The sequence below is a fragment of the Schistocerca cancellata genome, chromosome 1 (assembly GCF_023864275.1).
Source record: "Schistocerca cancellata isolate TAMUIC-IGC-003103 chromosome 1, iqSchCanc2.1, whole genome shotgun sequence".
Taxonomy (NCBI): domain Eukaryota; kingdom Metazoa; phylum Arthropoda; class Insecta; order Orthoptera; family Acrididae; genus Schistocerca; species Schistocerca cancellata.
This window is the reverse complement of record NC_064626.1, coordinates 591778549-591922727: the sequence shown is the minus strand read 5'-3', so window position 1 is coordinate 591922727 and position 144179 is coordinate 591778549. Positions and strand designations below refer to the sequence as shown.

The following is a 144179-nucleotide window of genomic DNA, read 5'->3' as shown; positions in this document are numbered from 1 at the left end:
ACAGTTTACAATTACAATACCGATTGCTGCTTGGTCCCCGCATGTCCTGACTTTGCCCCGCACCCGTTGAGGCTGTTGCCCTTTCTGCACTTGCCCGAGGCCATCTAACCTAAAAAACCGCCCAGCCCACGCCACACAACCCCTGCTACCCGTGTAGCCGCTTGTTGCGTGTAGTGGACTCCTGACCTATCCAGCGGAACCCGAAACCCCACCACCCTATGGCGCAAGTCGAGGAATCTGCAGCCCACATTGTCGCAGAACCGTCTCAGCCTCTGATTCAGACCCTCCACTCGGCTCTGTACCAAAGGTCCGCAGTCAGTCCTGTCGACGATGCTGCAGATGGTGAGCTCTGCTTTCATCCCGCTAGCGAGACTGGCAGTCTTCACCAAATCAGATAGCCGCCGGAAGCCAGAGAGGATTTCCTCCGATCCATAGTGACACACATCATTGGTGCCGACATGAGCGACCACCTGCAGATGGGTGCACCCTGTACCCTTCATGGCATCCGGGAGGACCCTTTCCACATCTGGAATGACTCCCCCCGGTATGCACACGGAGTGCACTTTGGTTTTCTTCCCCTCCCTTGCTGCCATATCCCTAAGGGGCCCCATTACGCGCCTCACGTTGGAGCTCCCAACTACCAGTAAGCCCACCCTCTGCGACTGCCCGGATCTTGCAGACTGAGGGGCAACCTCTGGAACAGGACAAGCAGCCATGTCAGGCTGAAGATCAGTATCAGCCTGAGACAGAGCCTGAAACCGGTTCGTCAGACAAACTGGAGAGGCCTTCCGTTCAGCCCTCCGGAATGTCTTTCGCCCCCTGCCACACCTTGAGACGACCTCCCACTCTACCACAGGTGAGGGATCAGCCTCAATGCGGGCAGTATCCCGGGCAACCACAGTCGTAGTCCGATCGGGGGATGCGTGGGACGAGCTGGCCGTCCCCGACAAACCCCCATCCGGACCCCCACAGTGATGCCCATTGGCAACAGCCTCAAGCTGTGTGACCGAAGCCAACACTGCCTGAAGCTGGGAGCGAAGGGATGCCAACTCAGCCTGCATCCGAACACAGCAGTTGCAGTCCCTATCCATGCTAAAAACTTGTGCAAAGAACGTCTGAACTAATCTACAGAGAGCTCAAACAAAACGACAAAATTGAAGCGGTTATTAAAATACAAGATTGCCTAGTAAATGCAGTAATGCTGCCACTTGTGCACTGCTGACACACTGCTCGGCGGCGGAAGGAGACTACGCGATTTAACACTATTCGAGTACTAAAACGTGATGCTACAACTCTCAAATACTATAATACGCCCGAAATTTATGTGGTAGAGCTAGGAGTATACGACTTGCTGCTGCAGCTGCTTATCCAACGGCGGCAGGGAGCACACTGACTGACCAACCGACACTGGCCGTTCAAAACGAAAACAGATGACAGACGACTACGCGAATTTGCACTATTCAGGTACTAAAACGCGATGCTACAACTCTCAGATACTATAATACGCCCGAAATTTATGAATTAAACAATGCAAGTACCAAAAACACGCAAAGAAATTAAGAATTAAACTATGTAACAAATGAGTGAGCTAGGAGTATACGACTTGCTGCTGCAGCTGCTTATCCAACGGCGGCAGGGAGCACCCAGTCACTGAGTGGAGAAAATCTCCGACCCAGCAGGGAATCGAACACGGGCCATTAGGTATGACATTCCGTCGCACTGACCACTCAGCTACCATCCTGCAGCCTAGGTAATCGAAGCCAATACATGCTACCACAACAGATGGAAAATAAAAATGCATCACAGCTCTAATTACACTTTGAAATTGTTGTGAAAAACCAGCACTTGTAATGAATGGGTCATAATGCAGCACATGTACTGGGAATAATTGTCGTCCTAAAAGACTGCGAAGGGAGTGATAGTTGAACGTGCATTCTCCTCAATGCACAAACTGCCATAAACTGAGGCCCTCTCACTTCCCCTCATGCCTCCCCCTCCTCCCTGCCTCCCTTCATCCATCCATCTATAGGGATGACACGTGCTTCTTCAAACGGCCAGTTGCTGCTCCACCGACCGCCTCGCGGCGCAGGCAGGACACTGTCCACCCTTCGCTGTTTTTCTGCCAACCCCTCTTCAGGCGGTAGGCCTCACCAGTCCCTCCGTGGTAACTCGCGATACATGGCATGCATTGAGGCGTTTGGCCCAGACAACAGAAAAGGGAAATTTAGTAGCACAACCCCACCCATCCAGAGAACACTCAGATGGCTATTTCAAAAGTCGGCTGTTAGCGAAACCGGAAGCCTCTCCCACGTAAAGTGAGCGCAGCCTCACACCGCAGTGCCTTCAGTACAAAGCGCGAAGCATCCCTCAGAACCATGATAAATGACGGCTGGCTGTTTGTCTCGCAGTGAACTCGCTCGCAGCAGCTCGCCGTTCTGCGCTAGACTACTTAACATCAACATGACTCATATACCAAAGAAACTATTAAAAAAGGAATACACAATCGTCCTTATAATAAATGTCCTCTTTCTATGAAAATAGGGAAAGTCCATTTTCCTTTAGTTTTATGAGCAAAATCAGTATATTTTTTATGTTCTACTTCAGGATACAATTCGCATCTCATTATTTTGTGACGCCCAATGAGGTGAACTGCCGCTAATCACAAATGATTATCACAGACATGTCCACCATGTGTAAAATCAGGAAAAAAAAGTCAACTATTTTGGAGCAAAAATTGCCGATCCCCGCAGAATTTCCTCATTATTTCAAAACCGTCATCGGATTAAAGAAAAAGCGAGAATTGGAAATCTGAAGAGAAAACATCTATATTAAGCAATTTCTTTCAGCTTGTTGAACAAATTATACAACCTGAGAGCGTCTCTTACGTTCAGTGTCTGTCAATAAACTGTCATGCACATGTGGAAGACATAGCTGTTTTGTACACTACGACAGGTCCCCTTTTACCAATTCGATGCCATATCACATTTACGAAACAGATCGTGAGAGTCTGTCTCACCCTGTGTAGGCGGGAGGCTGAAATTTCGTTAAAAGATACCACCGCAGATAAAAACTAAGAAACACCTGTCAAGAATCATTCCGAGATGCTTCACATCTCCTCCACCCACCAGCCGGAACGTCATTAATATCAATTTGATAGGCTAATTAATTAAAGTAATCATGAGAGTCACTTTGCATGGCGACTATTTTTTTTTTCAGCAGTCAGATTATACTCGCCACGTAGGACAACTGGGAATCCATGGAGGGAATACGATGTTCTTTTTGAGGAACACTACTGAAAAATGATATCTGAAGCTGACCACAGAGGGATTCAACGGCAGACAACATACATTACCGAGCGAGGTGACGCAGCGATTAGCACACTGGACTCGCATTCGGGAGGACGACAGTTCAATCCCACGTCTGGCCATCCTGATTTAGGTTTTCTGTGATTTCCCTAAATCGCTCCAGGCAAATGCGGTTCCTTTGAAAGGGCATGGCCGACTTCCTTCCCCGTCCTTCCCTTATCAGATGAGACCAATGACCTTGCTGTTTGGTCTCTTCCCCCAAACAATCCAATCCAACATACATTTCACGTAAGTACCGCGCTATTAAAAACACGATCATAATATCTATGTTACCATCACCCTGTATAAAAAGCGATCTTGAGTCTACAGGCACACATGGGCCGCTGATAGTGTTATATTTTCAGGCAGAAATGCAGTTCGCAATTTGGAATCAAGTCTATTCATTCAATCACATATTTGTGTTGGGTCCTACAGAGACGTTTTGCTGCGCGGGGTAGCTGTGCGGTCTTGGGAGTCTTGTCACGGTTCACACGGATTCGGCCGTTGGAGGTTTGAGTCCTCCCTCGGGCATGGGTGTGTATGTCGTCCTTAGCGTAAATTAGTTTAAGTTTGATTAAACAGTGTGTTAGTTTAGGGACAGATGACCTCAGCTGTTTGGTCCCATAAGACCTTACCACAAATTTCCAATTTTTCCAAGAGACGTCTTTTAATGATTACAGTCACTGGTGAATCACATTCGGGCCACTCTCGTATCTCGAAACGAGTCACCTTTTTTTGAACCTATCTGCTAAGAATCCCATAAACCAAGAACTCCAACGCTGTTTTTTTAGACAGTTCCTCTGCACCTTGTAACTGCTCCTAAGTCTCTGCTCCGCCCTCCTTGTAGTTTAGTCCATGTGATCATTCCATTTTAAATCTGACCTGTACGAAAGACAGAGAGCGCTATATCTAGGACCTTCTGCATCCTGTGGGGAAACATGATGAGCTGAGTTAATGCGACAGGAGCGCGTTTTGACCACAGGGTGGAAATGGGAACATATTGTCATAGCTCCAACAACCATGCACATTGTGTAACGCCAGCTCCAAACGAAGCTTTCCCCTGCAACATTAGATAGTAGAAGAGATAGTACAAGCAGCTATAGTGGTGTTTCTTGTTGGGAACATTAGGAAGATTACACATCGTACATGGCATGGAGGAAGGATGAAGATTTTGCTACTGCATTGCGACACATCTCCAAACTACATACAGGTACTGCAGTCCGAAGGAGATCTATGTCTCTCAGTGTGCATTCATGTCTGTCACCCAAACATATGTGGCGATCCTATTAAATATACAGGTATTGTCTCATTGGAGCAGGTCGTTCATGATTCAAGTCGGTTCCACAGACTGGTGCAAAACTGACTCACCTGTGTTCTAGGATAACCATATCCAACAGACTAGCAATCACACTAGAGGGTTCCTGTATTGTTCCTTCATAAGCAGCTTAATAAATTGTTTTTTCAGTTGTAACGCACCCAATCACTGTACACCGCCATACGCTTTGTTTTTTCTATCATTACTTAGAGATCTGGTGCCAGTTGCTGCTAAACCGACATTAACACATTTCAATCCTCTGGCTCTCACAGAAAACTGAACATTGCACAGCATAAACTATACAGCTACCACAACACAGGCTGGTAGAAATAAAACACAGAGGCGATGTTTCTCAATGGCGAAAATGTGGAAGACATCGCTACATATGGAAACTGGAAGAGTTTACGGTATTTTAGAGCGCTTGCAACAGCTATTTGAAGGTGATGACCTGGGCAGTTAATCTCATCTTCCCATCGACAGGCTAGCGGATGTCTCGGTGCTCTGTTTCGAAAAGCATCGTTCCGTCATTCTGGCAGTCATATACATGATTACTGTTCAGTTGTTGACAATCGGCAGAAGGTGCTGTTCACAACACATGTGAGGTAGCCCAAATAAAAAGAGGTAATTTTATATTATTGGTGAAACAAAATAAAAATAAGGACATGTGTAGGGCATCGCAGCATATGGAAATAGGATGAGTCTGTAGCCATGAGGAAAGCTTCTAAACAACTGTATTAAGGTGATGACCTCTACATTTAATCCCATGTTCCACAGCAACAAGTAACAGATAACCAGATGGAAAAGATGCCATTAATACAGGTCGATGTGCTGTAATACACACCACAGTTGATAGCAAGATCAATTTTCTCCAGAAGTCGGAAAGAGCAATATCTACCACGTTCTGTAACCTGTGTAGAAACAGAGGGAACTGAGTTAAGCTATAGGAGCGTGTTTTGATCACTCCGTGGAAGTGGGAACATGTTGTCATACCGCCACCTGCGTACAGTGTGTAAGGTCAGCGCCAAACGAAGCCTGCTCCTGCAACATGAATTAGTATAAAAGACATTGTGAACAGTTATGGTGGTGTTTCTTATCGGGAAAATTAGGAAAACTCAACATCATGCAGGTACTGCAGTCCCACGTAGATCCGCCCCCCTCAGGGTCCGTTTAGGTCTATCAGCCAAACATTTTATCATCGTTATTCCTTACCATCCAACAGAGAAAAATTATGCACTATAAAAGCTCCGCTTATTTCATCCAACAGATTTTTACCACATCTCTCTCTTCTGTTACATCGAAAACAAATACGGTCTATGTGCTGGCATCGAGCACATGTGGCTATCCTATTAAATATACAGGTGTTGATCCATTGGAGCAGGCAGACAGTGATCGACGTCGCTTGCACAGACCGTGTAAAGTTTCATCACCTGTACTGTACGAGGGCCATCTTCCACGCATTATCAGCCATAGGAGAGGGTCCCTATTTAGTTGTTTGATACACCGCTTTTTCTGCTATAACACGCTTCGTACAGCGCCATGCATTTTGTTTTTTTCCACCACGACTTTGACGTCTGTGTCAGGTTCTAAACTGACATTAACACGTTTTGGTCCATTGGCTCCACCAGAAAACTAGACATCGCATGCTGTAAATCATGTTGGTGCTGCGGTTCCCACAACAAACCCAAACATTGGATTATTGAAATAAAACACAGTCATAACATAAGGAAACTGGAAAAATTTTGAGGCATTGTGGAGCGTTTCCAAACTCCTGTCCGAATGTAATTGACGACCTCTACATTTACACTTATCTTTCACAGTGACGGGATAGTAGATGACGCTGTGTTCCGTTTGACTGATTCCTCATTTTGCTTCCATGCATGTGATCATTGTTTCAGAGTTAGCCATCCCCGGAAGGTGTTGCCTCCTCCACCAAGGCTCTTTCTCCATCTCAAAAAAGCGATGCCAGCCAGACATTATGTGGTAATCAACAGTGTACCAGTGGACGATTGGGATGGGAAGGACGCCGTCATCTTAGTTGATAGTGCTATCAATTTTAGCAGTTTTATGGTAATTTCAACACCGACCAATGACACGACAGAATGCTTAGCAATTTCTGTGTCATTGCTAAACAGCCCCTCCACTACTTTGCGAATACTATCGCGAATGTAAATAGATGACTACGCAGTACGCCCATTCATTGTATATTCTCGAACATCTATATCATCAAAGTATACCAGACAGCAACCTGCATATCACTAGTACTTTGATCATAGTACACAATATACGATCTTTCTCTATGTGGATGGGAGTCACAGGGCATTCTCGCATTCTTAGGATAAAGTCAGAGACCGAAAGACCTCCTTGCATTGTCTTTGACCAACGCTCCCTGCTGCTGACCAGAAGCAGACCGCTACATTCCAAGTTTCGTATAGGAATAGTGTGAACCAAGGCTGTAATTGCTGTCCCGCACCCATCCTAGAGCACAAGATTTCTCCAAATGCGAAGATGTCGAGAAGATTAGCACCCCTTATCGGTATACAATTGATATAAAACTATTGTGATGATATAACAGACGGTTAAGAACAAGAAATGGGCGGCCTTTATGTATGATGGAGCTCCAGATTGGAGCTCCGTTTTACATAAATCAACTGCGCTAGCAGTTCTAAAGTATTGTTCTAGTGTCTGGGGTCATTACCAAGAAGACATTGGTAAGAGAGAACATAAACCCATGCACTCCTAAGGCTACAATGTTCTGCATTTAAAACATGCTATAATGTTAGATCGTTGCGGTTTCTGATCAATTAGTCGTATGGAATGTAACGCTATTACTATCCCAATGTAAGAAACACATTTCCAGCGCATGACATAATTCTCCTTGCAGGTTGCTCTACGATAAACTATGGTGATAAACTGTAAAATGAAAAACTACTCCCTTAAAACATCGATTCCTTGTGATGCACGTACAATATAGCTTTCCAGAGGTGTATAGCCCCCCCCCCCCCCCCCCCCCCCCCCACTATTCACAACCGATCACGGTTCGGAAGTTATACTATGATCTCATCAGTCCTATATAAAATGATAGTTAGTAACGGAGAATGCCTCCTACAAAGAAAGGGACAAACGCATAGCAGCTGTGTTTGATATGTGGAATTACATGCCATTCCGCCACTAACTCCATAATCAGGACATTTGTCAAGTAGATGTATACACAAGGACTGTAATACCACACAAACACTTATCGTTAACTTAGAATCACCGTAGTTATGAAACCGAAGAGTCGATTTTATGCCCAAGATGCACCAGGGGAATTAAGTACGCCGCATAAATCTTCGTTCGTCTAGAGGAATGTGTCGAAATAGGATGGAAGCACTCTGATGATGGAGAGGTTTGCTGTTAACGATCAGAAGTAGAGTGCTCTATACTACACACAAAACACGCAGTTGTATGCGAGTAGAGCGCACGTTATGTCACACAACTGATGCATCCCGACAGAACGACACAAAAAAATGGTCAAATGACCTGCAGCGGCATGTCCCTTTCTCTCTAGAATGCATCATCAGTCTACCATTAAATCCTACCTCGTTACAACTCCATCTCAATCGATCACTCCATCCCCTCTCTGTCATCCGTTGATGCATATGCAAGTAACTTTAGAGACAGAAGCGTTTTTTCATTTACATCCATAGTTGAAAAAATGATTGTTCTAGTAGCTAAATTTCATTAAAAATAGTAAATAGTCAAATAACATGATATTCACCAACACTTCATTCAAATACATATTAATTTTTAATTATATTAGCTTTCAAATGCCTTATAAATTAAATAATATGACCAGTGATGAAAAAATCTAGATTAAAAATTAAGTTGGTGCAGGATGGTCTTACGACGTTCGAACGCTAACCAGTCTGCCACCACGAACTTTCAGCTTCCAGCTTCTACGCAAAGATACATCAGGTACATAACAGATGTGTTAAACTTCTCTTGCAATTTTCTCGGAATTTCCAGAGTATTGCACCATACTACATGCACATTATGTTGTTTTAATGGCCTACTAAAGGTGTACGAAGTTTGAAGTAAGTATGTGATCCCAACCTCGCAACCTCCCCTTGTTAGAAGTCAATAAATTACTTGTCATTACTAGCTGCCTACATCTTCTGCACCCACACTTCTCTTCCACCATGAAACACTCCCCAACACCTTCACCATACTCCTTACAAACAGTGTCACCACATCATCCTCTACATCTTTACACTGGTATATCGTCTTGATCCTGTGACTGTGAGGTTGAAAACACAGCAGCTAATAATCTGAAAGTTTAATTGCCCGTTCCATTTCGTATTAATCTATTTTGCAAATAGTCATTCCTTGTAAAGCGATAGCTTTGCGAACTGTATTAGACATTTGTTTTTTTCTTCCTCAAATGTTTTTATTGATGATCCTCAACAGGGAAAAAAAATCCGTTGTATAGCGTGATCTCCATAAAAATAACGATACCGTCAATGTCAAGTGTGCTTATCTGTAGATAGCAGGAGATGCTCTGCGCTACGTGACAGAAATGTCGATTGTGAGAGTAACATCCCACCGATAACAAACCCTGCGATAAAAATGCAGAATACACTGTAGTGCAAACCTGATGAACTAAAGTAATGTACCTCGATGAAACTTGGACCGTACATTGAAAGAATGGCTGTATTATAGGCAGAAAGTAACTGAAAGAAATACTCGGAAGAACAGAAATAACACTTTTATTGAAGATCATTAATTACATTGAAATCACCGCGATTTTTGATGGTCCTCTCGGCATTACAAAAAGCGGAACATGGTTCCTAATAGGATGTGTAATCGCCACAGACGGCGATGCATATTCGGCAATGTGTTCCCATCCGGTCAGTGTTTCCCATATATTCCTTCCGTCGCCGATTTTGCGAAGGACCTCCTCATTTCTTACCTTATTAGTCCATCTGATTTTCAACATTTCTCCATAGCGCCACATCTCAAATGCTTCGATTCTCTTCTGTTCCGGTTTTACCACAATTCATGTTTCACCATCTTACAATGCTGTGTTCCAAACGTACATTCTCAGAAATTTCTTCCTCAGATTAAGGCCTATGTTTGAGAAAAGTAGACTTCTCTTGGCCAGAAATGCCCTTTTTGCCAGTACTGACCCACTTTCTATCTCCTCCTTGCTCCATCTAAAGGGATTATTTTTCGACCTAGGTAGCACAATTCCATAACTTCGTCCACTTCGTCAGTCCCACTTCTGATGTTAAGTTTCTCGCCGTTCTGATTTCTGGTACGGTATTTCTCATTGTTTTCGTCTTACTGTGCTTTACTCTTAGTTCATATTCTGTTCTCATTGGATGGGTCATTCCATTTAACAGATCCTGTGACTCTTCTTTATTTTCACTCAGGATAGCAATGTCATCAGCGAATCTTATCACTGATATCCTGTCGTCTTGAATTTTAATTCCCCTCTTGAACCTTTATTTTATTTCTGTAATTGCTTCTTCGATGTACAGATTGAATCCGAGCACTTCGTTCTTTGTTGTCCACCCATATTATTCCCTCGTGGCTCTTGTACATATTGTACATTACCCGTCTCTCCCTATAGCTTACCCCTATTTTTCTGGGAATATATATATATATATATATATATATATATATATATATATATATATATATATATATATTCCTTACTGTCATTTCTTGTTACCAATATTAGCTTATTCCCAAGAATAAGCAGCTTTCACTCAGTTAATACTCGACAGATATCAAACCTGCAGTTGGATTGGGTGCCCTTAACTCTTATGTGGAAATGTGTGCTGCATCCATTTTCAATAAGTTACCACTCGAATTCAAAAATCTTAGCAGATATCCACGCGCTTTCAAATCTAAACTAAAGAGTTTCCTCATGGGTCACTCCTTCTATTCTGTGGAGGAGTTCCTTGAAAACTTAAGCTGATTCTTGTTGTATCGTTGATTGCTTTGCTTAAACTTATGGATTGACTTTTTTCGGGTTCATACATATTTTATTTTTATCAGTTATTACTTTTATGTTGTAATTGCATGTACTGAAACGTTCTATGACCTCGGAGATTTGCTCCTCAATTTGGTCCTACGGAACCTGACGTGTAAATAAATAAATAAGTAAGTAAAGACTAATTGAGTTCTGTAACAAGTTTCAGCTAGTATTAGCGAATACTCTGTTCAAGAAGCACAAGAGGAGGAGATTTACTAGGAAAAGCAGGGTGATACGGGAAGATTTCAGTTAGATTACATCATGGACAGACAGAGATTCCTAAATCAGACGCTGGACTGTAAGGCATATCCAGGAGCAGATATAGACTCAGATTACAATATAGTAGTGATGAAGAGCAGGCTGAAGTTTAAGACATTAGTCAGGAATAATCAATACGCGAAAAAGTGGGATATGGAAGTACTAAGGAATGACGAGATTCAGTTGAAGTTCTCTGAGGCTATAGATACAGCAATAAGGAATAGCTCAGTAGGCAGTACAGTTGAAGAGCAATGGACATCTCTAAAAACGGCCATCACAGAAGTTGGGAAGGAAAATATAGGTACAGAAGATTACTGCGAAGAAACCATGGGTAACAGAAGATATACTTCAATTGATCGATGAAAGAAGGAATTACAGAAATGCCCCGGGAAACTCAGGAACAAAGAAATATAAATCTCTGAGGAATGAAATAAATAGGAAGTGCAGGGAAGCTAAGACGAAATGGCTGCAGGAAAAATGTGAAGACATTGAAAAAGAAATGATTGTCGGAAGGACAGACTCAGCGTACAGTAAAGTCAAAACAATCCTTCGTGGACATTAAAAGCAAGAGTGATAATATTAGGAGTGCAACGGGAAATCCACTGTTAAATGCAGAGGAGAGAGAGGTTAGGTGGAAAGAATACACTGAACGGCTCTATGAGGAGGAAGATTTGTCTGAAGTGACAGAAGAAGAAATAGGTGAAGGTTTGGAAGATATAGGGGATCCAGTATTAGAATCAGAATTTAAAAGAGCTTTGGAGGACTTAAGATCAAATAAGGCAGAACGGACAGATAACATTCCATTATAATTTCTTAAATCATTGGGAGAAGTGGTAACAAAAAGACTATTCACGTTCGTGTCTAGAATGTATGAGTCTGGCGACATATCATCTGACTTTCGGAAAAGCATCATCCACGCAATTCCGAAGACGGCAAGAGCTGACAAGTGCGAGAATTATCTCACAATCAGCTTAACAGCTCACGCATCCAAGTTGCTTACAAGAATAATATACAGAAGAATGGAAAAGAAAATTTAGTATGTGCTAGATGACGATCAGTTTGGCTTTAGGCAAGGTAAAGGCACGAGAGAGGTATTTCAGACGTTGCGGTTAATAATGGAAGCAAGACTAAAGAAAAATCAAGACACGTTCATAGGGTTTGTCGACCTGGAAAAAGCGTTCGACAATGCAAAATGGTGCGAGATGTTCGAAATTCTGAAAAAAGTAGGGGTAAGGTATAGGGAGAGACGGGTACAGTAAGTATAACAACCAAGAGGGAATAATAAGATTGGACGACCAAGAACGAAGTCCTCATATTAAAAACAGTGTAAAACAAGGATGTAGCCTTTCGCCCCTACTGTTCAATCTGTACATCGAGGAAGCAAGGACGGAAATAAAAGAAAGGTTCGGGAGTCGAATTAAAATTCAAGGTGAAAGGATGTCAATGATACGATTCACTGATGACATTGCTGTCCTGTGTGAAAGTGAAGAGGAATTACATGAACTGCTGAACAAAATGAACAGTTTAATGAGTACAGAGTTTGGATTGAAAGTAAATCAAAGAAACACGAATATAATGAGAAGCAGTAGAAATGATAACAGCGAAGAACTTAACATCAGGTTTGATGATCAGGAAGTGGATGAAGTTAAGGAATTCTGCTACCTACGCAGTAAAATGACCAATGACGGTCGGAGCAAGAAGGACATCAAAAGTAGACTAGCAATGGCAAAAAAGGGCATTCGTGGCCAAGAGAAATCTACTAATGTCGAATGTCGGCCTTAAATTGAGGAAGAAATTTCTGAGAATGTATGTCTGGAGTACAGCATTGTATGGTGGTGAAACATGGACTGTGGGAAAACCAGAACAGAAGAGAATCGAAGCATTTGAGATGCGATGTTGCAGACGAATGTTGAAAATTAGGTGGACTGATAAGGTATGGAATGAGGAGGTTCTGCCCTGAAACGGGAGGAAAGGAATTTGTGGGAAACACTGATAAGGAGAAGGTGCCGGATGATAGAACACCTGTTAAGACATGAAGGAATGACTTCCATGGTGCTAGAGGGAGCTGTAGAGGGCAAAAACTGTTTAGGAATACAGAGATTGGAATACATACAGCAAATAATTGAAGAAATATTTTTGGAAATTTGGGACCAAACTGCTGATGTCATAGGTCCCTAAGTTTGGGCACTATTTAATCTATGTTAACTAACTTACGCTACGGACAACACCCCCATGCCCGAGGGACGACTCGAACCTCCGACGTGGGAAGCCGCGTGGACCGTGACAAGACGCACTGGACCGCGCGGCTACCCCGTGCAGCTTTATTAAGGACGTAGGTTGCAAGTGCTACGCTGAGCTGAAGAGATTAGCACAGGAGAGGACATCGTGGCGGGCCGCATCAAACCAGTCAGAAAACTGATGGGAAAAAAAGCTTTCCAGCATCCTTGGTTGGAAATCGGGAGCCCCCTAAAAAACTTTACTTCATGTCACACACTCTAGTACTGCAGGGATGGCTTTCCAAGAGAGATCATGGCTTGTTATTACTCATACATTGTCTTTGATGAGAAATCGGTAATGCTTATGGAATTTTACCAAGGATAATTGCCTAAAAATTGTGGGAGTGCTTACACGTCTGTGCAGTGCTTCGAATGACGCAATTAGCTATAGACACAACCTGATTCTCTCTCCCCCCTATGCAGTCGTGCTCCAAAGTGGCCTTTTTTTAGAATAGTTATTACTGCTAGTAATTCGTGGCTACTGCTATCAAAGTATTGTCGAACAGACAGTCACACACAACTATAGTGGTAGTGCTCGTAGAATATTGTATGGATAAATAGGTAAAATCGTTATGAATACTTACACATCTACCTGGTGCCTCGAATGACATAATAGAACTCAAGTGATGTAATTTGTTATAGACACAGTCTGATCCTCTCGCTGTTTCTGTTCTGCACCAGCGCATCTTTTTAGCTAGAGTGTAACAGCTATTACTGCTAGTAATCTGTGGCTGTTGCCACAGTATTGTCGAACTATCTCCAACCTCACACAAAACTGACACCCAACTGCAGTGATGAAAACCAAATAATAATAATAATCGTGCACTCGTATTGTGCTATTAATCCCACACACTTTTAATTTTTTTTTCCGACTTACATCGCTATGTGTACTGTCGTTGCTGCTCTCATCAGGTACGGAAATATTAGCTAATTGATTTATTTACAACTAACTGCCCACGTCACTGGTGCATCACAAAAGGTAGGGAAATATTAACTAATTTTTTTCCAACCACTACATGATTGCAGAGCAGTCCCGGACATATGGTGGCTCGGCTATTTTGCGTCTGCTCCATGGTCACAGTGCTGTACTGGAAGCAACACAGTGAAATAACGTCCTTTTCAGCTAACTGCTACATAGTTGTTACCGCTAGTAATACACAGCTTCTGCTCCCATAGTACTCTCGAACAGACGGTCTGCAGTGGAGAGCACCGAATATTAACAACAATAATAATAATAACCACAGTAATTTTGCACTCGAATTGGTCATTAATTACGTAATTTCTTTCGATCTACACCACTGTGTTTATTGACGCCACTGCTCACAATAGGTAAGGACATATTAATTAACTGTTTTATGCTACCTGCCCACACGACTGCTTTGACATCATGACTGACACACGGGGAATTTTCAATTACCTGCTCACGCCGCTGCATGCTGGCACGAAAGTAAACTTCAAACAATGCACCTCGTTACTGGCTTGGCTATATTGTCGATTACAATGAAATGAATACCCCTAGCTGCATACAGGCGTTGATATAAGTCAACGTGGACAGTTGAAAATGTGTGCCCCGACTGGGAATCAAACTCGGGATCTCCTGCTTATATGGCAGACGCTCTATCCATCTGAGCCACCAAGGACAAAGAGGATAGTGCGACTGCAGGGACTTATCTCTGGCACGCCTCCCGTGAGACCCACATTCCCAACGTATTGTCCCGCACTATATTCATAGTGCCCCTGCCCATTATACTCATTACTCGCGGCTTTACTGCCGATTCCCATGAGAGTTCGGGCACTGTTTGTGCTTCCGTACAGAAGAAGACGGTCAAATGACCGGTGAGCCTTAACTGTATATATATGAAGATGGTATCTGTTCTTTCAGACATGTCCGAAAGAACAGATACCATCTTCATATATATATATATATATATATATATATATATATATACATTGTCGATGCTCTATGCTCTGACATCGTGCTGCTGCTGGAAGCAACAGTGATGAAATAAAAAACGATAATATCAACAATATCAATGATGAATAATTATAAACAATTATATAGCAGCAATATCACCAATAAATCTGACAGATACTTACTGGCTGCTTGCTGCTGCATGCTGCTGCTCAAAATTACTTTTTATGCAATATTGCTGATTCATGTGGCTACTGCTGCTGCTGCTGCTGATAGCAATACTGCTGAAATAATCGATTGTAAGAGCAGTAATATCAATGAGAAATAATTATAAACAATTTTAATAGAAACATTATAACTAATATATTTACCAACTACTTATTGGCTGCCTGTTGCTGCTCAAAATGCCGTTTTTGGAATATTTCGACTTTATGTGGCTACTGCTGCTGCTGATGTTACTGGCAAATGACAGACACTCGTGCTACTCAGACATCGTACGAAACGCTACTCCGCGCAGAGTCCCTGTGCTCAGGAGCCCATTGGCCAAAAAGTGTCGATACCCAGTTGCTACAGGACCGCCAAAACGCGAGGGCAGGGGGATGGGGCGGAGGGAGAGAGAGGGAGGGAGCGACAGAGAGAGTCCAGAGGGAGAGTTGGTGGTCAAGGGTCAAGATCGTAAATTAGATAAAATGTGCTGGAACATACACTATCATACTACTGAAGTTCCTCTTCAGCATAGGTGTCAACAAAAATCCTGCCCTCCGTTCCCACGAAACGTGAGAAATGTAGCTTTATCTCAACGGTATTTTTGTTCGGGCAAAGCCGTGCATTACTTCCCGTTCTAGAAAGTGTATGTAGTATGCCAGCCAATAGTCGAAGATCGTCCAAACACGATAGCAACCTAGCAATTTATTTATGGACATTTGTACGCTATTTCAAGGAAACTTTAGCTGCGTTTCCCTGTATTCTCAAGCTTCAAGGTACATTTACTTTTGTCCAACGGAATTTCGGGTGGGAAGGGAGAACTCTGAAATCCTCTCATTCCTTGGTAGTTGTCCCTTGACAACTATGGTTCACTTCCTGGCTTTCGTTGCATACTGCCAGTGGCGCCTGAAATATTTCGTGTCGCTTTTGGTTGTAACATAACTGTTCGTTTCATATCTTAGTGTCCATACTCTCAACAGCTCCCTCGTCATTATCTGGTCGTATGTGCCTCGGGGATGCAGAGGTCATTTGGTCATTTCTCTTGTGGATGTGAAAATACGGTTTCTCATGGCAGTTTTCCGTGTTTTCGTTTTCCGAGAGTAATACTAGAATAATATTCCACGTGGTTTTTAAACAGGAATAAAAGTGTAGCAATTTGTGATATGGACTTCCATTTGTGAAGCCCACTTCCTGCAACTTCTCTCATGATGAGGCGACCATTATTTTACAAATATAATCAGGAGTACACTAAATTATTGTTTCAGTTTGGTGGTGTTCCGCTCAGTGCCCGTATTATTAATGGAACGTTGCATAACATGCAAAGATTTTTATTGTGGTGAAGAGTGGTTAGCAGTCGTAGGCTTTTATTTCCAGGATACCTTCTCTGGTTTCCTCTACGTGCTGTAGTCAGAATATCATACTGAAACGTATCTTAGGGTACAGAAGTTGTAGCGATCAATTCTTTTTCTCTGATTTGCTTGCACATTTACGACAGCTGCAGTGCAGTCACTTCTAGCGTTGATTATTTTGTGTTTTATTTCAATTGTTCTTTTTTTATGTGCGTATTTTGGGGAAATAATAAGTATACTTGTGTTTCATTTTTATTGTGAATATTTTTTATTTGCTTAGGGTCTGTCTATCTTGTTCAGATTTTCTGCTGTAGATGCAATCAATAGCAAAGCGATGCTAGTTCAGCTTGCAAACCAGGATGCAGAACAACGCAACTTTTTGGAATCGTGGGCGACATCTCACTTTGGGCTAGTCAGTGGCTAGAAAGAACAAATGCTGATAAAAAAGAAAGTGATGGAGAAGAAGAAGAAATAAATAAAAAATCGAAGGAATGAAATAAGAAAGCAGAAGTAAGAGACGGGAAAAAATTAAAGTTTGATATAGAAGCGTTGCTCAAGAACTTTGATTTTAAGTTACAGTTAATCAATGAGACTGCAGGACCTAACCGCAACGGCAGAGAACAACATATATACGCTTGAGCAAGTTGACTGGGAGCCTTACTTGCACACACCCGATGATAAATCGGAGGAAATAAGCACCTCTCTTTCACAGAAGGTTCTGGCATTGAAAAAAACAAACAGGAAAGCCAAGTACTGAAAATATCCAACAGCGTCAGACATAAATTACGGGCATGCAGCCGCGCAAATACTACTACCTCAACTGACATTTCGGCTGCGCGTCGGCCTCAGAGTGAGTCGCAAGGTTAACGACTAGGCGCCAAGCGCGGATTTCTATACTCCACCACGGCAGGGCGGTACTTTGCATGCGAGTCGCAGATGCTGATCGGGGGCAAAGAAGTACAGCGCCACCTGTGGTGAAAGCGTTCAGTCATCTGATTTGTTTATCGACGTATATACGGCGGCGGGAACACGGTGACGCCTTCTCTGCAGTTTATTTACACTAAGAGCCAAAGTCCATGCCTTATCCAAATTAAAACTATTATCTCTATTCATTAAGTTATCGGTTAATCCAATTTCTATGACTTCCTTGAAAACAGAATCCCAAAAGGAGAAGGTGAGTTTTAAAATCTTCACATCACTGTAGTTCATCGAATGACCCGTATCTATACAATTTTCTACCACAGATGACTTGTCTGGTGGTAGTACGCGATTGTATCTTCTCTGTTCCATGCAGCTCTCAAGAACGATGCTTGTTGTCTGATCTATAAATGACTTATCACAAGTTCTGCAAGGAGCCTGATACATACCCACTTACGAAGCAATAAATCATCCTTCACGGCCTTATTTGAGCATCCTGTCATTTAATTTTCAATTGGTAAATTTTATTAGCAGATTGGTGGAGTTGCTATGGGAAGCGTCCTATTCCTTCCAGAAGCAAATTTATTTATGGAAGATTTCAAGAATAAACCATTGGATACTGAAAGTTGTAAACCAACTCTCTTCTGGATAGGTCACCTGAGGTAGTGACGTGAGCAATTTAACATTTACCTTTTCTTTTTGGGATTCTGTTTTCAAGGAAGCCATGAACTTTAGATTAATCGATAATTTAACGAATAGGAATAATAGTTTTAATTTGGATAATGCATGGAACTTGGCTCTTGGTGTAAATAAATTGCAGAGAAATCGTCAGTGTGTTACCGCCACCGAATATACATCGATAAGCGAATCTAATGGCTGAACGCTTTCACCACAGGTAGTGCATGTGTACGTTATATGACTTTGACACCGACCAGCATCTGTGACCCGCATGGGCAGTACCGCAGCGGTGGAGCATGTAAGGCCGCACTTAACACCATGTCGTCACTCTTGCGACTCACTTTGAGGATGGCCAGACGATATCAGTTGAGGTAGTAGTATTTGCGTACATGACCAAAATTTATTTAATGAAGGTGATATAGTCTCCTATTGTAAGAGAGACGGGTGTTAGTCTGAATTCTATATCAATTTCAGGTTTATATTTAGCACATTTATCACCTACACGGTGGATCTGACAATGCACATAAAGACATAGATCCGTAGTTTAGAGACAGTTTGCCAAATTCTTGGCCAATTCAACGCAAACTAGAATTCATTGAAACGATACGGGCATGACATGAGTTCTGCCAACAATTAGAGACTGCAGGAAGTTCGCCGATTTCGAAGTGAAAATCATGGGAGCATACAGATCGACTGCAGAGCAAAACAGAGAGCGTATACGTATCATCAAAGCTCCGCAAGTGTCAGGAGATAAATTCAGAACGCACTTGGGTTAATCTGATGAGATTTTAAATAGCAATCACCACCTCTATATTGTAAAAACTATCCACGAAACACTCCATCAGCAAGAATAGTGTGCATTTGCTGTAATAAGCAGCATTACACACGGGGTATGCTTGTTAAAGATTTCGAGTTGGTACTGAATCAGCTGCCACACGATTCAATGAGGGTGCTTCCAGTCGAGGACTTAACAAACAGGGAACCTGAGGAAAGGGTGGAAAATTTTTCTCCTGGAAGAAACCAGTACGAAAATTCGAAAGGGGATGAGTCTGAAAATGTAAATTACTCAGTGGTAAACACCAACAGCAGATCAAAAAACCAAAGGAGAATCGACACATCGGAGGGTACAAAATGAGTATGACGGATTCCATCCACCAGATTTTTAAAATTTCAACGAAGGGAGCAGGAGAGTAAACGGGTTGAAATCTTTGAAATTTTGAGCTCAACTCTAGACGCGACTCAGCAGGCAGGATTCACATTAAGAGAGGCCAATAGGTATAAATGCGGGCCAGGTATTTACCATTTATTATGTTGAATTATACAGAGATGAATTTCTCGCCAAAATGGGCTACTTCTAAGCGGAAGCGTGTCCTGTAAATCATAAAACTAGCGAATAAGTATCTATATTTACATGCAACGTCTTTTACGTTAGGGAATTATAGAGTGCTGCAAATAGGCCCCCTGCCTTAGTATCTGCGCCGATCTTAAGCTTTGATTTTATATTGCTTATACACTGAGTAAAAAAAAAAAAAAATCGCAAAAAGTAATTAATGTAGAGTAATGAAAATTCGTGGATACATTTGTTCATGTAACATATTTAAGCGATTAACATTTCTACATCACAGGGTAATGTATGCGCGAGATAAGCCATTGAAATTTGAAATACTGGTACATTAAATAACCGTTGTAACCACCATAATGTTGAATGCAAGCATGCAAAAGTGGATGCACTGTGTTGTACAGGTGTTAAATGTCAGTATGTGGGATGGAAGTCCACACCTGTTACACTTCGCCTTTGTAGACACTGGAGCTGTAGTCCGATGACGTCCCATACGTGCTCCATTGGAGATAGATCTGTTGATCAAGCAGGCCAAGGCAACATATTGACACTCCATAAAGCACATTCGGTACAGCAGCGGTATGTGGGCGCGCGTTATCCTATTTGAAAGATCCCCTGGAATGGTCTTCATGAATGACAGCACAACGGCTCGAATCACCAGACTGACGTACAAATTTGCAGTGAGGGTGCGTGGAATAACCACGGGATTCCACCTACTTCAAAATGGTTCAAATGGCTCTGAGCACTATGGGACTTAACTTCTAAGGTCATCAGTCCCCTAGAACTTAGAACTACTTAAACCTAACTAACCTAAGGACATCACACACATCCATGCCCGAGGCAGGATTCGAACCTGCGACCGTAGCGGCCGCGCGGTTCCAGACTGTAGCGCCTTTAACCGCTTGGCCACCACGGCCGGCGATTCCACCTACTGTCATTCGAAATCTCAGCACAAACCATAATTCTATGTGTAGGTCCAGTCTGTCTAGCACGCGGACAGGTTGGTTGCAGGCTTTCAACTAGCCTACTTCTACCCAACTCATGGCACCGAGGCACATCCACGTTTCGTCAGAAAACACGGCTGACCTCCACCCCGCCCTCAAATGAGCTCTCGCGTGACACCTCTGAAGTCGTAAATAGCGGTGGTTTGGGGTCAGTGAAACGCACGCTACAGGGCATCAGGCTCGGAGCTAACCGTGAAGTAATCGATTTGTAACAGTTCGTTGAATCACTGTGGAGCCAATCTCTGCTCAAATTGCTGCTGCAGATGCAGTACGATGTGCCAGGGCCATCGCCGAACTCGATGACATTCGATTTCGGTAGTGCCACGTTGCCGTCTGGAGCCAGATTTTCTTGCGACCGTACATTCTCGTGACCACCGCTGTAAGCAGTCATTTAGCTACATTCCTGCCAAAACTTCCTGCAATATCGCATAAGGAACAATCAGGTTCTCGTAGCCCTATTACACGACCTCATTCAAACTCAGCGAGGTGTTGATAATGAGGTATTTGTCGCTTTAAAGGCGTTCTTGACTAACATCAACTCACCACGTCCAATCTCAAAGGTAACTAACACTCACGACCGTTGCAGGGTGTATTTGAAGCAAACCTGATTTGCATCTTCATAGTGGCGCTACTAGCGCCAATCTTATGTGTCTGGCGGGAAATCTGAATAGACATCATCTTTGAGATGTAAGTCTACCAACTTGCGTTATGTCGTACATCTCCTCCTTGGTGTTGTGATTTTTTTTTTCAGACAGTATATATTTTTACTGAGCTATTTGAGTTTCAGATATGAGTATCCTAATATAATCGTGTAGCGGTATTATCTTTGTTGCCAATAAAAAAACATGTGAAGAGCTGAACTGGGTGTTGTTGATACGCACACCTGCAGTCAGCAGTCACGTGCAGAATAATATTCTTAATTTCTTATTTGTAAACGTTCTTAGGGTGTCAAACCAGAAGTTCCTCACAACTCTACAAAGCAAGTGATAAGCTCAACAGAAACCATATTTCTTCCTCAGAATGAGTGACATAATTACATCAGTCAGTATCCATCTTTATTTGTTTTGTCACGAGTAAGCGGATGGCTTGGTAATCTCGAAGTGCAAAAATGACGTGCTTTTTTTCAAACGTTCTAGATGAAGAGCTACAACGATAGACAACAAGAAATGTCGACAAACCTGTCTAGATTTTTATTTTATTTATTTCATCCGTTTCCGAATGTGATTTCAAGTGGCATTTCAAAATTACTACCACACTCATTAGAATCTGAGTTAACTACCTCCGTCACGTAAGTCCTTCCAGCAATCTTTAGGCAAAATTAAATATTTTTTACAAACAAGAGATTTTGAGACAATACGAAATGAAACCATGAAAATGTTTGTGTTGGACCAGGATTCAAACCTACATATGTGATGTGCCTTTTGTGGAGACCTAGAGGATTTGCAGTCTTGGGGAAAACAACGAAATGATCGAAGTATATGGTTCCATGTGGGTCGCATGTCACAAAGGAGGAGATCAAAATTCGAATCTTAGTCCAAAACCAAAATTTTCAACGCCTCAAGTTCAAGAAAATAAGAGCCATGTCACGTTAAATGAACATTGGCTCATTAAATAAAATAAAGTTTCTAGCGTAAGGAAGCTCACTGGTGACAGAGTTCCTGTTTGCTGTGACTTCCGCCTCTGCTATGCCCCAACCCAACCCGGCTGTGTCCCAATTGGCAGCTAAGGAATATTATTGTTGTTGTGGTCTTCAGTCCTGAGACTAGTTTGATGCAGCTCTCCATCCTACTCTATCCTGTGCAAGCTTCTTCATCTCCCAGTACCTACTGCAACCTACATCCTTCTGAATCTGTTTAGTGCATTCATCTCTTGGTCTCCCTCTATGAATTTTTCCCTCCACGCTTCCCTCGGGTACTAAACTGGGGAGCCCTTGATGCCTTAGAACGTTTCCTACCAACCTATCCCTTCTTCTAGCCCAGTTGTACCACAAATTCATCTTTTTCCCAAATTCTATTCAGTACCTCCTCATGAGTTACGTGATCTACCTTAACCTTCAGCATTCTTCTGTAGCACCATGTTTGGAAAGCTTCTATTCTTGTCTAAACTGTTAATCGTCCATGTTTCACTTCCATACATAGCTACACTCCGTACAAATACTTTCAGAAAGGACTTTCTGACACTTGAATCTATACTCGATGTGAACAAACTTCTCTTCTTCAGAAACGCTTTCCTTGCCATAGCCTGTCTACGTTTTACATCCTCTCTACTTTGACCATCATCAGTTAGTTTGCTTCTCACATAACAAAGCTCATCTACTACTTTAAATGTCTCCATTACCTAATCTAATTCCCTCAACATCACCTGATTTAATTCGACTAATTCCATTATCCTCGTTTTGCTTTTGTTGAAGTTCACCTTACATCCTGCTTTCAAAACACTGTGCATTCCGTTCAACTGCTCTTCCAGGTCCTATGCTGTCTCTGACAGAGTTATAATGTCGTCGAGAAACCTCAAATTTTTTATTTCTTCTCCACGAAGTTTAATTCCTATTCCAAATTTTTCTTTTGTTTCCTTAACTGCTTGCTTAGTATACAGATTGAATAACATCGAGGATCGGCTACAGTCCTGTCTTACTCCTTTCACAATCAATGCTTCCCTTCCGTACCCTCGACTCTTACAAATGCCATTTGGTTTCTGTACAAGTTGTAAATAACCTTTCGCTCCCTCTATTTTACCCATGCCACCTTCAGAATGTAAAAGAGAGTATTCCAGTCAACATTGCCAAAAGCTTTCTCTAAGTCTACAAACACTAGAAACGTAGGTTTGCCTTTCTTTAACCTATCTTCCAAGATAAGTCGTAGGGTCGTTGTTCGGACATTTTAACACCTGTCAACGCCTCCTTTTTTGGGATTGGAATTAATATATTCTTCTTGAAGTCTGAGGGAATTACGCCTGTCTCAAACGTCTTGCTCACCAAATGAAAGACTTTCGTCATGGCTGGATCACCTAAGACTATCAGTAGTTATAATGGAATGTTGTCTACTCCTGGAGCCTATTTTCTATTCAGGTGTTCCAGTGCTCTGACAAATACTTCACGCAGTATCATATCTCCCGTTTCATCCTCTTCCATTTCCATAATATTGTTCTTGTATAGCTCCTCTGTATACTCCGTCCACCTTTCTGCTATCCCTTCTTTGCTTAGAACTGGTTTTCCACCTGAGCTCTTGATATGCATACAGATGGTTCTCTTTTCTCCAAAGGTCTCTTTAATTTTCCTGTAGGCAGTATCTATCTTACCCCTAGTGAGATATGCCTCTACATCCTTACATTTGTCCTCTGGCCATCCCTGCTTAGCCATTTTTGACTTCGTATCTCATTTTTGAGAAGTTTGTATTCCTTTTCACCTACTTCATTTACTGCAGTTTTGTATTTTCTCCTTTCATCAATTAAATTCAATATCTCTTCTGTTACCCAAGGATTTCTACTAGCCCCCGTCTTTTTACATACTTGATCCTTTGCTGCCCTCACTATTTCATCTCTCAAAGGTACGCATTCTTCTTCTATTGTATTTCTTTCCCTCTGTTCTTGTCAATCGTTCCCTATTGTTCTCTCTGAAACTCTCTACAACCTCTGGTTCTTTCAGTTTATCCATGCCTCATCTTCTTAAATTCCTACCTTTCTGCAGTTTCTTGAGTTTTAATCTACAGTTTACAACTAATAAATTGTGGTCAGAGCCCACATCTGCCCCTAGAAATGTCTTAGTGTTTAAGGCCTGGTTCCTAACTATCTGTCTTACAATTATATTATTTATATTATCTGTCTAAAACCTTCCAGTGTCTCGAGGCCTCTTTCACATGTATAACCTTCTTTCATTATTCTTAACCAAATGTCACCTATTATTAAGTTGTGCTCTGCCCAAAATTCTACCAGGCGGCTTCCACTTTCACTCCTTATCCGCAGTCCATATTCAACTATTAGTTTCCCTTCCCTTCCTTTTCCTACTATCGAATTCCAGTCCCCATGACTATTAACTTTTCGTCTCCTTAACTATCTGAATAATTTCTTTTATGGCATCATACATTTCTATAATCTCTTCATCAACTGCCGAACTACACTCATGCTCATAAATTAAGGATAATTGCAGAATGTGGTGCCACACAACGTGGCACAACACAAAACTGGCGCATAGGGAACACACACGACACAGATCTGTAAGTCCATAGTATTGGTGATAAGTTGAGAAAACCGTCCCGAAACACATGTGCTACAAAACGCCACTGCTTCCTGCGCGTGTACCCCGACATCAATATGGGATATGATCACCGTGCACACGTACACAGGCCGCACAACTGGTTGGCATACTCTGCATCAAGTGGTCGAGCAGCTGCTGGTGCCGGGATATAGCCTCCATTCTTGCACCAGTGCCTGTCGGAGCTCCTGAAGTGTCCTAGGGGTTTGAAGACGTGCAGTGAGACGTCGACCGAGAGCATCCCAGACGTAATCGATGGGGTTTAGGTCTGGAGAACAGGCAGGCCACTCCATTCCCCTGATATATTCTGTTTCAAGGTACTCCTCCACGGTGCAGCTCGGTGGGGCCGTGCGTTATCTTCCAGGAAGAGGAAGGTGGGACCCAGTGCACTCCTGAAAAGGTGGACATACTGGTGCAAAATGACGTCTCGATACCCCTCCCCTGTTACAGTTCCTCTGTCAAAGACATGCAGGGGTGTACGTGCACCAATCATAATCCTACCCCACACCATCAAACCAAGATCTCCATACAGGTCCCTTTCACAGGCTTGCCTGTTCTCCAGACCTAAACCCCTTCGAGTACGTCTGGGATGCTCTCGGTCGACGTATCTCTGCACGTCTTCAAATCTCTAGGACACTTCAGGAGCTCCGACAGGTACTGGTGCAAGAATGGGAGGCTATATCCCAGCAGCTGCTCGACCACCTGATCCAGAGTATGCCAACCAGTTGTGCGGCCTTCTTGTGGTGCTTACACTGTGGACGTCCCGTACTGTAGCGCCTGGACAAGTTTCCTGTCTGCTAGAATCGTTGCCATAATCTTGAGATCACACTTTGTGGCACACGGAGGGCCCATACTACGACCTGCTGTGTTTGAGCAGCCTCCAGTAGCCCTAGTATTCTACCCCTCATAACGTCATCAATATGTGTTCTTTGACCCATTTTCAACACACAGTCACCATTAGCACCTCTGAAAACGTCTGCACACTTACTCGCTGCACCGTACTCTGACATGCACCAACACACCTCTGCGTATGTGGACGACTGCCAGCGCCACCTTGCGACGACCGCTGGTCAAATGCACCGCATGGCCATACCCCGAGGTGATTTAAACCTGCAAACCGCCCACCAGAGCGTTGTTATCTGGTCCCTGGTTCGTGCCAGATGAAAACCCGGCGAGAATCACTGTTCGGACTATACCTGGACTCGTCGGTGAACATAACATGGGACCACTGTTCCATTGACCATGTACTGTGTTCTTGACACCCGGCTTTACGCATTCTCCTGTGACCAGGGATCAGTGGAATGCACCTTGCAGGTCTCTGGGCGAATAAACCATGTCTATTCGGTCGTCTGTAGACTACGTGTCTGGGGACAACTGTTCCAGCGGCTGCAGTAAGTTCCCGCTGCAGTAAGTTCCCGATAAAGGCTACTGCAGTACTCCGTGGCCGTCTGCGGGCACTGATGGTGAGATATCGGTCTTCTTGTGGTGTTTTACACTGTGGACGTCCCGTACTGTAGCGCCTGGACACGTTTCCTGTCTGCTGGAATCGTTGCCATAATCTTGAGATCACACTTTGTGGCACACCGAGGGCCCATACTACGACCTGCTGTGTTTGACCAGCCTCCAGTCGCCCTAATATTCTATCCCTCATAACATCATCAATTTGTGTTCTTTGACCCATTTTCAACACACAGTCACCATTAGCGCGTCTGAAAACGTCTGTACATTTAATCGCTGCACCGTATTCTGACATGCACCAACACACCTCTGCGTATGTGGACTGCTGCCAGCGCCACCTTGCGACGACCGCTGGTCAAATGCACCGCATGGTCATACCCCGAGGTGATTTAAACCTGCAAACCGCCCACCAGAGCGTTGTTTCACCATGTATCAGCATTATCCTTAATTTATGAGGATGAGTGTAGTTGGAATATAAATTTGTACTACTGTGGTAGGCGTGGCCTTCGTGTCTATCTTGCTTACAACAATGCGTTCACTATGCTGTTCGTAGTAGCTTATCCGCGTTCCTATTTTTTTTTTATTCATTATTAAACCTACTCTTGCGTTGCCCATATTTGATTTTGTATTTATAACAGAAGTACTGTTCCTCCTGTCACTGAACTTCACTAATTCACACTGTATCTAACTTTAACCTATCCATTTTCCTTTTTAAACTTTCTAACCTACCTGCCCGGTTAAGGGATCTGGCATTCCATGCTCCGATCCATAGAACGCCAGTGTTGTTTCTCCTGATAACGACGTCCGCCTGAGCAGTCCCTGCCCGGAATTCCGAATGGGGGACTACTTTACCTCCGGAATATTTTACCCAAGAGAACGCCATCATCATGTTTAACCATATAGTAAGGATGATTGCCCTCGGGAAAAATTGTGGCTGTAGTTTACCCTCGTTTTCAGCCGTTCGCTGTACCAGCACGGCACGGTCGTTTTGGTTGATGTTACAAGGCCGGATCAGTCAATTATCCAGACTGTTTCCCCTGCAACTGTTTAAAAGGCTACTGTCCCTCTTCAGGAACCACAAGTTGGTCTGGTCTCTCAACAGACACCTCTCCACTGTGGCTGCACCTACGGTACGGCTATCTGTATCGCTGAGGCACGCAAGCCTCCCCGTCAGTGGCAAGGTCCATGGTTCAAGACGGTAAGGGAAAGGGGAGGGGTGCGGAGGGATATGAAGTTTATAATGCGGATACTGAACTGTGGTGCAGCGTGACGTTCTTCACTTGGCATTACTAGAGGGGACGGAGATCTGTTCGAGTGTGTTTAAATTACACGCCAAAAGTGTGAATCGAACACATACCTCACAGTTAAGAAACTAGGATCACTCCATCAGCCCACTGAAGCTCCCATATGCTACATTCATGATTGTGTCTTAACGTATGATACAGTTACCTTACAAATTAGACATGGTGAAAAAAAATTCAGTTCTCCATTAAGTGGTTAATTTTCTGCAGGCTTCTGACACGGAAATTATGCGAGTCTTGTATCAGCGGGATGTAAAGGCGCTTTTAGCCATAACAGTCTCGATTCGAAGCCATTTTGAAATTTTCACTATTTCAAGACATTTCTTACATCTAGAAATGCCATTGTACAGTACGAAATTACCAAATATTTCTCGGTCATTTTTAGAATCAGTTCCCCAACACCAAGCAAATATTTGATACGCAGCAGATGGTAGCAGCGTTCTGTGGCAACAGTAACGCAACAAGCAGTTATTTAGTTCTTTCCATGTTTAGGCAAATTTTTCCAGGTTAATAACGGACGTCTCCAATTATTCATAGGTTACATTAAAACTAAATTAACTGACGAAAACGTCCGCCGGTGATAGTCTCACGTTTGCAAAAATATAAAGTTTCGCCTGGGTGTCCGGATATCTCTACAGCTAACTGCTCTCTCCGTAGAAACGGAAGAGCTCTAGCGATTGTACTCCTCGACAGACGAGTAGCAAGTCCACCTCTCCCTTTTACTCTAAACCTTCTGAAAAACAGCCATTCCCCCCGATGTTATCGAATGAACCTATCATGGCGCAGCAGTGGTTACCGTGCCAATCATGTTTTGTAGCAGGGAGACCCGATCTTCCCCAACCAATCACTGAGGTGTAGTACACATTCTGTTCTCTGAAAAAACAGAACACAATGCCTGCAGATCCTGCAGCCAAATCCCTAGCGCATGTCACTTGATGGAGAAGCTTCCTAGCGAAAACAAGCTCTATCTCGTCCATAAAACGATTTATTGTTTGCCGTTTAGGCGGGTGCAGCGCTATCTAATAAACGCTACATGCGAAGAAATTCGTCGTCCCGTCTCCCAAGGTACGCTGTCCTTGTAATAAAAATAAAGCAGCGTCGGGCTAATGTTAGCCGGGTGCCAGCTGACGCTGCTTTACCTGGACCCGCACACGGAATAAGGAGACCAGACTCCACTCGTTAATAAAGCAGTTGGGCCGGCGCCAGGCTGCCCGGTGCCGGCATTGCCTAAAGAAATGTCATCTCGCATTCAGCCACGGCGTTCCCACCCTCTTGCTTGGCCGCTAGCGGAACAAGGCAGCCGCCAGAATGGCGGCCCATAAACCGCTGCCCTGCACGGACCACAGCCGGTTTCGGTGATTCCAAAGGAATCTACGAACTGGCTTGCTGCTTGGGGAAAGTTCTAAAGCTGCCCATAATGCAATGGTCACCTCCAGCGTCCAAAAAATCTGTCTCTATAGCCAACTTTAATTCTACTACTGCTACTCAAGTCAAGCAAGTACTGTGAGATCAATCAGTGGTTTACACTAGCCCTAATAGTCCATCAGATTTATATCAATCAGGGAAAATTTCGATACACCAAAGGCGAAAGAAATAGTGTGCTAATCACCAAAACAAAATGAAAGGGGAGTTGCCTTGACAGGTATTACCACGGCAGTGGCCTGCCCGGAAGGCACCACGATCTTTCATTACCCCCGCTCACAACAGATCATTTTTTGCCGTTTGTGGCTCACTTAAGGCAAGGGATAGTGTGAAAGAACACAACGAAAATGTCCCCATGAAAACATCATAACAGCCACTAGTTGTGAAGCAAGATAGGGCGGAGGTCACGGAGGCGAATATTGCCAACCTCACAGCCAATTTTACTCTCATACCAGTGGTGCTCATTCACTCTCAGGAATACCCACATGCACACACACATCCTCTCCTCCATTTGTAAGAAAGTTGAGCACTGCTGGATGTTGCCACGGTCAGCTGCATGGACTACATCGTCTGGCAAGCATCCAGACTTAATTCGTTAACGGTGCATAGTTTAATTGTGCCCAGTGCAAACTAACACATTCACTAGAAGGAGGAAAGGGGAAATCCATACAAAAGATATTTCTCCCTACGTGAAAAGTGTCCACTTGAATTCAGTATCCCTGAGAAAATAAAAGAGTCAGCCGTAGTGATGTGACCTAACGTCGTTTCGCACTGATTCATTCATAAAAAATGGCTGTTACGCAACTTGCATTCACCTTTCATTAATACATGGAGGACACACTTGTGGATTTACAAAACTTTTGTCACAATTTATACATCAAAAATGTGTCGTATTACAAGACCAACAGTAAGTGAAAGAAACTGGTGAGGATACAAACGAAAATAAATTATCCAGAGAACACAAAAGAAAAAAACAAATGAAATCTGATAGTAACGTTATATGAAATCACAAAAATAGGAATGTTTATAGCAGGGACTGACCGCCAACGGCCAGTTGTGGTTTAGTGGTTACCAAAACAAAAATGAGACCTACTTAAATCTATGGTAAGGAACCAAACAGACAATTATAGTGTATAAAGTTCATCAATGAAATAGATGATGACAAGAAACTAAGTGACACTGAACATTTGTGCATACAGAAACAATGAAATGCGTTTAAGTTGTGGATGGTTACGTTCTTGGACTCACCCTGTCTCGTGCAGGTGTCGACAGAATTGTTTTAACAAAACACTACATAACACAGACTGACGGCACAGTAGTTTGATGAGTCGATGGGTGTGGGTATTGGTGGCCGTGACACAAGATGCTAGACACGCTATGCCCCGGCGATACCACTGGCTGCTGCGGCATGCAGGCGGTCACAAAGGCCATGCCCACACAAGGATCAACTGCACACATTGTTATGCCGGGGCCAAGGTAGCCGCAGAGGACGAGGTTGTCTATTTCCAAGGGGTAACAAAAGCACCATGGTAAACACCGGCTGTTTGCATACAAGATAATGGAAATAGACGTTCCGAGCACTACTTCCTGCAGGGCGAGCTCGAGCCACGGCCTGCAGGATGTATCACTACGCCAAAACCTGATTGGCTGGAGACAGCTATTTAGGGGTTAGAACCACCACTACAGTTCAGTTCACTCCGGATGCCGACCTTGTGGACTTCAACCACTGAAGATTACGTCTTCGTCTCTCAATTGGACTTTTACTAGTGTGTGTGTTACCCTGAACCATTGTGGAAATTTGGAAGTGAACTTTTGTTTGCCTCCAGTAGGAGACTTTTACTGGCATCGTTATTGTTACCTTTCTTTTGTTGTTCAGTCATCAACCTTGTAAACCTACATAAACAAAAATTGTTTTTGTGAAAAATTGCGAATTGTCAGTCACAACACACATAACAGCCGTCGTTTGTCGCACTGTGTTACACCTGATGTCTCCCTCCAGCTGGCGCCCCGAGAGGAGGTCCAGGCGACACGTCTCGTACAGCTGCGAGGTGCCGGTGGCTGGAACAGACTGCGGGTGGTCACGCAGACCACGCCCACAAGTGAACCAACTTTTTGGCAGCATGTACGAGGCATTCCAGGACGTCCCGCGGCCGATGGAGACGCCCCTCCGTGAGCGTTGTTCACGGGTAACCGTGTTGACAGCAGTGCGCCCCAGGCTCTCTCCTCCTCCAAGCTCACGCAGCTAGTAGGGCCGGACCACCGGCTGGAGTCTGCTCGTCCCACAGAAAGTGAAGGTGTGCCCCGGCACACAGCAGTCCGCACTCGGTCATTTCTCTCGCCTCACCTCTCGGCGAAGGCGACCATGGCGCGTGGCAGCCATTGTTCACTTCTCCCGCAGAGGTAGTAGCCATGGTCGTCTGCCTGTTGCAGCGTTGTCTGCTATTCCGGCTGCCTGGCGGGTTACACCATCCGTTTCTCTTCAATGGTCTTAGCCTCATCCCGTGGCGGCTGGGTTCTCGTCCGACCTTCTCGTACCTCCATGAACACTGCCTGTACAGTCCTCACCGAAACCCAGTTGGTAGACTATCCACACCTTTTACAAAATCTTGTACATAGTTACAGCAGTACATCGGATTCCGAGTCACAAAAAACTACAATATTTACGATCTAGATGATACTAAAAACACAAAAAAGATTAAAATATTTATTCATGGATTACTACCGTATCTACATATAAAACAAAATACAAAAACTTGGCACTTACCAATAGACATGAAAAATTACTTTAATATATAACAGTAGATGGGGATACCCCTTACTAATTACTTTATATGTAACTTCGCATGCCTTAGACTCTAATTGTAGTTAAAAACTACCCTCCAAAGCATTCAGGAATTCACATTGGTAGACACAAACGGAGACCAATTCTAACATACAAAACTAAATGATCAATCCCAACATGCAATAGTAAATCTAAGAAAAAGTCTTCCTATGTGGTGGCTGCATCTGGGAGATCTGTAACGTTTTAAAGACCAGCACAGCGGACCACATTAACAAAACAAAGGGGCAACACAAAAAAGACAGTGAATACCGGCAGTAAGACTTGTATGAAGAGAAATAAAATTTCGATACTTATGTGTCCATCTGACCCGGCCTGCGACATCTGAGTCGCGAAATGCCGTCTCCCCCGTCTCGCCGAGATACTGATGTTTCGACAGCAGTTCTTCTCCGACTCTCCAGGTTTCTATGATCGTGATTAGGTATTCCTGTAACCTCGAGGACGAAATGCGTATCAGACTCTGAAACTCCACATGGAAAGCCGTACAAACGTCCAGAAGTGTGCAGTTGTACCAAGAACCAAGAAATGAGACGTGACTGATACGCATGAGAAATACGCAGTCCAGCCCCGTGTCTCGGTTTTGTTGTTGAAATGCGAATCACTATTGTCCACTATCTTTTCTCCATGATGAGGTTGCACACAAGCACGTATTTAAACGTGAAGGTGACTCAAACTTCTCACAACACGAAAGTATGACCCAGCGCTCAGCGGCGAGGGCGCAACGCTCAAGGGCGTGCCCTTACGCACTCGAAACTGATCAAGAGGTAGGTGCAACGCAACGAGTGCGTGCCCCACACACTATCGTTAGCAATCGTAAGAGTGGTAAGCACCACACAACACCATCAGAGACAAAAGACCGGCACAGGTTTCACACATGCCAGAGGACGATTCCCCGTTAAGGACGCAAAGGCCGATATCACCCATGTATCAGTCATGCCCCATGAAAGAGAATGCATTCGCCCAAACATTTATAATTATGGTTCAAAATGATTCAAATGTCTCTGAGCACTATGGAACTTAACATCTGAGGTCCAGTCCCCTGGAACTCAGAACTACTTAAACGTAACTAACCTAAGGATAGCACACGCATCCATGCCGGAGGCAGGATTTGAACCCTCGACCGTAGCGGTCGCACAGTTCCAGACTGAAGCAGCCTAGAACCGCTCGGTCACAACGGCCGGCTATAATTATGGCGTTCACATTCTAGAACAGTGCTCAATGAGAAAAGCAGTCACGGAACAAAAAGCAAACGAAAAAACACTACTTTAAGATGGATGTGACGCTGAAAAACGACAAAGATAAAATGCAGTAGTCAGACACAAATGCCCATTACAACCTTGCTTTCACTCAATCCATATAGCCAAAAATAAACCATATAAAACATCTAATGTTTACACAATTACATTTACAAAACATAGAAAAACCATACCTAAAACTTCTTCTACTAAACGAATGTGTGATACATTACGAACACCTATTCTATGAAGTGCTTCATTTGACAAACATGGTGAAGGCCGACCGACCTTTTCGTCTTCAATGATTCCAATTTCAGGGCGTTCTCGTGAGCGATTCTGCCCACTCTGAGACTGCAAATCTCTTCCGCGCTCCCCTGGCGTCAATTTCGTAGAAGGCTACGGTTATGTGTGTTGTGAGAGGGATTGGGTGGACGAATCTCAACCGCCGCCCCTACACGCTGATTCCTGTCTGGACCGCGCCATCCTCCAGAAGCTTGCTGGTTCAGTTCCACCTCCAGCCAGTTACGATCGTAGTGCCGGTCATTATCCCTTGCTCGACTCTGGTACCCGTAATTTCTGCATTCGGGTTGATGTGCTCTTACCTCTGTCCCTCCCTGCGAACCGTGGCGCTCAGTGCGCCAATCCTTGTCCTTACGCAGTTGCTGGTTGTTGTTGTCATTGCCTCTATTTATTCCTAACATTCTGCCTCTCATAAATCAATTCCAGCTCGCTGAGTAGACATTTGAAAGTTTCAATGTTCTCTCCGCACCTACCGACGAGTGCCTGTTGGTACTGCATGGGGAGTTTCAAGAAACAGAAGCGAATAATTTCCGACGGACTGCAGGGCGCGTCCAAGAACTGGTTCTTCTTTAATAACGCCCCGGAAATTTTTACCGGTCCTTTGTATCCCGACGATTCGAGTTCAGGCCACATCATAACCTCCTGGTTTGCTCTTTCCTGCATTTCTCGTGACCAATAGGGAGCGAGAAATGCTTCCTTGAACTCTTCGAATGTGCTGCACTTTGCCGCGACATCTCGCATTTTTTCATCCGATGTTCCCTTAATATGCACTCCGTCTGCAGGCCATGAGTGGCCTACCGGGACCATCCGATCGCCGTGTCATCCTCAGTGGAGGATGCGGATACGGTGGCGTGGGGTCAGCACACCGCTCTCCCTGTCGTTATGATGGTATTCTTGACCGAAGCCGCTACTATTCGGTCGAGTAGCTCCTCAATTGGCATCACGAAGCTGAGTGCACCCCGAAAAATGGCAACAGCGCATGGCAGCCTGGATGGTCACTCATCCAAGTGCCGACCACGCCCGACAGAGGCCGTTGCCTCCCTTAATATGCGCACAGGTAAATTCCAGCTTCGCACTGAGGGGCCATGAAGATGTAACGACCGGGTGAACTGTCCAATCCAAATTTTAGAATTTAAGTCGCCGCCATTTTCACCTAAAATATTGAAACTTTAGGACGGACAGAAAATGCTTCTGGTCGAGCGTAGATTCGATCCTGACACTACAGAATCTGTCAGATTCAGTCACGGGGACAAGGTCCAGGTGATGGCACACCTCGTGCCCTCTGTGGCCGTCACATCTGTCCGGTGTATTCCTACCCAGTGGATGAGAGGTATCGCGTGAGTGAGCACAACGCTCGGCAGAAGACGTGGCTTGTGACGCACTGCTCTGTGAACCACCCGAAGGCATCACTCGTGCCGTTCAGGTTTCACATCTGCGTAAATGTTCCGCCGCGAAAGGTCTCGAATGTCTGAAACGTTTCCTGTACTTGAGCTAGTCGATCGTTTACTTTGGCAGTATTCTCTGTGTACGCGATCATTGCCTTATGTCCCTGTGCCAAGGCTTTTGAACTTTTGTTTGCCATGGAGCTCGCACCTGTTGCTCGGATGTCAGCAGCAAGAGGGATCTTCTTCGCACCTGCTGCTTCTATTCGGGTAAGGCGACCATCTTTCTTTGCCTACGTCCCGAGTTTGCGTACATCACAAATTTTTCCCCAAACTCGTCCACGCGTGAGCTAATCTGCTTCTTTAATGCGATCGCTTCATGCTCTCTTTTTCGTTCCAATTATTCTGCCTCCTCCTTCCGTTTTCTTTCGAATTCTTTTGCCGCCAGCTTTCGTTTTTTTTTCTAACTCTTCTGCCTCCTCCCTTCGTTTTGTTTCTAATTCATCCATAGCTGAACTAGGAGAGCGATGACTTAATCAGGTTCTGGTTCATAATGCGTGCCAGTCATCGTCGAAACAGCCCGTGATTCCCATGCGCTGCTGCATTGGCGTCATAGTGTGTGTCTGCCTTCTATATCCCTTTCCGAAATTCAGCTCGTGACTAATACGTCTAAATGGCCACGGTCGTCTCCATCATCAGACTCACCACCACTGTTAATTCCCTGTTCCGATCCCGCATCATTTATCGGTACCGAATGCCTATCATACGTGTTTGGGTCTCACTGCTCCATGGGAAACTTGTCCAACACGTCACCAGAAGGGCTTACGTCATCGTTATTAGCGTGTTCCATCGTATTTCCGAAGTCTATCCAGGAAGTAACTTCGCATTACTCCTCGTCAACATTCACGACAACAGAGGTTAAAAAAATGAGAAATTATTTTTCATGACCCGAAAGAGAACAAAAAACGGAACGCAAAACAAAACTCCACCTAATGACATCTGATCTCAAACATACTAAACAAAAATACACAATTACTCCACCAAGAAGAGTTTTTGCAACCCTAGTAGAAACGATGAACTGCCAAATTTGTATATGTGGTACAGAACGCACAAAAAAAAACATGACCATAAGTAAATATATAGTAAAAAAGAAATTTTTTCTTACATTCGCGCTAGCTTTAAGTACTACTGCGGAACTCAGAAAAAAAGGACTGAAACACAAAAAGAAGAACACGAATGTAATTACGTACTCATTACTGTCATCAAAGGAAACCGAGGGAAAATTTGTTCACTGGAGGGTCGCCAATATGCAAGCTAGCCTATGATGGCGGCAGTTCTCCGTCTGCCAAACGACTAAAAAGTCGTAACCACCATACCCAAGAGGTGCCACATTTATCGATAGCGCAAGAAAATGTGAAATTAAGCAGTGGCCCCTGTGTGGATCACACCTGAGTTGGCTAAATACACATAAAATTACGTAGCTTAAAATCCAAGAACTTTTTCTCTCTTCACTGAGTCTTACCGTTTAGTGTACTCCTGAAGTGCATGGTTACACTGATGAAATGATAATATTTCGTATCATCGATATTTTAATCGATTTTAGAAGTAATTTACGTTTCATAGAATAAAATTGCGTACCACTGATGATATGGTAACTATTAGAAGCCAGTGGCAGTTAAGTGTGACACAGTTGTTTGTAACAGATATGTAAGATTTTTACCTTTACATTCTGACTATATAGATGTTTTCATAAATAATTCATTGCACCATTTGATTACAGTTTTCAGTACGTTTCCTTTCTCAGAGATCAAATGTACACTGAGCTGACAAACGTCATGGGATAGCGACGCGCACGTTTACGGGTGGCGTTATTATGCGTACAAAAGGTATAAAAGGCAGTGCATTGCCGGAGTGTGATCTGTATTCAGATGATTCATGTGAAAAGGTTCATGACATGATTCAAATGACTGTGAGCACTATGGGACTTAACATCTGAGGGCATCAGTCCCCTAGAACTTAGAACTACTTAAACCTAACTAACCTAAGGATATCACACACATCCATGCCCGAGGCAGGATTCGAACCTGCGACCGTAGCGGTCGCGCGGTTCCAGACTGAAGCTCCTAGAACCGCTAGGCCACTCCGGCCGGCGTTTACGACATGATTATGCCCACACGACGGGAATTAACAGACTTTTAACGCGAAATGGTAGTTGGAGCTAGATGTATGGGACACCCCATTTCGGAAATCGTTAGGCAATTCAAAACTTCGAGATCTCCGGAGCCAAGAGTGTGCCGAGATATCAAATTTCAGGCATTACCTCTCACCACGGACAGCGCAGTGGCTTACGGCCTTCACAAACGGCCAAGAGCGGCGACGTTTGCGTAGAGTTGTCAGTGCGGACAGACAAGCAACACTGCGTGAAATAAACATGGAAATCAAGGTGGGACGTACGACGAACGCATCCATTAGGACAGTGCGGGGAAATTAGACATGTTGGATTCGACAGTTGTGGGAGGGGGGAGGGCAGAGGACGGAAACCAGTAGATGTGATGAACAAACAATCAAATGATTTCAATTTCAGAAAAATTGGACTATTTATCCTAGAGGAAGACCTTCACGAACTGTCCAAGACAATAATGCACTGATCCGCCTCTGATTCTTACGTAAGCAATTATTTGGCTTGGCACTGATTGACAGAGACGTTGGATTCCTTCTAATGGGTATCGTGCAAAATTTTGTCCCATTGACGCGTTAGATCGTCAAAATCTCGAGCTGGTTGGAGGTCCCTGCTCAAAACGTTCTCAATTTGGGAGAGATCTGGCGAGCCTGCTGGTCAAGATAGATTTTGGCAAGCACGAAAACAAGCAGTAGAAACTCTCGCCGTGTGCAGGCGGACATTATCTTGCTGAAATGTAAGCCCAGGCTGTAATGCCATGAAGGCAACAAAACTGGGAGTAGAATATCGTCGACGTACCATTGTGTTGTAAAGTTGCCGCAGATGACAACCAAAAAACTACGAAAAAATAAATGGTATGACAGACCATCTTTCCTGGTTGTCGTGCCGTCCGAAGGCGACATTGAGGTTGGTATCCCACTGCTGTCTGTGGCATCTTCAGACACGTCTTCGGTCTGGAATCTCACCGAGTAAAGTAGAATTGTCTTCAGCGATGAGTTCCATTTCAGAGTGAGTCCCAATGACCAGCAAAGACGTATCTGGAGACACTCCAGACAGCGGTGGGTACCAACCTGACAATCGCCCACCATAAGGTCCGACGTCCGGGAGTGATTCTCTGGGGCGCCACTTCTTTTCATAGCGGGATTCCTGTGGTTGTCATCCGTGGCACCATTACAGTACGATATCCTTCGCCCCGATCTGTTGTCTTTCATGGCAAGACGTCCTGGATTTACATCTCAGGAAGATAATGGCCGCCTGCACACGACGAGAGTTTCCGCTGCTTGCCTTTGTGCTTGCCAAACCCTGCCTTGGACAGTAAAGTCGCCGGATCTCTTCCCAATTGAGAACGTGTCTACATCTACACCATACTCCGCAAGCCGCCTAATGGTGGCATTATGGGCAGGCAGGTCAGGGCCCTCCTACCAGTTCGGGATTTTGACAATCTGGACAGAATTTGGCACAATATCCCTCAGGACATCAACTAACTCTAACAATCAATGTCAGTCCCAATAACTAGTTGCATAAGGGCCAGACGTGCACCAACGCGTTACTGATTTCTGCAGTTTGTGAAACTCTTTCTCTAGAATAAATAATCCAATTCTGAAATAGTAATTGTTTGTTTCTCTGTACATGTACTATCCTACCCAAACGTATTCGAACGGTCCGAATTATGTTTCGCCTGATATGCTTGCAGCCTACATGACGTAGCCTAACTGTCTTCGTTTGACAATACAAAAAGGCTACCACAGGAGATCACTATAGTCCGATCCACGAGCAATATGGGCTCGAGACAGCGACGGACTTCGCATTATTGTCCGTTCCAAGAGAGGATAACAGCAAGCAAGCGCATACACGTGCTCTGTGCTTGAAGAAAGCGTGTAAACCGCAAATTATATCTCCCGCTTGCTTGTGCAGAATTTGTTGCTTACCACCACCATCAGCCGTGACAACCCGCAAAAAATGGAATAAAAACTCACTAAATAGCTCGTTAAAATTGCGTTTAATGCTCGCAGACCGCTGAGAACACTACTAAACGCTCATTCGCTGTCATAGAGTGCGTGACTCCAACTATACAGAACATTGTTCAACACTACTATATTGTAAATGCGCGGAAAGGCGTCATTAGAGATGAGACAGTCCTTAACCCTTGTAAAATCAATTTTATTACTGTAAGTGATATTTCAAAATAACTACCACGCTCATTAGAATTTGAGTTAACTAACACCGTCACACAAATCCTTCCAGCAATCTTTAGGCAAGATGAAATATTTGTATGAACAAGAGATTCTGGGACAATATCTGGACTCTCAAAGTTCTATTACAGTTCGACGTATTTTTGCTCTTTAAAAGGTTTCCCCACGCTTGTGAAACGTCGTTGCTGAAGCGAGTGGTTGGATGCAAACTGGCTGTTGAACTAACCAGTTAAAAACAATGTGATTAACAGCGGAAAGCGCTCTACGGAAACCTCAAAATTAGCATTGTATAACCAGTAACGTCTCTGTACCCATGATTGAGCAATTGCTTGTGCACATTTTTGAACTTTAAAAGACATGACGAACTTTTTTGCTCTCTTTATGGATTTTAAAAAAAAGCACCTCCAGCCTTTGTAATTAAGCAAAGCTTTCGTGCCTGACCGATACTCAATTACAGACATGTTTTTCATCGAAGAGGACTAAATGGCCGTGATGTGCCGAGGTTTTCACCAGTATCTGTTAGCACACTTGAACTTGAAAATTTTTGTGCTCTGCTTGGAATCCTGTCAACACCCTTATCTCCCGTTCAACCAACCACGAAAAAAGGTTTAATATGATTTCTCAAGTAATAGAGTTTGCATGTGTTTAAAACAAATTACCATGATGTAAAGTTTTATGATCCGACCTCAAGCCCAGTGTGAAATCATATTGTTAACTAAGTAAATCCAAATGTTAGATACCTAATTTTTTCACCAGCAGCGACATATTTGAATGTGAAACGTTGTTCAAGATTTTTTGGCTGACCGGAAATCGAACACGGCACCTACCACAGTTGGTTTCTATTCACGAGTTGTTTGCTTACCAGCAGAGAAACGTGTGCATCTTTGACTAGAAATAACGTCACCTATCGCTGTTGTTGACAACACATGAAGAGACATTAAAAACGAAAATTATTTATCACTAGTAGTTTGGTGTGCATATGATAGGGCATGAAATGAAACCACGAATATTTTTGTGCTGGACTAGGATTCCAGGATTCGAACTCACATATGTGCCTTTCGTGGAGACCTAGACGAGTATGCAGTTTTGGGGAACACCACGAAATAATCAAACTATATCGTTCTATGTGGGTCGGATACCACGAAGGAGGAGATCCGAATTCAAATTTGGGTCCAGAACTTAAATTTTCAGCGACTCAAGTTCAAATAAAACAATAGCCCTGTGACCTTAAATGACCATAGCATCATTAAGTAAAACGAAGTTTCTAGTGTAAGGAAGCTCACTGGCGACAAAGTTTCTGTTTTCAGCGACTTCCGCCTCTGCTATGGACCAACCTAAAGCGACTCAACTTCAATTGGTAGTGAAGGAATATGATGTTCATAATGTGGACCCTCAACTGCGGTGCAACGTTACGTTTTTCACTTGGCATTGCTATAGGTGACGGACATCTGTTCAGTTCTGTTTAAAGCACACGCCGGAAGCGGGACTCGAACTCATACGTCGTAACTAAGAAACACATTATAGTGTCAATCGCCCAGACCGTTGAAGCCCACACACGCTACATTCATGATCGTGTAGTAAGGTATAACGCGCTTACCTTTCAGATTAGAGAGAGCCAAAAAATTCAGTTCTCGATTAACCGCATTATAGTTTGTCTAAAGGTATCACACGTTGTATTCCTGACACTGTGGAAATAATTACTTGACACCGAGTTATGAGATGATGATTACTCGAAACTTACACACTTTTTTTTTAGCTGTCAAGACGTTTCAATGGAATTACTACATGCAAAGTCTAGATGGCCGCATACCTTAGGAATGGAAAACTTCATCAGTCAAATGGAAGAAACTATAATGTAAGAAACTCGGCCTGGCCGAGACTGGGCAGATTTTGTTTTTAAACTGATTGTTATTTATTTATTGCCAGATTATAGACCTGTTACCTGATGTTTTAAAACAGGTCGTACATCTCACAATTTTCGTTTTTCATCTTTTTACAGTTTTCTTTTCTTTTGTTTTATCTACAACATGTACAAAGAATAATACTTTTCAAAATAACAATAATTTAAGGTTGAAATATAAATAAAATCTTGCCGTTTTTTTAAGAACAATATAAAAAGATGACAGGATAGAGGAGATATTTGTTGGTACCTTCACTGAATGTGGCTGACAGTGAATACCTCGGAATGGTTTCTTCGAGCCGCTGACCGCGTCACACACACCCAGAAAAACACACACACACAAATGGTTATTAGTAGAGTATTGCTTAATTGCTTATCCTATTTATTACTAATCCTATGTATTAACTTTAGGTGCCCATCCGTGTACAGCGTTTGGTGATTTCTTGGCTAGATCGCCAGCACCTTATTCTTATTTACTATCACATATCGGTTTCCTGCTCCTGTTCGTCCTCATTGTCACTGTTTCCGCTGTCACTGTGACTATCGCAGTCCACACACTGGAGATTTTTCTGGCGTTGCATATAGTTATGTCGTGTCCACATGTACTCTTCATGTGTTCATTTTGAAATACTGTTTGTCAATACCTTTAATTGTGCCCATTGTTCTTCATCTCTTATTGCTGTGTATATATCTATGTCTGTATCTGTGTAGTCTAAATGTAGTGTATGTCTGTCGTTTGTGTATTGCCCGCAGAAAAAGACAGTGAGTTCTGGGGAACCTTCTTCCCCGCATGTGCATGTAGGTGTGTACCTCAGACTCATGCGGCTTAAGTGCGTGGGATAAGGTCTGTGTCCGGTTAAGAAATGTACCATACCGCGGATGGGATCGATATGTTTCATTCTCAACCGCTCCCTTATGTCAGGGAGGAAATCGTGCAGTCTACGTCCCTTATCACTTACATCCCACTCACTTTGCCATGTATCAAAATTCCAGCTTTTAAGGTGACGTATCGTCTCTATCGGCACACCGGTTATTGTGTGTACCTTATCTAGTCTCCCCATCTTTAAAGATTACCTTGCAGCTCTGTATTTGATCGTGATATCTATGGAGCATATTCCGAGTACCTCACATAGTGCATCGGCTGAGGTTGTGCCAATAGGCTCCAGATAGTCTAAGTAGGACACTTCTCTTTCCGCGTCTGACCGATGCTTTGTTGGTGACCACGTTCAGTCTATGTGCCCACGTGCTAGCGGCGAAGCTGAGTACTGCTTGAAGAGCGCACACTGGTATGTCCGTATGACTGGTAGTGGTAATCTGTACTGTTTTGAATTTAGCCTCACCAGTTTGTGTAGTATTTTTTCTGCTTTGTTTGTTGTTAGCCTTATGTGTTCGTGGAAATTCAATTTTTCATCTATGTGTACCCAAAGATAGTGCGTAACCTGTGCTCGTTTAATGTTTGTGTCCCCAGTTTTAACCGAAGGATTCCTTTGGAGTGATCCTTTCAGAAATGTGAAGTACGACGGGAAAGTAATGGTCGGCATACCTGGAAGCATGGTCGGGCAAGTTATTATGGATTAATGGGCATTGTGCTGAAGAAACGAGGGCTTAAATGTGAAGCGCACTGTGGTCCCATATCGCAATAGCAAAAGCCCACTGCCACATTGTGTCGCCGCCGTGGACTTCCGTCGATCCACCGACAACGAGGGAAGTAAGATCTACGTAATTTTCATAGGATAGAATTGTGAAAGGCTTGCCAGTGACTGTGCTTTTCTCTGAAGTTGAACAATTAATAACAAGCACATTATAATCGAAGTGTTGCAGCTACATTCCACCCGACAATAACACCAAGTAGGTTCCTTCCGATCCTTACCTTATTGAACCGAGTGTGTCACGCCATTAGAAAATACGTTAATTATCAAATTATTTCCATAGACGATGAAGAGTAAATTTTAGACTGTTTTGAACGATTGGTTATCGTAGTTAATTGCTGCACTTAATAAGGTTACGCCAACCGTAGTAACTTAATAATAGACTGAAGTAATAAATTTGATTATTAAGATTTATTTCAATGCATATTCAGCTTAAGTTAGTTCAAGGATATTTCATGAAACTATAAAGCTTATTCCACCTGACAATCGCCTAATTAATGAACTATTATCATTCAAAACACGTTAATCAATAATTGGCAATATATTTCATTATCAGTAGATTAAACTATGCAAAGTACGTAATTTTAAAGACAGAATGACAGTCCATTATTCAAAATCTCGATAGATAATTATCTGTGTTGCCAGCATTGCACTTAGCTGACAAATTATGAACAAAATAATTATCAAAATACTTATTGGAAGTTAACCATTAATGTTTAAGTGTAGTTAGATTGTTATGACATTATTTTATATGACTACTGAGCCTGACACAGCACTTACGTAAAATAATTACTATTAAAAACAGTCTTGATCACGATTTATTTAGCACGGTGACCGGTTTCGACCACTACTGTGGTCATCTTCAGACCATTGAGTAGGAACTAGTGATTCTCCAACAGAAAGAGGTTCCTACTCAATGGTCTGAAGATGACCACAGTAGTGGTCGAAACCGGTCACCTTGTTAAATAAATCGTGATCAAGACTGTTTTTAATAGTAATTATTTATAAGACATTGATCACTGCTGTTCCCGTAATGCATTCAAAAGTAACTTACGTAAAAGTTTCCGTTCCACGTGCTACGCTACAAACAGGTAAACTTTATTTTTGACACAATTATTCACGTACTTAACAGTACTGTCGCTCATCAGTTGAGCTGGCGACCGATGTTTTAATTGCTTTTACAACTTAATCATTTCTTTCGGCAAAATTTCTACTGGCAAAAGTTGTTTCCAAATTATTTCCATTATTTCATTTACCGATCGTTATTGAATGAAATTACTCATTCAATAACGATCAAGTTATAACGCCTCCTGTTGCCCGCGGAATAATCATTATTTAATGCGGATTCGGATGCCTCATTCCGACACGGGTCAAAATTCATAATTCACGGTCATTGTTAACTTACAATTTCATAAATCCCGGGAAGCAGGGGGTTGTTATAATATAATTTTCGTTTGCGTCTTTCATCTTGTTTGAGTCGCATGAGTTCGTTGGTCCATGGTACTGCTGAGCGTTTTGTGTTCATTGCTGTCGGTATTGATGTGTTTTTGCATGTTGTATTATCTGTGTTAACTTGTGTGTTCTATAATCGATACCTCCATTGATGTTTTCTAGACCGTGTTGTTGGATAATTTCCGTTAATATGTTCCAGTCTGCTTTGTGCGACAATAAGTGTCTGGTGTGTGACTGGTCGTTGTGTTCTGAGTGTGAGTTAGAGTGTATGTTATGACATTGTGATCATTACTTTTTATGTTGTAGTTTAGAGTCCAGTTTGTTAGGTATGCAATTGCTGCATTATTTGCTAGCGTAAAGTCGATATTACTGCTCGTACCATCGAACCCTGCAAATGTTGGTATAAAACTCTCCTCCCGCACAGGCCATGAAGGCCCAAAGGTAACGGCTGACCACCGTGTCATCCTCAGCCCACAGGCGTCACTGGATGCGGATATGGAGGGGCATGTGGTCAGCACACCGCTCTCCCGGCCGTATGTCAGTTTCCGAGACCGGAGCCGCTACTCCTCAATCAAGTAGCTCCTCAGTTTGCCTCACAACGGCTGAGTGCACCCCGCTGGGCAACAACACTCGGCAGACCGGATGGTCACCCATCCAAGTGCTAGCCCAGCCCGACAGCTCTTCGCTTCGGTGATCTGACGGGAACCAGTATTACCACTGCGCCAAGGCCGCTGGCATATGTTGGTATAGGTCCTTCCATATTCATTACATGTAATTGTGTTTCTTGTATTAGGTCGGTGATTACGCGTCCTCTGTCATCTGTTCTGTCTGAGTTCCAGAGAGTCGATCTGGAATTAATGTCAGCACTTACCAATAATTTTTTGCCTCTGGCATACATTACTAGGTCTCTGATGTAGTATACGTACGACTGTATTTGATGGCTGTATTGGGGGTACATGGAGGCAATAACCCATGTGACGCTCCCATTAGTTCTCTCTATGGAAACTAAGTGTTGATTGCATAACTGTGTTACCTTAATTATGTTATAAGTTCTATTTAAAATTACTATTGCAGCCTGTTATTGTGGAAACATGTTTTGGTAGGGATGTTAGTTGCTCATTTCTATTATAAGGTTCTTGTAAGCACAAGATGTCTGCCTACGTGTCTTGTACTATTTTAGGGATTTCCGCGCTGACTGTCGTACTGTTTCTTTTTTTTTTTTTTGTTTTATGTTGTAGGAATTCATTTTTTGTCTGTGTGTTCTGGGTGTTTTACATGTACAAAACATTTACCGCCTGTCTGAGAGTAATCGAAATATGTTCGTCCATGTGCTCTTACATGATCTATATATATTTTGTCCAACTCGAATGATTCTGACCTGCGCAGGCAGACCTGGAGCATGAAGACGAGCAGCGGCTCTGCTGATAGAGGAATATTTTATGTCCTTAGGATGATTCTGTCTGTTTGCTCAGTTACCGGAAAACAGGAGAATCTCCCTTTGGATGGCACAAGCTAAGTAGCATCAGTTACGCTGTCTGCAGCATCTCGTTTTTCTCTAGCTACTAAAAAGTAAGTTAAATTCTAAATTATCATAACTTGCTGTTGGTGCTGGTTTCTGTCGCGGTTTCTGAGGTGGTTCTAGACGGATTGTGGCTTGGTGTTGGCCGCTGATTCGGAGATATTTTAAGATCTCTTTGGGATGTCACACGGTTACATTTCGTTTTGTCATACGCTTCTACAATGAATTTTGCTTTCACAAGTTTTTCACTGATGTTGGTGGTGCTTGCTGGTGTTGTGTCGGCGATGGTGGTGATTTGTGTGGGACTGACTGTATGTGTTATGTTCTCTTTGTTGATGTTTGAAGTGGAGGTTGTTTCTAGACGCACGTTGACATCGTTGAAAATGTCACATGTGACTCCCTCAGATTTGTCCTCATATAATTTGTCTACTTTTATAAGTCTGGGTTCGGTAGTTCTGAGTTTTGTACTGGTTTGTGGCCTGATTGTTTCGCTGTGTATTGATTCAGGGTCTATGTGTCTGTCTGTTCCTTTTTCCTTTTGCCCGAGATGAAGAGTGCCTCCCGTGACAAATTTGTCTGGTTTGATATGCTGTTCACATTTACATGTGTAGTAGGGTTTTCCGTATGATGATGATTCTGGTTTGTGTTCATCTTGCGTATGTGTGATGTGATGTACTTCGGCTGGGAGAAATTGTGAATGAGTATGTCGGTTTTGTTTGTACATTTTCGTGTGCACAATATATGTAAGCTCAACTTCCAACACATCTATCCTCTGCGTTAATGTAATTTGGAAGTTTATCCAGTGGTGTAATTGTCTTTTAATTTGCTTTGCCACCTCGTAGTGGATGGAGCCACCGATTGTCATGTCATCTATATATTCTGTCTATTAATACAGCTATTCGACGTAATTCTGCGGGAGACGATTCTCCAGTAAGTTGCTCTTTGGTAGCTTCTCTGTAATGTTGACGGTGATTTGTATTTATGTGTTTTGGGTGATTGGCTTTGGGTGTTCGTTCTTCTTGTGTGTGTGCTGATTTTAGCTGTCATAGTCTATACTGTCCAGGAGCCGGTCATGCAACTGTTTGAAGGTCTGAAAATTACCCCCTCTTGTTTCATTGCAGACGCGGCCTCTGTACTTGCAGGGGATGCAGACGCAAACCTTGGACGTGCACTCAGTGTGCTTGTGTCCTTGGTTGCCGCGCTTGGCACACGTAACGTCAGCCTTTCTACAGGTTTTAGTCGTGTGTCCTAGATCACAACACTTAAAACACTGGTTTATTACTGTGTAGTCTTTCACAGAGAGTGATTCGAAGTCTATGTAGACCCTCTGTCTTCGTGTAAGGACTCTGTATAGGTGTGGGCTGGCCTCCAGTATCTGGTGACTGATACCCCTCCCTTTAGGCCCTGTTTTAAACCTTCTTTTGACTTTTCTGTCGAAGTCTTCTTTCGTAGTGTCGCCGCTTAGATTCTGCTCGTAGGCTTTCTAAAAACTCCTCGTCGGTAAGTGTATCTGGCACGTGATATACTGCCACGAGTAGCTTGCGTTTTCGCGGTCCTTCACAGACAATGGTGTGCAGGTCTTTAGTCTTTTCTATTATCTTCCGACAATCCTCCTGTGTTTCCGTTTCTACTATACCTGCAGTCTGGGTGGTTCTGATTGACTTGATATGTATATTCTCTGTTGAACAGCTGTGGCGTCTTTATTTGCTGTCGATTTGATATATAGGGTTGTGGCCTATTTTGTTTTAGCCTGTTCTATTCCTCGAGCCTCTTTGGCTTTGGGCTCTATTGTTAATGCGGCAGCATATGTCTGTGCTTGGGTTTGCTCTTGTTGTGTGACTTTATTAGTTAATTCTCTAAGTTGTTGTTGCAAGTCTTGGTTCGCTACAATGAGTTCCCTCTTTTCGTCCTCTAATTTCTCAGACTTCTATTGCAAAGTTTGTATTTGTAATTCTTTGACTGGATTCGATGCTCTCTTTAGTTCAAGTCTTAATCACTTATTTTTATCGTTTAGGCAGGACAGTTTAGCTTCAAGGCTAGTTATTTGTCTCTAATGACGGTTAACAGAGCAGATGAAGCTTGCTTAGCTTTTAACTCTACTCCTTTTTCGCTCAGTATTTTGTCTATGGCTGCTACCTTTTGACTGGGGGACATAGGCACAAGTTCCTCCTCTGTGTGTTCCATTCCGGGTGTGACGTTGATGGCTCGAGCTAGCGTCTTAACCCATGCTTTCCTCCTTCTTCTTTTAAACCGATTCGTGTCTGAACAATAAGCTTTTATTTTGGGGTAAACTTGTGAACGTTGCTGCTTAGGATGTTTTAAGATTAAACTAACCATTCGCCTGCGACAACATTAAAAGAAATCTTCTCGACAGCACCGAATAGCGATTTGTGAAGCGATTACTGGCCGTATTTTGCAACATTTCTCTAGTTTGAAACGAAAACGCTTACTGACGGGAAGACTAATCTCCCGGAAGGAAAGGAGGAACGAAGTGAAACCTCTCACTTTCGACGTCATGTGCCTTTTATTGCAGTGATTATAAAATAGAGTGGAACGAACAGTAAAGTTGGCAGGACGAGACTCTGTTGACGTCAGTATAACGTTGCAGTGGCGGATACATATTTAGGGCGCCCGGGGAGCCCGAAATAGCGCCACAAAATAGCGCTACTAAATTCTGAAATTCGTATGCATTTCTTGCTCACTAAATCACTGTTGCAGTCCAATAAGTCAACTGCGTATTTTCCGGTGAGAAAAAGCAATGGTAAACCGTCTTTGCTGCATCAGTTTACTGAAACTGGTGTTCCACAGAGTTAGCATTTCTGTTGGCAACTAAGTGTAAGTTCTCTGAATCGGATGTGGGTTGTGCAATGTTTAAATATTTTTCTACATTGCTGGAGTGGATACTACAGTTAGAATAATTCCGCGAAAATGTGGACTTGCACCACGTAGAGTGAGGTTATTGCAACGAAATATGGTTGATCTTCTGCAATGTTTTCTTCCTTGTTCTACTTGAAATAGACAGCGTCGACCAAATCACCTGCAAAGAATGACTGTGGCATTTAACAGAACATATTAACATCCTCTGGCTTTGGAAGTGGCGATTACGGCCAGTATTAGCATGTTACAAGCGTCGTTACTAAGCGCAAGTAAATGCAGTAATGTATCGCAATTTCTGTTATCAAATAACGTTTTCTTTAGTTCATTTAGTTTTAATATAACCTACGAATAGTTGGAGATGTTCGCTATTACTTGGAAAGTATTCCCAAATAACTCCTTGCTGCGTTACTGTTGCCACAGATCGCCTCAACCATTTGCTGCGGACTAAGTATTTACCAGCTTGTGGGCAACTGCCTCTAAAAACGATCAAGAAATATGAAATGCTTCTTTCAAGCACGCATATAGCTGCAGTGTAATGAGGAAGTTAATAGCGATAATAGCAGTAATAATCGAAGTATTTGATAATTTCATATTATACAATGGTATTTCTCGACATAAGTAATTTCTTGAATTAGTGAAAATTTCAAAATGGCTTCGAATAGGGGCTGTGTTGACTAAAAGCGTCTTTACATCACGCTGATATAAGGCTCGCATAATTTCCGCGTCAGAGGCCTGCTGGTAATTAACCAGCTAATGGAGAACGGAATGTTTTGACTCTCTCTAAGCTGTGAGGTAAGCGCGTTATACGTTACGACACAATGATGAACGTAGTGTGTGTGAGCCTCGATGATCTGGTGGACTGATCCTAGTTTCTTAGTTACGAGCTATGACTTCAGTTCCCACTGCCGACATGTACGAGGGCTATTCGGAAAGTAAGGAACGACAGGTCGAGAAATGGAAACCACAGTGAAAATCAAAACTGAATTATTTGCAACAGTAGCTACAACTTCCAGCTACTTATCTCCATGCCAGCCGATCCGACTTAGACGTTTCTCGTAGCGTTGTACCAACTTTCCAATACCCTCGTTATAGAAGGCAGCCACCAGTGCTTTCCGCCAATTCTCTACGCTGGCCTACAGCTCGATGTCTGTGCCAAAATGTTGTCTTCATAGCCAGCGGTTAATGTGAGCAGAGATGAAACACAGAGGGAGACAATTACGGGCTGTATTGTGAGTAATCAAACATTTCCAATTGAAAACGATGCAGGAACATCTTAATTGCCACTGCAGAATGCGGCTGAGAATTGTCTTGAGGAAGAAACCGCACGACAGTTATGTAATGTTGGCTCCATAGCTTCAGGCGAAATTTCTCACCAGGCCCTCGTACTTGGCGGGAGACACTATTGCCCTAGGTATCTTTATGTGCTCCCTGTGTGCTCAGAACTAAGAAGAACGACGTAACGCGATCGACGGGCTTACTAGAGACACTGCCCAACACACCTGTGCAAAACTTCATCGGGTTTTCACTGTGGTTTCCATGACGCGACAGATCGTTCCTTGCTTTTCGAATAACTCTCGTATTTTAAACAGAATCGTACGGATCTCCTTCACTTCTAGCAATGCCAAGTGAAGAACGTCAGGTTGCACCATAGCTGAGAATCCGCATTACAAACATCACATCCCTTCGCTACCAATTTGAATAGAGCCGCCTTAGGTTGGGCCATAGCAGAATCGGATGTCACAGAAAACAGAAACCCTGTCGCCATTGAGCTTCCTTACACTAGAAAATTTGTTTTATTTAATGTGGCAATGGTCATTTAAGGTCACAGGGCTATTATTTCACTTGGACTTTAGACGTTGAAAACTTTGGTGCTGGACCCCGATTCGAATTCGGATCTCCTCCTTCGTGGTACCCGACATACATAGAACGATGCAGTTCGATTTTTTCGTTGTATTCGACAAGACTGCAAACACCTCTAGGTCTCCATGAAAGGTCGCATGGCTCTTATTTTATTTGAACTTGAAGCACTAAAAATTTTGGTGCTGGATACAGATTCGATTTCGGATCTCCTCCATCGCGCTATCCGACTTATATAGAACGATATAGTTCGATAAATTTCTTTGTGTTCCCCAAGAATGCAAACTCCTCTAGGTCTCCACGAAAGGCACGTACGTGGGTTCGAATCCTGGCCCAGCACAAAAATGTTCACGGTTTCATTTCATGCCCTAGCATATGCACACCGAACTGCTAGTGATAAATAATTTTCATTTTTAATGTCTCTTCAAATGTTGTCAACAGTTTCTGTTATTTCTAGTCAAACATGCATACTCGCCAGTACTAGTGAACAAACAATTTGTGGATAGAAACCATCGGTGGTAGGTGGCGTGTTCGATTCCTGGTCAGGCAAAAAAACAGTTCCTCCTTTCAAACTCAAATATCTCGCTTCTGGTGAAAAAATTCGGTATCTAACATTTAAGTTTAGTTAGTTAACAATCTGATTACACACAGGGCTTGAATCCGCATCACAAAACTTTACATCATGACGAATCGTTTCAAACACATGCAAACACTATTACTTGAAGTTATATTAAACTTTTTCGTGATTGGTTAAAAGGGAGATAAGGGTGTTGACAGGATTCCAAGCAGAGCACAATAATTTTCAAGTTCGGATTTGCTAACTGATACTGATGCAAACATCGACGTTTCACTACCCTTTATGCTCGCTCACGATTGACGAACGTTGCTTTGGTCGAGTGTCGGTCAGGCACGAAAGCTGTGGTTAGTTGCGATGGCTATATATAGGGGCTTTGTTTCAATCCAGATACAGAACAGAAAAGTTCGTCATGTCGTTTAAAGCTCGAAAACGTGCACAAGTAATTGCTCAATCATGAGTACAGAAACGTTACTGGTGAACCAATGTTAATTTTGAGGTTTCCGTAGAGCACTGTTAATCGCATTTTATGTAACTGGTTAGTTCAACATCCAGTTTACATCCAACCACTCGTATCAAGAACGACGTTTCATAGGTGTGGGAAAACCTTTTAAAAAGCTAAATTACTTCGTATTGTAAGAGAAATTTAGGGATGCAGATATTGTCTAAAAATCTCATGTTCATAAAAATATTTAATCTTGTTTAAAAACTGCTGGAAGGACTTACGTGATGGAGTCAAAAAAATGGTTCAAATGGCTCTGAGCACTATGGGACTCAACATCTTAGGTCATAAGTCCCCTAGAACTTAGAACTACTTAAACCTAACTAACCTAAGGACATCACACACACCCATGCCCGAGGCAGGATTCGAACCTGCGACCGTAGCAGTCCCGCGGTTCCGGACTGCAGCGCCAGAACCGCTAGACCACCGCGGCCGGCTGATGGAGTCAAATAACTGAAAGCCTAATAAGTACGTTAGTGGTTTTGAAATGTCCCTAAAACGAAACTCCGCCCCAACAGGCTATGTAGACCCAATGGTACCTACCGGCCGCCGTGTCATCCTCACAGTCGTCACTGTATGCAGATATGAAGGGACATGTGGTCAGCGCACCGTTCACCAGGCTGTATGTCAGTTTACGAGGCCGGAGCCGATACTTTTCAATCAAGTAGCTCATCAGTTTGTCTCATAACGGCTGTGTGCATCCCGCCTGCCAACAGCGCTCGGGAGACCGCATGATCACCCATCCAAGTGCTAGCCCGGGCCGATAGTGCTTGACTTCGGTGGTCTGACGGGAACCAGCGTTACCACTGCGGCAAGGCCGTTAGCCTGTGGAATGTCACTTACTGTAAGTAATTAGCAATTTGAGTTTACAAGCGTTAAGGACTGTCTCATCTCTAATGGCGCGTTTCCGCGTATTTGCAATATTGTGGTGTTGATTTACATCTGGACTGATTACCTTAAAGAACAGTCTTCTCTAGTGATCTCTTGTGGTATCAATTTTGTATAGTCAAACGACTGTAGTGAAAAGAGATTAGGGCACCTGCAAGACAGTTACCTTATGTGGGCTGCACGCGAATCAGGCGAAACGAATTTCAGGTCGTTCGGATATTTTTGGTTATGATAGTACCAAAGGTACCTCTTCTGTTATTGATCTTTTCTTTGGAGGACGTACGCGATCTTCACTACTCGTCGATTTGACTGCGAGTGGAGTGTCGTTGTGCGCAGGGCAGACTGGAATCAGGGAGGATTCAAGGTATTATACCGAGCCCCCTAAACAACAAGGTCGAGGTGTTGTCTTCCACTGAAAGTGAAACAGAGCCAGTGGGACTCACTTCACGTTTTGGGCAATTTGCCTTGTCCTGCGTCAAGAGCAGGCAAATGCAAATGCCAGGGTCTATTAATCGTCAGCGTTGAAAAAGTACGGCGAATAATGTTACCCATTACGGAAACGGCAGCAAGTGACGGGAATTAACACCAGATGCACTCAGTGTGTATGACTCGGGGTCCCACTCAACATGTTGAAGAGGCTATTTCTTAAGCCATCGAAGGAAAAGGGTGCAGCCAACTGCAGATTGTGGCACATGTTCGAACAAACGACACCTGTCGTCTGTATACTTGTATCACTGGAAGCGAAGGTAGAGAAGCCCAGCCATGTGCACAGAGTTTCAAGAAGCTCGCAATCTGCAGCATTGTTTCAAGAACTGATTAGGCCCTCGTTCGAAGTCGAGTGGAAGGACTGAACCAGAGACTTTGAATGAAATTACAATGAAATGTAGACCTTTTTAGCTGCTTACAAGCGTTGATAAATATAAACGGGGAAATTGAAAATGTGTGGTCTGGCCAGGATCTCCTGCTTACATGGAATACACTCTATCCGATGAGCCATCGAGGACAGAGGATAGTGCGACTGCAGGGACTTACCTCTCATACGCTCCCCATGAGACCCACATTTCCAACTTATTGTCCACACACTACATTTGTAGTGAACCTGCCCACCATACTCATTACCCGCGGCAGTCAATCTACCGAATCCTATAAGAGTTTGAGCAAAGTGAGTGCATCCGCACTGAAGATAATCATTGTCCAATAAGCCTCATCTGTACATGAATATGGCTCTGAACACTATGGGACTTAACACCTGAGGTCATCAGTCCCCTAGATTTAGAACTACTTAAACCTAACTAACCTAAGGACGTCACACACATCCATGCCCGATGCAGGATTCGAACCTGCGACCGTAGCGGTCGCGCGGTTCCACATATGAATATGGTATCCGTTCTTTCGGACACCATTCGTGATCTTGCAGCTCTCGAAGAATGAAATTACAATGAATTCTAGACCTTTTTAGCTCCTTATAGGCGTTGATAAGTACCAACAGGGACAATTGAAAACGTGTGCACTGTCCGGGACACGAACCTGGGATCTCATGCTTACATGGCAGACGCTCTATCCGACTGAGCCATCGAGGACACAGAAGGCAGTGCGACTGCAGAGACTTATCTCTGCATAATAAGTGTAAAACACAGCATAGGGCTGTAGATAGAGCTGAATGCTTGAAGCCTTCAGTGAATATTGGCAGAGATAAGTCCCTACAGTCGCAATATCCTCTGTCTCCTCGATGGCTCAGTCGCATAGAGTGTCTGCCATGTACGCAGAAGATCCCAGGTTCGAGTTCCGGTTGCCCCCGTTGATGTTTATCAAAGCATTTAAGCAGCGAAAAAGATCTAGCTTTCACTGTAATTTCATTCTTCGAGAGCTGCAAGATCACCAATGGTGTCCGAAAGAACGGATACCATATTCATATGTAGAGACTTTGAAGGTTCTGTGACAAGCTAGGCTGCGATTTCCGGGACTTGTGTCGTAGCATTGAGAGCTGTAGGGTCCCCATAAATGGGTCAGATCTGCGTGACACATCAAAGGCTGCTACCCAGGTAGCTGACTGTGCGTGGAGTGCACACAACAGTCTTTTTAAATTAGGCGACTACTCACTCAATCCAGGAAATGAAAGCTGTATGAGAACCAGAAGTATGAGTGTAAGATCCAAAAGAAGCCGCCAACAGGTGCGAATATTAAAATCCTAGTAGTTAACTCTCGAAGCATTCGCAACAAAGTGCGAGAGTTTGAATAGCTCCTGAAAAGCAGTGCAGCTCACATAACACTAGGTATAGAAAACTGGTTGAAACGTGGAGTTCATAGCAGTGAAAGTGAGGGAGAATATTTAAGTGTGTACGGAAAGGATGGGGTATTGGTACATGGAGGTGGTGTATTTGTCGCAGAAGACAAGAAACTCAAATCCACCGAGATAGAAATTGATCCTACACGCGAGATTGTTTGGGCAAAACTCAGTATCAGGGATGGTCATAAATGTATCGTTGTATAGCCCGCCAGACTCACCTCCTGACGTAACCAGAAACTTTAGAGAAAACCTCAGTTGTGTGTAAATTCCCCCGTCATATTGTAATCATCTGCTAAATGCCTTCTCTGAAAACTATATAGAAAAAAATAGTTGAAATCCCAGTCATGATGTAAATATATTAGATCTTAAGGCAACAAAAAGACCTGAACGCCGGCCGTGGTGACCGAGCGGTTCTAGGCGCTACAGTCTGGAACCGCGCGACCGCTACGGTCGCAGTTTCGAATCGTGCCTCGGGCATGGATGTCTGTGATGTCCTTAGGTTAGTTAGGTTTAAGTAGTTCTAAGTTCTAGGGGATTGATGACCTCAGAAGTTAAGTCCCATAGTGCTCAGAGCCGTTTGAACCAAAGCCCTGAACTCTTTGAGGATGTCCACATCGACAACGATCAGTGATCATGAAGCTGTTGTGGTAACAATGATAACCAAAGTGCAAAGGACAACTAAAACAAGTAGAAAGATGTATATGTTCAGTAAACTAGATAAAAAACAGCAGTAGAATCATACCTAAACGAATAATTTGAAACTTTCAGCTCAGGTCAGGAGCATGTAGAGGAACTATGACTCAAGTTTAGTTGATCATGTTCTGGACAGATATGCATCCAGAAGAACAGTCCATAATGGGAGGGACGCCAGCCCGGCTAGCCGCGCGGTCTAACGTACTGCTTCCCGAGCGGGTAGGCATGCCGATCCCCAGCACGCATCCGCCTGGCGGAGTAGTGTCGAGGTCCGGTGTGCCGGCCAGCCTGTGGATGGTTTGTCAGGCGTTTTTCCATCTGCCTCGGCGATTGCGGGCTTGGTTCCCCTTATTCAGCCTCAGTTACACTATGTCGGCGATTGCTGCGCAAACACTGTCTCCACGTACGCGTACACCATGATTACTCTACCACTCAAACACTGGGGCTACACTCGTCTTAAGGAGACATTCGCGGGGGAGGGGGGGGTCCATTGGGGCCAAACCGCACAAAAACCCTGGGTTCGGTGTGGGGCGGCGGTGGGGTGAGTGGACCGCTGTAGCCTGTTGTGGGGTTATGTACCACTCAGGGCTACGGCTAGGACGAAGCCTCTCCGTCGTTTCTAGGTCCCCAGTTCAATACACATATACAGACATGGGAGGGACCCTCCAGGGTATATAGTCATTGTAAAGAAACTTATAAAGAAACGGAGACTACTGCGTAATAGGCGTAAAACAAAGCATAGGGCTGTAGATAGAGCTGAATGAAACGCGTTTGGCTGTCAAGAAAGCAATGCTTGAAGCCTTCAGTGACTATTGTAGCATGATACTGTCGAATGGTCTTTCACAACACCAAACAAATATTCGTCGTATGTAAAGACCGCTAGTGGCACCAAAGTTAGCGTTCAGTCACTCGTGAGTGAGACAGGCTCTGAAATTGAGAGTGGCAAAGCAAAAGCTGGAATGTTTAACTCCGTTTTCAAATTTTCCTTCATACAGGAAAACCCAGAAGAACTGCCCCAAATTAATCTTCGTACTACTGAAAAGTAGAGTGAAATAATTGCTAGTGTCGGTCGTGTTGAGAAACAACTGAAATACTTAATATTGGACAAAGCTTAAGGGGCCGATGAAATCCCTATCAGATTCAGCACTGAATTTGCGGCTGAGTTAGCCCATCTCGTATATCCCTCAAACAAAAAACCGTGCCCAGTGGTTGGAAGAAAGCACGGGTCTCCTCCCGTTTACAAGAAGGTTAGTAGAGGAGATCAACAAAACTGCCGTTCAATACCATTTCTTGATTTCCAAAAGGTATTTGATTCAGTAGCACATTTATGCTTATTATCGCAAGAACATTAGTATGGGGTCTCAAGCGAAATTTATAGAGGACTGAGGACGTTTTGGTACGAAGCATGTAGTATGTTACCTTGGGTGGAGAGTCATTGTAGAAGTAACTTCAGTTGTGCGCTGGGGAAGTGTGTGCGGACCGGATCCTTGCTGTTCATGTTGTACACACATCAAAATAAAGTTTTGCATCACCCGGGTTCCCAGAACTCCTGAAGACAGACAGTGACTGTGGGTATTGTATCACAGACACAGTCCACTTGACTATTCAGAGATGCCACTAAACCCGTCCAAAGATGTAAACAACTATGCATGAGCAGCACATATTAGACAGAGGTTGTCCGACAGCCGAACAGTTCCAGTCATTCCACCAGGAAGGAGGTACACAACTCGTGTAGTCTGTAGTTCAACCATGCCTAGACGGTCAAAACCGTGGTTCGATTGCGTCCACATTGTTACTTTGCGCCACGAAAGGCTCTCAACAAGGGAAGTCTCCAGGCGTCTCAGGAGTGAACCAAAGCGATGTTGTTCGGACGTGGAGGAGATACAGAGATGCAGGAACTGTCGATGACATGCCTCGCTCAGGCCACGTAAGCGCTGCTACTGCAGTCCATGACCGCTACCTACGGGTTATGGCTCGGAGGAATCCTGACAGCAACGCCACCATGTTGAATAATGCTTTTCGTGCGGCCACGGGAAGTTGTGTTACGACTCAAACTGTGCGCAATAGGCTGCATGATGCACAACTTCACTCCCGACGTCCATGGCGAGGTCCATCTTTGCAATCACGACACCAGGCAGCGCGGTACAGATGGGCCCAACAACATGCCGAATGGCCGCTCATGATTGGCATCACGTTCTCTTCACCGATTAGAGTCGCATATGCTTTCAACCGGACAGTCGCCGGAAACGTATTTGGAGGCAACCCAGTCAGGCTTAACACCTTAGACACACTGTCCAGCGAGTGCAGCAAGGTGGAGGTTTGCTGCTGTTTTTGGGTGGCATTATGTGGGGCCGACGTTCGCCGCTGGTGGTCATGGAAGGCGCCGTGACGGCTGTACGATACGTGAATGCCATCCTCCGACAGATAGTGCAACCATATCGGCAGCATATTGGCGAGGCATTCGTCTTCATGGACGACAATTCACGCCCCCATCGTGCACAACTTGTGAATGATTTCCTTCGGGATAACGACATCGCTCAACTAGAGTGGCCAGCATGTTCTCCAGACATGAACCCTCTGAACAAGCCTGGGATAGATTGTAAAGGGCTGTTTGTCGACGACGTGACCCAACAACCACTGTGAGGGATCTACGCCGAATCGCCGTGGGACAATCTGGACCGACAGTGCCTTGATGAACTTGTGGATGGTATACCACGACGAATACAGGCATTCATCAATGCAAGAGGATGTGCTACTGGGTATTAGAGGTACCGGTGTGTACAGCAATCTGGACCACCACCTCTGAAGGTCTCACTGTATGGTGGTACAGCATGCAATGTGTGGTTTTCATGAGTAATAAAAAGGGTGGAAATGATGTTTACGTTGATCTCTGTTCCAATTTTCTGTACGGATTCTGGAACTGTCGGAACTGAGGTGATGCAAAACTTTTTTTGATGTGTGTATATTAATGACCTCGTGGACGGTATCAGTAGTAACTTCAGACTTTCTGCAGATGATGCAGGTATCTATAATGAAGTACTGTCTGAAACAAGCTGCATCAACAGCTATAATGAAGTACTATCTGAAAAAAGCTGCACAAATATTCAGTCAGATCTTGATAAGATTTCAAAATGATGTAAAGGTTGGCAACTTGCTTTAATAGTTCGGGAATGTAAGACTGTGCACTACATAAACTTGGGAAAAAAACGCAATGTCCTATGAGTCATAGCTGGAATATACCAACACATAACAAATACCTAGGTATAACACTTTGTAGGTATATGAAATGGAATGATCACATAGGCTCAGTCGCGGGCATAGCAGGTAGTACATTTTGGTTTATTGGTAGAATCCAGGGAAAATGCAATCAGTCTATAAAGGTTGGTTACAAATCACTTGGATATTGTTCAAGTGTGTGGGATCCGTACCAGCTAAAACTAACAGAGGATATTGAACGTATACAGAGAAGCGCAGACGAATGGCCACAGGTTTGTTTGAGCCATGGGAGGGTGTCACAGAGATGCTAAAGAAACTGAAGTGGCAGACGTTAGAAGATAGACGTAAACTAGTCCGAGAAAGCATACATACAATGTTTCAAGAACCCGCTTCAAATGATGACTCTAGGAATATACAACAACACCCTGTATATCGCTCCCATAGGGATCTTGAGGGCAAGATTGGATTACTTATAGCAAGTACAGAGGCATTTAAACATTCTTCCTAATCCTAATAACTGGTACAATACGACGTACCCTTTGCCACGCACTTCACAGTTGCTTGCAGAGTACTTATGTAGATGTAGATACTGCTATCGAGTGACTCCTTGTGTAGCAGTAATGTCGGCAGATTGTCATACGAGTTTGTACTGCCACACACCCTAGTTTTCGTAGTCAAGAATTGCTTGTGTTTCATATATCGCCTAATATTTGTTCGCTTGTCGTTTAAAGCATAGTTGACCTAATAGCAACCAAACTATATTCTGTAGTAAAAATTACACTGGGAGGTTATCTCTCCTCGTACGTCTTATGACGTTCTGACATGCTCTTTCTCGCATACCAGTGAACAGAAGATCACTTATCTCAGTCTCAAGTGGCTGATATAAGCTGATACTCATGCAAAGGCATTACACAGCTTTCGCCGGCGATAAACAAAACCATTCACTAGTAAAGAATCTCTCTCTTGGCCATGAGTTAGAAATTCGCTAATTTCTCCGGAAGCTTATCTGGGAACAGATAAAGTAGCAAATGAAAGTGGGCCTGCCGCACCAATGAACACTGATGTTGGAATATTGATTTTGAGAGCGTTCACACAAATTTGCTTCTCAACAGGCATTTTTAACTTAAAAACAGTAACAATAGTGGCGCGTGGTAGAAAATTTACTTCAGATCAAAATGTCTTCTATTTTGCTGAAGACATGCGGACGTTAGCTGATATACTGTTATTGCGTAGCATACCTATTTATTTTCTTTTCTTTGAAATTATTTCCAACCTGCTGTACTTGATCATGTTCATTTATCACGATCGATTCCGAAGCTCTGATTGTTACATCTGCCACATGTCTGACAAACTGCTCATCACTCGCAAAGTAATTTACGTATCTGCACTTTCACGGAACTTAACTGGTAATATCAACCAAAACAACAAATAGAATACTATCATGGACAGTAATAAACACAATAAACAAGTATAATGTGTAGCTCCATATTATCTGGTAGCATTAAGCAAAATGCCTGATTTGAGTATTCAAACTGGCATTTTGCTTAATGTTTTCAGTTAAGTTGGAGCTACTCAAGTATGCACGTACATTACTTGACTTGGTATTTTGGTTGATGCTGCCAGTTAAATTCCATGATTGTGTAAATATGTACTCTGCAGCTGCGCAACAATTTATCACAGCATGTTCTTGATGATCGAGCCATCAGAACTTCGAAATCGATCGTAGCAATAAATGAACATCATCCAATATTTCGAAAAATTTAAACTGATGTAGACTTTACATCATAACAGCAGGTGATAATGGTATTCTGAAAGCAACCCGCCCGGATAACAGTGCGAGTTAAAGCGCCGCTTCCGGAAGGGAGGGCCTGCCCCGACGAGGGTCAGTGAGCCGGCCATTCTGGATGCGGTTTTTAGGCGGTTTCTCACGTCTCACTCTGTGAACATCAGACTGGAACGCAAATCCCTCCTCAGTTACACGATTCGCAAACATTTAGAAAACTTTCGCTCGCTTTCAGTTCACGCAAACAGCTGCGGTACAGATATACTAAAATGGCTCTGAGCGCTATGGGACTTAACAGCTATGGTCATCAGTCCCCTAGAACTTAGAACTACTTAAACCTAACTAACCTAAGGACAGCACACAACACCCAGCCATCACGAGGCAGAGAAAATCCCTGACCCCGCCGGGAATCGAACCTGGGAACCCGGGCGTGGGAAGCGAGAACGCTACCGCACGACCACGAGATGCGGGCACAGATATACTGTTCCATGTGGTTAAAGGGGCGGGGGATGCAAAAGGAAGGGAGTCCGAACACCCTTTAAATTAACCGTGCCACATCTGTAAATAACCATGCTGACCTGCACCGATGCTGGACAAGAAAAATATATTCTGGTAGCATTTGAGCTGTCAACTGTGACAGCTCGAAGTTTTCCGCCTCGCTGAGTCATGCGTTGTAGCGTGATTCTAGGAGCAAGCTTAATTACTCGAGAGAGAGTAGAGTTTAGAGTCTGTTTCGAAGCTCCTAATGGTGTGCAGTGTAAACTACTGACGCGTTTCGCGTTGTTAGTACTTTGCAACTGTATGATAACGAAAACTCCGAGGAATTAAATATGTGCGAAACTTCATTTCTTCAGTTTCCGGAAATTTCCGTTCTATAGTTGCTTCACCGTGTCAGTAGATAAAAAAAATCGACAATCTTGTGTAGTTAAAACACGCCATTGGCACCTCGGTTATGGAGCTTGGTGCACCTTGTGTGGAAATAGGACTATTTAACTGACGATGGGTGACAGTGTACCCTTTTAGTGACTTAACATTTGTCTTTGTTTCAGTAGTGAAGCAAGGCCATGAAGGGCGGATGGGGTGATAAAACGTTATATTCTCGAAGGAAAGGCGTCATGTTAACAAACGGCTTAAATTTCAACGGTTTGTGACAAATGTAACAAACGTAAGAGAGGATAGCACATGCAGATCTTGCATAATCTATTTCCCGTGCGCTTTCAAGTGCTTCGAGGATGTTCCTTTGGCAACAATGGCTGGAATGTGATTGCGTTTGTAAATCTGATCTGAGTTTTGAATTGGTCGTAGTTGTGCTATTGCGTGACTAGACCTATCGACCTTTTTCCGTCATATTCCTGTTTGCAAAAGTTAGTTAGGGACGACAGACAAATGTGAAAAGCAGTTTCGATAACTTTGTCCACACGAGCCGTTAAAAGTACTGTGGCATTATAGAACGTGAGCTGTCAGGGTAAACTGACAATAGAACACAATATGTAGACAAATACTATCACCTGTTCCATTCCCACTGTTTACATTCTACAATCATGGGAACCGCTGAGACTAGAAAATATAAATACGCGACATTTCTTCTTCAGAATGGCCCCTAGTGTATCATCTGTCAATATGTGTCTGATTTTTTCCGGAACGCTATGTAACTGCACACAGCTACTAAATCTTATATATCGCTTAGGGAACTGACCAATATCGTGTGACCGTACACAGTAAGTATCCATGCCAAGGAACTCTTGTCACAGTGCAACTAACACAAACTGACCCGTAAGTAAGCAGCTGCGCTCCTCCACTGGTGTCTGCCGGCCCTGCAGCGCTGTTCTGTTGTCTAATTGGTCCCCCTCTGCCCCGTCTCCCACTCCCACTACATTAAGCAATTGCGCATGCGCGCACACGAAGCTCCGTTTCTGCGACTCTCAGACTGTACCAGCGCGGAATTGCTAATTGGACGATGCCGACAGTTCGTTATCATTCGCAATATTACGGATACAGTTTTCTGGTCACATGGGAAAGGCGGGACGAAAGAACAATAGCGGAGCCGACGAAGGACGGTGTAGTAAAGTATAACAGCGCAGAGCCCACGCGAGCGCAGTCTGGCACTGTAGAGGCAGAGGTACAGACCTGGGTGAGTTACACTATCGCCTCTCAGTGGGACTAAATACGCTTAGCTTTCATTTTAATTGCGTTTCTACATTAATACAATTGCTTTTCTTTGTGATATTTTTTAGATATCTTATCAATGAACACGATCAGCCTCCGTCCGATAGAAACGAGAGACAGTATCGCATATACAGAGATGCTGTTAGGAGTCTGACTGTATGTACTGCTTAGAATCGCCGCCCTTCAGCAGCACTTCCAGCAGGAGGATCATAATCGTCTAGGGCAGGCTGTCAGCAAACACTTGTTGCTGCAGCGCGGAAGTTTATCTGTTGCACTCTAAACCTGCAGTATCTCGGCTCCGCCCACAGGCAGTCACCCTAGAGTGTAGTGTCCGCAGCGGAAGCAGGTGGCAGTCATGGAGATTGTAGAGGACGGCTACATTACAACACTGGACGGAGATGCCCTCCGACACGCGGCAGAGGTACTCAATGAGGCAGAAGATCGTCTGCACGAAGAAGTGGCCAAGGTGCGCGCCTGGCTGCGCACGCAGCCTCACCTCAACGCTCACACTGGTAAGTTGGCTGCCTTGCGTGCCCAACACCGCCAGCTTTGACAGCAGATTGCTGTGTTGAGAGTTAGTCATGTTACGTGAATACTAGTGATCCTGGTAGGTGCGCGTGTAATATTCGCGCATCGCTATCGTGGTAAGAATACAATACCGTATTCTCTTTTACGTACATACAAAATTGAAAACGTAAGTGCTGGAACATTGTACCAGGATAATAACAATGTACTGATTCCATCCCGTTCTTGGCAATGTTTTCGAGATATTGCGTCATGAAAGCTCATGGAACGCAGTTAGTTTCAAAATACTACTTATACAATATTTACACAAAACCACGAGATAGGAAGTCAAACTTTTAACGCTCTGCGAAATACTGTTGAATTGTTACAGACAGTGGCGCAGCCGGCCGCAATGGCCGAGCGGTTGCAGGCGCTTCAGTCTGGAACCGCGCGACCGCTACGGTCGCAGGTTCGAATCCTGCCTCGGGCATGGATGTGTGACGTCTTTAGGTTAGTTAGGTTTCAGTAGTTCTAAGCTCTAGGGGACTGCTGACCTCAGATGTTACGTCCCATAGTGCTCAGAGCCATTTGAACAGTGGCGCAAAGTTGATCCAGATACACACGATATTGTCACCGGAGGTAGCAGGAGCTAGCGTTTTTACGTTGTGACTACTTGTTAGATTAGATTAGATTTACTTTCATTCCAATTGATCCGTAGTGAGGAGGCCCTCCAGGATGTAGAACATGTCAGAAAAACAACAATACATGACAATATTTACAACTAAAACAAATAAGCTAATGTACCATTCCCAGGTCCCAAGTGGAATGATCGTCATTTTTTAATTAACACTGTATGAAAGAGTCATTTTACAAATACTAATGCACTTAATTTAAAATTAAAAAAAATTATTTATTTATTTATAAGGTAATAAACGTGTAATACAACTACTATAATACTTATTTACAATGAACACAATACTGCACTGAAATGGTGTAGAAGTTAGATTGTACTTATACAGACACATATTTACTGCACTAAAATTGTGCAGAAGTTATAGTTGGTTTTACTGAGAAATTCATCAATGGAGTAGAAGGAGTTGGCCACCAATAAGCCCTTTAGGCTTCTCGTAAACTGAATTTCATTGGTTGTTAAGCCTTTTATGGCTGCTGGCAAGTTTTTGAAGATGTGTGTTCGTGAATAATGCACACCTTTTTGTACAAGACTAAGTGACTTTAAATCCTTGCGAAGATTATTCTTATTTCTAGTATTGATTCCATGAATTGAGCTGTTGGTTTGAAAAAGTGATATATTTTTAATAATAAATTTCATTAAGGAATAAATATATTGGGAAGCAGTAGTTAGTATCCCTAGTTCCCTAAACAGGCTTCTGCAGGATGTTCTTTAGTTCACACCACATATAACTCTTACTGCTCGTTTTTGTGCCCAGAAAACTTTAGCTTGGCTTGATGAATTACCCCAAAAGGTAATCCCATATGACATTATGGAATGAAAGTAAGCATAGTATGCCAGCTTTTTCATTTTTATATCCCCTATGTCTGACACAATTCACATTACAAATAGAGATTTGTTAAGATGCTTCAGCAGTTCTGTAGTGTGCTTCTCCAAGTTATTTTGAGTGTTTTTCTTCTGTAGTAATTTGAAGAAGGTACAAGATTGCGTGTTCTGGAAGAATAACTTATAAAAATATTTTGAAACAAAATGTTTTGATGTGAAATATCATCTTGTAAGCAAATAGTGCGTTTGAATAGAGTAGTTACCTACTTACTTGTCTACTCACTCAGATTATCTGTGATTTTCCTATGTAAACGTAAAAATATATATTGGTACCATATTTTCAAATGTTTAAAAGTTTAAGCATTCCATTTTTTGATACTTCACAACTTATGTGGGGCTACTTCATTAATACTATTAATTGATACATGTTCATTTTATTTGTTACTCTACTTGATACTGCATTTAAAATCTATACTCTTGAAATACTGTTGCAATACATACTGCTTTTTCATTTTCGTGTAATGTAACCTTATACAGAAGTTGCACATGCTTGGTTATGGCATATCAATTTAGAGAAAATGAAGTAGTAGATTGACTATATACATACATATAAAAATAACAGGAGAGTATTGTATCTATGTTATGGTAATAGAGACAATTTAGAATATATCAGATGCAGAGCCACGAAAAAACTGATCCCACAAGTGAAGCAAATAGTAAAATTTTTGCAAGGCTACAAACATGACAATAAGAAATGGTGATGAAATGAGAGGAAATTAATAATACCTTTCCTTTCAATTCATTTGGTAAATTGTCATTTTAAATAGCTTTCTTTACCATAAATTATTGTGATTACAGATGCGATGCACATAGTAAGGTTCTTGCGAGGATGCAAATATGACCATGAGAAGACACGTCGAAAAATAACGAACTTCTATGGAATGCGTGGCAGGTGTACAGAATGGTTTGATAATCGCTGCCCCACACTTCGCCAAATACAGGATATGCTGGATATGGGGTTAGTGTGATATCCAATTTTTATCTAACATAACACTTCTGTTTCAGTAATTTTTCTGTAATATAATTTTGGAGTAAAAGAAAGTGAAACACACAACACACAGTATTTTATGATACAGAGTAATTTGTGTTTGCAGATGAAATTTAGTTTAAACATCTTGCTTAGTGAATATAGTGAAATATATTGTCCTTTGTCTATGTTAATTGCAGATGCTAAAATTGTTCCTTACCCTTACCTTATAATGAATGGGAAGCAGTGTTTATGAGCTCTTCACAGATACACAATTAAAGCAGTTACTGTATCATGGTATCATGTAACGTCAGCATGAAAGTACCATACAGTTTGCTTCCCGGGAAGCGTGCAAGGGATAGGTCCCTGCAGTCGCGCTATTCATCTGTGTCCTCGGTGGCTCAGATGGATAGAGCGTCTGCCATGTAAGCAGGAGATCCCGGGTTCGAGTCCTGGTCGGGGCACACATTTTCAGCTGTCCACATCGAGGTATATCAACAACACCTGTCGGCAGCTGAGGGTTTCAGTTAGTCATCATTTATTCCAGGGAAAAGCTGCACGGTCATCAACAGTATTCTGTTCTTTCGAGAACAGTTACTGTCTTCGTATATATAGTTAAAGGCTACCCAGCCATTGACCTTAGTCTGTGCGAATGCGCACTGGTTTCCCAAACTCTTACGGGAATCGCCAAAGCATGAGTGAGTAATGAGTGAATGGCAAATGTCTATAAGGTACATTACATATGTAGAATTGTGGACAGTTGGGAATGTGAGTCTCACAGGAAGCGTGCATGGGATAAGTCCCTACAGTCATGCTACTCATCTGTGTCCTCGGTGGCTCAGATGGATAGAGCGTCTGCCATGTAAGCAGGAGATCCCGGGTTCGAGTCCCGGTCAGGGCACACATTTTCAGCTGTCCACATCGAGGTAGATCAACAACACCTGTCGGTTTCAGTTAGTCATCACTTATAAGTTGGTTATCACTGATACCACACCTCATATTATCAGAGGAGCACTGATACAAGAAAATAATGCAATAAATAGAAAATGTGGACAGTCAAGTTGCTTACGTCTTAATACTTTTCATTCTCATGTATATGGATCTTGGAATTTTTGTTCATTCATTTACAAATAAAATGTAGATTTATAATAAACAAAGTTAATTCTTTATTAGTAATTATGAGTACTTACCTGCAAACCGCCTGCTGACATTGTGTCCTTCCTGAAGGTGCCATACCCATGGGTGATGATAGGGACAGAAGCCATACTCACATAATGTCTCACAAATACCTAAAGAGTGCACAATGGTGTAGAAATTTGTCAATCACTATTTTCTGGCTTGCAGTCAACTGTTCCAACATTTTTGTTCATTCCACTTATATGACATTAGCTCTTCCAGATAGCCAAAAATGTACATTCTAATTTACACACATTTTATCTACCCTCAGCAACAGTAGCTGATACAACAGCCTTCTAGTTTATGAATCCTTTTTCTACGATGAACTGTACTGCAAAGCTTGTTTCTGCATATTTTTCAGGGTATTTTGTTTAGTACTCTCACTCCAGGTCATCTAATTAAATATTAGTTAGGAAGAAAACTGCAATCATCCACACTATTTTTGAAAGAATAATTTATCGCTTTATGACTAGTTTCATGACTAGGCCTTCTATCAGAAGGCAGTGAGGACTTTTTGTTTTCAGTTTTATCTTGAAGGAAACACATTGTATGTTGCAACATCAGGTCTGCTTCACTAATGCCTGACATTCTGAACTATCAGCCAAGCTCTTCAATTCCACTGGATGTTTTTATCATTCATAACATCATTGTTTATATTCCGCACAGCAATTTAACTTCTCAGAAGTTCAAACATCTTTTTCCACTTCATTCTAAAGACTGTACTCAACTCCACGAATATACAACATAAGGTCTGAATTTTGCATTTCTCGGTAGTTAGCCTGTGCATTATGCAGCACAACTCTGTTTTACTTCTAGTCTTCTGTACATACTCTAAATCAACATTTCAGAATAATAATAAAATAAACTCCACATGTGACAGTTGTCACACCCACCTGTCTACCTATTTTTGCTATTGTGAGGATAATACTTTTTTGGAGTTATTGTTTATTTGTTATAACAATGAAAACAATCAATTATTGACTAAATAATTTGACTGGATGGATAAAAAACTCTACTCACCAAGTGGTGACGTAACACACACATAAAAGTAAGGTACTGTAAGGATAAGTTGGGATGCTCTAGCTCAGTCAGTAACATGGCTGACTTAAATGCAAGAGAAGCTTTTGGAGCCAGTGGCTCCTTCTTCTGTCAGAAGTGTTGATGGGGAAGGAAGAGGGGTGAAGGAAAAGGACCTGGAGAGGTCTAAGAAAAGGGGTAGATTTTGGAAAAGTCACTCAGAACCACAGGTCAGGGGAGACTTACCGCACGGGATGTGAAGGAAAGATATTGTTAGATATTTTACCCAACACAATTACACTCTTCAGATCCCCTGTACATCTAAACAGATATTCTTAGAGTGTTTCCATTTAACATTGCGTTGTGTATATTACATAAGTTGCAAATGACAGTAACAACAATGAACATGGCTATTATGAGTCCTATGAACATTGTATTAAGTACCTTTCTAATAATGTAACAATGTTGTTAAACCGAGGAAATTGTATGCCAACCAAAAGGCATGGTAGCAGGAAGTTAAGTGGGCACACCAATAATAGGTGTGAGTTAGCGGGTATCATTACAGAAGCTATGCTGACAATATGAGGATGAGCTTTAGTCTCTTCTTAGATGAAACGTGTTTGGACCAGCCACAAACATATTGCTGAATAGAGACAATGATGCAGGAAGATTTAGTTACACACAATCAAGATGCTGAATCTATAAGATCTCGTATTGCAGTTATGATGCTGATGCTAATGATATTGATGATGAACAAGGCGGGTTTTTGACAGGGCAAGAGATGTATTGACAACATCATTGATTAAGAAACTGGTGAAGAAAACACAGTTGTGAAAAATATCCCATAACCTACATGAGCATGAGTAGAACTGACTTGATCAAAAAACTAAATATTTCCATACATCATACCCAAGAATTTATGGACTCTTCATAGTGTTTGGAGTTTTCACTATTTGTGCCATGTTGAACTGCATGACAATACGATCGATTTAGTATGACTAATGACTAGATTATATCTAAAAAGATGATGTGACTTACCAAACAAAAGTGCTGGCAGGTCGATAGACACACAAACAAACTCAAACATACACACAAAATTCAAGCTTTCACAACCAACAGTTGCTCCATCAGGAAAGAGGGAAGGAGAGGGAAAGACGAAAGGATGTGGGTTTTAAGGGAGAGGGTAAGGAGTCATTCCAATCCCAGGAGTGGAAAGACTTACCTTAGGGGGAAAAAAGGACAGGTATACACTCGCACACACACCCATATCCATCCACACATACACAGACACAAGCAGACATTTTAGATATATTTTTCCCACGTGGAATGTTTCCCTCTATTATATCCATATCATTAATGACTAGATTAGTTCTTCTTCTTCTTCCCCCCCCCCCCTCCCCCCCCCCACCCCTTATTTTTTTAATGGAATTAGCTTTCGAAGTTTTTGAATTGCATGTGGCAGAGAGATTTCGTGCCTATTGTAAGAGTTGCACATCTAAAATTATGATATTGTATGTTACTGCTTATATACGATAACTAACCATCAAGGAGAAAATATATTTATTTTATGCTTGTGCAATAACCATAAAGGAGAATGGGAAAAATGCTTCATGAAAATATTTTTTGATCAATTTTTTGTGACTAAAAATTATTATCTGTGACTTTTTAGGGTTTAGTTTGAAACTCAGGTATTGTTTGTTGTCCCTGACAAAGTCAAGCTTGATAATGGTAAAAACACAGGCAGCCTCTTTCCAACATTTCTATGGGATCATATCAATGGCAGAATGTGGTATATATTTATGGGGGACTCTCAGTATTTATTAAAATGATCACCTTTTATTTCTAAACCTTAATGAACACTGCCTATGTCATAAAGGGCTTTGCTGTAATAAAGTAAAATACACCGGTACTGTAACGATAAGTTGGGATGCCCTAACTCAGTCAGTAACATGGCTGACTTAAGTGCAAGAAAAATGGGTTCAAATCCAGTTACAAATGTACTAATATGGACTCACAGGATATGTGTTTCTAAGGTCAGTTCAGTCTGAAATGAGGAAAGGGGCAATCCTGGGAACAAAGCAACACACTGACCATATGTCCGCCCACACAAAGGCCTCTGTGACAGATCCTGGCCTGTGATGCTGTTGCAATAGTGGGTTTGGGTTATAAGGATAAGCTACGCTAATGAATATTCTCAACATATGTAATCGTAATATTACTTGATCCTTTCTGTATTAAGTTATTAGCCTGCTCGTCAACTTTTAATTCACCAATAAAATTCCAGTTAGATCTGTAGTCATCAAATATTATATGTTTTAAACAACTCACATGCACAATGATTGTAAGAAGCAATGATATTATCAACACATTACTAAAAGAAAGTACAATATTCATATAAAATAAAATTAAGAAATCTTCATAAAAGCAAATAATGTTTATTGTGTTTCGAAAAGAACTGTACAAGGCTTTTTGTGAACAGAAATTACAAAAGACTGATTTTATGTACCAGATAATAATAATAATAATAATAATAATAATAATAATAATAATAATAATAACAACAATATATTAACTTTCATTGTTAAACATATTCCTTCTTAAGTCATTTGCACTTATGAATTTGTTGGAAATTTTGATAATATCAATATTTTTAGTCATTTCTTTATGAACATGCAAAATTGTTAAATCACCCAATCTTTTTCTGGATGATTGTTGACTGCAAAAAATGTTTTCAGTCTTCTAACTTCTGAAAATAACTGCTCGGAGGTATAAGAAGTAACAGGTATAAAAAAAAAACATCAGTACAAACTTCACACATGGGACCTCTGTCCTGCCTACTTAAAATATTTATAATGACTGACAAGCTGATAACTTCTTTCTTTATTATGCATACATCTGGAAACATGTCGATACACAATGTTTGCTTGTCTTTATCAAAGTATCTCCCATGGAACTGCAAAATTCGATCAGTACCAATTTGACCAATAGCAAAAATTTAACATTGTCAGATAGTTTCTAACACCTTTGTCTGAAATCTCTGATTTAGCAAATCCACAGCTACATCAGTTCTTTTTCTTTCTTTCTTTTTTATTTTTATTTTTTTTTTAATTCTCTGTACATTTCCTTTGGTGTTTGATACGTATGAGGAGCACTGCCTTTGTCACAGCATTTTGGTATCTTCCTTTTTCTGGGGAAGACTGGTGTATCAGTGTTCAATTCCTGGGCTGTCTTCACTGTTTGATCTACAACTCAAAAAATATGTGTTAGAGTACTGAAAATTTTACTCCTCGAATGAGAGGTCCCTTTTCACTTTCTGTCTCACACATTCCTTGACAAAACTAAACTTGTTTAAGATACTTCATAGATGCCCTTCAACTTTCAGATTTTTATCAACAAATCTGCAGCATAAGAATATTTATTTATTCACCCATATGTTAAAAGTCTCATTTGCAATGAGAGAAAAATATTGTACCATCTTAACAAATTTCATAATATTTTGCTGTACATCACTGCATAATAAAGAGACAATTTCATTTCATGTATTGTGAGAAACCTACTTATATGGAGTTTGCTGCAGCTGTGATTTCAACTCAGGAATACCTTCTGCCCTGAGCAGCAGCAGCAGCAGCTGATGAATATTTGCAATTCTTATCACTTCATGGCATATCTGGTACAGCAACTCTATGAAGGATTTCAAAAGAAAAACGGTCTTAGTTGCAGAGGAAGCAATACTTTTATTGACGTGTTGCACCTTTCTGGGGCATTTTCCAAAAATCTATAGAAGGTGTGTCACACAGGTGGTCAATCATAGATTTGAAAAAAAGTTAACTTATGTTGGTGGGGGTGCAAAGAGGAGGTGTGGATCAATGAACCACTTATGGTAGGTGTCAGATACAATACCACTGGAGTTTCAAATCCAACCCCAGTAACTATGAGTCAGGAGCTACGTAACCTGAGTAATGTGGCTCAAAATATTAGATATAACCCTGAAGTGGTAGGTAAACTATTTAAACAAAAAAATGACAGAAATAAGTAATCGCGTATTAGTGTATCTGGAGTCCTAAAGCCAAAATTCATTGTACTTCCTTTCATGGGGAACATCTTGTACCAACTAGCAGAACTCTTCAAAAATTCTGACATTAGAATAGCATTCACAATCCACAATGACTTACACAATGACCAGCCATACAGGGATTAATACACTGCCTCTGGCATGTATAAACTGGGATTCTGTGAATGCCAGAAGGTGACTTAGGGCAGGCAGGCAGGCAGAATGTTTAAAATTAGATTACATGAACTTACTGAGAAGAGTGAAGTCAAGTGGCATTCTGCATGTGCAGAACATTTGAAAGAAATCAGATGCCAGCCACACATGTGAGAATATCTTGAAATCCTGCACCATGCTCCAAAAGGCAGAAAGCTAAGCCTCCTTGAGGAAATTGAAATAGTAAAACACTAGCACACACATACAGAGTTAGTCATTAATAATCAGCTGATTACCAGAAACCACATGTATTTAGACTCTATGCTATCACTTTTTAAAATATTTATTTGAGTAGCATCCTGTTTAAAGTACATGTAGTAAGCACTATACATGTAACTTAAGAACCATGCACAACCAGTTTTTATAACTGTTTTTAACATTGTTTATAATACTGAGTACCGTCTCTCTTTATGTGTTGTACTTTATAAGAACTTCACACAAGATAACTGTAGTAGTTTAACAATTGAGTATGTTTCCACTATATTTTATTTTACAATCCCTACAATTTTATTTTAATCATTTTACTGGTTACTATGTTGTCAGTATACACTCTTAGTTTGTTCATGTAGTGGTGAACTTTAGTGTGTAATCCACATTACTACATGCAGCAGCTACTTGACCAGCAAAGAAGGGCAGCACTGTTTGCCCTAAATAATAGATATTTACATAAAGTGCTATATGTATATTAATTAAATTACTTAAATTCACATTTAGCTTTCCTTTTTACAAAGCAAAGTTTTTAAGAGAGTAGGTAATTGTATCAGTTTCTCATATTATGTTTGAAGAAATGCAGTGATGCACGTTTACAGATTACTTGGCCAACTGACAGTGCAAACAGTATGTGTTTTGTGTGGAAACTTGTAAGTGTGATACAAATGAGTTATTGTTTAGTGTACAGAATGTGATACATGGTTTGCAAACCTGTAAGTGTGGACCTATGCCAGCACTGCTTTTTGAAATGAATCCTCTGGATTTCAGGTAAGGTTTGAACTGGGCGTAAATTTTTGTGGTTTGCCCCACACTATAGCTCTCAGTAGCTGAATCATACCATTCTTTGCCCTGTATGTATGCACAACAGTCTCTATAGATGTGATGAATACAAATTTCACAGTATATTAAAATAAGTTCTCTAATAAATCCTTCGATTTCCAATATAGCTCTGCAGGATAAGCCTGTATCCTGCTGAATACTATTTTCTTTTTCTTATAGATTTTATGGCGATTTCCAGAAGGGTGAAATGTGTCAGTGAAAGTATTATTTCCCATGCAACCAAGAATGTTTTGCTTTCGAAATGATGAATATTTGATACTTTATTGGTTTGGCCCCGAATTGTTATTCTTTGATGACTTAAAAATTAGAGGGACATTATTAACTTTAAAATCACTTGCATACATTTTTCATTTATCCTAATGTATGTTTTGAGTTAAGAAATGACATATTGATTCCTTGTTTCATAGTTGCCAAAGCAGTCACAGAAAAATGACAAAGTGTACATTTTTCATGAAATGTGAAACATTTAATTGCCTTTTGCCACTAGGAAAATCCATTTCAAACAAATGCATTATATGAATCCCCATCTGCAGAAGTAGCAGTTGCCGATGGAAGCACTATATTGGAATTGAGAATTTTGACACACACACATGCACGCACAAACTACAGAACACTTTGTCCAATTTTTTGCTGTAAGAATTCAAGGAACTGTCTTTTTCCATCCGTAGTCGTGTGACTTGCCTGATGAATTTCTTAAACTTGTTGCTAATAAACTACTGAACATCAGAAGACAGATCCTTGGATTTATTATCTTTTGGCTGAACATTCTTTTCACTATGTTCAATGCCATTAATATAGAGCTGTGATGGAGATGACAAACATATGGCAAATTTATCCATATTGCTTGAATTAAAAAATATGTAAAGAATAAATACTCAATATTGTGTTGTAGCTTTCCACATGTGTCAATTGATCATGTTTGAAAATTTTTGGCCAGTAAAGAGCTATCGATCCACACATCCGGTCAGCATAACCTCTTCTTTGTACTTACTATTAAGACTGTCAGACTCCTTTTTTCTAAAAATCAGAACTTCTCAGTCCACAAACTAAGCTCTTTCATTCTTCCAAGCCATTGTCTCTCAGAGAACAAACAAAATGATAACAGTCCAGGTTACATTAAAAATACGTCACTACAGTCATAGACCACACAACTCTGTATCCTATTGAAACAAACAAAAGGAGAAAAAAGAAACTCACAATTGGTGTCTTCGTGTTCTACCTTATTCTTTACTAGTGCTCCATAGTGGCAAGTAGTTATCTTAAAACAACAGTTGGTGAATGGAGTGGGCGAAAAACAATGGTTGATGAATTGAACAGGCATATTGTAGTGCATTACTTGTAAGGGAACATCAAAGCAAGTTGAAAAAAAGTGATTCTTTACACAATTTATACTTCCATTGTTGTTGTTGTAACTGCCCTTGACTTGGCCAAAGATAGAGAAGCAATGGGGGAGTGTGTTGTTCGATTGTCTTTGCTCAAACACGTTTGAAATGAACAAATAATATTTTAGAGGGTAGAAATTTCAATGCAGCTTATGCATAAGATTATTTTTTGGGTGCTTGAGCCCAGAGCACCCAGGTATTTGGTGCAAATGGGCAGAAGTGATATTCTTGGGGTTAGCACTCAAACACCACTGTATGTTGTCAGTATAAAATGATAACTACAAGACTGTAACATATACGAAATATCAATGATAATAGAGGAATGAAAGCAACTGACCAAGGAGTGAACTCTTGGGGATTCCAGATAGTATATTTTTCCATTATCTTTTCTCTGATCAACAAGCAATTCACTGATATTTGTTTCTCTGGTAACTGTTCAACCACAGTACTAAACCTGAAATAATACATTTTCAACAGAAGATATTGAAACTGACACTATTAAATGTCTACCAGAAATCAGAATGTATTAAAATAGTTTCGTGTTTATCCATGGCTTGTTTAATTATTTTGTTAATATAGTTCATGTCCTATTGAGGTTGCTGTTGTTGTTTCAGAAGCATGATTTAGATATCTTGCATATGTTATAAGCATTAAGGTAGTCCATCAGCTATTCATTTGGTAATGTCCTCCAAGGCTTTTGATGCTCAGGGTAATATCCTGATAATCCATTAATTGCATGATGCTTTTATATTACCATTATTGGGTATGGACTAAAGTAAGTGTTGTTCAAACTCAGTGGTGTATGTACTGCATACAAGAGAAAAATTGAAGATCTGCCATGTGTTGTTCCTTCAGAGAAGATAACATCTTTATAGCTTTCAGTACTGTGAAAATGTGTTTCACAGATAACACATATCTTACAGAAGTGTTATCTTATAGCTGTGTAGATCGATAAGTTATTGCAAATTGAGAGCTGACTTGACCACTTTCCACCATAAATTTCACATTTTATGCTGAATACTGTAGAGTTTCTTAAATACACCACTAACTTTTAATGTTTTCTCACTGTATTTAAATCTCTGTTCTTCATCAAAAGAAGGCAACTGAACTATATCACCTGATTCACCTATGTCTGTTATTTGCTTTTGTGTTTCCTTTTACAGATTAGGTGTCTATGCATTTTATCATTACACTTCCTCTTTCTTGCTTGAAATAGGATTCTCGTTTGCAGTCTGTGTGGTGTTATGCTTATTTCTTAATTTTGGTATGCAGCATTAGTTTTTAAAGTAATCATTTTCCACCAGCATGTTTGCATTTTTAAACTTTCTCCTGATTTAAGTGGTTTTTTCCTCCCCCTAAAAAAATCAAGGAAAAATGTTCATTTCATTAACAGCTCACCTTACTTCCTGACATAGTCTCTTTGAGAGATATATACTTGTTCTAGAAATCCTCCAGCTTTTTCATCCCATTGGAGAAATAGGTGCTGTCAAACTTTGTAAAACACTCATCAGCTGTAACTATCATTTCCTCAGTCTATGAAATTTCTTCCCAGTAAACCAAACTTTCAAGGTGTGGAACAGGAAGCACTAACTTGGAGTTAAGACTGTCAAATATGTGGATGAGGAACTAGTTCAAAGTCCAATTAATGCACTTTCATCATTGTTAGCGCTTATCAAATTACAAAATGGTCTGTGTCTGCTTTGGTGCTCTTTCACCAGCCTCTGTCCATTGTTTTGACTGCCATTTTGATTTTGGTGTCAGATGGTGCATTGAGGTTTCATCAGCAGTCACAGATTAGTGATAAATGTCTTGTGGGTTGTGACTACATATCACCAGACAATGTGTTGAAATATTGTGCCAGACACACTTTTGGTCAATTGTGGGAAACCATGGCACCCACCTTGCAAACAGCTTCTTCACAGCAAATTGTCTGTGTGAGATATTATGCAGTTGCTCAGTTGAGATGCTTACAGTCTCAACAATCTCAAAAATTGTTATTCAATGGTTTTGCATTACCATATCATGGATTTTGTCACTGGTTTTCTTCGTTGTGACCTCAGTTGGACGGCCAGAGCATGCTTCATTTTTGGTGTTTGTCTGACCACATATAAGTTCATTAATGCGGAAGTAAATGGTCTTCAATGATGGTGCAGAGTCCACTTGAAATTCATCCAACTCAGTTTTGATTTGTGTAGCAATCTAACCCTTGAAATGAAAATGTTTAACAACAGCATGAAATTTGGTTTTCTCCATTTTCAATTGCAGTCAGTATACTGACCACTTCAGATGGATGTCAATAATGAATTATTTGCTATACATTGTTGAAATTAGTTTTATGATCGTTGGAATAATCAAGCATGGCCACTGTGGAGCTGCAACAAAAATGTTCCATTCTTTTGTGGAAGTATACTAGACTTATCAACTAACCACCATGTACCACTGTACTCATTTAGATTCTGAACTCCTTTTTATTCCCCTTTATTAAAGAAGTTGGTGTAGTCCTTTTAAGTTCCCTTTATTAAAGTCCGCAGCTTGTGGTCTTGCGGTCGCGTTCTTGACTCCCAACCACAGGCACTCGAGTTTGATTCCCAGCGGGGTCAGGGATTTTCACCTGCCTCAAGATGACTGGGTGTTTGTGTTATCATCATCATTTCATTCTCATTCATGACAGGGGTGAGACTGGACTGAGCAAAGGCTTGGAATTTGTACAGGTGCTGATAACCGGGCAGTTGAGCACCTTACAAACCAAACATCATCATCATCATCAGCCCTCTACACAGGGTTCTTGTGACAGACATACCGAAAAACAGTGCTTTCTGTAGCCTTTATTTTTCCCTTCTTTCTTCAGCTAAATTTCTCTAATACTGGATTATTGTCAGTGCTTTTGCTTGGCTAGTAGCAACTTTATATGAGAAGTTAATATTCCTCTCACCATCTTGTACTTGTTTTTAATTTTCTAGTAATTCTTTTCCTGTATGCTGTAGAAACTTAGAATTCTAAGCTAATTATAATCATGATAAATACTGATAAATTTTTGAAGACTGATTACACTTGAGTGTCTTCTTAAATTTTGTCTGTTTATGATGTAGTTCTGATTTCCTGTATACATACTTTTTTCACTCTTGAGATTGCAGCTAGATGAAATAGTCCACAAAATCTTCATTCATCTCAGTTACTCTCTCTTATCTGTTAATGTATGAGGACTGTGCATTTTTTCATCTCTCCTACTACTACACCCAATTCTTCAGATTCACGTTCAAATACTTTTTCTTTCTTCTCCTCAAGTTAGCTTGTGATGTAGGCATCTAAAAAAATGAAACTGTCCTGATCTTCAGCTTTTTAGCTACTCATTAAAAGGAATTAAGAATGACCTTAGAACCTAGTTGGAAATTGATGTTGATATTACTATGAGTACTAAATTTCACCTGGAAGAATTCAGGAATCAGCAACAAAGCTACCTTTAAATCCTGAGTAAGTCTCTAGCAAACACACTAAGTGTATATTGGAGTACCTTTCCACCATGTGTGTTGTTTCATGAAGCATCTCAGTTATCTTCCTGTTACGACAGTCCACAATAGCTATAGGATGTTGGCCTAAACATAAACATTTGTAACGTTTGCAACTTAGAATTTATTTTCAAAATTTTTTTGACAAAAGGTTTATATCTCTCTCCATAGAAAAGAGAAACATTGTATGGTCTGCTGAAAAAGAGGAACTTTCAATACCTACCAGGTAGTAGGAATACAGAGAATGTATTGACAGGAATGATGTAACTGATGTGGCAGTCCTTTGTTACATTGGGAAATAATGTTTAAAATGTAGTATACTACATTTCCACTCACATTTCTCATAAACTGTCACAAAATTATATTCTAATATCTTTTGCAGTGTTTTCCTACCACTGAGAAAGCACAATGAGCATCACAACACCGTGGTAATCATTCGTGCTGCAGTTCACAACCCAGCAAAGCATCGCCAGGATGATGTGTTCAAGACAGGGATGATGGTTCTTGACCGTGCTTTAGAGATGGATGAGACCATTTCTGTGTATGGTGTTATTGCCATCATAGATCTAGCTGGAATTGGTGTTGGCCATGCCAGACAACTAACTATAAAGATCATACGAAATGCTGTTCATGCATGGCAGGTTAGCAATCTTTGTTGCTTTTACTGTAGACTTAGTTGTGTTCTGTACATGATTCTTATGCAAAGTGTGTTAGCTTCAATAAAAATTACACATTAATAGTTGTTATAAAATGCCACTAAATACTGGAACATGTGCAGCATGTGTTACAATGTTCAGAAAATACGGTGACTTCAGAATACACAAGAGGGTTGATGACTCACACACCCATTCATGTATTCAGATTAAAGTTTTTGTTTATTTGCCCAAATCTCTTAAAATTCCTACCAGGGTGGTTCCTTTGAAAAGGTCACGACTAGTTTGCTTCCCCATTCTTTTCCGGTGCTAGCTTGTGTTATTGCCAATAACTTTATCATTGGTAGGTATTAAATGTTAATCTTCCTTGCTTCCTTTCTAGAATTCATGTCTACATAAAATAAATAAAATGAGAATCTATAATTGGACACTGGAATGTCAAATTTAACTACATTTATTGTTAGTTTCATTACATACTGATTCTTGTGAAATATCAAACAGTGGAAAATTCAGGAAGGAATAACAGTATTATGAGAAGGAAAGTTGCTACTCACCATATAGTGGAGATGCTGAGTCGCAGATAGGCACAACAAAAAGACATTAAGGCCTTTGTCAACAATAGACACACACACACACACTCTCATGCAAACACAACTCACACACACGACTGCAGCTCAGGCAACTGAAACCACACTGACAGTGTGGTTTCAGTTGCCTGAGACTGCAGTCATGTGTGTGAGTTGCATTTGCGTGAGTGTGTGTGCATGTGCGTATGTGTGTCTATTGTTGGCGAAGGTCTTAATGGCCGAAAGCCATAATTGTGAGAGTCTTTTTGTTGTGCCTACCTGCGACTCGGCATCTCCACTATATGATGAGTAGCAACTTTCTTTCTCATAATATTGTTTTTGTGAAATATGTCTGACATAGAGATGCTCTTGAAGAATGATTTATTTATGAGTCTATGCAGTATTTATAAAGATAAGATCGCTGTGACACAAGTTGCACCTGTTAAATAAGGAAGACTTATGTCCTAATTTAATTTTGTAATGTTAAGTAGATGCTGGAATTCACAAATGAGGTATGAATATAAGAAAAGATGCAAGAGACAGTGCATTAATTAAAGTGTTTCTACTAGGATGTATTTTTTCAGATTAGTCCATCTGAAACTTCTAGATTTTGCAGTGTTTTCCCCCAAGTGATCCATAATGTTTTAATGTTTCCTCTTATAAAATGAATGAAAAGATATGATTAAGAAAAGGAGGCTTTTAATTTTATTCTTCAAATCTTAAACTCTCACTGTTTTCATCTTATGAGTATTATTATAGCTTAGTGTTCACTTATGTAGGCATGATAGCAAAGTCTGGAACCTACCAAAGCAGGCCACTCATGTGTCATCATATTTGGACTCCCATCATAAAGGAGATGTCAGAAATTAGAATAAACTGCAACAATTTTAACCAAGATCACAGGTACACACTTTACATGACCATGAGACAGTATTTGGAGACTAAGCAGATGCTGCAGGGAGGCTGGAGCAACGATTTCAGAAATGATGCTGGCCTCTTGCACCAACTAGTGTCATTTTGTCTTGTAGTGGGCTGTAACTGCTAGGGTTCCCAACTCTTTTCTCCCTGTGTCATTGTCACTGCAGTCCTCTCTGGGAGCACCCAGATGCTGCTATCATACCTACATAAGTGAAACAACATGCCAGCCCCAGCAGTCCATGGTTTTTTACTCCACAGCACCACATAAGACTCAGACTACACATTAGCAACTGGTATTAACTTTATATTTTAGAACAGAGACATGCAGTTTAATTAGTATTAAACTTGTTCCTGCGTCTGCCCTCACTAAATGCAGCTGTGATTATTTTTTAAGTCATCTACAATGCAACACCACATTTCTACTAATCAGTTTGATCTAGGTGGTACAAAACATCTGACACCTGCCCTTTGGCATGTACATTTAAAGCCTTGCATTCAATATACCATATTGGCATTTATAAACCATGCTTTTTCCATAAAATTTTCTACCAAAAAATTAGGTTTCAGTTTATCTTTAGGACCCTACAAATACCAATTTATTTTATATAATAGAAACTTCAGCTGTAGTGCTTGTTTCTTAACTGGAAATGGAGCAAAAATATTGTTAGTTGTTGGAAGTCAGTAGTTGTATAGAATATGACAATGTAGTCATCCCTGATGTTTGAAGTTTCATTTAGCTAATGACTGCCATCCAGCTCCTACTTCCATTATTTTACATGACAGGGCAGTGTAGTTTTCCTCTAACTAAAGAGTAAAATTTTTTCTTCACCATTGAGTAATAACATCAATAAAAAATCATTACGAACTCAGAATTTGATGCAGTTATGGCATAAATTTCAAACACAATGTTATCTGTTATGTGAAGAGTAGTGTACATTTAATAAAGAACTCAACACAAAGTGTGGATTGGATGACTCGAATGTGCATTGTTGGTTCACAGCAGAGAACAAACCACAAACAGTTGTTTCATCAAGTAAATCCTGCAGAAGGTCAAAATCTAGGAAATGTTCTTAACTTGAAGTTAGGGTTCTTTTCTTTGTACAATATAACAGGAAAGATGAGATACCTATTTTTCAACAAATAATCCAGTTAAAGAACTGGAAATTGTGAAGGCCTTAAACATAGCACAGATAGATTTCTGTGGGAGTACTGGTTAATGTCCCAGGTTTATGCATAAAGTAACTTCTCTCTTTGACTAAGTACTTCACTGGAACATAGATTGCAACAAAATTTTATCGAGAAACTTGTCAATGCAGTGAGGCAAGTAAGCCAATGTGGCCATGGCTGTCTTACCCTCTGGACTAGATCAGCAATGCCTACACAATGTCCATATTTTGGAACATGACAAGCAATATGACAGTGAACTACAAAAGTGTAAAAAGTATGTCATTAAGAACAACTGGAAATTTAAAACAAAGAAATACTGTGATGTTAGCAGTTCTTGTAGAGGGACAAAATCTGCCCCCTTTGTTATTCCTATGTACAAAATTTCACCCACATGAAATATGCCCAAGGAATATTTGTCCACTGCCAAAATAAAAGCTGGATGATTACAGAATTAATGATGAACTGACCAGCTACTGTTAGGAATCAAAGACCTAGTGTGCTGCTCAGTAAAAAAGCCATGCTAATGTTGGATGGCTTTAAAGTGGGTCTAGGTTCGATTCCCAGCTGAGTTGGAGATTTTCTCCATTTTGGGAGTGGGTGTCATGCTATCCTCATCATCATTTCATCATTATCAACGTGTAAGTCACCCATTGTGATGTCAAATGAAAAGACCAGCAACTAGTTGGCTTAAGTTCCCCAGGTGGGGAATTTTGGCTACTTGTGATTGTCACTGCAGGTATCTACAGAAGTAGGGCCAACTCCCTCATTTACACTTTGGTGCCCTTCTGGAACTGTGTAATATGCTGCACCTGCCAGGAATGAGCAGGAAGGTCTGCATTTCATTGAATGATCACCAAAACCCCTGCAGCACCAACACTCCGCCGGCCGCGGAGGCCGTGCGGTTCTGGCGCTGCAGTCCGGAACCGCGAGGCTGCTACGGTCGCAGGTTCGAATCCTGCCTCGGGCATGGGTGTGTGTGCTGTCCTTAGGTTCGTTAGGTTTAAGTAGTTCTAAGTTCTAGGGGACTTATGACCTAAGATGTTGAGTCCCATAGTGCTCAGAGCCATTTGAACCAACACTCCTTGTGATTTTGTCCTCCTTGCACCATCTGGCTGTCTGTTTGATTTTGCTGGCTGGCTGAATGCCCCTCTTCTTTATCTCTCCTTGTGCATGTCTGCTTATTGGTTAGTGCCAACAGTTGCTTCTGAATTGCATCCATCTGGTATATCCGACTTCCAAGCTGCTCGTTGATGTAAACCTGTCGTTCATGCCATATAGCTGCAGTCTTTCCAATGTGGATGTCACTAGATACCTGTGTCACTGCCGAGGTACTCGCCTGGCCCACTATAGTGTGCACCTTGTCTGCTACTGCAAGCACAGAGTTAACATCACCCTTTCTACATGTCACCATCACTGTTTCCACTGAAAGTGATAGTTGTGTTAGTGCAGTGTTTCACCTGACATAGCTTGCTCAGATGTCAGCAGAATTCTGATGGAATTCTGTCATCAATTTACTTGAACTGAAACACTTGTTGCAATGTTTAATCCAATGATTTACATACACAGTAGCCTTCAAGTGGATATCCATGTGATGCTATTTTGACTGCTTGGGCATCCAAGCTGTTAACCTTTACAGCAAACTTTGTATAATTGCTAGTAATGCTCTTTGGGTAAATACCAAATCTAGGTTTCTCCAGAAGGAACTTCGATATTTCTGTTTTCAACTTCAGAGTCAAAATGAAATTAGGTGCAGTGGGCAAACTGTCATATTCAACACTTATTGGTATATAGTCATGTTGTCACATCCTGAAGCTAAATTTTACAGATCCCTAATCTGCTTGTGTAGGTCCTCTTCTAGGCACAAAAGCTGTCCTTCTATCTGGGTTCCCTTAATATCACAACATGAAGTAAAGTTTCCTGTACATTGCTTGAGGCCTGTGCTTTATCTTTCAATTTTGAGATCAGCTATTTATAGGCAGCTTTCATCGTTTCAGCCAAAAACATACAGAAATGGAGATCAAGTTGACAAGATTATTCACTTGATTAGCCAGCATGGAGCTTAACAACAAAACTAAACCAAGAACTGTGAAACTAGAACTAAGAGTAAATAAGACAAAGCTGACCTGTTAGCTAAAGAATAATGTATGCATTCTCAATCACTGTCTGATTTTGTTGTTTCCCCCAAATGAATGCCAGTTAAGTGAAGTGACATCAGTAATACTGTAGTTTGAAGGCTGGTGTTTCTTTGCAATTTATCTACATTACAGCATTTCAAAATGTGATTTCATGGTGATCATATTGTTAACAGGTTTTTGCAAATAGGTAAAGTGATAAATTTTTCTCCACTGAATTTCTGTCTTCCTCCTCCCTATCCCCTCAAAATTAAGGGTGTGGCTTATATTTGGACCAATATGTTATGTTTGTGGACCATCATAATCTTTAAATAAATGTTCTCTCCATGAATTTCACCATTTCTTTTCAGCTTCATTTTACTCCCTCATTTACTTATCTGTTTGTCCACCTACTTGCTCATCTTGCTGTTTGGCATCAAAATATAATCTATTCTGCAATATGAAGACTTTCATTCGAGACAAAGTAATTATTAACAGTAAAGTTTATCTTGGCTCATTAAAAAGCCCTGGAAATTAACTGTTTGTAAAAAATGTAAATCTTTTATGTACAATTTTAATATTTATATGTATTTTCATAAGAATATCTTATTAAATCAGATTGCTTGACTATTGCAGGACTGCTATCCAGTACGAATCCGGCGACTCGACTTCATCAATGCTCCTATATATGTAAATGTTGTTCTGAATACATTCCGTAGATTCATGCGTGAAAAACTTCGAAACAGGGTAAGATTTTAAAGTAAAACTCTTACTACTGTCACCATCAAAGTGAAAATTGTGTATATATTGTATTGTCATAGTGCATAAAGTTAGTGTATTAAGTTTCAACATATTTCTTCAGTATTGTAAGGATACCAACTAATTTTTACTGTGTGGAACATTAAGCATCTTTATTATTTTTTGTGAAATTTAATTTTTCAGTCAATTTAACTTCAGATCTCACAATATTGTCTTAAGGAGTAATTCAGTCTAAAGGTAAAACACCCTGTTTATTCAAAATTATGACTACTGTCAAATTCTCTCCATAATACTTCAATTTTTTTTCTGCATTAATTTAATCATCACTTCCTATAGATCTCATCATAAAGGAGTACCAGTATTTATCGTCATGAATGTTGAATGTGTAAAGGAACACATTAAGAAAGTGAAATAGGTACAAAAACTCTTTGACAAATGACTGTTAGTTACTACACTGTGATACCTGTCACAAACCATGGACCTTCCCGAGTTGGGGCAGCTTACGTGACTCTGCGGTACACATAGCCAAACCATAGATGCAACTACATTTGAGAGATATTTGTGGAGAGGTCAGACAAACATGTGGATCCTGAAGCAAGGCAGCAGCAGCCTTTTCAATAGCTGTCAGGGTATTGGTATGGATGATTGACTGGTCTGGTGTCGTACCGTTAACCAACATAGCCTTACTATGTTGGTACTGTGAATGATTGAAAACAAGGGGAAACTACAGTCATCATATTTATCAACAATGTGAATCTCTGCTATATGGCTTCATGTTGATAGCACCCTCTTGGCTAAAATATTGTGTAGGCAAAATAGTCCCCCATTCAGATCTACTCAGGAAGCTATTGCCATCAAGAGAAAAAAAAACTGTCATTCTTCAGGTTGGAATGTTAGATCCTTTATTCAGTAACTATGTTAAAGAACTAGAAAAGAAAAATGGGTAAGTCGAAATTAGATAAACTGGGAACTAAGTGAAGTGCTGAGGTAGGAAGTGTAGAATCTGTGGTCAGATGACTGCAAGGTTATAAATGCAAAATCAAATAGGAGAATTGCAGTAGTAGATAGAATAATGAGCAAGAAAACAGGAATGCAAGTAAGGTGCAAGTGGCAGATACTGAGGGAGATGTCAGTCATGTATGAGATCACCCAGGACTTCCACATAGACATTGCTACTGTGATTTTGGAGCACACACTGAAAATTTTTGGGTGGGTGAGTATTAATAACATGGCATAAGAAAAATTTTGGATTTTGGAAATTACATATTTGTTTATAAAATTGCTAGGTTAGAATTTACTAATTTGGATGAACTGTATGACTCAACAATAGCTTGGTTCACAAAATATGTTGTGAGTTAATAAAATGTAAAAGGTTACGGAACTCTTTTGTGTGTCTATGCTGAAAATTAACTATTAAAATTAACAGCTGCCATATTTAAAATTATAAAAATGATGCAACTTTTTAATTTGAGGCTTATTACTTACTGAAATGTCATTTGGCCCAGAAAAATTAGGATGACAAAAGTATAGTCATAAAAGGAGGAATCTAATGAGTACAATGCAACAGAAAATTTGGTGTGTCTGAAGATCGATACTAATTATCTTTTATGGTAATTAGTTTTAGGAGAATTAAAACATGTTCCTCTTAAGTCTGCAGCCTTAGGTCTCTGGTTGTATGTGTGTGTGTTCAATATGGCAGATTAGTTCAGTCAAAATACCATATGCTGTACTGTAATAAAATTTTCAGATATTAATAACTTTCAATTAACATACATTCTAGGTAAACTGAATGTTCTGTTGTAATCATAATATGAATAATTGCAGTCTGATTAATGAATTTACATGATGTATCACCTGACATACATTTTGAAAGATTAGATCATGTATTTGCTATACATTACTTAGAGGACTAGATTCGAAATGGAAAATGAATAGAAAAAAATTATTAGCAGGAGTGCAACAATAGCAGGTGGGGTGGTCCCAGCTCATTATGCTATAAAGGCAACAGAGAATCAAATAAGCAAAAAGATAAAGCCCAGTCTATATCCTTAAATAACACACAAGATATTGAATCTCACAAAATGGAGGAGGCATTCATTTGCAGACAGGCACAATGAAGAGACTGCTAAACATTTAAGCTTTTAAACAAAAAAGTCCTTCTTCACAAACTGAAAACACACACACATTCACACAAGCAAAATACACACACATATGGCCACTGTCTCCTCTAGCTTTCAATATGTGGGTGCTACAGAAGAATGTTGATAATTAAATGAGTAGTTTGAATATTAATGAAGAGGTACTAACTTAAAATGAAGAAAAAGGAAATTTTTTGACAACTTGACTAAAAGAAGGGGGCATTCTGAGGCATCAATGAACTGTGGGGGTTGAAAATTACAGAGGGAAACAAATGCTTGACTGCAGTAAGCAGCTTCCCAGTGGATGTAGGCTGCAGCAGTTATGTAGAGACGAAAAGGCTTGTGAAGCATAGATTAGCATGGAGAGCTGGATCAAATCAGTCCATGGACAAAAGACAACAACAACAACAACACACTACTATTTATATACTTCAGTTGTGTTTAACATCGTAAAATTAAGAACACTGCCACACCAAAAATCTACTGCTTCCACTGTTATATTAAATAGCTACTGCATACTTTATACTACTAGCTTTAATTTCTGTACCTAGATCAGAAAACAACATGACTGAGATTTAGAAATGGAAAGATGGGATTGCAGTGCAGTTTAGTACTGAATTCATCTGCATCTACATCGATACTCTGGAAATCAGTGTGAAGTGCATAGCAGAGGGCATGTTTCATTGTCCCAATTACCAGGATTTCCTTCCATTCCACTCATGTACAGTGTGTGGAAAGAATGATAGTTGAAATGCTTCTGTGTAATTATTCTAATCTCGTCCTCATGATCCCTACGGCAGTAATACATAGGAGTTCTAGTATACTCCTAGAATCAGTATTTAAAGCGAGTTCTTTAAAGTTTCTACTAGGCTTTCTTGGGATAGTTTACATCTATCTTCAGGAGTCTGCCAGTTCAGTTTCTTTGGCATTTCTGTGACACTTTCCCATGGATCAAACAAACCTATGACCAATTTTGCTGTTCTTCTCTGTACACATTTAATGTCCCTTTTTATCTTATGTGTTTCAGGTCTAGACCCACATCTACATCTATATGACTACTCTGCAATGCACATTTAAGTGTCTTGCAGACGATTCATTGAACCACCTACAGGATATTTCTCTGCCACTCACTCACTTACAGCCTGTGGGGAAAATAATCTCTATGTGAGCTCTGATTTCTCTTATTTCTTCCTTTGTAGGCTGGCATCAATAAAATATTTTCGCATTCAGAGGAGGAAGGTGATGTTTGAAATTTTGTGGTAAGCTCTCAGCACAATGAAAAACATCTTTGTTGTAATAAGTTCTAGTGAAATTGCTTATCATATCCATGACACACTCTTGCAATAATACAAAACAAGTTGCCATTCTTTGGATTTTTTTTGATAGACTCTGTCAATCCTATCTGGTAAGGATCTCATACTACACACCAGTACTGTAGCGGAGGATTGACAAGCATAGCATTGGCAGTCTCTTACATAGACCTGTTGCATCTTCTATGTGTTCTGCCTACGAAACACAGTCTTTCGTTTGCAGTCCCCACAAAATTATCTGTGTGACCAGTCAAATTTAAGTTGCTTGTAAATGTAATTGCTAGGTATGTAGTTGCATCAACAGCCTTTATATTTGTGTGATTTATCATGTAACTGAAATAATTTAATGGATATCCTGTAGTATTCATGTAAATGATCTCTCATTGTTCTTTATTTAGAGTCAATTGCCACTTTTCGCACCATATAAGTATAATGTCTAAATCATTTTGCAGTTAGTTTTGATCATCTGATGACTTGACTAGACAGTAAATGACAGTGCCATCTGCAAACAATCTAAGAAAGGTGCTCAGATTGTCTCCCAATTCGTTTATATAGATTAGGAACCACAGAGGACATTATAGCATTCCTTGGGGAATGCCAGATATCACTTCTGTTTCACTTAGTGACTTTCCATCTATTGCTACATACTGTGACATTTCTGACAGGAAATTATGAATCCAGTGGCACAACTGAGATGATACTCCATAGGTATGTGGAACGTTGTCAGTCACCTTCTGCAAATCTTGGAAGTATGGAGTCAATTTAAGATCCTGTGTCAATAGCGCTAATTACTTTGTGCAAATAAAGAGTTAGTTGTGTTTCACAAGAACAGTATTTTCTGAATCCGTGCTGCCTGTGTCAAAAGATTGTTTTCTTCAAAGTAATACATAACCTTCAAACGCAGTAATGTTCCAAAATACCACTGCCAATCAACGTCAGTGTTCTGTAACTCATCCTCTCTTGAGTATTGTTGTGGCCTGTGAAACTTTCCAGTCTTTAGGTATGGCTTTTTGTTGAGGGAGCAATATTCTATGATAGTGTGCACAAGTGATTTGCAAGCAGTCTCCTTTGCAGTATTCTACCAATAAACTGAAGTCTCCCACCTGTTTTACCTACAAGTGAGCCTCTGTGATCACTGCATTTCATATCCATAGAAACTGTTACACCCAAGTATTAGTGTTAGTTGACACATTCCACCTGCAACTCATTGAAATTATAGTCACATGATACTATATTTTCTTCTTTTGTCAAGTGCACAATTTTACATTTCTGAACATTTAAAACAAGTTACCAATCTTTGAACCACTTTGAAATCTTACCAAAATCTGACTTAATATTTATGCAGATTCTTTCAGATATAGATAACTGCATCATCTGCAAAAAGTCTGAGTGACACTGAGCCAAGAAACACAAATATGGCTTCATTCATAAACCTCTGAACTGTAACTGAAATAAACCTCTTGTGACTCCACAAGTAACAAGACAAAAGAATCAAACAGAAGGGGCAACAAAAGCAATAGGCAAACAACAGATGTGAGTGGCACAAATTGAAAGAACATAGTGAGAGTGAGTCAGCACTGCTCTGCATGTATATAGGCGCCCTGGGCACGCTTCCTATAGGTGGCCTCCAGTGGGCGGCCCACAGTGATACTATTGGTGGTTGACTTAAGTACGCTCGTGCATGACACTGCACTCAACGCACTCACTCTTGCGTGCACTAGTAGCAGGATATTGTAGAGGTCATTAATAAACAACATGAACAGCAAAGGTCCAACATATTTCCCTGTGGCATGACCCGAGTTACTTCTTTCCTGACACTGACTCTCCACCCATGATAACTTGCTGCATTTCTTGACACCAGTTACACAAACACTTATTTCAGTCAGCTTTTCAGTGGTATGAGTATTAAACTGGGGAAATATTCGAAAAAGTCACACACTTAAGTGGAAACAATGAACTGAGCACATTACAGTATAGATTTCAAAAGGGTTGTTCGACTGAGAATGCTATTTACACATTTATAAATAACAGTACCAGGTGTACCGGTATGAAATGAGCATTAAGATACAAATGTGTAGATAGGGAACATTTGTTGTGAGCGAGCCTTAATTTTTTTTGTTTTGTTTGACCTCTACATCTATCAAAGATATTTAGTATACATCAAGTCATGGAACAAACAACATCATATGTTTTCATCGTGTTAACAATGTCCAATTTTTGAAAGTCATGATCTGCAGAAAATATTAATTTTTTGTTTTCATTTGGAAAAAAATGCTGCAGAGTCGCATCGAATGCTTGTCGAGGCATATGGTGATCATGCTCTATCAGAAGCAACATGAAAAAGATGGTTTCAACGGTTCAAAAATAATGATTTTGATGTAAGAAATGAAGAACGTGGAAGACCACCAAAAAAGTTCAAAGACGCTGAATTGCAAGCAATATTGGATGAAGATGGTACTTTGAGTCAGAAGCAAATGGCAGCAATGCTAAATGTTGCACAACAAATAATTTCTGACCGTTTGAAAGCTATGGGAAAGATCCAAAAGTGTGAAAAATGGGTACTGCATGAATTGAATGAAAGACAGGTGGAAAACCGAAAAACCATTTGTCAAATTTTGCTTCAAAGACATGAAAGAAAATCAATTTTACATCGAATTGTTACTGGTGATGAAAAATGGATTTATTTTAAGAATTCTAAATGGGAAAAATCGTGGGTTAATCCGGGACAACCATCAACATCGACTGCAAAACCAGATCGATTCGGCAAGAAGACAATGCTCTGTGTTTGGTGGGATCAGAAAGGTGTGGTGTATCATGAGCTTCTAAAACCCAGTGAAACTGTGAATACTAATCGCTACAGACAACAAATGATCAATTTGAACTATGTATTGATCGAAAAAAGACCAGAATGGGCCAGAAGAAATGGCAAAGTAATTTTTTTACACGACAATGCACCTGCACACAAAGCAAAACTGGTCCAGGATACAATCAAAACACTTGGCTGGGAGCTGCTGCCCCATCCGCCGTATTCACCAGACTTGAGCCCTTCTGACTACCATTTGTTTTCATCAATGGGACACGCATTGGCTGAGGAACACTTCAATTCCTACGAAGAAGTCGAAAATTGGGTGTCCGATTGGTTTGCTTCAAAAGACGAACATTTCTATTGGCGTGGTGTCCACAAATTGCCAGAAAGGTGGTCAAAATGTATAGAAAGCAATGGTCAGTTTGAATAAAATGTTTTTACTTTTCAATTCAAAATTAGTGTTTCATTTTCACAAAAAAACGCTCATATCATACCCGTACACCTGGTATATTGACAGTTGGTATTTTTATGATCTTTCCAAAGCGTTTGATTGTATAGATCATGATACTCTCTTAGAAAAGCTCATGTTTTATGGAACTTTACACACAGCTGGTTTGAATCATAAAATATAAAAAAAAACACAGATGATGTGACTTACCAAACGAAAGCGCTGGCAGGTCGATAGACACACAAACAAACACAAACATACACACAAAATTCAAGCTTTCACAACCAACGGTTGCTTCATCAGGAAAGAGGGAAGGAGAGGGAAAGACCAAAGGATGTGGGTTTTAAGGGAGAGGGTAAGGAGTCATTCCAATCCCGGGAGTGGCCTTTTTGCCTTTACAAATGTCTGCTTGTGTCTGTGTATGTGCGGTTGGATATGGGTGTGTGTGCGAGTGTATACCTGTCCTTTTTTCCCCCTAAGGTAAGTCTTTCCACTCCCGGAATTGGAATGACTCCTTACCCTCTCCCTTAAAACCCACATCCTTTCGTCTTTCCCTCTCCTTCCCTCTTTCCTGATGAAGGAACCGTTGGTTGCGAAAGCTTGAATTTTGTGTGTATGTTTGTGTGTCTATCGACCTGCTAGCACTTTCGTTTGGTAAGTCACATCATCTTTGTTTTTAGATATATTTTTCCCACGTGGAATGTTTCCCTCTGTATATATGTCTGTTTGTGTCTGTATATGTGTGGATGGATATGTGTGTGTGTGCGAGTGTATACCCATCCCTTTTTCCCCCTAAGGTAAGTCTTTCCACTCCCGGGACTGGAATGACTCCTTACCCTCTCCCTTAAAACCCACATCCTTTCATCTTTCCCTCTCCTTCCCACTTTCCTGATGAGGCAACAGTTTGTTGCGAAAGCTTAAATTTTGTGTGTATGTTTGTGTTCATTTGTGTGTCTGTCGACCTGCCAGCACTTTCATTTGGTAAGTCACATCATCTTTGTTTTTAGGTATATTTTTGCTATGTGGAATGTTTCCTTCTATTATTCTAGTGTAGGTTCACGAGTAAGACCAGAAATAAGGTCTTCATTAATGTTGACAATGACTTTGTATATATATCCTGTAAACTGGATCGTTCCACATTGTTTTGATAAAAGAATTGTTAAAATTATCTATAGAGCATGTAACTAACTCACTCCCGGGTTTTTCTTTTTACCTTTACATCTGCATCTGTGTTCATATTCTGCTAGCTACCATACGATGCATGGCAGAGGTTACCATGTACCACTGCTTGTCATTTGCTTTCCTGTACCACACACACACACACACACACACACACACACACACACACACACAGAGAGAGAGAGAGAGAGAGAGAGAGAGAGAGAGAGAGAGAGAGAGAGAGAGAGAGAGAGAGAGAGAGAGGAGGGGGGGGGGGGGGGGGGGGAGATTTCTCATACTTTATCTTTGTGGTCCTTACATACAATATATGTTGGCAGCATTAGAATCATTTCTGCAGTCAGCTTCAAATGCTCACTAAATTTTCTCAGCAGTGTTCCACGAAAAGATCATCGTCTTCCCTCTAGGGATTCAAATGTAAGTTCCTGAAGCATATGCATAATACTTGTGTATTATTCAAACCTACCGGTATCAACTCTAGCAACATGCCTCTTAATTGCTTTGATATCTTCCTTTAATCTGACCTTGTACAGATCCCAAACACTAGCAGTACTCAAGAGTAGGTCACACTAGTGTCCTATGTGTAGTCTCCTTTACCAATAGATCACACTTTCCCAAAAGCCTCCTCATAAACCAAAGTCAACCATTCACCTTCCCTACCACAATCCTAACATGCTTGTTCCATTTCATACAACTTAGCAGCATTACACCCACATATTTAAAAGATGTGGCTGTGTCAAGCAGGACTCTGGTGCTGCTGTATTCAAACATTAGGGATTTTTTTTTTTTCCTACTCATCTGCATTAACTTAACATTTTTCTACATTTAGAACTACCGGTAGCTACCATTCATCACACTAAATAGAAATTTAGCCTAACTCATTTTTTATCCTCCTACAGTCACTCAACAATGACATCTTCCTGTACATCACAGCATCACCAGGAAACAGCTGAGAATTGCTGCTCCCCTGGCTGCCACATCATTTAGGAATATATACAATAAAAGTTGTCCTCTCACGCTTCCCTAGGGCACTCCTGACAGCAGCCTTGTATCTGATAAACACTCGCAGTTGAGCACAGCATATTGTGGTGTTCTACTACTTAAGAAGCCTTCAAATCACTCACATATCTGGAAACCTATTCAATATGTTTGTACCTTCATTAACAGTCTGCAGTGGGGCACTGTGTCAAATGCTTTTTGGAAATCTAAAAACATGGAATCTGCATGTTGACCTTCATCCAGCACTTGCAGTATATTATGTGAGAAATGGGCAGGCTGAGTTTCACACAAATGATGCTTTCAGAAACACTTCACACCAAATGGTATGTGGCGGAGGGTACTTCTGATGTCACTAACTGATCCCTCCTTGCCTGTTTTACTTGCAAATGGCACTTGGGAAAAATGATAGCCAGGAAGCCTCAGTATTAGCTCCAGTTTCTTGAACTTTCTTGTTGTGGTCATTTCATGAGATGTAAGTGGGAGGAAGTAATGTGTTATGTGGCTGTGCTGGAAAGAACTCTCTCGAAATTTCAACAGCAAACCTCCCCATGGGGCACAGCACATCTCTTTTAATGTCTGCAACTGTAGTTTGTTGAGAATCTGTGTAATACTCTCACACCAACTAAATGATCCTGTGGTGAGATGTGCCACTCTTTGTTGTATCTTCTCTATCTTTTCTGTCAGTTATACCTGATCAGGATCCCAGACTGATGAATAATACTCAAGAATTGTTCGATCAAATGCCTCCTAAGCTTGTATGGATGAGTTATGTTTCCTTAGGTAGGATTCTTCCTATAAATCTGTGTGGCATATCATTTAAGATCACTCTGGCTAGTTAACTCCTAGATTTTTATGCTAGAAACTGTTACTAGCAATTTGTCATCAGAGGTGTACTTGTACACCATTGTATTTCTCTTTTCCTATCTATGTACAATATATTACATTTATTTATGTTCAGGGTCAACTGCCAGAGCCTTCACAATCATCAATCCCTGCAGATCATTCTGCAAATTGATATGAACTTCTCCCATTGCCAATTTCTTATAAAAAGCTGCATCATCTGCATACAGTCCGAAAGACCTTCTGACACTGTGGAAATTACATGTACATCTGTCAATTGTCTTCTGTTGAGAACGGCCGGCCAAGGTGGCCGAGCAGTTCTAGGCACTACAGTCTGGAACCGCGCGACCGCTACGGTCGCAGGTTCGAATCCTGCCTCGGGCATGGATGTGTGTGATGTCCTTAGGTTAGTTAGGTTTAAGTAGTTCTAAGTTCTAGGGGACTGATGACCTTAGAAGTTAAGTCCCATAGTGCTCAGAGCCATTTGAACCATTTTTTCTGTTGAGAATGACATGTTGAGTTCTGTCTGCAAGGAAGTCTTGAATCCTGTCACAGATCTGGACTGATACTTGGCATTGCAGGACAGTGTCCACCATTGTCTGCAGTGTGGTGTATTTGAGTTTCGCAAGGTCTCTGTTCACAGAATCCATGTTGATTTTCATAGAGGAGATTTTTGTTCCCTAAAATGTCATAAATCTTGAGCATAAAACACTTTCCATAATTCTACGAAAGATTGATGTCAGCAATATAGACCTATAATTATGATCATTTGTTCTATGACCCATCTTGAAAACGGTAATGACTAGCACTTTGTTCCAAGCTCTTTCACATAATATTTGTAGAATAGTGTAGATATCTCATCTGGTCCTGATGCCTTTGCACTATTAAGTTATTGCAGCTGCATTTCTGTTGTGCAGTCAGTTACCTCAATATCTGCCTCTTCGATGTTCATATGATGATTGAAACAAGGGTCGATGTTATGATATTCAAAGGTGAAACAGTTTTGGAAGGCCAAATTCAGTATTTTGGCCTCTGTTATCCTCTGTTTCAGTGCCAGTATGGTCACTTGAGTGAATCAAGAGACAGTTTAGCACTGATTACTGATTTTACATAAGAACAAAACCTTTTGAGGTCTTTGCCCAGATCATTTGACAAAATTTTACTTTCAGAGTCACTGAACATTCTGTCATTGCTCTCCTTATGCTCAGTTTTGCTTTGTTCAACTTTTCCTCATTCTCTATCTGAAAAAGAATAATACGAACAAATAACATTAGTACTCTCTCCTTCCATGGACTGTAGGAATATAGCCGCTTTTTGTGTTATTTTTTAGTGTTACATATGACCTTTACCTTTCTTATGAATGATTACTGACTGTCAAGCACAATGCTACCATATAGCAAACTGCTATAACATTTCTGTACTGCTTCACATATTTGTAACTACCTACTGCCTATTTCACTCCCTTACACAACACAGTAATACACAGTCTGACTGCTGAACAGATTTGCAAGTCATAGCGATATATCATTCAGAATCACAACATTGTGTATGTGTGCAAATAATGTTTTCTCTGAATTCCTGTAAAATATTATTGATTGCACCGCAGTCTACTTTAATGACACTGCAACATAAACCACAGGGTCTGTCAGACATAGGTTACGTACATGTGTGGTAGAAAGAAGAAAATATAAGTTAAGAAAATTTAGTGGCACAGATACCAAATGGTACCTTCAATGTGTTACTGAATATTGTAAGAGAGCATACATGATGAGTGGGGCTCAGTTTTAAGTGTTTCACACAGCAATAAAGGTTAAAACTCTCTCTGGGTCCATTGGACCCAGGGTATGCATACAAAGGTTAAGGGGAATCCAACAATACTCCATCCGATAGTGAGGGTCAAGAAATTTGCATCCAATACCATTCCAGAGTTGTCTGAGCCTCTGGTTTAGACCTTCCACTCAGCTCCAAACCAGAGGACCATGACTCACCTTGGGTATGACGCTACAAATAGTCAGCTTAGCTTGCAACCCTCATGCTACACTAACTATCTTCACCAAACTAGCCATCTGCTGAAAGGAACTGAGGACAGCTTCAGAACCCAAAGGACAGGGATCATTTGTGCCAACATGTGTCATTATTTCCAAGTGGTTGCACCCTGTGCACTCAATAACCATTGGCAGAGCCTCTACCTTGTCATGGACATTCCCCCCCCCCCCCCCCCACTCCCCCTCCCCTCCCCCTCTCCCCCGCAGCTCAGTAAGCATACCAGAGGCACATTGGCATTCTTTCCCACCCTGCATGCTATTCCCTTCAGGGGCTCCAATACCTGCCAAACACTGGAGCTCCCAATGTCTAGCATACTCGCCCTCTGCACTTGTCTGAACTGGACAGGAAAAATGGCCATTGTCCCAGCAGAAGAGGCATCCCATGCTGGCTCAGAAATATTGTCAACACTGCATACCATCTCAAACCTATTTCCAAGACTTCTTGAACACCTGTGCAGCCCATTTCCTCTTTCACCTTCCGCTCATTGACATGTGCCACTCACTGGTCAGATGTTGTGTATCAGAAGATGCAGCAACAACCTAGTCACCAGGGAATTCCAGCAGCACCAAGGGTGTCACAAGTCTTATCATCGGCACTTCAAGCAGCAGCCAGAAAACATATAACATGTCAGCCTCAGATGCAAATAGAAACCAGATCGGTTTCTATTTGCAACTGAGGCTGACATGTTATATGTTTAATTATCACAGTTGCTGACAGGGCTGCACGATGTTAAAAATTCTTAAAAGTAGCCAGAAACCTGTCGATTGTGCCCAACACAGCCTTCAGTATGGACAGCAGCCAATTCTACTTGTGTCTGCTCACAACAAACAAAGGCTATACTCAAACTGTACTACATAAAAAATCTGATTAAGCTCTCAAAAATACAGACAAAGCAGTGAGGAGTAACTGTGAAAGCACCAACAAACCTCCAAAAAAGGGAAAATTGCTCGATCGTGGCACTACTCAGGTTGGAACATATGCAAAATATAAACAAGGAGAATAAAGAAACACTTAAATTCTTACTATGGCATAAGATCCACTAGTTCTTAAAACAGAAACAAATTTCTCTTCTGAAAATGGATATATATGCTTACACAAAAGCTGCTACAAGAAGTAAATACGCTAACTCTGAAGCACTGATCTAAAGTATGTATTGTGTACTAACACAAGATTTAAATGGAGTTACATGACATGAGCTTTCAGGCAGCAGTAGCCTCACACAGATATGCATTAAGATTTATACAAACAATTTAAGCATAAGTTAGTAAACAATAATCTATATAGTAAAATATATAGGTACAATTCACTTTTTGGGAGTAATACTTAGGAAATAGCAGCTAGATTGTATTACTGTGTATCACCCAGAGTGATACAGCTATAGCCATCCTCTCTGTTCTGCTACTTCCTTTGTAAGGGAACATTTGAAACTGGAGTTTAGCATTTCTACTTTTAGTTTGCTACCCTCAACATCAGTTTCTGTTTCATTGCTGAAGGAGTTTTCATGTTTTTCATTAACATGCAAAACTGAGTTTTCCCTGCAGGTGCATAGGCCTTATCACTCTGCTGCTCACTTTCACTGTTAGCTACAGAGATCGTTTTGTATATAATTTTTAAAAAATAGCAAAAACTAATCAAAACCATTATATCAGCGGTCATAATTGTCCTTGACAGGTATGTCTGCAGTGAACAAAATAGATGGTGTGACAAAGGTTATTATCTGGGTGGTTGTCTGTTATGGTATCTATTTTGCAGACAACTAGCTCTCAATCACTTTGTTGCTCTAATCCAGGTGTACATAGACATACTAATATTTATCATAGAATAATTTTTGTCATCTTATTTTCTTGTTATGGACATCAGAAAAAAAGAGCTTAAAAGTGAAATGTTGTACAGGAAATGCAATAAAAATAATGAAGTTATTTTGTCATTATGTTGCAGGTCCATGTCCACTATGGCTCTTTGGATGCACTGTATGAAGAGGTGAGCCCTACTATCCTGCCTTATGAATATGGAGGTACTGATGGGTCCTTGCAGGAACTGAAAGGTATAAATTTTACTTTATTAAATTTGTACTGCTCTCAAGAGCAGGCCTGTACTGAATATATATGTGAACAACAAAGAAAAATGAGGAATGGTGATCTTTCACCAGCCATTTGCTGCCAGTTGACAGATAGTGCATAAGCACACACAGTGATGATTTGGTATTCATCTGCACAGACCTCATCAAGCAACAGTCTATCTTTGTACATCTAACATATTTCACCATCCGAAATTCCAAATGTGTCATTTTTGGTAGAAAATAATTCTGTATGCTGTATCAACAAAACTTTATTGTTAAAATTCAATATTCTACTTGTGATTACTTGGCCAACAAATGAATATAACAGAATTAGCTGAAAAACTGCTACTTTGGGTGACATTAGTGCCGTCTCAGAATAAGTTATGTATATAGAAGTTATATATACGCTACTGCTAGCTTAATATTTGTTTGAATACACTGATAAATAACGTAGAAATAGAAAAAGAAGAAGAAGATGTGAAAGCAGTGGCTTGTTCATAATGAGCACTTGTGCTTATGATGATGCTAACAGGAGTTTCCAGTCCCTGAATACAGACATTAAGATAATTTCTGGGAATTTTTTGTTATTAAGTTTAATATGAAAATTTGGTCAGAATGAATCCACAAAGTGTAGAAATCCTGGCTCATCCAAGAGTAATACTAAAGTGCTAGCAGAATCCTAGATAGTTTCGTGTGAGACTAATAAGTAGAAGGAAGGGGGAAAGTAGACTTAACCAAGGAAGAAATAGGTGATTCACAACTCACTGTCAGGGGATATATGTGTAGTAACTTGCAGAATACAATGTTTATACATATTTTAGTTCATCTCTTTCTTTAATTTAAACAAGCTTGTAAAAGAGCTCTTGCTCATACTTCTTCCATTGTTACACATATCACTGCATGTGTTTTGCGCTGTGCACACATGCAATTAATTCATCACAGCATTATTCCAAAATATCTGAGCAGCAACCCTTTTCAGTAAACTGTGTTGTCAAAAATCTTAATTTAAGATTCCTTCCTAATACTATTCCAAAATATTTGATGTTATTGATATTACATGCCTTGTCCAGTTAAAATCATTGTGTACTTTCCTAGCTACATACGCCATAAGTGAAATAAAAGAGGAAATTGAAATCACAAATCTGGATCACTCAAAGGAGAGAGTCCACTGCTCAGCTACTCCTGGAGCACAGTAACATAGATAATTGTCTTCACACGAATGTGAATATTATGTTACTCTTAGAGCAATATGACAAGTCCTAATGAAGTGTTCTGTCAGTTGTGTGAATCCAGACCTTCTGGCATCAGTTAATTGACTATGTAAGATTACTAGCTTGACTGAATGGGTGCCTCGTAAGTCCTTTTCTTCTCTGTGTCCAGTTACTGATTTCTTGGTGCTATGAATATCTTTTAAATACCTTTTCAAGACTGCTAAAGTAGATTTTAAAGTTTATGTACAGTTATTATCAATGTTCCTTGTTGATGATGAACAGCTTTTATGCACTAAACTTCACAATTGTAGTAGTACAGATCATTAAACTCTGAAAGATTATGATATATAGAAATTACACCATAAGTGAATGGAGTGTATGGTCCGCACTCAGTAAACATCCAGTTAAAACTCTGCACCAGTGATTGCCCATCACTGTTACTCAGTACTGTAGACTGACATGGAATTTTGTATGACTGAGGCTAATGGTGACTGACTGTATGACAGCCACTTACTGTGGCATTGTACACAACACCTGCTTTTACAAATTATGAATCAAAGTTATAGTAATTTCAATAGTAAAATAAATGATGGGACAGGCAGAGAATACATATACAAATCAAGCAACAAAATTATTTTGATTAACAGTTGGTTAAGTATTCTCAAAGTAGCACAAATATCTACTGTTTTAGTCAGCCACTTTTAAGCTTTACACTGAATAATAAGGTTATAAGGTATGAAAAATAGTGTGTTTAAGAGTTTGAATATTTCATATCTGCACAGTGTATGTATTATGTATGGAACAGAAAAGAAAAATAGTATGTATAATAGGAAAGTGATTAAAAGAAGTGGAGGTATTCCTCTGTGCTACATTTTAAGTCGGGTGATCATATAAGGGTGTTATGGAAGCATTGCCACTCACAAGGTGGCACCACACATGTACGGTCTACATATTTTTTTGCCATATTTTATCCAGTAAATAAAACAATGTACATAAAAACATTTGAAAGTTTCTGGTCCAAGATTACACAGGTTGTATACGACACGGGACAACCAGGAGATCCTGGAAAAACTCAGGAATTTTTTCATCCAGGAGAAAACCAGGAAAAATCCAGGAATTTTTTAAAATTCCTGGAATTTTTCATTGTTTTAGTTTTCAGTTAAATTTTCGTAATTTTGGCTGGTAAGACCCGAGACTGTAACGAAGGATATTACTGTATCCTGCTACTGCAGAATAATACTGTAGCACTAAAACATGAATGAGAAAAAAAATGATAATAAAACTTCAGTTGCAAAGGAAATGTGCCACATACAACAACAAAACACAGTGCTCATGCAAGCGTCTGACAACAGCAAAATGTATCAAAGGCTTTAGGAAGACAATGCAATACTTCATAACAACAAATTGCATCTTATGAGCATGACGTCACAACTGTTTACATTAGATTTGTTCGAGCAGTTGCAAAGTTGAATCTCATATGAGTAGTACCTTCTCCAACTTCTGGCTACAGAAGTGTGGCTGTTAGATTGCTACACTAGTAAGGGCCAGTTGTACAGTCCCCAGCTAGAGCCGCTTAAGTTCAGCTGGAGTAGTATGGGAAACACATTGTACGAACATGTAATAATGCCTAACCGGAGAATAGACGTGGGATAACTGAACCGATGATTGTGGCAGGGTTAGTGAAGTTAATCAGAGAACGAGTTTTGACACTGGTAGGAATAGTTACAGAATCAGTGATGACAAGATTGTTTGTTAGAATGAGGAAAGAGAAGAAACGGGGACATCACACAAATTATGGAAGAATATGATGATTCCAATTTATACAAAAATTTTGTGCTACTACTTTTCAATCTCATGCTTGAGAAGCTGGAGTCTGTGCATGAAATGTGAAACTACACTCCTGGAAATTGAAATAGGAACACCGTGAATTCATTATCCCAGGAAGGGGAAACTTTATTGACACATTCCTGGGGTCAGATACATCACATGATCACACTGACAGAACCACAGGCACATAGACACAGGCAACAGAGCATGCACAATGTCGGCACTAGTACAGTGTATATCCACCTTTCGCAGCGATGCAGGCTGCTATTCTCCCATGGAGACGATCGTAGAGATGCTGGATGTAGTCCTGTGGAACGGCTTGCCATGCCATTTCCACCTGGCGCCTCAGTTGGACCAGCGTTCGTGCTGGACGTGCAGACCGCGTGAGACGACGCTTCATCCAGTCCCAAACATGCTCAATGGGGGACAGATCCGGAGATCTTGCTGGCCAGCGTAGTTGACTTACACCTTCTAGAGCACGTTGGGTGGCACGGGATACATGCGGGCGTGCATTGTCCTGTTGGAACAGCAAGTTCCCTTGCCGGTCTAGGAATGGTAGAACGATGGGTTCGATGACGGTTTGGATGTACCGTGCACTATTCAGTGTCCCCTCGACGATCACCAGTTGTGTACGGCCAGTGTAGGAGATCGCTCCCCACACCATGATGCCGGGTGTTGGCCCTGTGTGCCTCGGTCGTATGCAGTCCTGATTGTGGCGCTCACCTGCACGGCGCCAAACACGCATACGACCATCATTGGCACCAAGGCAGAAGCGACTCTCATCGCTGAAGACGACACGTCTCCATTCGTCCCTCCATTCACGCCTGTTGCGACACCACTGGAGGCGCGCTGCACGATGTTGGGGCGTGAGCGGAAGACGGCCTAACGGTGTGCGGGACCGTAGCCCAGCTTCATGGAGACGGTTGCGAATGGTCCTCGCCGATACCACAGGAGCAACAGTGTCCCTAATTTGCTGGGAAGTGGCGGTGCGGTCCCCTACGGCACTGCGTAGGATCCTACGGTCTTGGCGTGCATCCGTGCGTCGTTGCGGTCCGGTCCCAGGTCGACGGGCACGTGCACCTTCCGCCGACCGCTTGCGACAACATCGATGTACTGTGGAGACCTCACGCCCCACGTGTTGAGCAATTCGGCGGTACGTCCACCCGGCCTCCCGTATGCCCACTATACGCCCTCGCTCAAAGTCCGTCAACTGCACATACGGTTCACGTCCACGCTGTCGCGGCATGCTACCAGTGTTAAAGACTGCGATGGAGCTCCGTATGCCACGGCAAACTGGCTGACACTGACGGCGGCGGTGCACAAATGCTGCGCAGCTAGCGCCATTCGACGGCCAACACCGCGGTTCCTGGTGTGTCCGCTGTGCCGTGCGTGTGATTATTGCTTGTACAGCCCTCTCGCAGTGTCTGGAGCAAGTATGGTGGGTCTGACACACCGGTGTCAATGTGTTCTTTTTTCCATTTCCAGGAGTGTATTTCGTAACATAAAGCTTTTTGTTTTTAGTAGGCCTAATAAGCATTTGATATAAAACCATAGTCATTCAAAGGATTGATAACTTATAACAGTTCCAAGGGAAAGTGTACTGTCACTTTATACAGAAAAAGTGTATTTTTACCCAGGAGAAAATGTATTTTTAATAGGGAAATCCGGGATATTTTTTTCCTTGTCCATGTATATACCCTGTTACATGTATGACTCACATCCAGAAGCAATATCTTCCCTGTCACTTGATTTCCAGTATTCTCACTGGGCATTTTTTGAAAAGGATACAGATAAATGGTTATGAAAAACAAAGAGCCTGAATAACTATAGCAGCACTTAATCACTAGAGGAACAAACATAACAACTTGGACACCACAATAGATAATAATCATACATTTGGAATTTGCCATCAAAATGCATTAAATAGTAAAGGTAAGATTCTGTGATCTGTAGAGGAAGTATAAAAGTCCTGAGTTATCTATAGATGTGCTACATGTAATAGAACATCATTTGGAAATCACAGAATTTGAACAGATCTACCTATATGGAGACAAGTTATCACATAACTTCAGGCACATGGTAAAGAAAGGAAAGGTAACTTAATATATATAACAGCATATAAGTAATGTAAGAGAAAAAACAGTGCCTTTCTTTCAAAGTAGCTCTTTCCTTCTAAGTGCACATATTAAGTGATATGGAAGTAATTACATAATTATATCTAAAAAGAAAGATGATGAGACTTACCAAACAAAAGCGCTGGCAGGTCGATAGACACACAAACAAACACAAACATACACACAAAATTCTAGCTTTCGCAACCAACGGTTGCCTCGTCAGGAAAGAGGGAAGGAGAAGGAAAGACAAAAGGATATGGGTTTTAAGGGAGAGGGTAAGGAGTCATTCCAATCCCGGGAGCGGAAAGACTTACCTTAGGGGGAAAAAAGGACAGGTATACACTTGCACACACACACATATCCATCCACACATACACAGACACAAGCAAAAATGTCTATATATATATATATATATATATATATATATAGACTCATTTCACTTCCCAGAAGTCTCTTTGTGATAGGTTATATGGAACACAAAGTGTTAGTGAATGATGTAGTGAATGAGAAACTCATTCACATGTTAATAAAGTAAAATAACATTTGTATAGGCAAAAAGACAGGTGTTTCATGTACTACGAAATTTTGTTATGGAACAAATAGAATGTGCTTTTAGATCAGTGTTGCTGTATCATGCCATCACAAATGAATGACTTAAAGTTTTGTTTTCACACGGATTCTGGTGTGTTCAGGGTGTCCATGGTTAAAGTTTTACTTTCAAAATGTTGAAAAAGAGGAGCACTGCCCAGAATGATGTCAAATTAGAATAGCATGTTATTGATGCAGAGTATCCATGTAGATGTAGATGTAGAAACATGCAGAGCATGGGGAACTGCCTGAATGTTGGACATGCCTGTGAGCACAGTGAATAAAATCCTATGAAACATCCTGTATTGCTATCCATGCAGAATCACCCTTGTTCTTGAGTTGCTTCCTGCTTCATTCTGCAAAGGTGATTGTGTGGTGCAGGTTGACGGCATTGTTTTTCATAGGGCCATATTTTTTGGAGGAGCTGAGTCCTGTGAGTCATTTTACCTGTACTAGCACTGGTAAATGCTACGAGTCTTTTTCACACAAGTGTTGTTCCAGCCATTCAGCAGCATGGACGTGTGGGTAAGATTATTTTTATGGTAGATGGTGCTTCTCTGTACATTGTGCAGCCAATGATTCAGCTGCTGCAGAAGCATTTCAGAAATGCTAGAATTATCAGTGGTTATTTTCGTACAGCCTGGCCACCCAGATCACCTGATCTTAATTTGTGTGACTTCGGGCCATAGAGTTATCAGAAAGATGTTGTGTTCAGTGCCCCAATTATGAATGTAGATGAACTGAAGTTAAGCATTGTGCAACACATTCTGAATGTGACTCCTGAGACACTCCGATGTGTTGCGGAACATGCTGTTTCTCGGTTTCAACTTTGGGCAGAAAATGGTAGGCAGCATATTGAACACGTGTTGCATCAGTCTTACAACAGTTATACACCAATGTTGTTTTGCTTTTTATGTGTATTTTTGCCCCAGGACAATTAAAAACTAATGTCATTTTGATTTCATATGTGGTTCGTGGCCTCAAGACAATTAAAGACCAATTTTTCCCATCCAATGTGGTATGATCTGGCCATGTTGGATGGGCTTACCTGACTAACAATGCCAGAACTGTTGACTGGTGAATTTGTGCAGTCATGCATATTGAACAGTATGGATGGCATACATGCAACTGAAACCATTGGTTATTTGTAGTTGACCCCATTCATGTTAAAACCACATTTCCATTATGGTGCTTACAGTGACATCTATTGGTAATTTTACTGTCCCATGACTTTCCCTCTGCATCAATTATGTATTGTTAAAATTTTATGTCATTCTGAGTAGTAGTTCTCTTTTTTATAGCACTTTGAAAATGGAACTTTAATTACAGGTATCCTGTATAATATGCTACAAACATTGTTTTATTGTGTTTCACTCATTGATCGTGTTTCACAGATTGTATCAAAGAGAAGAGACTTCAGGAGTGTGGGATGAGTCAGTGCATCCATCAATTAAAGGCAGATCACAGAACCTTCATTTGCACCATCAAGTGAGGTGGCACATATTTAAAGCAGTAGGCTTATATTTGGGAGAACAGCTGTCCAGATCCCCCTCTGTCCATCCTCATTTAGGTTTTGTGTGAGTTCCGTAATTTGTTTAAGGTGAATAACAAGACAGTTCCTTTGGAAAATCTGAGTTTATGCCTTGTGTCTAATGACCTTCACATCGATTGGACATTCAGCCTCAAGTTTCCTTCTTTTCAATCTGTGTGCTGCATTAACAGTGAACCATCACTATATTGCTTCCTGCTATTCCTGTTTGTACCCATTACATCTAGTGAAATATATCAGAGAGAAAGCTGTTACTTTGAAAAAAAGTTGACACTTCTTCAGTCATATTAGTTGTTCATTGATTTGTCCATTGTAAGTTGGAAACAGGCACTGTAAATGCACTGTGCCAGCAAAATCTCCATTTCTAATACTGCTACAAGGTAAAAACCATGAGATGGAATAATACTTCTAATGACAATAAAAAGTAAAAGTTGTACTATACAATTAAAATCATGTTTTCAGTTTTTACCTTTCACCCTTCTTAGTTTGCTTTAGTGAAGGATAACTGGTGGGCTACACAACAATAATAATTAGCTGAGTTTAGTGAGTAAAGTCCACATTAATGTTTTACAAAGCATTATCCACAAATTTCTCATTGGATGGTGTCTGATACTTGTATAAATTGTTTTGGAAAATAACTTCTACATTCTGCATAAATGAATCAATGAATATTCATAACTCAAATATAACTGAAACCAAATGAAGCAATATCATAAAATGCAGTAAGAGGCTAATTGTTCTGCCTGCAGGGTTGTCTGATTTAAGATTATAATATTTTCTCTCAGCTGAAAACATGTTGTTTTACAGACACCGGTAGTTCTTGTCAAAATTTTATTAATCATTCATCATAGCTTATATTAGAGTGAACATCAACTTGAAGATTTGTTTGAACACCACAGTGTTGTAGTAAATGACATTGTCATATTGAAGATGGCATGCTCTTTACCTTCTTCTGAACTGAGAACTGTCTCACACCAATGGTAGGCTACACAAGTTGTGAAATTTTTAAAATATTTCCTAACTACAACAGTTCCAACACTCATATTTAGCCTTTATTTTAAAAAATAACTTTTCCTCTTTTCCAGAATATTGGAAGAGTGAACTGATGGAAAACCAAGACTGGTTTATTCAGGATGAAAAACACAAGGCCACCAAGTAAGATAATATTCTATTATAATTATTCATGCCTACAAAATTTTTTGTTTCTGCCTTTTATATAATAACTCACATTCATCTTTGCAGAATCAAGTGAAGCTCTCATGAACACCAATCTTCAATGCAAGATTTCAGAGAAACTGCTTACTGAAGAGTTCAGAGTGAAGAGGGGCGAGTTGAAATTACTAGTACCTGCAGTTTTATCATTTGAGCACCACTCACAACTAATGCAACACTTTGTGATATAGGATCTGATAAAAGTAACAAGGCTTGTCCAGATCTCAAATGTTATCACTACTGAAAAGTAATTTCCAGTGGAAAGTTGTTGCAAATGATATTGTAGTAGTGATATGTCACACACATTGCCAAGCTTTCAATGAAGTACTGGTGATGTCTTTACACTGGTATTAAGTCATAGTAAAAAGCAAAAAAACATTAAAATGTCTGTGCCAGCAGCAGTCCTTGTGATCTCATAGTGGTTAGACTTGTCTGTTTGTGCTAACATGAAACAATTTCTGCTGTAATTATTTATCAGCTTGTGCCTTTTCTAAGGTTATTACCATTAAATTATAATGATCTTTTTGACAAATGGTTTTCTCCCTTTACTTTTTTAAATGTCTTTAATATAAAGTGTTGTATGTCTGTACAATGAATTTTTTGTTTGCAGTGATTTATAGTGACACATTTCACATCAAAGTGATTAGTATTAGCACTCATTAAGAATGTTAGAAAAGCAATCCAAAAATATGATTTACATGTTCAGCAATGATTGTGCCTTCCTTTGTTAATGACTGTCATTTTAAATAGATCTCAGTCGAAAAATAATGACTTGTTAATAACATCTATGGATAAGTCAGTATATGTGAGCACTTTTTTCTGTAATTTTGAAGAAAAATAATGCAGATCTTTTTCTATTTCTAATTCAGCTGGTACGTTTTTCCATGCTTTTAACTTTTCTTTTACCATTATATGTCTTACACTGTGAAAACTCAGTGGTGTCATAAAAATTTGTTTCAAACACTAAATTATCAAGGACGACAAAATCTTTCCACAGGTCTGCTACCATGATGGCACTTATACACAAAATTGTCTGTCTAGGTAACACTTTATTTCTTCAAATGGATTTTTTTACACTTTGTGGCAGATTTACATCATCAGTTTAATAACTTAAACCTATGATGGTAGCCATTTGAGGAAGCAACGTGCAATGTTAACATCAGAAAAAATCAAAACACATAAAATAAAATTTTTAAGAATTCTATGCAAACAACAAGCTGATAAATATATACTAGCTAATCAACAAGGTAATAGAGGAATTTACTTAACTTTTTCCAGGAAGTCCCCAACAGAACAGAAGGGGTGAGCCATAAGGCAGTTCACTTTAGACTTGAAAATGCATGGATGACTTGCTATGATTTTTTATTTCTTATGGCAGCTCATTGAAAGTGAACATAGCAAAATACTGCACACCTTTCTGCATAAGAGCTGAGGAAGTGCAATCCAAATTCAGGTTGAAGTTCTGCTTAGTATTAGCTGAATGAATGCTGCTAATTCTTGAGAATAAGCTCCTGTTGTTAACAACAAACAACATCAAAGAAAATGTCTAATTAAAGGTCAGTGTCAGCATTCCCAGACCCCTGAACAGGGGTCGACTAGAACTTACACCACTACTTGGCCTGGAATATAGTTACTGTATTTCACAAGTGAATGAAAATAAGCAAAGGAGACCAATTTTCACGTTGGATTATCAATTACTGCAGATACTGTTCTAATGGTAAGTATGGCTGCATTCAGTTTTTGAACAAGATCCTGTACATGGGGTTCCCATGACAGCTTACCACATATCTGAAAACCTAAGTATCTGGATTGTTCAGATTCATTAATTACATCCCCATCCTATGTAATACAAATATCAGTTTCAGTTGAATTGTGTGTTAGGAACTGTAAAAACTGTGTCTTATTGTGATTTAGTGTCAATTTATTTTCTGCAAGCCATGAACTTATGTCAAAATGCACTATTTGATACACTGCCTATATTGTAACCAGCATCCTTCACCACCAAGCTAGTGTCATTAGCAAACAAATATTGCAAAATCACCTGTGATATTGAAAGATATAAAATTTATATATGCATACAAGAAACAATAATGGTCCAGCACTGAGTCGTGAGGGAAGACAACTCCCCCAATGAAGCCCCATGTCACAGCCTTTCTCTTTACAGACATTTTTCTATCTGTTTTTAAGATATGAGACGAACCAGTTGTGAGCTACTACTCTTATTCCATAATGGTCCAAATCAGCAGTATTATTTTTATCAACTCAAAACACCTTGCTTAAATCAAAGAAGATGCATGGCATTTGCAACTATTTGTTTAATCTGTCCAGTGCCTTAGAGAGGAAAGAGAATATAGCATTTTCAGTTGTTAAACTAGTTCTAAAACAAAACTGTACATTTATACAGTGAATTACGTGAACTGAAATGAGCAAGTGCCCTGATGTATATAGCCTTTTCAGTAACTTTAGGAAACACATGTAACCTCCCCCTCACTTATCAACCTTAATGACAGTGAAAAATTAAACCGCGTGTACCTAATGGAAATTTGGGAAAAGCAATCGTCACCGAGGTTAATTTGTCGGGAAAGAGGGAGGAAAGGGTTACATCTAAATGAAAGGAAAAATGCTAATGAAACTGGTGGAAATTAATTTTGAAATAGGGGTAAAGTTAATAAAGAAAGTAAATGTGCGGCCATTACGTTAACAATCAACTAGCGGTAATTAGATATTTGAGATTTGGGGGAAATTACGGTCGCCAGTCCTAAGGACAATTACTATAGTAACTGAAAAAGAAAGATTATTACACATATAATTAGCACTAGAAGGGTGGCAACTGAAGGTTGACAAGTGTAGTGTGAAAACTGAAAGTTTGTCAGAAGTAATAAATTTCGCTACACTCTGACTTAATTTAGCAAAAGAATTAATAAAACCGGAAAATCGAAAGTTAATTTAGTGACTGAAGTTAATAGTGAGCTTTCTTTCTGAAGCACATCGAAATTCAGTAAAATACGGTTAGTCTTGGACTACCTCAACAATCATTTCAAAAGCTACTTGAATCTACGCAATTTAGAAATAAGAGATTTAACTTTGAACTTGAATTAAATGATTCTGAACAATTAACAGTAGTAAAATTTAGTACATACCAAGCTGATCTGCAGTCACAGGTAAGCTAAAATACGGTAACAAAACTTGCACTCTTAATTCGTGCTTGTGTAATCTAAATATTGTAGCCAGCTATGAATACTTTAACTGAACTTTGAAATTAAAATAGCGAAATTGAATTATGTTACTTTAATGCTGGCGTTTGAATTTCAACCTCACACGGGTTCATTTCGGAAAAGGAAGGGACCCAGCTTGGCAATGCAATTGGGACAATGAGCAACAAAGGTTCATGCTAAGTTGCTGTAATTTTGTGATGCAACAATTTTAAAAGTTTGAAAAGCTGCGGTCTGCCATACAGTTCTAAAACTTTACGTGCTTCCGGTCTTCCTTGTTGGTTGATTGAAGGTTTGAAGCCGTCGATCGAGGAGGTGGCGACAGTCACTCATTGTCGGCCGTCGCTGTTGCAGAAGCTGGATGTTGGCGCGCCTTCTTCTCGACACGGTCATCAGACGAAATGGGCTCTTGATGTGCGCCAGCTAATGCTTCCCGTCCGCGACACCATGTCAGAAACTATCATCGCAAGTCGAGCGCAATTACATGCTGCCATACCCCGAAAGCGCGGCAACTCGCGGGAGCGTCGCACAACACACCTGCTCCACTCGCTACTCCAGCTAGACTCTCCCTCTCTCTCAGCCCGTGCTCCAGGCGGCAGAGTTAACACTACCAAAGGTCCTACACACTTTGATTCTTCACACGACATATCGATGTAATCGTTTGATAGCAGTTTTCCCTAGGCAAGACCCAGCGTAAAAATACAAATAATATTTATGAAACAAACCAATTATACATCGACATAAATGCATAAATATATATATACAAATAGTAAAACAATTACAATATACGAAGACACAGAAATGTTATATATTCAGGTAACAAAAATAAGGAAAACAAATTTATAGTACAATAGATGGAAATAGGAGGATATGCATTTCCAGCGTTACACGTGCCCCACATTGTCTGAGGATGTCCGTGTAACCTAAACAGACTCAGAAAATGTCCCAAAAGAGAAACAGCGGGAATGCATATCCTCAAAACATCAACAAAATTTAGCATTCGCCTAATTAACCATAAACCAATTTTTAGACGATAATAATTGAGTGAGACACTCCTAATCTTATTCCACTCTGTCATCTTGATCAAAATAAAACAGGTTGACAACATATTAAAATTCATAGAAAATATAGAAAATGGTTTAGCTATTCCAAAATCATCAAAATCCGTAACACTATCAAGAAATGGAATACTATTTACACAATTAATCAGAGTACATGGTCATAAAAACAGGTAGATCAAAATACATAAATAAATAATTAGACTACACATTTTGTATAACCTTTTCATAATTAATATTCTCGTCACGAGAATCTATTTAACGCTAAACAAGAAAATAACGTACAGCAGATCGACAAAAACATAAATATTAACAGCAGAATTCTTTCACATCAGCTGTCCGGGAAGAAAAAACAACTCCACCTTCCGTACTCGCAAGTACAAAGAATGCCGACAGTGGCACAAGAGCCGACAGCGGCAAAAGAGCCGACAGCGGCTCCGCCTTGCCAGTGTTGTTGCGCCCGCCTGTGCGGCACCCTTGATCTCACTCGCCCTTGTAACGGCGTTTCCAGAACGTCCGCTTCACTGAATTCTTTCGGAAAAACTCACTCCCGAGTAATCTCAAGGAGTCCATAAACACTATCAAAGTGGATAACTCAACACTGTCCATCATCACAAGCATGTACTAGCCTGAAACTTAAAACAGCGTCTAAGTACATCGGGAATGACTAGTAAATCACATATTTATGAAATCTTACAGCTATTTACAAAATCATATTTACATTCCTTAATCTACTGTGACTCAGCTGAAAACTTAAACTAGCAGCTTGGATTTTTCAGTTGATTAGGTCATGATTAAATTGATTAAAATTAAATTGATTAATCAAAATTAATTACTTATTAATTACAACTTCTTTAATGACCTCTTGGTCAGGCAAAAGCATGGCAATCTAGCAAACCTTAAATCTTACACTCTATATTTACATACTGTACAAATTACCCATTGTGTGGTATTAATCGAACCTAGGTTGGTACAATTTCAAGTCTACAATATTCCGTATACCTAATAGTTTTCCAGAGCTTGGATACTCTAAGCAATAAGCATTTGTGTGAGGTATACCAATGACTTTATATGGTCCATTATAAACAAACTTAAATTTAGAGATTTCATTGTCTATCTCGCTCGATTTCTCATGACCTTTTACAAGTACTAAGTCTCCGATTGCAAACTTAGCAAAACGCACTTTAGCGTCATGACGACGTATGCGAGCATCGGCTTTTAGCTTCATTACTTCTCGCAAACGATCTTTTTTCACACCAATACTCAGTTTGTCTGGAAACACACTCTTATTCCTCATTATTACTTCATACAGGTCTCGTCTTTGTTCGTGTGTTAAGTTTGACACACCGTCTACAATACTTTCCAAATCACTTTCTACAATATTGTCAATGCCGAGATTCCTCACATTACAGTAGTTCAAATTCATACCTACGTCAATAGCATCCGGCCAGTTAACAATGTGTATAGGCTGGTATTGCCTATGCACACAGTCTCCTGCCTCGTCAAAACTAACTACTATTGTTTTATCTCGTGACGTACATGTCAAAGTTTTGCTTTCGCAATTAATCACTGCACGGTACTTTAATAGCCAATCCAACCCGATAATTACTTCCGTAGTCAAGTCTGGCACGACGACAAACTCTTGTTCAAATCGTGCCCCACATATCTCAAAGTGGACAAAAATCTGTTTTGAGACCGGTTTACTGGCATCCCCAGTAGCACCGATAATTTTTACTCCTGTTACTGGCATAACTACGAGGCCAGGTCTGTCTTTCAGTAACTCAAATATTTTCCCAGATACAGCACTCAATTCTGCACCGGTGTCAATCAACACGTTTAGTTGTAGGTCGTGCATATTAACAGACACTACTATCTGTCTACACTTGTCCTCGACTGTTTCTTTATTTTCCCACAGTAAATCCTTGTCTATATCCAGGTCATTCCAGAAAAAACCATCCGGCTTTGATCCTAAAGCCGGCTTATCTGGCGGCTTTTTCAGCCTCTGTTCACATACAGTTTTAATTTCAACACGTTTGTCCTGAGGCTTAGTCTGTAGCTTCGCCTCCAATACCGAAACCTTTTCCTGTAACTCGTCAACTAGTGAGTGTTGCTTTGCTCAATTCACTAATTGACACCTTCGTTGATTCCACTTTGGTCAGATTGATCTCATCTGCCAATCTACCTGGAGGAATGTGCCCAGTAGTATCTGCAATTACTTCCTCTGGATCTGCGCAACACACACTGCTACCGGCCGACCGTATAACGTCAGCTCTTACCTCATACACGCTATAATCTATGTGCTTTTCTACCAATCGTGTCCGGCTATCACTAAAATTTTCGTAATCTTTCTCCTTAATACTCTCGCAATGTTTAAACTGGGGGTTTGCGTCGGATGGGTCGGGTACTTCTACCACTATGACTTTCGGTAAGGTCTGCCGGTTAGGGCCAGAACTTTCCGTTACTACTTCAACATCTAACTCCTGCGGGACGAAACACGACGAATCTTGCTCATGCTCCCCAATAACATCAGCTGTTTCTGGTAAAGTCTGCCGGTTAGGGCCAGAACTTTCTATCATTTCACAAACACTATCTTCCTGTGGGACGAGATGCGGAAAATCCTGCACGCGCTCCCCATAAACACTTCTCCCATACAGGCCCCTATAATCTCTTAGTTCGTCGTATAAGCGACCATACTGCCTTAACCAGACCTCATCCCTCTCTGCATCCCCTCGCTCAATGACGGACGTGTTATCCGACAACTGACCTTCTCTCAACAATTGCGAATCATTCTTAAACTCAATCTCCATTTCCGCTGTGGGTGTTACAGCTGCCACTTTATAATCAATTTCCGGAACACTACTTAAATTGTTCTCACTGACAGTGAATTTACTTCCTACTGCCGTGTATACAGCTGATCTACTACTTGTGGGCGCACTCCTTTCTCCTAACACTGGCACACTCTCCCGCCGTTGATTATTCCAAACAGAATTTTCATAACGACGACACCTGGGTTTTCTCCTGTTATTGGGCCGCCAAAATTTCTCCACGACCGGTCGGCCCCTCACCGGCGCGGCTAATGGTTTCCCTGTCTCGTCCCAGCAGATACGCTCCCCGGATGCTGCTGAGGCGGCTGATCACACCCTCTGGCGTTATTACTATTCTGCAAAGCCCGTATCACGCTAGTATGATACTGGTTTCCGTCATTCCTGTTATTATTTGCATTGTACCGATTGTCATTACGGCCCGAACCTCTATTGTTATTGCTGCCAAGATTGCGGTATGCATTGTTCCCATAGTTATCATTGTTGTGGTACCCATTGTTGTTACCACGGCCTCTACCACTGTCGCGATTATTGCGCCAATAGTCCTCGTCCTCAACTCTTTCCAGGAAATCATTGATTGTCCTGTAATTGCTTCCTACATATCGTTTTGTATCATCTGGAAGCTTCTTGTAGAGTTCCCAGACTATTTCGGATTCCGAGCGGCGATCACGCAAATATTCCAACTTGCGGATCCAGCCCTCACAAACTCCTTCATCGAGCAGCGCAAATTCGCATTGAAAGGCCTCGATACGACAAATTCGTGCCAGACACTTTGCTGTTTTTGCTCTGACCAGTATTCAGCCAGAAACAAATTTTTAAACTCGTCAAAAGTCAGGTTTGTAATGTTGAGGTTTAAGCCCCAACGCTTGGCATCACCAGCTAACACATCAATAACCGCATTAATTTTTCTCTCATTAGTCCATGATGTGGATAAAACTCTTTCACAATTTTTAATGAAATCCGTCGCGTGTATACCGCCTTTTTTCAAGGGGTCGAACCGCTCCTCTTTCGTCAACAATTCCGAACTATGTGCACAGATTGGCACATAGCTCTGTTTTTCGTCGAGTTTCTTTTCTAATTCCGACACTCTCGTAATTACTTGGCAAGTGGTTGTCGCAAGCGTTTCTACTTCCCTTTTTTTCTCTTCGCAGGTATTAGCCTGCTTCGTTACTTTGGTATCTACTTCGGATACTAAAGCCTTTAAAGTTTCCACCTTCTTTTGATCATCTTTTTTCACTAATTGAATTTGTTCCGTTACCTTATTCTCGATGATCGGAGCAACTGCTTCTCCTACACTTTTCTCGATTCTGCTAATTTCGGAATAAAAACGAGTATTTATGCTCGCAATTTCCGCCTGAACGCCTATCATTTCCTGTTTAAGATTACCGATTTTGGTATTAATTACAATATCTTCTTTGATTTTATCAACTTTTGTGTTAACAACTCCAACATTGTTGTTAACAACGTTAATAGCTTTGTTCTGATTGTCTAGCATCCGTTCAATTTTTTTCAGACTGATCTTCTTGCTTGGCTGCCTGAGCTTCTTGCTTGGCAGCCTGATCTTCTTGCTTGGCCGATTGACTCTTGATTTCGTTAATCAAAACATTCAATAAATCAGTTAAATTCCCGGAAACTACCGGTTTTACTTCTGTAGCGGCTTCCTCTTTGATTGTCCCCCCGTATTCGTCATCAAGGGATTCAGATTTGACTTTCACTTCCGATTCCGAAACATTTTCTAAAGTTTGGAATTCCATTTCTGCTCTTTGTTGCGTTTCGGTGGTCGCGTCTTTCATGCTAGCCGCCTGCCCCTGAACAATGGGTTCCGCGGTGCGCGTTTCCCCCTGTTCGAACGATTGTTCCGTATCCAAGTCTACCAAATTTTGCCAATTGTTGCCTTCACTCATTTTAATAATTTTCAATATAAATGCCAAATCTCAAATCTAATTAGGATTGCTCACACTAATATTCTCGCTGACATATCGACCATTTTGTAACCAGTACCGTGTTACGAGATTTGCACAATGCAAAGTTCGTGTCCAGAACAAACTCAAATCCAAAGATTGTCCTGTCACCAGGTCGCCACGTGTAACCTCCCCCTCACTTATCGACCTTAATGACAGTGAAAAATTAAACCGCGTGTACCTAATGGAAATTTGGGAAAAGCAATCGTCACCGAGGTTAATTTGTCGGGAAAGAGGGAGGAAAGGGTTACATCTAAATGAAAGGAAAAATGCTAATGAAACTGGTGGAAATCAATTTTGAAATAGGGGTAAAGTTAATAAAGAAAGTAAATGTGCGGCCGTTACGTTAACAATCAACTATCGGTAATTAGATATTTGAGATTTGGGGGAAATTACGGTCGCCAGTCCTAAGGACAATTACTATAGTAACTGAAAAAGAAAGATTATTACACATATAATTAGCACTAGAAGGGTGGCAACTGAAGGTTGACAAGTGTAGTGTGAAAACTGAAAGTTTGTCAGAAGTAATAAATTTCGCTACACTCTGACTTAATTTAGCAAAAGAATTAATAAAACCGGAAAATCGAAAGTTAATTTAGTGACTGAAGTTAATAGTGAGCTTTCTTTCTGAAGCACATCGAAATTCAGTAAAATACGGTTAGTCTTGGACTACCTCAACAATCATTTCAAAAGCTACTTGAATCTACGCAATTTAGAAATAAGAGATTTAACTTTGAACTTGAATTAAATGATTCTGAACAATTAACAATAGTAAAATTTAGTACATACCAAGCTGATCTGCAGTCACAGGTAAGCTAAAACATGGTAACAAAACTCGCACTCTTAATTCGTGCTTGTGTAATCTAAATATTGTAGCCAGCTATGAATACTTTAACTGAACTTTGAAATTAAAGCAGCGAAATTGAATTATGTTACTTTAATGCTGGCGTTTGAATTTCAACGACACTCGGGTTCATTTCGGAAAAGGAAGGGACCCAGCTTGGCAATGCAATTGGGACAATGAGCAACAAAGGTTCGTGCTAAGTTGCTGTAATTTTGTGATGCAACAATTTTAAAAGTTTGAAAAGCTGCGGTCTGCCATACAGTTCTAAAACTTTACGTGCTTCCGGTCTTCCTTGTTGGTTGATTGAAGGTTTGAAGCCGTCGATCGAGGAGGTGGCGACAGTCACTCATTGTCGGCCGTCGCTGTTGCAGAAGCTGGATGTTGGCGCGCCTTCTTCTCGACACGGTCATCAGACGAAACGGGCTCTTGATGTGCGCCAGCTAATGCTTCCCGTCCGCGACACCATGTCAGAAACTACCATCGCAAGTCGAGCGCAATTACATGCTGCCATACCCCGAAAGCGCGGCAACTTGCGGGAGCGTCGCACAACACACCTGCTCCACTCGCTACTCCAGCTAGACTCTCCCTCTCTCTCAGCCCGTGCTCCAGGCGGCAGAGTTAACACTACCAAAGATCCTACACACTTTGATTCTTCACACGACATATCGATGTAATCGTTTGATAGCAGTTTTCCCTAGGCAAGACCCAGCGTAAAAATACAAATAATATTTATGAAACAAACCAATTATACATCGACATAAATGCATAAATATATATATACAAATAGTAAAACAATTACAATATACGAAGACACAGAAATGTTATATATTCAGGTAACAAAAATAAGGAAAACAAATTTATAGTACAATAGATGGAAATAGGAGGATATGCATTTCCAGCGTTACACGTGCCCCACACTGTCTGTGGATGTCCGTGTAACCTAAACAGACTCAGAAAATGTCCCAAAAGAGAAACAGCGGGAATGCATATCCTCAAAACATCAACAAAATTTAGCATTCGCCTAATTAACCATAAACCAATTTTTAGACGATAATAATTGAGTGAGACACTCCTAATCTTATTCCACTCTGTCATCTTGATCAAAATAAAACAGGTTGACAACATATTAAAATTCATAGAAAATATAGAAAATGGTTTAGCTATTCCAAAATCGTCAAAATCCATAACACTATCAAGAAATGGAATACTATTTACAAAATTAATCAGAGTACATGGTCATAAAAACAGGTAGATCAAAATACATAAATAAATAATTAGACTACACATTTTGTATAACCTTTTCATAATTAATATTCTCGTCACGAGAATCTATTTAACGCTAAACAAGAAAATAACGTACAGCAGATCGACAAAAACATAAATATTAACAGCAGAATTCTTTCACATCAGCTGTCCGGGAAGAAAAAACAACTCCACCTTCCGTACTCGCAAGTACAAAGAATGCCGACAGTGGCACAAGAGCCGACAGCGGCAAAAGAGCCGACAGCGGCTCCTCCTTGCCAGTGTTGTTGCGCCCGCCTGTGCGGCACCCTTGATCTCACTCGCCCTTGTAACGGCGTTTCCAGAACGTCCGCTTCACTGAATTCTTTCGGAAAAACTCACTCCCGAGTAATCTCAAGGAGTCCATAAACACTATCAAAGTGGATAACTCAACACTGTCCATCATCACAAGCATGTACTAGCCTGAAACTTAAAACAGCGTCTAAGTACATCGGGAATGACTAGTAAATCACATATTTATGAAATCTTACAGCTATTTACAAAATCATATTTACATTCCTTAATCTACTGTGACTCAGCTGAAAACTTAAACTAGCAGCTTGGATTTTTCAGTTGATTAGGTCATGATTAAATTGATTAAAATTAAATTGATTAATCAAAATTAATTACTTATTAATTACAACTTCTTTAATGACCTCTTGGTCAGGCAAAAGCATGGCAATCTAGCAAACCTTAAATCTTACACTCTATATTTACATACTGTACAAATTACCCATTGTGTGGTATTAATCGAACCTAGGTTGGTACAATTTCAAGTCTACAATATTCCGTATACCTAATAGTTTTCCAGAGCTTGGATACTCTAAGCAATAAGCATTTGTGTGAGGTATACCAATGACTTTATATGGTCCATTATAAACAAACTTAAATTTAGAGATTTCATTGTCTATCTCGCTCGATTTCTCATGACCTTTTACAAGTACTAAGTCTCCGATTGCAAACTTAGCAAAACGCACTTTAGCGTCATGACGACGTATGCGAGCATCGGCTTTTAGCTTCATTACTTCTCGCAAACGATCTTTTTTCACACCAATACTCAGTTTGTCTGGAAACACACTCTTATTCCTCATTATTACTTCATACAGGTCTCGTCTTTGTTCGTGTGTTAAGTTTGACACACCGTCTACAATACTTTCCAAATCACTTTCTACAATATTGTCAATGCCGAGATTCCTCACATTACAGTAGTTCAAATTCATACCTACGTCAATAGCATCCGGCCAGTTAACAATGTGTATAGGCTGGTATTGCCTATGCACACAGTCTCCTGCCTCGTCAAAACTAACTACTATTGTTTTATCTCGTGACGTACATGTCAAAGTTTTGCTTTCGCAATTAATCACTGCACGGTACTTTAATAGCCAATCCAACCCGATAATTACTTCCGTAGTCAAGTCTGGCACGACGACAAACTCTTGTTCAAATCGTGCCCCACATATCTCAAAGTGGACAAAAATCTGTTTTGAGACCAGTTTACTGGCATCCCCAGTAGCACCGATAATTTTCACTCCTGTTACTGGCATAACTACGAGGCCAGGTCTGTCTTTCAGTAACTCAAATATTTTCCCAGATACAGCACTCAATTCTGCACCGGTGTCAATCAACACGTTTAGTTGTAGGTCGTGCATATTAACAGACACTACTATCTGTCTACACTTGTCCTCGACTGTTTCTTTATTTTCCCACAGTAAATCCTTGTCTATATCCAGGTCATTCCAGAAAAAACCATCCGGCTTTGATCCTAAAGCCAGTTTATCTGGCGGCTTTTTCAGCCTCTGTTCACATACAGTTTTAATTTCAACACGTTTGTCCTGAGGCTTAGTCTGTAGCTTCGCCTCCAATACCGAAACCTTTTCCTGTAACTCGTCAACTAGTGAGTGTTGCTTTGCTCAATTCACTAATTGACACCTTCGTTGATTCCACTTTGGTCAGATTGATCTCATCTGCCAATCTACCTGGAGGAATGTGCCCAGTAGTATCTGCAATTACTTCCTCTGGATCTGCGCAACACACACTGCTACCGTCCGACCGTATAACGTCAGCTCTTACCTCATACACGCTATAATCTATGTGCTTTTCTACCAATCGTGTCCGGCTATCACTAAAATTTTCGTAATCTTTCTCCTTAATACTCTCGCAATGTTTAAACTGGGGGTTTGCGTCGGATGGGTCGGGTACTTCTACCACTATGACTTTCGGTAAGGTCTGCCGGTTAGGGCCAGAACTTTCCGTTACTACTTCAACATCTAACTCCTGCGGGACGAAACACGACGAATCTTGCTCATGCTCCCCATTAACATCAACTGTTTCTGGTAAAGTCTGCCGGTTAGGGCCAGAACTTTCTATCATTTCACAAACACTATCTTCCTGTGGGACGAGATGCGGAAAATCCTGCACGCGCTCCCCATAAACACTTCTCCCATACAGGCCCCTATAATCTCTTAGTTCGTCGTATAAGCGACCATACTGCCTTAACCAGACCTCATCCCTCTCTGCATCCCCTCGCTCAATGACGGACGTGTTATCCGACAACTGACCTTCTCTCAACAATTGCGAATCATTCTTAAACTCAATCTCCATTTCCGCTGTGGGTGTTACAGCTGCCACTTTATAATCGATTTCCGGAACACTACTTAAATTGTTCTCACTGACAGTGAATTTACTTCCTACTGCCGTGTATACAGCTGATCTACTACTTGTGGGCGCACTCCTTTCTCCTAACACTGGCACACTCTCCCGCCGTTGATTATTCCAAACAGAATTTTCATAACGATGACACCTGGGTTTTCTCCTGTTATTGGGCCGCCAAAATTTCTCCACGACCGGTCGGCCCCTCACCGGCGTGGCTAATGGTTTCCCTGTCTCGTCCCAGCAGATACGCTCCCCGGATGCTGCTGAGGCGGCTGATCACACCCTCTGGCGTTATTACTATTCTGCAAAGCCCGTATCACGCTAGTATGATACTGGTTTCCGTCATTCCTGTTATTATTTGCATTGTACCGATTGTCATTACGGCCCGAACCTCTATTGTTATTGCTGCCAAGATTGCGGTATGCATTGTTCCCATAGTTATCATTGTTGTGGTACCCATTGTTGTTACCACGGCCTCTACCACTGTCGCGATTATTGCGCCAATAGTCCTCGTCCTCAACTCTTTCCAGGAAATCATTGATTGTCCTGTAATTGCTTCCTACATATCGTTTTGTATCATCTGGAAGCTTCTTGTAGAGTTCCCAGACTATTTCGGATTCCGAGCGGCGATCACGCAAATATTCCAACTTGCGGATCCAGCCCTCTCAAACTCCTTCATCGAGCAGCGCAAATTCGCATCGAAAGGCCTCGATACGACAAATTCGTGCCAGACACTTTGCTGTTTTTCTCTGACCAGTATTCAGCCAGAAACAAATTTTTAAACTCGTCAAAAGTCAGGTTTGTAATGTTGAGGTTTAAGCCTCAACGCTTGGCATCACCAGCTAACACATCAATAACCGCATTAATTTTTCTCTCATTAGTCCATGATGTGGATAAAACTCTTTCACAATTTTTAATGAAATCCGTCGCGTGTATACCGCCTTTTTTCAAGGGGTCGAACCGCTCCTCTTTCGTCAACAATTCCGAACTATGTGCACAGATTGGCACATAGCTCTGTTTTTCGTCGAGTTTCTTTTCTAATTCCGACACTCTCGTAATTACTTGGCAAGTGGTTGTCGCAAGCGTTTCTACTTCCCTTTTTTTCTCTTCGCAGGTATTAGCCTGCTTCGTTACTTTGGTATCTACTTCGGATACTAAAGCCTTTAAAGTTTCCACCTTCTTTTGATCATCTTTTTTCACTAATTGAATTTGTTCCGTTACCTTATTCTCGATGATCGGAGCAACTGCTTCTCCTACACTTTTCTCGATTCTGCTAATTTCGGAATAAAAACGAGTATTTATGCTCGCAATTTCCGCCTGAACGCCTATCATTTCCTGTTTAAGATTACCGATTTTGGTATTAATTACAATATCTTCTTTGATTTTATCAACTTTTGTGTTAACAACTCCAACATTGTTGTTAACAACGTTAATAGCTTTGTTCTGATTGTCTAGCATCCGTTCAATTTTTTTCAGACTGAGCTTCTTGCTTGGCTGCCTGAGCTTCTTGCTTGGCAGCCTGATCTTCTTGCTTGGCCGATTGACTCTTGATTTCGTTAATCAAAACATTCAATAAATCAGTTAAATTCCCGGAAACTACCGGTTTTACTTCTGTAGCGGCTTCCTCTTTGATTGTCCCCCCGTATTCGTCATCAAGGGATTCAGATTTGACTTTCACTTCCGATTCCGAAACATTTTCTAAAGTTTGGAATTCCATTTCTGCTCTTTGTTGCGTTTCGGTGGTCGCGTCTTTCATGCTAGCCGCCTGCCCCTGAACAATGGGTACCGCGGTGCGCGTTTCCCCCTGTTCGAACGATTGTTCCGTATCCAAGTCTACCAAATTTTGCCAATTGTTGCCTTCACTCATTTTAATAATTTTCAATATAAATGCCAAATCTCAAATCTAATTAGGATTGCTCACACTAATATTCTCGCTGACATATCGACCATTTTGTAACCAGTACCGTGTTACGAGATTTGCACAATGCAAAGTTCATGTCCAGAACAAACTCAAATCCAAAGATTGTCCTGTCACCAGGTCGCCACGTGTAACCTCCCCCTCACTTATCGACCTTAATGACAGTGAAAAATTAAACCGCGTGTACCTAATGGAAATTTGGGAAAAGCAATCGTCACCGAGGTTAATTTGTCGGGAAAGAGGGAGGAAAGGGTTACATCTAAATGAAAGGAAAAATGCTAATGAAACTGGTGGAAATCAATTTTGAAATAGGGGTAAAGTTAATAAAGAAAGTAAATGTGCGGCCGTTACGTTAACAATCAACTATCGGTAATTAGATATTTGAGATTTGGGGGAAATTACGGTCGCCAGTCCTAAGGACAATTACTATAGTAACTGAAAAAGAAAGATTATTACACATATAATTAGCACTAGAAGGGTGGCAACTGAAGGTTGACAAGTGTAGTGTGAAAACTGAAAGTTTGTCAGAAGTAATAAATTTCGCTACACTCTGACTTAATTTAGCAAAAGAATTAATAAAACCGGAAAATCGAAAGTTAATTTAGTGACTGAAGTTAATAGTGAGCTTTCTTTCTGAAGCACATCGAAATTCAGTAAAATACGGTTAGTCTTGGACTACCTCAACAATCATTTCAAAAGCTACTTGAATCTACGCAATTTAGAAATAAGAGATTTAACTTTGAACTTGAATTAAATGATTCTGAACAATTAACAATAGTAAAATTTAGTACATACCAAGCTGATCTGCAGTCACAGGTAAGCTAAAACATGGTAACAAAACTCGCACTCTTAATTCGTGCTTGTGTAATCTAAATATTGTAGCCAGCTATGAATACTTTAACTGAACTTTGAAATTAAAGCAGCGAAATTGAATTATGTTACTTTAATGCTGGCGTTTGAATTTCAACGACACTCGGGTTCATTTCGGAAAAGGAAGGGACCCAGCTTGGCAATGCATTTGGGACAATGAGCAACAAAGGTTCATGCTAAGTTGCTGTAATTTTGTGATGCAACAATTTTAAAAGTTTGAAAAGCTGCGGTCTGCCATACAGTTCTAAAACTTTACGTGCTTCCGGTCTTCCTTGTTGGTTGATTGAAGGTTTGAAGCCGTCAATCGAGGAGGTGGCGACAGTCACTCATTGTCGGCCGTCGCTGTTGCAGAAGCTGGATGTTGGCGCGCCTTCTTCTCGACACGGTCATCAGACGAAACGGGCTCTTGATGTGCGCCAGCTAATGCTTCCCGTCCGCGACACCATGTCAGAAACTATCATCGCAAGTCGAGCGCAATTACATGCTGCCATACCCCGAAAGCGCGGCAACTCGCGGGAGCGTCGCACAACACACCTGCTCCACTCGCTACTCCAGCTAGACTCTCCCTCTCTCTCAGCCCGTGCTCCAGGCGGCAGAGTTAACACTACCAAAGATCCTACACACTTTGATTCTTCACACGAACCAATTATACATCGACATAAATGCATAAATATATATATACAAATAGTATAACAATTACAATATACGAAGACACAGAAATGTTATATATTCAGGTAACAAAAATAAGGAAAACAAATTTATAGTACAATAGATGGAAATAGGAGGATATGCATTTCCAGCGTTACACACAGATGGCATAAAAATAGTTCTAAAACTGTAAAAATTATCCCTTTCTGCTTTTTTATAAAGAAGTTTCAGTAATAAGTACTTTTATCACTGACCAATATGAAATTAAATATTAGAAATGTGGATAATTACTGGGCAAACATATGCAGCACAGTGCTTTAGTATACTGCAAGGATAAGTAGTAATAGAAATGTTATATGCATTTGGATTTAAAATGATTTGAATTTACTGATATGTTCCATGAAGATACTCTTTGACACATAATGCTGAAAACTAAGATTGGTAACAACTGAAAGCAAGTAAGAATTATGCCAAAGTCATACACAGTCTTCTATTGTAATAGCTACAGTCAGCCATAGCTCAGTCTTCATGTAGAAACCAATCAAATCACATTTCATTCCATTCATAAGATGCCTATGCTTTAAAAATAGCCATACCAGTCTTGAGGATGAGGACTGCAGTGGTAAGCCTAGCCTTGTGACTGACGAACTGGTGATGAAAATCAATGATAAAATTTGTGAAAATCATCATTTCATGATTGTGACACTGATAAAGTAGGTGATACAGAACAAGTCTCAGAGATAACTTAGTGCAAAAGTTTTGTTTTTTGTACCTCAACGTACATCCATACACCTCAGTTGTACCTGCGAGCTCCTACAGGGTTTTGCATGGGAGGTGTGTGATTGTCCACCATATGGACCAGATATGGCACTGAGAGGCTACCAGCTCTTCCCAGCAATGAAGACATGGCCAGCTATACAACACTTTGATACTGATGTTGTACTGCAGGCCAGTACAAACCAGTGGTTGCAGTCGCAGACAGCAGATCTCAACAGAGATGGTATTTAAAAAAATATGCCGTGGTATGATCAATGCCTCAATTTGAATGGCAATTATGTAGAAAAATAGCGTAAGTGTATGTTTGAAATGTATATAACAAAATTTGGATTTTTCATATTGTTAATTTTTTATTTTGGAACATCTGTTACTTTCTGGACCGTATAGCCATAGTAGTTTGTAATTATATTTAAAATGTGTGTGTGTGTGTGTGTGTGTGCAGATTCCTCAGTCTAAAAGAGGTGCAACTTTAACACCAACCACTACAGGAATCTTCCCAACCACCTGTACATTGTAACCTATAAGCTTTGCCAACCCCACCTTTGCCCTACTTATTGAGGTGCAGACCATTCCTAGTGAAACTTGGTCCATGAGTAAATCAACTGGGACCACTGCAGTGTGAGCCATACTCTCTGTCATCAGTGTTTTCTCGAGCCCCATGTTAACACACCTAACAGCTGTCTTAACATGAAGATAATTTGGACATGGAAACAGCTGCACAAAGAGCACAGTTGTGAGACCACTTTGAGCAACAGGCTTCTCCAGCCTTCCAGGTCACCAACTATGTCATGCTTCTGCCCCTGTCAAGAATATTCTGAACTGTAACAAATTACCATCTGATCTTCTTTTGTAAAATTCTTACATAACTCCCTTACATTATCACTCGACAGAGGCAACTTTGCACTAGACTTCACAATGCGGGTGATCTGATACTCCCCAACAGTCTCTGCAACTGTTGGGCTACACCTATGACATGAGAACTACCTCACAGCAGGATCTTATCATTTCTGTTTGAGTTTACAACTGATTTACCCTTCTAAACTGTTGAGGTCTTCTGCATGTTTCCTACACCTACAGATACAAGAGAGTCCTCTCCACTTACCTCTGACAGTTGGTCAAATCTATTGGTCATACACAAAGTGCAGCTGTCTAAATATATCCTTCTCTTGCCTTCATAGCAACTGCCACTTCACATTCTTCAGGCCCCTTCTCTCTCCTCATCCTGTCTAGTTCCTCCATTGCATTTTGTAACTATACCTGAAGGGCACAGATCTTATGCACCAGGAGAGTATCTCACTGCCAAATGAAAACACTTCACATAAATCTTTCACAGTAACCCAGTACTCGCCTATCAATGACAAAGCCCACGCTTTTCACTCATGGTAAAAATTTTATAACTGTATTAAAAAAAGACTATACATCTACATTACCTAAGTTATGCTACTACAGAACATTTTATGAGCTAACTCCAGTAATTTCAAACTCTACTCTCTATAAACAAAGTAACTACTAGGTAACATCAATAATCCACCACTAACATTAGTACCACAAATACTTCACTTGTCCTTGTCTATGACATACATTTCACATGGCCACTGGTACAATCAGCAAATTACCACACATTGAGCAAACTTTTCTGAAAATATTCTCTAGTTATTTCACAAGAAGCAGCAAGAAATACTGAAAACTACTAAATTAATAACTTAGTAGAATGCACAAACAACTTTATTGGCACTTAGCCTTCACACCCAACCCAACAGCTAACTATTTGTCACGAAATGTTAAGCATGTAACAAGGAAACTTCAATGCAAGATGTAAACACAAACTAATGGACAACACACTGTTTGAAGCAATAACAGCACAAGATAGTCAGAGATGAATGTAAATCAACTAATAAATTACATTTATACCAAATATTACTACAAACAATTGTTAAAGTATTTGAAAGCTAAAATATTAAAAAGCTGGGGAGCCATCTGAATAGCATTCTTCTACATGTTAATGTTGCTATCAAAGGCAAATGACACTAGATCATTATCAACAAGTCACTAAAATGTAAAGTTCCAAAGCAAACAAATCATATGGTACAACTAAAAATGCTTGTAATACTATAGTAAAAGTTCTTGAAAAGAATAGAGATGCAAAAATACGATTAAAAATTAACGAAGTGCTACAAATTACAAGACTTCTAGCACATTTTGTAACAGATGGAAAGAAAGGACAAGACGTATTAATTTTTTTACATTAAGTTATAACTGCTGAAAACAGAAGGCAAATTCCCATCCAATTTATGACTTGCCACCCTGTTAGTAAACTGGGTGAACTCTTTAATTTGGCATCTGCTTATCACAGTCTATTCACACCGATAGGTCCTATTGCATGAGGAGAAAATCATGTATTTTAAAGGGGGATACCTTTTGAGGAGAAAGTCAGAACTATATTCCCACACAATGGCTGACAGGAGCTACATCATGTTTGGGAAGGTACCAGCTGCAATTTGCCCTGCTTTGACACTACATGGACTTTACATTGTGTGCTGCAAACATTATACAAGCCTTTTCAGTTAGTTCATCAGCAGTTTGTTGCCAGGCAATCCAATGGGTACTATTAACCAACAAAATAACACCAGTTTTCGTAGATTTAGGCAAATTTTTCATGGATTGAGTGAGCCTGTTTCTCTGCTGGGCACATGCATTGGATGGCTTTCAGTGTAGCCAGAACAGATGAATTTCATAACTCAAATAATTTTAATCAGCTCCAGTGCTGGCAAAATAGCATGTATGTTCACATAGACATTGAGTTTTTTTGGTAAACAGATCATGATGACAGTCATTGCAAACCACAGAGAAACCACCACTGTAAACAGGAATATAGTTGCCTTGTTCATATAATAACTGATGCTGATGAATTTAAGGTGTGACGTATAGTGAAGTAAGAGGCATGTGACCGTTTTATAGATATAGAGATTTCTTATACACTGCTATTATGGTCGCTGGAGAAAAAATTTAGGTCACGTGATGTTTAGCAACTCAGCAAATGTAGACATGTTTTGAATAATCTCATCTTCAGAATATCTGCAGAAATATTACAAAAGTTGTGAGAGTGCAGGTTTTTATTTAAGTAATTACCAAATAAAATTGACAAAAGTTTAGAAGGACATAAATTACAATGAACATACCAAAGGAGGTAGGAAGCTTCATACACACAATATGGTATCAAAAAAGCAACATCAGAATACAAATGAGTGAGAAAATATGACATGTACAAAAATGGCCACCAAGTGGTGTGAATACAAGCACAAGGAAGCACCGAACACACTCGACAAGCAAAATTATTTAAAAATAAAGCTTATCAGATAGGACATTATACAGCAAAAACCATAAAAATACATTGGTACAATACATCAAAAACAAGAGAATTACAATAAAAATACAAAGAAATCTAAGGTAAAGGATAGAAAGGGCAGGGGAGAAAATGAATGAAAGCTAGGCGGCACAGTAGTCTTATGTTGTATTACATAAAAAAAGCAAATATATATATATATATATAAATAGACACATTTTACAAAAGACAGAATATTATCAAGTTTTACCACAAAAATAAAGTATGTGTAGCTAAAATTAAGAGTGGGAAGTGGAGGAAAACAGAGGTACCCCTTGACAACCTTTATGTATTACCAATATTTACAAACAGTGCATTATATAATATAGTTATTAATTAAAATAAGTACAGTTGTAATAATAAAGGGCAATCGTAAAACATAAAGATATGGGCATGCAAGTGTACAGTACTATATTATGTTAGTCACTATTTGTGAATATATGTAATACTTAAAAGTTTTCAGTTGGTACCTCTGTTCACCTTCTCTTCCCATTGTCAATTTCAACAATATTAGGAAAACGAAAGTTGCTGTTCACCATATAACAGAGATGCTGAGCCGCAGATAGGCACAACAAAAAGACTATCACAAATAAGCTTTCGGCCAGCAAGGCCTTCGCCAAAATGGACGACAGACACACAATCATGCAGAAGCAACTCACACACACAACTGCAGTTTCTGGCAACTGAAGCCACTTATTGTTAATTTTAGGTGTGGCGTTGATAGTTCGTATCGACCACGAAACTTAATATCTGTTAACTCTAAGTGCTCCACCTTAATTTTACTTTAGTCAGTTCTTTGTTATACTTCATTCTGTACAGACATAGTCTCAAGTGTAAATATACACGCGCTACGACATATATGGGAATTACGTTTTCAATACACCGATTTCCTATCCCGTTCCCATAGTGGTGACCCCGCAGTTTGTTCATGTTTTGTGTCTTCTGCGCCAGTGTATATGCAATACGTCATATGCCCTATGCAATGACCATGCCAAACATTGCCTTGTTTGAAGATGTGGAAGCACAACTCCGCTCACCGAGTTTCGTCGTTTCTTCGGCAGCGGCATATTCATCATTTACCCTCAGTGATTCGCATTCTCAACCAACGCCATGTGCTATGGTCAAGAACTACACCATTAGAGCGAACAATGGACTCAGGCTTCACGTCACCAGGTTATGCCCATCCAACAATGAAATGTGAACTTAACAATATTTCGAATTGTGTCTCTTCAAAGCGAGTGTTTCAAGAACAAAGTGATCTCTATTCGAACAAGTGTTTAGCCACCCACCAGCATGCTACATCAGTTACAGTCAGGCAGTGTGCATTGCCACCATTACTACAACCGGCGCCGGATCCGTTCCGTGAATGTGGTGTTCCAGCTGCGTCTATTTTACATGCACAATTCAGTGTTTCGTGTAACATAGACCCCTTACCTCGCCTCAGTGGCCCGCCACATGCACTACAGGCATGTTATGCATCAGACAGTTTCCATGTGTGTGGCGTTCTCAATCCCCCCCACTTGCGGGGGTCCCCATTTCTGGTCGCTCAACCGCCTGCCGCTCCCACGGCACTGCCTGTGTCTGTCGCGCCGGTCTCTCGCCCTGTTCCGGAAGCAGGTCATTTCCATCCGGCACTCGTCACTCATGGTCCAGTTTCTGGGCCCCCCTCATGTGCCGTCCATCTGCCCATTTCCACAGTACCATCCGTGACTGCCACGCCGTGTGTTCGTGACACACAGTCAACTATGCCACCTGCCGCTACTACAGATTCACTCACCTGGTTTAAATTTGGGCCTACCGCACCAGCCTCTGACTTAACCTCAGTTCAGCCCCTACAACAGGAGACACTGAAGCCACCGTCTTCACCCCCTCCTGGCCCTGGCAGCCTGCCGAAGCTACCGCCCTTATACGGGGACAACCCGACATTGTGGTTCGCACTCATCAAGCATCTGTTCAAGTTACATCATGTGTCTGACGACAACTCAAAGATTCTCTGCCTCATCACACACCTCCGCGACCACTCAGATTTGATTTGTGACCTGCTCCTTTCACCGCCACCTGCACCAAAATACGAGTTTGCAAAGAAGACTATAATGGAATGACTTTGCCTGCTCACGACTAGAGTTAGTAATCAAGATTCTCTACAAGGAGCACCTGGGGGAACGCACCCCCTCACAACTCTGGCGCCACCTTCGATTGCTCGTGAACGAGCATACCATGCCTGACGCCAAGCTATGGGCTGCGTGATTGGCCAAACTACCTCCTGATCTACAGATCCATCTGTTACCACACGCATTCCAGTCCATCGGCTCCCGCCTATGCATCGCTGACCAGTTGTATTCGCTGCTGCAGCAACATCAGTCAGTTCTGCTGGTACCACAATGTGTTCGGCGACAATGCAAAGAAGTGCAGGTTGCCATGCCAATACCCAAATGCTGACCGCAGGAACTAAGAGACACTGAGTCCTGTGGAGAACCTAACAGGTGTCCTCTTACATTACACTCCGTTTACTCGTCCGCCCGGCAGAGTGGTCGTCTCTATGTGACTGACACATCTGGTGGACACTCGTGCTGACGTGTCGATCATACCTACTATGATGGCTCCACCTGCTTCTTCACAGACGAAGTCACTTCTACGAGCTGTCAGTGCGTCGGCATTAACTACCTCAGGCTCAGTAAAGCTTACAGTGATCCCGTCTCCTACATTTTCTGTGGACGTTCTATATTGCTGACATCGATGAACTGATCGTTGGTATTGATTTTTTGCCTCATTACAAACTATCTCACAACAGCATGCAGGGTTCAGTGCTCCACCATCCTACGAACACTCACATATCGTGCACCCACACCTATGTCCAACACCCTGTTTCCACCGCAACATACAATATCATAAGCGAGTGCTCCACCCTCACGGGCAACATTGTGACAGGCGTTACCGACTTACTGTCAGAATATGACTCAGCAACGTAACTCCGCCAGGACAATGAGAAGTTAAAACAATGCATTGCATCCACTTACAGTGAGCTCTTCATGGCTCGTACCTTGATTCTGCAACTGCAGTCCACAGTACCGCCACCTAAACAAGGTTGCTCAGCCAAGCCTAGCTCGAACTCTCACCAGGTTAGTCCACAAACTGTACTTGCATGTGACATTGCAACCCCACCCCGTCGCACTCACCTCATCCAGTGTCGTGTGTTTCAAACAGTGCTGCTAATGACAGTCGCGCGTTTTGTGACCACGCCCACCTCTTGGACAGCTACCGCGCATGTTGATAAAAATTCCCCCTCTCACTCACAGGCCGCATGACACAGCGACCATTGTGGCACCACGTGCGACGCCAGCACTGCTCTCACCCACGCCGATTGTCCTGTGCAAGGTTAACAGTGGGCAGTCGCTGCCCATTCCCCTTCGCTCGGCACTGCGCGAGCACCCCCCCCCCCCCCCCCCTCCAGAAAAGTGCAAGCCACGCTCCTGTAAGAGACATGTGACTTTCGTGCTACCTTTCCCCACTCATGCTAACAACTACGCCTCATTGCGCTCTACTCGTCCAAAGACACGGTGCCAGGACATTAACCATGCTCATGTGCAGTTCTCAGTTTCTTCCGTCACTGATGGAATGACACATAAGATAGTTACCACTGACAGCCCTCCTATTAGGCATAAGGTCCGACACTACCCATTCTTCTTCTACTGTATTTCTTTCCCCCATTCCTGTCAATTGTTCCCTTATGCTCTCCCTGAAACTCTGTACAACCTCTGGTTCTTTCAGTTTATCCAGGTCCCATCTCCTTAAATTCCCACCTTTTTGCAGTTTCTTCAGTTTTAATCTACAGTTCATAACCAATAGAGTGTGATCAGAGTCCGCATCTGCCCCTGGAAATGTCTTACAATTTAAAACCTGGTTCCTAAATCTCTGTCTTACCATTATGTAATCTATCTGAAACCTGTCAGTATCTCCAGGCTTCTTCCATGTATACAACCTTCTTTTATGATTCTTGAACCAAGTGTTAGCTATGATTAAGTTGTGCTCTGTGCAAAATTCAATCAGGCGGCTCCCTCTTTAATTTCTAAGCCCCAATCCATATTCACCTACTATGTTTCCTTCTCTGCCTTTTCCTACACTCGAATTCCAGTCACCCATGACTATTAAATTTTCGTCACCCTTCACTATCTGAATAATTTCTTTTATTTCATCATACCTTTCTTCAATTTCTTCGTCATCTGCAGAGCTAGTTGGCATATAAACTTGTACTACTGTAGTAGGCGTGGGCTTCATGTCTATCTTGGCCACAATAATGCATTCACTATGCTGTTTGTAGTAGCTTACCCGCATTCCTATTTTCCTATTCATTATTAAACCTACGCCTGAATTACCCCTATTTGATTTTGTATTTACAACCCTGTATTCACCTGACCAAAAGTCTTGTTCCTCCTGCCACTGAACTTCACTAATACCCGCTATATCTAACTACCTGCCTACCTGCCCGATTAAGGGATCTGACATTCCACGCTCCGATCCGTAGAACACCAGTTTTCTTTCTCCTGATAACGACGTCCTCTTGAGTAGTCCCTGCCCGGAGATCCGAATGGGGGACTATTTTACCTCCGGAATATTTTACCCAAGAGGACGCCATCATCATTGAATCATACAGTAAAGCTGCATGACCTCGGGAAAAATTATGGCTGTAGTTTCCCCTTGCTTTCAGCCGTTTGCAGTACCAGCACAGCAAGGCTGTTTTGGTTAGTGTTACAAGGCCAGATCAGTCAATCATCCAGACTGTTGCCCCTGCAACTACTGAAAAGGCTGCTGCCCCTCTTCAGGAACCACACGTTTGTCTGGCCTCTCAACAGATACCCCTCCGTTGTGGTTGCACCTACGGTACGGCTATCTGTATCGCTGAGGCACACAAGCCTCCCCATCAACGGCAAGGTCCATGGTTCTTGGGGGAGGGGGGGGGGGGGGGATTTTGCATAGACAAAGTAATAGGAATAATGCGGATGTTCATTATGGTAACCCTGTTGTTGTTTTTAAAGATACACTTAAATGTGCACTGCACATAATTTCAAATAATTTTCAGAGTTATAATTGCAGTTTGATGAATTTGCAGTCCACATTTAGTAATGCAAACAATTTTGTATCTGATGTTGCTTCATGCATTACAACAGCATTCACATTGTGTTGTCATAAGTTATTTTGCTGCCATTAATGTGAAATTTGTTTTCCATAGCACTGTATCAAGAACTCACTTCAAATGGTCAAACAATTAAAGAGAATTCAAAGAATTATTTCAAGAATACCCACTACTACAATGAAGGGTTTGCTTTGGGTCATTTCTGACGCTAAAATTTCAGAGTTTTGTGTGGAGTGTGTCGCTTTAAGAAAGAATATTTTTGATCACAGATCAGGTTGACTGGTTGAATTTCAACAACAGGTGATAGTAGTATTTTAAAACATATGATTAGATTTATATATGTTGTCCCAAAACATTACAATCAAAATGATACAATTAGCAGATGATTATAAACTGAGGGATATGAAACCAAATGTTGGAAGTTTAATGTTGCATGTGGTACAGGGTCCTGAATGAGCAATGGGTCTGAGACTTATATTGATACTTAGTGAGAATATTTATTCAAGCATTCCGCTGAAAAGAGTTGAGGACATTTGAGCATATGTTGGTAAACTGTTTGTTTCATAACGTACAGCTACCCACTGTACCAACGTTGTTGGCACTGCTTTGAAAAGCGATACACAGTAGTTCTACCAGGGTGCTCAGTTTCCGTAACAACTTATCCAGTGGTGGCGGCCTTCATCCTTCAGCCTCTGCAGTTGGATTGCTGGGCTGCGGCAATGTACAAGTTCTTTCCACTACCACCATGATGTGCAGATTTTGCTTGCTTTCACCTGTTGGTGCCTGGAGGGCTGAATGGGTAGCCTGTTTCTTCTTCATGGCATGCCTTTGGCCAAATTTTCAAAGGACTTTCAAAATCTTCTCTACATGCTTGACCTAGAGTAGGTCCTGATAGAACTTGCATCCCTGCCAGCTTTTTGCTATGTGCTTTTGGCCACAATGCATGCATAATGGTGGAGTCTCCTGGCCCAACTCCTCTCCTTTGTAGGCATGGTTATCTACACATTTGACATAAGCTATGAGCCAGTTGCAGTACTTGGTGACATGCCTGCACTATTGGCAGTTGCAACACTGTAGTGGAACTTCAAAGTCAGGTGTTATCAGATTCACTGGGACTGCAAAGTTGAAGAATATGTCTACCTAGAAAAATTTGTGGTGCCTCTTGTACCATCAAGGGCCTACAAAGACCCAGACCAGTGGCCTATTCTTGTCCAATGACTGGCACATGGTAACATCACCATAGATGTCAGCCACCACCAGTGTCTTGCCCATCAGATAGAAATCGACCCTCTGTCTGTGAAGTGTCAACTGTGAAGTTTACTCTCCATAGCTGATTGTTGATGTGTGGGCATTACAGGAACAAACAATGGAAAATCCAGGATGGAATAATGATAATATTATGAAAAGGATAGACTGCTATTCACCTGAGATGCATACAGGCACAAGGGAAAGATAGCTAAACAACTAAACTTCCATCCGCCCCCGGTAGCTGAGTGGTCAGCGTGACAGAATGTTGCTCCTAAGGGCCTGGGTTCGATTCCCGGCTTGGTCGGGGATTTTCTCCACTCAGGGACTGGGTGTTGTGTTGTCCTAATCATCATCATTACATCCTCATCGATGCGCAAGTCGCCGAAGTGGCGTCAGATCAAAAGACTTGCACCAGGCGAATGGTCTACCCGACGGGAGGCACCTCGTCACACAACATTATTGTTATTATAACTAAACTTCCAACCAAAAGGCCTTCTTCTGAATTGGATGACATGCACACACACAAGCGCGAGCCCACAAACACTCTCTCTCTCTCTCTCTCTCTCTCTCTCTCTCTCTCTCTCTCTATCTCTCTCTCTCTCTCCCCACCTAAACACAAATCCAGGATAGAATAATGATAATATCATGAAAAAGTCAAACAATGGAAAATCCACGATGGAATGTAACGATGCCAGAGAAGGAAAGTTGGTACTCACCATATAGCAGAGATGCTCAGTTATTATAGACACAAAAAAAATTCTCACTATTAAAGCTTTCGGCCATTAAGGCCTTTGTCAGCAGTAGACACATATACACTCACGCACACACACACTCACGCAAATGCAACTTGCACACACATCTGCAGTCTCAGAGAACTGAAAGAACACTGTGAGCAGCAGCACCCGTGCATGATAGGAGTGGCGACTGGGTTGGGGTAAGAAGGAAACTGGGGCGGGGAGGGGGAGGGATAGTATGGTGGGAGTGGTGGACAGTGAAGTGTTGCAGTTTAGACAGAGGGCAGGACAGAAGGTGTGGAGAGGGGACGGAGTAGGTAGTGGAAAGGAGAGAAATAAAAAGAAATTAAAAGACTGGGTGAGGCGGTGAAATGATGACTGTGTAGTGCATGGAGGGTGAGGACAGTGACTAAGGAAGGTTGAGGCCAGGAGGGTTATGGGAACATAGGATGTATTGCAGGGAATGTTCCAACCTGTGCAGTTCAGAAAAGCTGGTGTTGGTGGGAAGGATCCATATGGCACAGGCTGTGAAGCAGTCATTGAGATGAGGGATATCATGTTTGGCAGCATGTTCACCAACAGGGTGGTCCACTTGTTTTTTGGCCACAGTTTGTCAGTGGCCATTCATGCAGACAGACAGCTTGTTGGTTGACTACACTTACCCCTTATCCCACCCTCCAAAACTTCCTCCCACCACCACTCAGAACCTAAACAGACCCGCAACACAGTTATGAACCTTTCCTCCAGAAGCCTTAGTCCCACAGAAATATCAGTCCTTTCCAAAGGTCTCACCTTTTGCCCCACACCCAAATTTCTCAACCATGCAGGAGTAGTTAAAGACCTTCTCTCCTTCTCCCAGTTCCTACAGTTGAAACAGTTTTTTGCCACCAACACGACCAATCAGACTCAACCAAAGACCAATATTGAACCTTGCCTAACTCAGTTCAATCCTCTATCCAACCATGATCCACCCCACTGCCTAAAAAACTGCCCCCTGTTAACGTCCCAGAATTTCTTAACCTCGAACCTTGCCTCACCATCATTCCCCAAATCCCTCAACATGCAAACTAACCTCACATCTGCAGAAAGAACCGCAGTCCCCCATCTAAAAACTGATCCTATTCTTATAATCCTACCTGCAGACAAAGGCTCCACAACTGCTGTTTTGAACCGCAAGGATTATGTGGCAGAAGCACAGCACTCCATCAGCTGTCAGATACTTCCACCTACAAACCATGCCACAGCAATCCCATTCCAGTAATCCAGAGTGATCTCCAGTCACCACTCAAATCCAAAGGCCAATCCCAGAACCTCTCCCCACAGACCATCTCTCTACTTACCCCTACCATTCCCTGCACTCCCACCTTCTACATGCTTCCTGAAGTCCATAAACCCAACCACCCAGGACACCCCATTGTGGCCGGTTACTGTGCCCCCACTGAGAGAATCTCTGCTCTCATAGATCAACACCTTCAACCTATTACGCAGAACCTGTTCTCCTATATGAAAGATACCAACCATTTCCTCGACCAACTCTCCACAGTTCCTGTCCCTTTACCACATGGTGCCCTGCTCGTCACTATTGATGCCACCTCCCTGTACACTAACATTCCTAATGCCCATGGCCTTACTGCTATCAAACACTACCTTTCTTGATCCCTATGGATTCCAAACCAACAGCCTCCTTCCTAGTCTCCATGACCAACTATATCCTCACCCACAATTACTCCTCCTTTGAAGGCATTACCTACAAACAAATCTTCGGTACGGCTATGGGCACCTGCATGGCACAATCCTATGATGACCTATTCATGAGTCATCTAGAGGAATCCTTCCTAAAAATCCAGAATCCTAAACCCCTCACCTGGTTCAGATTCACTGATGACATCTTTGCTATGTGGGTTGAAGGTGAGGACACCTTATTCACATTCCTCCAGAACCTCAACTATTTCTCCCCCATTTGCTTCACCTGGTCCTACACAACCCACCAAGCAACCTTCCTAGATGTTGACCTCCACCTCAGAGATCTCTACATCAGTACCTCCATCCATATCAAACCTACTAACCACCAGCAATACCTCCACTTCGACAACTGCCACCGATTCCATAGCAAGTAGTCCCTTCCATACAGCCTAGCCACCTGTGGTCGTTGCATCTGCAGTGATGAGCAGTCCCTCTCAAAATATACCGATGGTCTCACTGAAGCCTTCACTGACTGTAATTATCCTTCCATCCTTGTACAAAAACAAATCTCCCGTGCCTTATCTTTCCAGTCTTCCACCACCCCCTAAAGTCTCACAGTCCGACCACAGAGGAGCACTCCCCTCATAACTCGGTACCATCCAGGACTGGAGCAACTGAATTACATTCTCCACCAGGGTTTCTACTACCTCTCATCATGCTCTGAATTAGAAATGTCCTGCCCACTATCCTTCCTGCCCCTCCTACTGTGGTATTGCGCCGTCCACTGAACCTACACAATATACTCTTCCATCCTTACACAACCCCTGCTCCCAATCCCTTACGTCATGGCTCATACCCCTGTACTAGACCTAAATTCAAGACCTGTCCCATACATCCTCCTACCACCACCTACTCCAATCCGGGCACTAACATCACCTATCCCATCAAAGGCAGGGCTACCTGTGAAACCAGTCATGTGATTTACAAGCTAAGCTGCAATCACTGTGCTGCATTCTATGTAGGCATGACAACCAACAAGCTGTCTGTCTGCATGAATGGCCACCGACAAACTGTGGTCAAAAAACAAGTGGACCACCCTGTTGGTGTCATGCTGCCAAACATGATATCTCTCATCTCAATGACTGCTTCACAGCCTGTGCCATATGGATCCTTCCCACCAACACCAGCTTTTCTGAATTGCGCAGGTGGGAACTTTCCCTGCAATACATCCTATGTTCCCGTAACCCTCCTGGCCTCAACCTTCGTTAGTCACTGTCCTCACCCATCCAACCCCCTCCTTGTTCCCATTCCAACACTACACAGCTGTCATTTCACTGGGGTAAGGGGTAAGTGTAGTCAACCAACAAGCTGTCTGTCTGCATGAATGGCCACTGACAAACTGTGGCCAAAAAACAAGTGGACCACCCTGTTGGTGAACATGCTGCCAAACATGATATCCCTCATCTCAATGACTGCTTCACAGCCTGTGCCATATGGATCCTTCCCACCAACACCAGCTTTTCTGAACTGCACAGGTTGGAACATTCCCTGCAATACATCCTATGTTCCCATAACCCTCCTGGCCTCAACCTTCCTTAGTCACTGTCCTCACCCTCCGTGCACTACACAGTCATCATTTCACCGCCTCACCCAGTCTTTTAATTTCTTTTTATTTCTCTCCTTTCCGCTACTTACCCCATCCCCCCTCCGCACCTTCTGTCCTGCCCTCTGTCTAAACTGCAACACTTCACTGTCCACCTCTCCCACCATACTATCTCTCCCTCTCCCTGCCCCAGCATCCTCCTTACCCCAACCCAGTCGCCACTCCCATCATGCACTGGTGCTGCTGCTTGCAATGTTCTTTCAGTTCTCTGAGACTGCAGACATGTGTGCAAGTTGCATTTGCCTGAGTTTGTGTGTGTGTGTGTGTGTGTGTGTGTGTGTGTGTGTGTGTGTGTGTGTGTGTCTACTGCTGACAAAGGCCTTTTTGTTGTGCCTATTGTGACTCACATCTCAGCTATATGGTGAGTAGTAGCTTATCCTTCCCCGGTAATATTGTGAAAAGGATAGACTGCTATTCACCATATAGCAAAGATGTTTAGACGCGTACAGGCACAATGGAAAGACAGCTAAACAAGTGAACTTCCAGCCGAAAGGCTTCTTCTGAATTGGATGACATACACACACACAAGCGTGCGCGCGTACCCACCACACACACACACACACACACACACACACACACACACACACACACACACGTACGCACACACACTCGCGCTAGGTGCAGTTGGGTTGTTAGATGCATGGCAGGGAGGTGTAGCAGAAAATGAAAGAAGTAAAAAACTGTGGGTGCATTGGTGAAATAGAAGGCTGCGTGGTGCTGGAGTGGAAATAATGTAGGGGCTAGGTGGGTGAAGGGCAGTGACTAGCAAAGGTTGAGGCCCGGAGGGTTAAGGGAACATAGTATGTGTTGTCAGGAGGTTTCCCACCTGTGCAACACAGAAAATCTGGTGTTGGTACGAAGGATCCAGATGGTTTAGGCTCTGAAGCAGTAATTGAAATGAAGACCATTTCATTGGGCAACATGTTCAGGAACTAAGTGTTCAGCTATTTGTCAGCAACAGTTTGTTGGAGGCCATTATTAAGGACAGACAATTTGTTGGCTGTCATGCCCACATAGGACACAGCACAGTGGTTGTATGTTAGCTCATAGATGACATCACTGGTTTCACAGATAGCCCTGCGTTTGATGTTATACGTGACACCTGTGACTGGAGTGGAGTAGGTGATGGTGGGAGGATGTACTGGGCAGATCTTGCATCTAGGTCTATTATAGGAACATGAGCCATGAAGCAATGGGTTGGGAGTAGAGATTGTGTGGGGATGTAGAAGGATATTGTATAGGTTTGGTGGGTGATGGAATATCACTTGGGGAGGAATGTGAAGGACAGTGGGTAGGAAATTTCTCATTTTAGGGCACGACGAGAGGTAGACGAAATCCTGAAAGAGAATGTGATTCAGTTGCTCCAGTCCTGGTGGTATGGAGTCATGAGGGAAATGCTCCTCTGTAGCTGGATGGTAGGACTTTGTGGGGTGGTGGGTGACTGGAGAAATAAGGCATGCGAGCTCTATTTCTACACATAGTTGCGAGGGTAATTATGGTTTGTGATGGCCTCAGTTTGACCCTGGGTATATTACAAGAGGCACTGCACATCACTACAGATGCAACAGCTGTGGGTGGCTAGGCTGTATGGAAGGGACTTCTTGGCATGGAATAGGTGGCAGCTGTTGAAATGGAGGTATTTCTAGTGGTTGGTAGGTTTGTTGTAGTCATAGGTACTGATGTAGCCTTTTTGAGCTGGAGGTCAACAGTGAGGAAGGTGGCTTGTTGGGTTGAGGAGGACCAGGTGAAGTGAAGGGGGGAGAAGGTGTTGAGGTTTTGGAGGAATGTGGATAGGGCACTTTCACTCTTGATCCAGATCACCAAGATGTCATCAATGAATCTGAACCAGATGAGGGGTTTGGTGTTTTGGGCAGTTAGGATGGCCAATGAATGGGTTGCAATACGATGGTGTCATGTGAGTGCCCATTGCTGTGCCCCGGATTTGTTTGTAGGTGATGCCTTCAAAGGAAAAGTAATTCTGGGTGAGGATGTAGTTGGTAGTGGTGACTGGGAAGGAGGTTGTAGGTTTGGAATCCATTGGGAATTGGAAAGGTATTGTTCAGTAGCGTTACTGTAAATAGAAGTTGCATCAATAGTGACAATTAAGGCACTGTGTGGTAAAGGAACAGGAGCTGTGGAGAGTCAGGGAAGGAAATGGTTGGTATCTTTTATATAGGAGGGTTGGTTGACGGTAATAGGCTGAAGATGTTGGTGTATGAGAGCAGAGAGTCTATCAGTGGGGGCACAGTAACCAGCCACAATGCAGTGGCTGGGCTTATGAACTTTAAGAAGCATGTAGAAGGTAGGAGTGCGAGGAGTGGTAGGGGTGAGGAGAGAAGTGGACTCGACCTAAAGATTCTGGGATGGGACTAAAATTTGAGGAGAGACAGGAGATCCTGCTAGATTTTCTGGAATGGGATCACTGTGGAAGGGTTTGTAGGTGGACAAATCTGACAGCTGGCAGAGTCCTGCCAGGTAACCCTTGTGGTTCAAAGCAACACTGGTGGAGCTTTCATCAGAGGTAGGATTATCATGTCAGGATCAGTTTTTAGGTGGTGGATTGCAGTTATTTCTGCAGATGTAAACTTAGCTTGCATGTTTAGGGATGCAGAGAATGATGGTGAACCAAGGCACAAGGTTAAGAAATTCTGGAAAGTTACAGGGGGTAATTTAGTGCAGTGGGGGTGGATCACTATGGGCTGGAAGAGTGAATTGAGTCGGGCAGGGTGCAGCATTGCTCTTTGATTGAATCTGGCTCTTCAGAGGGAGTTTATTTATTTATTTATATTTTTCTCATTTGCTTGGTGTCATTAAAAACACGCATGAGTGTAATTGTGTGGTCCAATATGAAAAAAATTGTTAAATGATTTTTACTTGAAATTTATCATTCAAAGACATTGACTGTTGAGTTATTTAACAATTTTAGAAAATAATTTCAAAATTATTCTTACTTTTACATAACTTGCAACTGAGCAGTAAAATCATCAAACACAATGGGGTGAATTACTTCCAAGAGTATTACTTGAAAATGAAAATATAAAAGTATTATATTTAGCCTTGGCATATTTGTACTTTAAGAGCATGGACTCAAATATTGAAATTATTGTGGACCCACACAAAAAGTATTATATTTAGCCTTGGCATATTTGTACTTTAAGAGCATGGACTCAAATATTGAAATTATTGTGGACCCACACAAAACTCGAAGAATACTCCTCTTACCATCATATTCAGGCTGTGGTAATTGAATCCCAGCACTCAGTGTAAGCTGTAAATTAAAATCTTGAAACTAATGTTGCTCTCCACAGCAGCTCATTGCCGTGAAAAAAATGTTAAAGTGGGCAATCTCTGTGCTTCTGCTATCAATTTGCTTTATAGGACGACATGTAATGGCGTCCACTGAAGCAGTGCCCACTGAAATTGTGAAGCTGTAAACATCTTAAGAAAAATTAATTCAGTGCAAGAAACATGACAGAGGGCTCACAGTAATAAAAATAACTTTAACATACTATATTAAGAACCACTAACCCTCATGATACAATATTTCTGCTTCCTATTACTAGAAACAAGCAAAGAAAGAGCGGGAGAGAAGAACAATCTAGGAGAGTTCTCCTCCCTTACTGATTGCATAGAAGTTATTACATTTAAGTTTACTCCTTGACACTAAAATTAAATTTAATATTTTCTATAAAACAGGAAAATTTTATGCTGCCTGTGTGGTCAGTGAAACACATAAGGTTTGTGTACATTTATTCTGATGCAAGATACACTTCTCATTCCAAGTCCCCCCCCCCCCCCCCCCCCCCCCCCCCGACAAAATTTTCGTTGGGATGGCACATAGGGCTGGTAGTAAAAAAATGTTTCTACCCTAGGTACAAGGAGAAGGAGAGAATGTTTTTCACAAGTCCAGTGTGACTGAATTTAGGAATGGGACAAAAGTTAAGGCCTTTGGAAAAGACTGATTCTTCTGTAGTACTAAGTTTCATGACTGTGTTTCAGGTGTGTCTAGCTTCTGGATTCAGTATGGTGGTAGGAGAGTGTTTCTGAGAGTGAGGTGAATGTAATACATATGTGAAACAGGGTTTGTGAGCTATGGGGGATGTGGGAGACGTTTGTATGATGTTTTGGTGGTGGTGGATAGTGGTAGTCCAGGGCAGGAGTAGGAATGAATGGATTGGGGAGTTTTTTGAGCTGGCTTTGGGCATGCTGCTCTAGTTTCTGAAGGGCTAGAGTTTCAGTGTATGAGATGGTATCCTAGAATTCGGGACTGCACAGCAGGAGAATTTTATGGATGAAAAGAAAGTACTGTAAGGAGTTTTGGGCCTGATGTACATGGTTTTTACAGGATTGTATGATGAGGGTTACAGATGGTGGAAGCTGAATAGATGGAGGATATTGTGACTGGAGGGGCTGCAGCTGAGATGGTAAAGAGCATTTGAGGGGATTCCACAAATCAAGAAAGAATGCAGGATCAGTATGTGGAACTGGGTTCTGGCTATGCCGCCACATCTGTAGTGACCAGTAGTGCCCCTCGAAATATACCAAGGATCTCACTGGGGCCACAGACCATAATTATCCTCCCAACCATGTAGAGATATAGATCTCCTGTGCCTTATCTCTCCATTCACCCAGCACCTCACAAAGTCCCACCATCTGGCAACAGACAAGCATTCTCATGACTCAGTACCACCCGGGACTGGGGCAACTGAATCACATTCTCTGCCAGGGTTTTGACTACCTCTCATTGTGCCTGAAAATGAGGAATGTTCTACCCAATATCTTTCTCACCCCTCTAACAATGGTGTTCCGCTGCCCACCAAAACTACACAAGGCATTTGTAAAGGCAAAGAGTTTTACAAATGTCTGCTTGTGTCTGTGTATGTGCAGATGGATATGTGTGTGTGTGAGCGCGAGTGTGTACCTGTCCCTTTTTCCCCCTAAGGTAAGTCTTTCCACTCCCAGTATTGGAATGACTCCTTACCCTCTCCCTTAAAACCCACATCCTTTCGTCTTTCCCTCTCCTTCCCTCTTTCCTGATGAAGCAACCATTGGTTGTGAAAGCTTGAATTTTGTGTGTATGTTTGTGTGTCTATCAACCTGCCAGTGCTTTCATTTGGTAAGTCACATCATCTTTGTTTTTAGATATATTTTTCCCACGTGGAATGTTTCCCTCTATTATATTCATAACAAGGAAAATACATTTTTATACATTTTAGACTGAAATAAAATACATCGTGTACAAAATAATATGCAATACTTTTCGAAAAAACAGTTGAGATAACATTAACCTGTTTAAAAATTCATAAATATATTTGGTATCGACTACTTCTCTTGAGGAAAAGTAATGCTCGAGGAGGGTGCCCCTTTACAATATCCCCCTAACAAAATTTGGAAACAATATGTTTACAACATTTTGTGACAGACTGTAAGGTGTTCCAAAAGGTGTACAAAATGATACCAAAGGATATGATACAGGTGTACAGAAGTATCTTATACATAACATATTACAGGAAACATAAGAAAAATATCTACTATGCAAGCCATATTCTGTACATACATCAGGGCATGGCATTCAGATTTTCAGATCTGCAGAACATACTGTCACAAGACAAACAATACGAAATTGAAGCTATAACATTACAACACTGAAATATACAAATAAATACAGAGACAATGTCAGTTACTAGAATTGCAAATTTCAAATTTACATGTGTAAAACCGCACCTTCAAAATCTTCAAAAGAGAAGAGAAAAAATTTTGAGACCCTAAGTGTATGATGAGTGAGTTGACTCGAAAAAATCACAACGATGGGTACAGGCC

At 41.3% G+C, this 144179-nt stretch overlaps 1 protein-coding gene and 1 non-coding gene across 3 annotated transcripts; both read left to right on the top strand.

Moving 5' to 3' along the window:
* Positions 1-62312: 62312 nt before the first annotated feature.
* On the top strand, positions 62313-107339 carry LOC126181932 (retinol-binding protein pinta). 2 transcript variants are annotated; one of them, XM_049924810.1, is made up of 8 exons: positions 62313-62501; positions 62605-63048; positions 65415-65574; positions 78361-78619; positions 84030-84140; positions 97854-97959; positions 106349-106418; positions 106506-107339. In XM_049924810.1, the coding sequence occupies exons 2-8, from the start codon at positions 62892-62894 to the stop codon at positions 106513-106515; spliced, it is 873 nt and encodes a 290-aa protein (XP_049780767.1). In that variant the 5' UTR covers positions 62313-62501; positions 62605-62891; the 3' UTR covers positions 106516-107339. The 2 variants fall into 2 exon arrangements, with proteins under 2 accessions (XP_049780767.1, XP_049780768.1); XM_049924811.1 differs by lacking the exons at positions 62313-62501; positions 62605-63048 and adding an exon at positions 63059-63180.
* Positions 66410-66484, top strand: Trnat-ugu (transfer RNA threonine (anticodon UGU)). Its single transcript has one exon. It is a non-coding gene; the product is annotated as a tRNA-Thr (tRNA).
* Positions 107340-144179: the final 36840 nt, after the last annotated feature.

Bases quoted from the DNA above. Each gene is read 5' to 3' on its own strand.
- LOC126181932 (XM_049924810.1), top strand. From the start codon at position 62,892: ATGGAGATTGTAGAGGACGGCTACATTACAACACTGGACGGAGATGCC. The intron at 63,049-65,414 runs GTAAGTTGGCTG...TTGTGATTACAG, and splicing joins TCACCTCAACGCTCACACTG to ATGCGATGCACATAGTAAGG. The intron at 65,575-78,360 runs GTTAGTGTGATA...TATCTTTTGCAG, and splicing joins CAGGATATGCTGGATATGGG to TGTTTTCCTACCACTGAGAA.